This window comes from Cynocephalus volans, chromosome 12, assembly GCF_027409185.1.
Source record: "Cynocephalus volans isolate mCynVol1 chromosome 12, mCynVol1.pri, whole genome shotgun sequence".
Classification (NCBI taxonomy): Eukaryota; Metazoa; Chordata; class Mammalia; order Dermoptera; family Cynocephalidae; genus Cynocephalus; species Cynocephalus volans.
This window is the reverse complement of record NC_084471.1, coordinates 80,990,914-81,115,327: the sequence shown is the minus strand read 5'-3', so window position 1 is coordinate 81,115,327 and position 124,414 is coordinate 80,990,914. Positions and strand designations below refer to the sequence as shown.

Below are 124,414 nucleotides of genomic sequence, written 5' to 3'. Positions count from 1 at the left end.
AACTATATAACATAATCCCGTATGTTGAGGAAAATAATCAAGATGTATTCTCTCATGTTGTTATTCAAAATACCTTAAACTTTGCGATCGTAACCTGTTGATCTGCAGTCTTATGTCCCACCACTTTGATCAGGGACAGATTTCAGTATGCACAGGAGGAAATTCTGAGCACACAGCAGGTGGTGCTTCCTATTTGGTACTTAACACACAGAAAGATTTGAACATTTCTAGAGGAAAATCTTTCTGTATTGCTAGGGCTAGGGTCCACAGACCCTTCAAACCTGTTGTACAGACCGGGTCACAAACCCCTCACCTGCAGGTCTACGAGCTAGGTAATAGGAAAAAGATCCTAGGAGCTGTGAGTGAAGATTAGTAGGCTTTTATTCAGATGCAAGCTCAAGTAGCTAGCAGCAGCTACCCTAGTGGCCTCCTGGGGCATCCTGAGGGCACTGTGTATCAGAGCTGTTCATCCTTTGTCCAATAACCCAGGAACACCTGGGTGCCCACGCACATCCACAAACAATAGCCAAGGAACACCCGGGTGCACATGTAGTTACCATTTACATCAAATGCTTAGCAAGGTTCTGAACACCCCCTCACCCCTGGGATCCTGACCATTTACTTTTCATTTTCCCTACACTTTTCATTCTTGAGGTTTCTGGTTAGTATGACACACAACTATCTGTGGCTTTTAGAGGTGTATTGGTAATTTTATACTAGAAAGTATGACTTCCTATCGTGGCCTAATTACTTATCACTTTATCACTTCAGGAAATTCTACTTCTCCTTGTAAATATATGTACCTGTGTCACCATTACTTGATGGCCTGTGTTTAATGGAGAAGAAATTTTGGGGATGATGAAAAATGGAAAATTTCTACCTGGTATTAAAATTTGTTATAAAGTCTTTTAAAAATAGGTTTAAGTTCTGCTTTGTCTCTTCTTTAGTTGTATTTCATGAACAAGGAGCAAAGTATAGAAAGTAGTATCAGAGCAGGTGTTATGTGAGACTTGACAGTAGCTCAATGACAATGACAATTTTGGAAAATACATTCACATCAGTTATTTTCCTTTCATAATTTGTGTGTAATAGGGAAAATGAGCTTTTATCTAAAAGACAAGAACAATAGAAGAAGGTAGGACTTTCAAACTTTTGGAATCACATCTATGGCTAAAATGTTATGGGACTGCACCCATGACTTGTGCTTGGATTAAGAAAAGGTCACCAAGTTGATTCTTGCTGTTTTTATTGGCTTAAAAAGTTAATGAATGAGTGTTACTTTTTCGAAAATATGGTTTATCTCAACCTTAATAACTAAAGGTTAGCTGACCTTGAATTAGGGGCACATCTATTTTGCAATTGCCCTTTCCTGCACCAAAATGCCAAATAAATACTCTTTGAAAGGCCCCCTGTTTTTTATGGTTTGGTTTTGAAGATGTTAACAATTATAATAACATTCAAAAGGCACAGAGAGAGTAAAGAGTAATAGTGTTTTAACTGGTATCTCACAGGTTGTGCCAACAGTTAAAATTAGGCAGTTTTACTTAATTTTGAAGTGTTTCTCTACCTGTGGCATAGTATGTATTCAGATTACAGCAGAGATCCATCCGGGGCTGAAATATGAGCTGTCCAAAGGTCACAGCAAAATGACAGTGGAAAGGAGCCTGAGTAATTCTGACCATTATAGTCACTATAAAACATCATTCCTATTTCTGTTTTCTTTTTTCTCTTGGAGATGGAGGTGTTGTTTTCTTCAGGAACATAAGTAGTGACATAGGATGCAAAAAAGAATGAATAGGAACAATGAATAGACATTGTTACTTCAGGGATTAAGCTATGGCCTTTTTTCCAGTTGAAGTATTTCCATGACATTTCTCTTTCCTACTACTTAGGAAAAGAAAAAGAATAATTTCTAAAGATTGGTTTCAAGCATTTGTTGTCTTTGTATAATAATTTATTAATCAATCTGCCTCATAATTACATCTTCTCCCTTGGCTTCATTGTTGTCATTATTCTTGAAACCCACACTGGAAGTCCTAAAGAATCCTCCCATCCTGCCCATCCTCACCTGCAAGGCAAGTGCTCCCTTTTCATTCTGAATTGAATTCCTTCCAGGAAGTTCTTTTGCCTTAGGTGGGACGAGGGAAAGATGCTTTTACTATATAGGTTCATCATGCCCCTAAAATGTATTAAAATATGAAATCAATAATGCTCATCCTTCTCACAAAAGAGGAAAGGGCATTAAATCTATTAAAAATATAACTTCATGTGACTCAAGTGCCGTGAAACCTAGTCTGTGTCCTTTGGTTAAAGTGGCTCCAATGCTTTTTGAGCTGTTGGTTGTCTTAATATCCAAACATTTTATAGCAGGGATTAGTTTCTTTTAAGCTGTTGGTTGTAGGAGGATTTTAGACAAAGAAAAAAATGTTACTATATGGGCATTTCCTTCTGTATTAGCGTTTACAGAAGGATACACACCAGCGTTCGTTCTTTTTTTAAAACTGGTTTTGTAGCCAGTGGAATAACCTGGAAGTCTCAGAATTGCCTTAACCATATGCACCAGTTCTGTACCCATATTGCTGGATAATATTTTGAGATGTTTATGGGTTTGTTCTAATCCCTTATTTTTCACTTTCCATCCTATCCATTTAAGTCTGTAGAAAGTTCTGGGAAAGGTACAAGTCTGGGAGGAATGCAGAGTAAACCTGGAACTTTTTGAGGCTTTTGTTTCCAAAAGCCAAAAAGCTAAGACAAGATAAAGTATGAAGAAATAAGCTTAGAGAAGCAGAAGAGAAAGAGATAGGGTTCTCTGTCTTAAAGAGAACCCACTCCTCTCCCCTAACCTGGGCAAGAGAGCCCTGGCTGTTCGCCCCACTTGCTAGAGGAGGTGAGTGTTGTTTCCTGGCGTCAAAGAGATGACCTCCTGACACCCGTCAGGCCTGGGGCTCCTGGCCTCACCCAAGCTTCCCGTGGTCCGTCTGAGGCAGGGGAGCATCTGAGTGCCAGGGGGAGGGCTCAGAGAACCAGTGCAGGTTTGGCCAACCGGGATAGCTAGAATGACCAGAACTGATCGGAAATTAGAGATATTATATCCTGGGGTATGATGATCAAATTTCATTAAAACCCTGGAAAGGGGAGGGAGCCCAGTAATGACGGAGAAGCAATTTTTTCCCATTCTTGTGGGTTAAAGACACAGTAGTTTATTGATTTATTCATTTGACAGCTATTGATTAAAAGTACTCCGTGAGTCAGGCACTGTTCTAATAGCTTTAGGACACATTCACGTACCAAAGAAGGATTTCTGCCCTCATGGAGATGAAATTGTTCTGTGAAGTTATATTCCTCTGAGCAATCCTGTTCTTCATCTACTTCCTCTTTCTGATCAGGGGTCCTTTTCCACACCCAATCCTTAGAGCAGAGAGAGGGAATGACTCCAGGGTAACTGTTGAGAAACATGCAGATCAGGATGGGGTGAGAAACCTTTGTTGAGAATATGACAAGTGTGTCCTTACCCCTTGCAGGAGGGTGATGATGGAGCTGTCAAGTCAAAGGGAGCCTGGCTCACAGAATTCACACAGTTCTTCTCCTTTCAATCTGCAATTGTGTCTCCCTTTGTAGTTGCTGCATTGCATTTGTCTCCTCACATAAGCCTTTCCCCAGCACCCTCCCCTATGCTCTGAGCTTGGTGATTAGCCAGTGTAGACCCCACCAACATTTTTTTTGACAGGCTTTCTTGTCAGGACCATGCTTCAGTGATGATTGATGAGTGATAGAATCCACTATTTGCTAATCAATGAGAAAAGCAGGCTTCCCTCTTAGACACAGGATCTTGGAGACACCAGGTGGGATTGCATTTTGAAAAGCATAGTTCAAAAGGATAATGTCTTCGTTCAAGATAATTTTGGAATTTTCCTGTTTCTCAAGTTAACTTAGTAATTTTCTGGTCTCTCCGACATAGTGTACAAGCAAATCAGTCATCATTGTCCTTCCAACAAGGACAAGCAAATATATATCTCCACTGGAGAAGTAATAAAACAATAAGCAATCAGTCTATATTTTGTAGACCATTTCCTTTTTGATTAAACCTATTTTTGTCTTTTTTTCCCCTCAGTGTCTTAAATATAGGCTCTCTGTGCTTCTGTCATAAAGACTGAATTGACAATTATCTAATTAGAAGCAAATCTGGAAACATCTTTTCTCTAGTGTTTTGTAACATCATAATGGTGTTTATCATAATCAAATACCTTGCATTTACTTATCCTAAACATCACTTCCGTCATCCTCACTACAGCAGCGAAATGTGGTTCTGAGTCGTGTTCAAAGCTGCCCATGGGTGGGAGACCAAACCAGATGGGCCTCACTAACAGAGAGCAAATGAGAATGACTCCTCTATGCTCTTGGCAATTTTTCCTAAGACAAAAAGAAATCTTAGCTCTCTATGCCCCTCTTCCTATTATGTGTCCCATGTAATTCTTCTCCAAGCAGAGTTTCAGGAAGGTTTAGGGGAGTGGAGATCAGGGACCCTTTGGTTAGTGTGGGATTGTGACCAAACACATAGCACATACCACCAATTGAGATACTTCCCCTGTGGAATGCTAATATTATTTCACACTACATATTTTAAAAAGCTTCCTGTAAGTAGGTGACCATAAGCCCTGCTTTATATGCCTCATCTTGGCCTAATTCTTCATATGACCCCATTTGTTATCCTGTTTTGACAATAAATTCTATGGCCTTTATTTAAAGTTTCTACTCTGGAAAACCAGTTAATCAAAAAATTTTTTTGAATGAACGGCTTTTAATATGGTTTTTATGGCATGTTAATAAGGGTTTTGTGGCAGATTCACAGATATAAATTGATTCTCTTTAGGGACATGAGTTTTTAATACTCTAAATGCTAGGGTGAATGGGCATACAGAGCTGAGACACTAAAATTAGTAAGACGATACTAGTATGGCAATATGATAAGATGTTTATTTGAGGCTTGATTATATAAAATATGAGAAAAGACAGAAACAAGGACGCATATCAGATAATTATTTTAAATAGCAAACTGTTAGAAAAAATTAAATATCTAAAGATAGAGGCCTGATTAAATAACTTGTGGTATAACCCCTGCTGGTGTATTTTGCAGCCATTAAAACTGTGGTTATGAAATATTAGTAAAACCAGAAACAAAAGTATACATATTTTAAACTGAGGTGGGAAAGAATTCTCTAAAATGAAAAAAAGAATGAGACAATAAGTGAAGAGATTAAGAACTTCTGCTGTACTAAAAAAATGGAATGATAAAAATAATAATAAAAATATTTGTAATACATATAAAAACTTATTAAGTATATTTCAAATATGTAAAGAGTGCTTAGTAACTAATGAGAATCCTAATACTCCAATAGGCAAATGAATACACAAATCAGAAAATCACACAAATACATAAACACAATGGCCAATAAAATATGGAAAATGCTCAGGCTCCCTAGAAATTAAAGAACTGTAGTTTAAAGCCACATTTTCCTCATATAAAATGTTTTGGTGTTTGAAGTAACTGGCTGGCTTCTAAGGCAGCAGGAATTGACCTTATAAAGCTAAAGATATTAGAAGATCTAAAGCACATCTTTATAAAGGGGTCAGTAATACTAGTCAGATGAGGAATTGAACAGTCTTGGAAGGACAGAATAAAAGATCCATAAAGGAGACCCTTAATGCCCACTCAACCACCATTCGGGGAAGAGAGAGATGTAGGCTTCTGAACTCAGCAAATATGCATGTTGATAACTGGCAAGGTGATCCCTAGTGTAGAGTTAGATTAAAGGGCAGGAGTAATGATAATGATCATGCCAATAATAGCTGCAAATATTAGTGAATGCAACGTGTGCTCGGCATCGTGGTAAGTGCTTTATAGTGTTATTTTATTTAATTCTCACAAAAACTCTTGAGAAAAATTTGATTATTTTTATCTAGTTCACAGATGAAGGGACTTACCAGTACTTGAATCCAGATCTTTCTGAGAGCAAAGGGTATCTTCTTAGCCACTCTGCACAAGATCTTTTAGTTTTTCACTTAAGAGATACTTAGTATGTATCGGTCCTGTAACTGATAAGAAGACAGCTGCTTCTTGTCCTTGCAGAGCTTCTAGTTTAGCAGGAGCTTACAGTCTGATGGTACTGCTACTGCTGCTCAGGCTTGCTGTGAGATGAATACATCAGGATCTCTTAGTGTGATGCCATTTGTGCTAATTATGTTGGATTGGCATTTATTCCTTACTCCTCCTTTGTGACTTTCTGTGTTGCTGGGGCTGGAAAGCTAAGAGCTGTATTTCCCAGATTCCCTTGTAGGTAGAGCTCTAAACGTGAGTTTGGTTCCTCTACTTAGATTTATTCATGAGGAACTTGGAGGTGCATGTGAGGTGGAGGCCGTTTTTCTGACACTTTCTCCTGGCAAGCAAGTCATGGGAGGGCATTAAGACATAAAAGAGGTAACTCAGGGTTCTCGTGCCTTGTGTCCAGCTTCATGAGTGTTGAGAGGCAGATATGGAAGTAGTAGAAGCAGCTATGGCTGCCTGATCCCAGCTTTCTGCCCTGCCCCCCATTACTGGACACAATAGTTCCAGTGGTAGCCGCTTGATTCCTGCTCATTTGTCCCTTCCAACAACCATGATTCCTTATTAAATCCCTTGCTCCTTAAATACCTGGGGCTGTTTCTTTCCAGTGCTGAATCTTGACTGATATCCCTATTCTCATTAGATTCTTGTCTCTCTTCTGGTTCTGATTCCATGCTCCCCGTGCAGCCATCTGGTTGTGATTTGAGGGGCAGTCTTGTGTAATGGCTAAGAATATAGGCTTTGGAATCAGATCTGGGATCAAATCCGCTACATAATCATGACCAAGTTACTTAACCTTGAGGAGCCTCAGTCTTGTCACTGCAAAATATGAATTGTAGTGATTGTAATGCACCTCAAGGGATTGCCATGAAGATTAAGTGCCACCTTTCATAGCAAATGCCTCGTGTAGTACCTGGTATCTAATGAAAGTTGATAAATGTTCTGTTACTCCTAATGTTGTTGTTGCTGTTGTTATTACAACTGTGTGTCCGACTTTCACACACTTTCTTTGGACCCTTAAGGCAGAGGGTAGGTCCTCAAGACCTAATCAGAGGCATCACTGCTACCACATATCTATAAGATGATGTATTTGTAATAATTAAAAATCAGCTAAATTTTAGAATATCTTTTTCACAACACACACAATGAATGACATCTACATATATGATGAACACTTGAACTGAAGGTAAAATCCGTGCTTTTATCTCTCATTCCAGCAAGCAGGGTAGAATTCCCAGGAGTAAGAATGACATTGTTATTGCAGTACATTTATACATGTATGTATGTATGTGTGTGTGTGTGTGTTTGTAGTTTATTCTGTAATTTGTTAAGTAAAAGCAAATGATTGACACACTTTTATACGTTACCATTTTCCAGCTGCCCTGACCGGTGAGAACGTTTCCTCAACCTTCCTGAGTGCTTCCATCTGTCTCTTTATCTCATCACAACTGCTGTTCTCTGGTTGGATCCCCTCTGTGCTGGGGACTGGAAAACTGAGCTACAGTAACGTTAACCTCACTTTATTCTCCTCTTTCAGTGATCAAAGTCCTGAAAAGCCTGTTGTCCAACATCTAAAAACAGTTGTTTCAAAAACTTTTTGTTTACTTTTCCAGTTGTTTACAGTGGAAAGACAAGTCTGGCTCCAGTTAGTCCATCTTGGTAGAAGATGAATGAATATTTTTGATTAAGTGAGTGATAAAATGCCAGGGAACCCTTAGAACTTTACTGCCATTTTTCTGCCACATTTCTTTTGTGGTCTCTCAGGGACTGAAGATAGTTTTCCTTTGGGGCTAAAACTTCAATTATAGCGCCTGTCCCTTTGATTTTTTTTTTTTTTTTTTTTTTTATCTCCTAAAGTCCAAGTCACCACCAGAATGGTATTCAGTTGCTTAAGGTGGGAAAAAACTACTGTATTGTGGGTTTTTAAGGACATAATTATGTGTAGTTTACTAAATTACAATCAAAGCCATAGAATTCTGCTTGGCTTAGAATCTGTTCCTGGCTTCCTAAGAGGCCAAGTGTCTTATTCTAATACAATCCTCCTCCACCTTCCTTCCGGCAAGCCTGCACCAAAGGAGCAAAGTTCATTCCATCTGGTTTCTCTAATTCTTAGCCTGGAACAGGGGTCCAGTGGCCTCCAAACCTTTTCTTTGGTTATGTACCCCTATCAATAAAGAACGTTTAAGTGTCCAATATTCCAATGTGGGTGTGCGTGTGTGTATTAAACATGTACTACTGAAAGAATATGTATTATGTATATAATAAAACATCCACAAATTGAACGAAAATTATAAAAATAGAAATTGTAATTTTTTATCCTGTATCCCAATGGATAAATCTGCACCCTTCGTGGGGTGTACACACCCCATTTTAAGATGAATGCCCTGCAGTTCGAAAAAAATGAAATGAGACAAACCCCTGCAGTGGTAAATCTCCCTTGTCTCCCCTCATGGGAATATTTTAAAACTAGATCTAAATGGTTTTTTCGTTTCTTAATGCCCACACATAATCCTTTTTACTTCAGGTCCCAGCTAACGTAATATTTGATTTTTCTAGTTCTTTTTTGACTTCTGTCATGTTTCTTTCCTTTTGCACACCCTTCTTATTTGCAGCCTTTTCTCTTAGGCAATCTATTTCCCATCCCATTTAACATTTAAGAACATATGCATTTACACTGACTTTACAAAACCTTGTTCTCAGCAACATTGAAAGGAAACACATTCAAACAAGTAGGGAGTTATTTCGTTTATTTTTTTATTTTTTCTTAATTTTATTTTGTCGATATACAATGTGGTTGATTATTGAGGCCCATTACCGAAACCTCCCTCCCGCCTCCCTCTCCCCTCTCCCACCCAACAATGTCCTTTCTGTTTGCTTGTCGTATCAACTTCAAGGAGTTGTAGAGTTGTAGTTGTTATGTCTTCTTCCCCCCCTCCCGGTTTTTTTTGTGTGTGTGTGTGTGAATTTATTTATTTATTTTTAGCTCCCACCAATAAGTGAGAACATGTGGTATTTCTCTTTCTGTCACTGACTTGTTTCACTTAATATAATTCTCTCAAGGTCCATCCATGTTGTTGCAAATGGCAGTATTTCATTCGTTTTTATAGCAGAGTAGTATTCCATTGTGTAGATGTACCACATTTTCCGTATCCACTCATCTGATGATGGACATTTGGGCTGGTTCCAACTCTTGGCTATTGTAAAGACTGCTGCAATGAACATTGGGGAACAGGTATACCTTCGACTTGATGATTTCCATTCCTCTGGGTATGTTCCCAGCAGTGGGATAGCTGGGTCATATGGCAGATCTATCTGTAATTGTTTGAGGAACCTCCATACCATTTTCCATAGAGGCTGCACCATTTTGCAGTACCACCAACAATGTATGAGAGTTCCTTTTTCTCCGCAACCATGCCAGCATTTATCGTTCATAGTCTTTTGGATTTTAGCCATCCTAACTGGGGTTAGATGGTATCTCAGTGTGGCTTTGATTTGCATTTCCCGGATGCTGAGTGATGTTGAGCATTTTTTCATATGTCTGTTGGCCATTTGCATATCTTCCTTAGAGAAATGCCTACTTAGCTCTTTTGCCCATTTTTTAATTGGGTTGCTTGTTTTTTTCTTGTAAAGTTGTTTGAGTTCCTTATATATTCTGGATATTAATCCTTTGTCAGATGTATATTTTGCAATTATTTTCTCCCACTCTGTTGGTTGTCTTTTAACTCTGTTAATTGTTTCTTTTGCTGTGCAGAAGCTCTTTAGTTTGATATAATCCTATTTGTTTATTTTTCCTTTGGTTGCCTGTGCTTTTGGGGTCGTATTCATGAAGTCTGTGTCTAGTCCTATGTCCTGAAGTGTCTCTCCTATGTTTTCTTTAAGAAGTTTTATTATTTCAGGGTGTATATTTAATTCTTTAATCCATTTTGAGTTGACTTTAGTGTATGGTGAAAGGTATGGGTCTAATTTCATTCTCCTGCATGTTGATATCCAGTTCTCCCAGCACCATTTGCTAAAGAGGCAGTCTCTTCCCCAGTGTATAGTCTTGGTGCCTTTGTCAAAGATCAGATGGCTGTAGGTGTGTGGGTTGATTTCTGGATTCTCTATTCTATTGCATTGATCAGTGTGTCTGTTTTTATGCCAGTACCATACTGTTTCAGTTATTACAGCTTTGTAGTATAGTTTAAAGTCCGGTAGTGTTATGGCTCCAGCTTTATTTTTTTAAGCTCAGAATTGCTTTGGCTATGCATGGTCTTTTGTTATTCCATATAAAGGTCTGGATAGTTCTTTCCATTTCTGAGAAAAATGTCTTTGGAATTTTGGTGGGGATTGCATTAAATTTGTATATCACTTTGGGTAGTATGGACATTTTCACTATGCTGATTCTTCCAATCTGAGAGCATGGGATATCTTTCCATCTTCTTGTATCCTCTCTAGTTTTTCTCAGCAGTGGTTTGTAGTTCTCATTATAGAGATTTTTCACATCCTTGGTTAACTCAATTCCTAAGTATTTTATTTTTTTGGTGGCTATTGTAAATGGGCAGGCTTTCTTGATTTCTCTTTCTGCATGTTCACTATTGAAGAAAAGAAATGCTACTGATTTTTGTGTGTTGATTTTGTATCCTGCTACTGTGCTGAAATCATTTATCAATTCCAAGAGTTTTTTTGTAGAGGCTTTAGGCTGTTCGATATATAGGATCATGTCATCTGCAAACAGGGACAGTTTGACTTCATCTTTTCCAATCTGGATGCCCCTTATTTCCTTCTCTTCTCTGATTGCTCTGGCTAGTACTTCCAATACTATGTTGAATAGGAGTGGTGAGAGTGGGCATCCTTGTCTAGTTCCTGTTCTTAAAGGAAAAGCTTTCAGCTTTTCCCCTTTCAGGATGATATTGGCAGTGGGTTTATCATATATGGCTTTAATTATGTTGAGATACTTTCCGTCTATACCTAAGTTATAGAAGGTCTTTGTCATGAATGAATGTTGAATTTTATCAAATGCTTTTTCAGCATCTATAGAGATGATCATATGGTCCTTGTGTTTGATTTTATTAATATGGTGTATCACATTTATTGATTTGCATATGTTGAACCAACCTTGCATCCCTGGGATGAATCCCACTTGATCGTGGTGAATAATTTTATGTATGTGTTGCTGTATTCTGTTTGCTAGTAATTTAGTGAGGATTTTTGCATCTATATTCATCAAGGATATCGGCTTGTAGTTTTCTTTTTTTGGTTATGTCTTTACCTGGTTTTGGTATCAGGATGATGTTTGCTTCATAGAATGAGTTTGGAAGATTTGCGTCTGTTTCAATCTTTTGGAATAGTTTGTAAAGAATCGGTGTCAATTCCTCTTTGAATGTTTGGTAAAATTCTGCTGTGAATCCATCTGGTCCTGGGCTTTTCTTTGTTGGGAGCCTTCTGATAACAGCTTCAATCTCCTTTATTGTTATTGGTCTGTTCACATTTTCTACATCTTCACGGCTCAGTTTTGGGAGCTTGTGTGTGTCCAGAAATTAATCCATTTCCTCCAGATTTTCAAACTTGTTGGCATATAGTTGTTTATAGTAGTCTCGAATGATTCCTTGTATTTCAGATGAATCAGTTGTAATATCCCCTTTTTCATTTCTGATTTTTGTTATTTGAATCTTCTCTCTTCTTTTTTTTTGTTAGCCATGCTAATGGTTTGTCAATTTTATTTATCTTTTCAAAAAACCAACTTTTGGATTCATTGATCTTTTGAATTGTTTTTTGGTTTTCAATTTCATTAAGTTCTGCTCTGATCTTAATGATTTCTTTCTGTCTGCTAACTTTAGGTTTGGATTGTTCTTGTTTTTCTAGTTCTTTAAGGTGAAGTGTTAGGTTGTTCACTTGCCATCTTTCCATTCTTCTGAAGTGAGCGTTTAATGCAATAAACTTCCCCCTCAATACTGCTTTTGCAGTATCCCACAGGTTTTGGTATGATGTATCATTGTTTTTTTTAGTTTCAATAAATTTTTTGATTTCCTGCTTGATTTCTTCTTGGACCCATATGTCATTAAGTAGAATGCTGTTTAATTTCCATGTGTTTGTATAGTTTCCAGAGTTTCGTTTGTTATTAATTTCTAGTTTCAATCCATTGTGGCCTGAGAAGATACATGGGATAATTCCAATTTTTTTGAGTTTATTGAGACTTGATTTGTGACCTTATATGTGATCTATCCTGGAGAATGATCCATGTACTGATGAGAAGAATGAATATTCTGAGGTTGTTGGATGGAGTGTTCTGTAGATATCTGCCAATTCCAATTGGTCTAGAGTCTTGTTTAGATCTTGTGTTTCTCTACTGATTCTTTGCCTAGATGATCTGTCCAATATTGACAGTGGGGTGTTCAGGTCCCCTGCTATTATGGTATTAGTGTCTTTTTCCTTCTTTAGGTCTAATAGAGATTGTTTTATAAATCTGGCTGCTCCAACATTGGGTGTGTACATATTTATGATTGTTATGTCTTCTTGATGGATCAGTCCTTTGATCATTAAGTAGTGTCCCTCATTGTCTCTTTTATGGTTTTTAGTTTAAAGTCTATTTTATCAGATATAAGAATAGCTACTCTAGCTCGTTTTTCTTTTCTGTTTGCATGGTAAATCTTTTTCTATCCTTTCATTCTTAGCCTATGTGAATCTTTATGGGTGAGGTGGGTCTCTTGTAGGCAGCATATAGTTGAGTCCTCCTTTTTAATCCAGTCAGCCAGTCTGTGTCTTTTGATTGGGGAGTTTAAGCCTTTTACATTAAGAGTTGTTATTGAAAGGTGTTGATTTATTCCTAGCATTTTATTGGTTGTTTGGTTGTCTTAGGTGTCTTTTGTTCCTTGCTTTCTGATTTACTGTTTGGTTTCTGTGTTTGTTGGTTCCTTAGGTTGTAGATAGCGTTTTTGTTTGCTTGTTTTCTCTTCATGAATGCCATTTTTATTATACTAGTGGGTTTTGATTTTTCTTGGGTTTTTATGGCAGTGGTAGTTATTTTTCAGGAACCAAATCCAGTACTCCCTTGAGAATTTCTTGTAAGGGTGGTCGTGTGGTGTTGAACTCCTGCAGTTTTTGTTTGTCTGAGAAATATACTATTTGCCCTTCATTTCAGAAGGAAAGCCTTGCAGGGTAGAGTATTCTTGGCTGACAATCTTTGTCTTTTAGTATTTTGAATATATCATCCCATTCCTTTCTGGCTTTTAGGGTTTGTGATGAAAAGTCTGATGTTAGCCTGATTGGGGCTCCCTTATAGGTGATTTGATGCTTCTCTCTTGCAGCTTTTAAGATTCTCTCTTTGTCTTTGAGTTTTGCCAATTTGACTATAACATGTCTTGGAGAAGACCTTTTTGGGTTGAATACATTTGGAGATCGTTGAGTTTCCTGGATCTGAAGATCTGTGATTTTTCCTATACCTGGGAAGTTTTCTGCCACTATTTTGTTGAATATGTTTTCAATGGAATCTCCATTTTCCTCCCCTTCTGGAATACCCATGACTCGGATATTTGAGCGCGTAAGGTTGTCTGATATCTCGCTCAGATTTTCTTCAATGACTTTGATTCTTTTTTCTTTTTTTTGTCTGCTTGTGTTATTTCAAACAGCCCATCTTCAAGTTCAGAGGTTCTCTCTTCAAACTTCGACAAGCCTGCTGGTTCAACTCTCCATTGTGTTTTTCATTTCGCTGAATAACTTCTTCAGTTCGGCAAGTTCTGCTATATTTGTTTTCAGGGCACTGATTTCCTTGTACCTTTCCTCTTTCAGGTCCTGTATACTTTTCCTTGTTTCATCATGATGTCTAGCTGAGTTTTCTTGTATCTCATTCAGTTTCCTTAGAATTATCACTCGAAATTCCTTGTCAGTCATTTGAAGGCCTTCTTGTTCTATAGGATCTAGAGCTTGAGATTTATTATCTTTTGGTGGTGTACCTTCTTGATTTTTCGTATTTCTGGTATCTTTTCTTTGATGTTTGTTTATTGTGGCAGGGGGTTTCACAGTCCACAGGTTTGACACTATTGACTGACTAAGATGTTGCTGTGGTTGCCAATTTGGTATGGCTACCTCAGTGACTACTCAGTTGGCCACTAGTGCCTTGCGTGTGTGGTTGTCTCCGGTCTTGGGCCTCTCCGGGGAGCCACCTCTCTGGTCAGCTTGGACTCTGCCAGGCTGCTGCCTCACGGGGTGGTACCGCAGGGTGTGTGCTGTCTGTTGAGCTTCTACCTCCCATGTTGGACTTCTTCCTGTTCCGTGCACTCTGGCCCGGGCTGCTGGGATGCATGGAGGCACCGCAGAGCGTGTGGTCTCGGCTAGTCGTACAACCACCTCTCTGATGAAAAAGCTGGTCTGAGGTCGGGTCTCAGGGAGTCAGGTCCACGAAGGCTGCTATATTCGATCCCCACCTCTAGGCTGATTCCCAGTCCATCTCAGAAGTTCCTAAGTTTCAGAGGCCGGGAGTCCAAAGTCTGGGGAACACATCAGGTGAAGGCTTTCTTTGTTGGTGACAATAAAGTTTGTTGGGGCGCCTGGGTCTGGAGGCCCCTGATGTTTGGGTGAGGAGGGGCCGCCGCCGCTGCCGCCACGCGCCCCACAAATTTTAAAACCTTTTTCCAGTTTCTAGAAGCCTCCTGCTTCCTTAGCTCATGGCTTCCTTCCAGAATGGCATCACTCTGACCTCTTTTCTCCCTCCTGCCATAATGGGAGTGTTCTGCAGCACAGATAACCGGCAACTCCGAGTTATTTCGTTTAGAGTCCACTTGGATTCTGTCCAAGATGGAAAGGACCTGGATGCTATTCTAAGACTAGATAAGTTGCCAAATGCGTGGAAAATTGGAAAGTAAGTTAGGATTTCCCACATGTAAAAATATATAAAAGAGACATGAATAGAAATAAAACCTTTTTATTTCTACTACTTTTCATTAGGAAAACAACCCTTTATCTGATACATAATAAGAGCTGTGATCTTAGCCATTTGACCATCATAAACTGGGATTAATGTTAAAAGCCTATGGGTCAAATATGAGGCCTTTAAAGATAGGTTCAGTTTTCTTCTAGAAGACAACCATTGTTACCAGTTTCTTTTGCATCTTTTCAAATATATCATATACAAGTATAACAGGAATAATAAGATACCATATAAATTCTTCTTTCATTTTTTTCACTTAACATTGTATCTTGGCAAAGTTTCAGGCTAATATAGGAAGAGCAACTGCACTCTTTCTTATAGTCTCATAAAAATGCTGTAACATTTAACCAGTATTTTTTTTTTTTTTTTTTTTTTTTTTTTGCGGCTGGCCAATACAGGGATCCAAGCTCTTGATCTTGGTGTTTTCAGCACCATGTTCTCCCAAGTAAACTAACTGGCCAGCCCCCAATACTTACTGATGATTGATACTTATTTAAGCAATAACTGTTTATTTTGCCAATACTTATTGATGATGATACTTAGCCCCAGTCTTTAGCTATTACAAATCCTGCTGTATGGATAACTTTGCACATGGCATTTTACATATGTGCTCATGCATCTATAGCGTGAATTCCTACAAACTCACTTGCTGGTCAAAGGGTATGTGATTTTAACTTTTATTATGGAATTAGCAATTATTGCCAGCAATAAGTGAGAGTGAGTAATGTGTCCTTTACAATGCTGTGGATAGTGATTTACAGGGAGTGGGCACTCTCATTCACTTGATCTGATTGATTTTTGTAAATCAAACATAGAAAGGTATGTGAAAGAAATGGTTAGTATATAATTTTAAGACCAAAGCATTATGATTACTCTAAAAAATAAATGCTAAACCAGCTTATGTTAGCCAAATGAGTTTCTGGGTTTACTGCTTCCTTGTCCTAGGCTGGGCACAGAGAGGTAACTCAGAGGTAAGCCTTCCTTCCAAACTCCACTCTAAGCCCATAAACTCTGCATCAAACATTTGCAGTGGGTCTGGCTTCAGAAAACTTCTGCTTTAAGAAAGAAGGGCAATGTTATGGTTTATAAACCAAAAAGCAAGAAGAAATCATTTTCACAGGAGCTGTTCTGGTGAGGAACAAAGCTTGCTTTGTTCTTCCAGGTACACTTCTTTGTATAAAAAGATATTCCTATTAATGCCTCAGTTGAAGTTAACCTACTACGAGCAGAGGATATTTTTCAGCTTATCTCCAGTTGAAAGTATTTAGGATGTAAATAAAATCCTATTGATTGGAAAAGATGGCATCAAGTCGCCAGAGCTCTGAACTGAAAACATAGAAAGGCTAAGGAGCAGACAGACAGTGGATGCAACTGCTGGTCGAGACCATTGGTGCTCTGGCATTTGGATTTGCATGAGTGTGTGTGTGTGTGTACAAATTTATGCAAACCCAAATGCCACAGCACCAATGGGAGAACTACTTGGGGGAAAGGTACAGATCATTCTACAGGTCTTCTCCCTTTATGGCTACATCAGGTCTGTTAGAACTGCGAAGGCTTTGCAGAAGACCAAGCCTTTGCTCTAAGTGCACAGAACTTTGCCTTGCTCTGAGAGTTAAGCACGCTACCCTGAGGGTACTCACCCACATATCAAATGCAACTTAAACTGAGAACAGAGGACAGAGAAGCCCTCTTCTGGAATACTGAGTCAGTTCTGCCCAGTGTTACTGCTAAATTGATATCCTCCTCTACTTTTAAAGATCTGTGGTTCTGATCGCAATCCAAACAGGTTTAAACTCAGTTCTACTCTTTTTTCATGGTTGGCTTATACCTTGAATGCAGCCTGGATATTGCACTGCACAATACTGCCTTTCCTTAGCTGAGGCCATTGCATGCTGACCTTTTACCCATGATCTTAGTCCTGGGGCTTTAATGCCTCACTCTGATGTGCTTATCCAGGGTCTGAATTTTGCACAGGTCCTCAGGTGAGAGTTAGTTCAACACTTGAATTTTAATCTCTGCTTTGCTTTTAGAAGTCACAGTAACCATGTGCCTCTTTTCTATGAAAGCTGATCCATGCTGATCCCTGTAGCCTTTGTCCTGCCCAAGCAGCTTTAGTGGCCTGCTCAGGTCCTGGTTAGAGTCTCTCCAAATCAGGGGAGCTATATGGTGCAATTAAGATACAGGCTTCGGAGCAAGACAAACACGGTCTTGAATCTCAGATTCACTTTTTTCTGGCTGTGACTTTGAATAAGTTACTTAGCCATACTTTAAGGATCAGCTTTCTCATCTAAAATATGGCTGCAGTACCATCTACTTCATGAGGTAGTTGACAGAATTGAAAACAATAACATAGGTAACATTTTTGGTAAAGGCAGACACATTTTATGTACTATGTTATTATAGCTCCCTCCTGCAGCTACCTTTGACCACAGCTGCTTTTTTTCCTCCAACCAGTGAGGACTGTGGTGGTCTTGAGGAAGTGTCTGACCTGGAAGAGACAAAGGGGAAGCATTCCTTTTTCTTCTCTTCCAATATGGGAGGCATGTGGACTCTTCCTTTTCATGATCCTGAGAAGAATGGAATTAGTCTTACGCCTTCAGGTGGGGCATGACCCAACTCCCAAGAGACAAGAGGGAGGGGCTCCTGTGGGAGGTCCCAGCCCCAGCTCTCCTCTTAGCCCTAGAAATGGTCTTTAGCAAGGGCCCTGCTGGCTGTGCAAGAGCAGGCTTCCCACACAGAGCTTAGCATATAGCTCCCACACCCACACCTCTTGTAATTACCTTTGGATTTCACAACAGTGTCAGAGGAAGCAGATTAGAAATTGCTCTTTCATAACAAATATCCTTACATTAAGAAGGCCAATAAACGTTCGTTAATGTATAGACCAAGAAAACCAGACGCAAGGAAGTCAGACTATTTGGTGCAAAAGGCCATAAGGAAAGGCAGCAAGTGCACTTGCTAACACCAAGTACTCAGGAGGGAGGTTTTCTCGTTCTGTGCCCAAGAGAGATCCAAAGTTGTTTGTCACTGTTGTTATGCAAAAAGCCCTTTCAAGTCTGAAGACCATTATTGTCTTCTGTTGCTTCTTGTTAAGCTACATGATTCTAGTTTAAAGATTTTTTTAAATGTTCTTTTTTTTCAACTGTTTGATTTCACTTTGAATTCTCTTCAGAAATCTCCATATTTTTAAGTGGAAAATCTAAATGTGATCATGGTTTTCTTGTGAGATTTAAACTATTGCTGAAAACAGTCCAGTTCTCCTGTCTGATGCCTTATCACCTGGAAGACAAGAAACTGATGTTTTTGATATACTGAAAACAATCTTCAATCTAATGTTTGATCTAGGCATACCCCTAACCAAAAGTTTGCAGTTTAGCTGCTTTAAGAGTTGTCAAAGGGCTATAACTAGTTCTTGCATATATGCCTGTGGGGATTTAGAGTTTAGGGAAAGAAGGAACTGTCAATCAATGGCAAACCTTAAAGGGTTTTCATAAACAATGATAGTTAACTTCCTTTCTTTTAAAAATCTAGGGAAGGAACCAAGAGAAGAAACAGAGGAACATGTGAGGCAATGAAATTACCGGATATTTTAGAGCTGGAAGAATCGTGCTGATCTTCTGGTCCAAATGTTTCCCTCAGTAGGTGATGATCCAAGGCCACGATGCTAGGGATTGGCAGGTATGACCATTCTGTGACATAGATATAATTTTAATACCAGTTTTACAGATGATGGGATTGAGGTAACTCAGACGTTAAGTGATAGAGCTGGGAATTGAACCTACAGTCAGTCAGCTTCACGGCCTAAGTTTTTAACCTCCCTGCTATCTCATGTATGTAGATCTCTAAGGTCTTTCCTGCATGGATTCAGTTGTGTTTGTTCATGATGAGGGACTGCATCTACCCTATTGCTTTGCTCATATTTCCTAAAGGATTTAGGTTGTTTCAGTGTCAGGAGGAGACATTCACTTATGTTTAAGAGACTTGAGTTAACAGTTGTGCTTTTCTCCTATGGAGAATTTTACAATCTTCCATGGCATCCCAGGAGATAGAACTGGCAGTGGAGAAAGGGTCTGGGAGTCAGAGAAGGGCCTAGAAAGGCCAAGCTGAGAGTCCTACCAAAAAATACCAAACCAAACGAAACAGAAAAATGTGGGTAAGATGTGGGGAACAGTGACCAAAGGATACTGCCAGTAAATTAAGATATTGAAAATAATGCCACCCATCATTTAAAACAACCTAAAATACTAGTCACACTTTAAAGTACGGAAAAGATGGAAAATAATGTTGGTTAAGGAGGTGAGTTGAATCTAGGGGCTGAGTCAAAGCTATGCTACTATGAAAGAAAAAAGGACTCTCTGTTTTCCCAAGGCCTGCCTTGGGGTTTTAAACATTTCATGTATCTTTATATGGTAACTAGGCAGGAAGAGAAAGAGGAAAGAAGGAGGTCCCACACAAGACACATTGCAGAGGATGGATTTATTTCAAACTAGAAGTATTGTATCTTCATGACTCACCTATTCTATAATTAAAATTTATGGAGCACCTATTCTGTGTCTAGCCTTGCATGAGAAGCTGAGTATCCATACATGACCAAAAGTCCAATCCTGACCTCAATCAGCTTACCACCTAGCAGGAGAGAGACATTTACAATATAGCAGGTGAGTAGCCGGTAAAGTAATGAGGCCATAGAACCTTAAAACAACAATTTGAACAGTCAACTGTGCTTAGGGCATCTGGGATTTCATTACAAAAAATTGCTTTTGAATTACACCCTGAAGAGTGAAAGAAAGTTTGCCAGGTGGAGAAATGGGGAAAAAGATATGTCAGGTGAATCGTACTGCATAAGCAAAGACAGGATTATGAAAGGACATGGATAAAAGGTATGGAGCACTGTGACAAGTTCATGTGGCTCTAATTAGAAGACTGAAGGTGTATTACATTTGCTAGTTATAATGGAATTTGCATCATTATTATAAAAAGTTAGTTCCATTTATGCTAATGCCAGACTGGAATGTAGGCTGAGAAAGGCTGGCTCTAAGGGTGAGAGAACGTTTCTGTATGTAATAGAGGTTACTAAAGATCATATACAGAGAAGCCTCATTTCAGAGTGATGGACAATATAACCAAGCTTACCAATTCCCAAACTTAAGGGAGCCTCTACCACAAAGAGGTAGCTAAATTGCCACCTGACCCTGAGATAGCATTGATAACTGCTTTCTTAGCCATCCTAACTGGGGTTAGATGGTATCTCAGTGTGGTTTTAATTTGCATTTCCCGGATGCTGAGTGATGTTGAGCATTTTTTCATACGTCTGTTGGCCATTTGTAAATCTTCCTTAGAGAAATGCCTACTTAGCTCTTTTGCCCATTTTTTAATTGGGTTGCTTGTTTTTTTTGTGTAAAGTTGTTTGAGTTCCTTGTATATTGTGGATATTAATCCCTTGTAAGATGTATATTTTGCAATTATTTTCTTCCACTCTGTTGGTTGTCTTTTAACTCTGTTAATTGTTTCTTTTGCTGTGCAGAAGCTCTTTAGTTTGATATAATCCCATTTGTTTATTTTTCCTTTGGTTGCCCGTGCTTTTGGGGTAGTATTCATGAAGTCTGTGTCCAGTCCTATTTCCTGAAGTGTTTCTCCTATGTTTTCTTTAAGAAGTTTTATTGTTTCAGGGTGTATATTTAAATCCCTAATCCATTTTGAGTTGATTTTAGTATATGGTGAGAGGTATGGGTCTAGTTTCATTCTCCTGTATACGGATATCCAGTTATCCCAGCACCATTTGCTGAAGAGGCAGTCCCTTCCCCAGTGAATAGGCTTGGTGCCTTTGTCAAAGATCAGATGGCTGTAGGTATGTGGGTTGATTTCTGGATTCTCTATTCTATTCCATTGATTAGTGTGTCTGTTTTTATGCCAGTACCATACTGTTTTAGTTATTATAGCTTTGAAGTATAGCTTAAAGTCGGGTAGTGTAATGCCTCCAGCTTTATTTTTTTTGCTCAGCATTGCTTTGGCTATGCGTGGTCTTTTATTATTCCATATAAATGTCTGGATAGTTCTTTCCATTTCTGAGAAAAATGTCATTGGAATTTTGATGGGGATTGCATTGAATTTGTATATCACTTTGGGTAGTATGGACATTTTCACTATGTTGATTCTTCCAATCCAAGAGCATGGGATATCTTTGGATCTTCTTGTATCCTCTCTAATTTCTCTCAGCAGTGGTTTGTAGTTCTCATACATAGAGATTTTTCACATCCTTGGTTAACTCAATTCCTAAGTATTTTATTTTTTTGGTGGCTATTGTAAATGGGCAGGCTTTCTTGATTTCTCATTCTGCATGTTCACTATTGGAGAAAAGAAATGCTACTGATTTTTGTGTGTTGATTTTGTATCCTGCTACTGTGCTGAAATCATTTATCATTTCCAAGAGTGTTTTTGTAGAGGTTTTAGGCTGTTCGATATATAGGATCATGTCATCTGCAAACAGGGACAGTTTGACTTCATCTTTTCCAATCTGGATGCCCTTTATTTCCTTCTCTTCTCCGATTGCTCTAGCTAGTACCTCCAACATTATGTTGAATAGGAGTGGTGAGAGTGGGCATCCTTGTCTAGTTTCTGTTCTTAAAGGAAAAGCTTTCAGCTTTTCCCCATTCAGGATGATATTGGCAGTGGGTTTGGCATATATGGCTTTAATTATGTTGAAATACTTTCCCTCTATACCTAACTTATAGAGGGTCTTTGTCATGAATGAGTGCTGAATTTTATCAAATGCTTTTTCAGCATCTATAGAGATGATCATATGGTCCTTGTGTATGACTTTATTAATATGGTGTATCACATTTATTGATTTGCGTATGTTGAACCAACCTTGCATCCCTGGGATGAATCCCACTTGATCGTGGTGAATAATTTTACGTATGTGTTGCTGTATTCTGTTTGCTAGTATTTTAGTGAGGATTTTTGCATCTATATTCATCAAGGATATCGGCCTGTAGTTTTCTTTTTTGGTTATATCTTTACCTGGTTTTGGTGTCAGGATGATGTTTGCTTCATAGAATGAGTTTGGGAGATTTGCGTCTGTTTCAATCTTTTGAAATAGTTTGTAAAGAATCGGTGTCAATTCCTCTTTGAATGTTTGGTAAAATTCTGCTGTGAATCCATCTGGTCCTGGGCTTTTCTTTGTTGGGAGCCTTCTGATAACAGCTTCAATCTCCTTTATTGTTATTGGTCTGTTCAAACTTTCTACATCTTCAGTTTTGGGAGCTTGTGTGTGTCCAGAAATTTATCCATTTCCTCCAGATTTTCAAACTTGTTGGTGTATAGTTGTTTATAGTAGTCTCGAATGATTCCTTGTATTTCAGATGAGTCAGTTGCAATATCCCCTTTTTCATTTCTAATTTTTGTTATTTCAATCTTCTCTCTTCTTTTTTTTGTTAGCCATGCTAATGGTTTGTCAATTTTATTTATCTTTTCAAAAAACCAACTTTTTGATTCATCAATCTTTTGTATTGTTTTTTGGGTTTCAATTTCATTAAGTTCTGCTCTGATCTTAATGATTTCTTTCCGTCTGCTAACTTTAGGTTTGGATTGTTCTTGTTTTTCTAGTTCTTTAAGGTGAAGTGTTAGGTTGTTCACTTGCCATCTTTCCATTCTTCTGAGGTGAGCATTTAATGCAAAAAATTTCCCCCTTAATACTGCTTTTGCAGTATCCCACAGGTTTTGGTATGATGTATCATTATTTTCATTAGTTTCAATAAATTTTTTGATTTCCTGCTTGATTTCTCTTGGACCCATATGTCATTAAGTAGAATGCTGTTTAATTTCCATGTGTTTGTATAGTTTCCAGAGTTTCGTTTGTTATTAATTTCTAGTTTTAATCCATTGTGGTCTGAGAAAATACATGGGATAATTCCAATTTTTTTGAATTTATTGAGACTTGATTTGTGTCCTAATATGTGATCTATCCTGGAGAATGATCCATGTGCTGATGAGAAGAATGAATATTCTGAGGTTGTTGGATGGAATGTTCTGTAGATATCTGCCAATTCCAATTGGTCTAGAGTATTGTTTAGATCTTGTGTTTCTCTACTGATTCTTTGCCTAGATGATCTGTCCAATATTGACAGTGGGGTGTTCAGGTCCCCTGCTATTATGGTATTAGTGTCTATTTCCTTCTTTAGGTCTAATAGAATTTGTTTTATAAATCTGGCTGCTCCAACATTGGGTGCGTACATATTTATGATTGTTATGTCTTCTTGATGGATCAGTCCTTTGATCATTAAGTAGTGTCCCTCATTGTCTCTTTTTATGGTTTTTAGTTTAAAGTCTATTTTGTCAGATATAAGAATAGCTACTCCAGCTCATTTTTCTTTTCTGTTTGCATGGTAAATCTTTTTCCATCCTTTCACTCTTAGTCTATGTGAATCTTTATTGGTGAGGTGGGTCTCTTGTAGGCAGCATATAGTTGGGTCCTCCTTTTTAATCCAGTCAGCCAGTCTGTGTCTTTTGATAGGGGAATTTAAGCCTTTTACATTAAGAGTTGTTATTGAAGGCTAAAATCCAAAAGACTCTGAACGATAAATGCTGGCGAGGTTGCAGAGAAAAAGGAACTCTCATACATTGTTGGTGGGACTGCAAAATGGTGCAGCCTCTATGGAAAATGGTATGGAGGTTCCTCAAACAATTGCAGATAGATCTACCATATGACCCAGCTATCCCACTGCTGGGAACATACCCAGAGGAATGGAAATCATCAAGTCGAAGGTATACCTGTTCCCCAATGTTCATTGCAGCAGTCTTTACAATAGCCAAGAGTTGGAACCAGCCCAAATGTCCATCATCAGATGAGTGGATACGGAAAATGTGGTACATCTCCACAATGGAATACTACTCAGCTATAAAAACGAATGAAATACTGCCATTTGCAACAACATGGATGGACCTTGAGAGAATTATTTTAAGTGAAACGAGTCAGGCACAGAAAGAGAAATACCACATGTTCTCACTTATTGGTGGGTGCTAAAAATAAATATATAAATTCACACACACACACACACACACACACACACACACACACGCACACGCACACACACAAAACCGGGGCGGGGGGGAGAAGATATAACAACCACAATTACTTGAAGTTGATATGACAAGCAAACAGAAAGGACATTGTTGTGGGGGAGGGAGGTGAGGGAGGAGGGAGGGAGGTTTTGGTAATGGGCAACAATAATCAACCACAATGTATATCGATAAAATAAAATTAAAAAAAAAAAAAAGATACTTGCTTTCTTGAACACCAGATGAAACTTGGAGAGACCAGAAGCCAGACATCATAGAATAAACAGAATGAATAAATAGAAAAATTTCTGCAGTCCTCCTCGATTTTGTTTTAAAACACATGTCTAGGGAACAGATCATGGCATTTGTAGTCTGAAAGTCTGGTTTGAATTCTGGCTCTACCATTTACTAGCTATGGGGCCTTGGACAACTTACCGCCAGGAGCCTCAGTCATCTCAGGTGAAAACTGCAGGTGGCAAGAGGTGCTTTGCAGAGATGGTGCAGTGAGAGGCATGCAGAGGACATCTCACAAGTTAGAGTCATCCTTGCAGTGTCTCAGGGGTATTGTCCCAGACATATAACTAAAGTTGCTGCCTTCTTCCAAACAACTCTAGAGTAAGCCCCTTGGAATAAGCTGTGCTCACCATGAACCATCTGAGTGGGAGGGCTGTGTTTGGCAGGTGTCTGTCTGTAGATAGGTGAGCACCTGTGAATGAACTTGAGATGAATACATCTGTTGAAAACCAGGATTCAGTATTGATTAATGTTTTGATCTATATCCTCTACATTATTTGCAGGTGTTGTTCCAGCCACCTGGAACCATCCCTGTCAGTTCAGATCCTTTCAGGGTAAGTTGGGAGTAGGCTAGCCCTGTTTTAATTTTTGTAGTACTCTAGGCCAAATAGCAAATAGACGGCTTAGTAGCTTTCTTGGGCTGGTTCACATGTGTGCATTCTGTCTCTCCAGCTATGGTGCCAGTGTGTTCAGGTAGAAACTAAGAACAGTGCTGGGCCCATTTTAAAGGTTTATTACATGGGCTTCATTGAAATGTGAGTAGTTTTAGAACAAAGAAAAAGAAATTCTACTCTATAACGAGCGAATAATAAATGTACGGGACTTTTTGCCTTTCAATGTTATATACAGACTGCCAATTTTCAGTGAAGCCATAGGCCCTATGAAACATAAGCTCCAGAGGGGCAGGGGTCATGTTTATCTCATTCATTGTATCTTTAGTGCCAAGCACTGTATCTTACACATAGCAAGCACCAAATAAGTACTTATTGAACAAATGAAGGAATGAGTTAGGATCGAAAAGTTCTAGGTATGTTCAAAGATGGCAGAGCCTAAACATAATTTGAGGGAAAGTTGGTAAGTATTTGGGGGTACATTGGCTTCTTAATGTTGACACTGAGGTAACAACTGTCATACTATCCCACCAAATGTTTCTTAGTGCTATTTTCAGCGAAAGATTTCACTAGATGAATGCTTGAGCCAATGCAGTTCCTGGAAATTCTGTGTGGGTAGGTTTCTAGAGATCACATCATAATGGATGTTGTTATTCAGAAAGATTGAACAAAACAATATACTGAGGTTTTCATTAGGATGAAACCCAGGAGCTTGCAGATGATTTTTTGTACTCTTTCCCATTTTCAGCCCAAAATAGATGCTTTTCACCTCTCAAATTTAGCCATTTGTTACATAACGTAGGAATCCCCCTCAGGGCTCACCTTATTGTTAAGTAGAACTGACCAAAGGGTGATATTTTCTATTTAACTCAGAGCTTGAAAGGTACCACTTGATTCTCAAACAAGACTGAAAGACAGATGCCAGTATCATGCTCAAGACGTTTCATCCCTTTGACTTTTTTTTTTTTTTTTTTTTTTTTGTCGTTTTTTCGTGACCGGCACTCAGCCAGTGAGTGCACTGGTCAGTCCTATATAGGATCCGAACCCGCAGCGGGAGTGTCGCCGCGCTCCCAGCGCAGCACTCTACCAAGTGCGCCACGGGCTCGGCCCATCCCTTTGACTTTTAATTCCTTGCCTCTAAATATCACCCTTAAACAGCAGCCTGGTCATCAGTAATTGAGGTTGTGTCATTTGCATTGGTTCCATTTCTTTAAAAGACAAAATGTAGGCTTGTATATTTTGTCTTGTTTTCATTATATTTAAGAAAGAATGCCTCACATCCTTATAAAAAAATAAAACTGGAAATTCCATCTTGGAGTTTTGTATTTTAAATGTTAACATATCTTTGCTATTATAAGAGATAGAAGAACACCTCAGCAAGTTGAAGAGGTTACCTCTTTAGATAGTAACCATTTTACTATCTATGTATCCCATAACACCATGTTTTATACCTTAAATATACACTTAAAAAAACTTACAAAACTTTTGAAAGTTTTATCAAAAAATAAAATTTGTTATAAACTTTTAAATCATGACATACAGGGGTACTTCAAAAGTTCAGGGAAAAATAGAATTAAAAGATAATACGAATCTTTGCATGAACTTTTTAATGTACCCTTGTATATCAAACTAGAGAACTCATACTATATGTATAAGAAATTAACCATTTCCAGTACCTTAGAAGCCCTCCCAAGAATCTCCCCAGTTGTACCTTCCTCCCGAGAGGTAACTGATCACCTAAGTTTGATGCTATTCTTTTACTGGCTGGCTATTCTATAGTTTTTTGAAGGCACATAAGTATCTATTTTAAATTCTCTTTTTAGTTTTGTTTTTGAACTTTATATAAATGGAATCACATCCCAGTTTACATTATCTTTTTTTGCTTAACATAATCTAATTTAGGTTTATTGTCATTGATGCTTATAGCTTCGGCTCATTCTTTTTCATTACTGTATATTATTCTTTTATATGATAATTTATTATGTAATGTCATGGATTTGTTTTATATGGTCTTCTGATGTTGGTCAAACTTTTGGTGTGACTTGTCTAAGAGAGTTTGTATTTTAAAAGAGGTTTCCTATTTAGCCAAAGCCTTAATCTCTCTCTTTATTTAAAATTGAAACATGATTGTATGTATCTGTGGGGTACTGCGTTGAATATCAACACCTCTGTGCAATGTTGAATATCAACACCTCTGTGCAATGTGTGATGCTCAAATCAGGATAATTGGTATAGTCAACATTACACAAGGTAATCATTTTTTGTGGCCCTTTATCAATTTCTTGCTAACCTTCCCTTCCCCTCCCCCTTTCCCACTTCTGGTGACCTTAGTTCTGTTCTCTCCTTTTGAAAATTCAGTGAATTATTGTGATTGTTGTATCATTCTTTCTCTCTTTTTTAATTAATTTATTTTTTAGCTCTCACTTGTGAGTGAGGGTATGTGGTATTTCTCTTTCTGTTCCTGGCTTATTTCATTCAACATAATTTTCTCTGTGTTCATCCATGTTGCTGCAAATGGCAGAATTTCATTCTTTTTAATTGCAAGGTTGTATTCCATTCCACATTTTCCTTATCCAGTCATTCAGTGATGGACATTTAGGTTGGTTCCAACTCTTGGCTGCTGTAAATAGAGCTGTGATAAACCTGCGAGTGCAGGTATCCCTTTGACATGATTATTTCCATTCCTTTGGGTATATAACCAGCAATGAGATTGCTAGATCATTTGGAAATTCTATCTGTAGTTGTTTGAGGAACCCCCATACTGTTTTCCGTAATGGCTGCACTACTTTATAGTCCCATCAACAGTGTTGGAGGATTCTCCTTTCTCTGCATCCTTGCCAGTATTTCTTATTCTCTGTGTTGTTTATAATAGCCAGTCTAACTGGGGTGAGATCATATCTCAGTGTGGTTTTGATTTACATTTCCCTGATGCTTAGTGATGCTGAGCAGTTTTCATGTGTCTGTTGGCTGTTTGTATGTCTACCTTTGAGAAATGCCGATTTAGCTCCTTTGCCCATTTTTTAATCAGGTTCCTTGATTTTTTACTGTTAAGTTGTTTGAGTTCCTTGTATATTCTGGATATTAATCCCTTGTTGGGTGCATAGTTTGCAAACATTTTCTCCCATTCTGTAAGTTGTCTTTTCATTTTGTTAATTGTTTCTTTTGCTGTGCAGAAACTTTTTAGTTTAATAATATCCCATTTATTTTTTCTTTTGCTGCCTGTGCAAAGCCTTAATCTCTAACTGATGAATTTCAGGCATTATGACAAACCAGATGTAAATATCTTATTCAAGTAAGAACTTTTGTGGGGGAAGGTAGACATATCTTCCTTGTACCATGTAGACTCCATTTACTTACAAGAGATAGTTCATTTTTGTCAAAACACAGTAACAGTTAAAAATTCAAATATTTTATAATTGTTTGATAAACTGTGACTCTATACAGTTGAAAGACTATATAAGTGAATGCTCTCTTAAAACAAAACAATGAGGCCAAAAGGATAAGCAAGAATCAATGAATAACTTGTGGAAGTCAGAAACAAATTTTGTGCGTGGCACTGCATGAATAGCTCTGACCATCATTTTTGAGTTTTATTGCTGTGATTATCAAAAGTGGGGTCTGAGCCCAGAACACGCCTTTTCAAAATAATGAATCATGGGCAGTGAGTCAAGAAATGTTGAACTTCAGCCGACAATTATAATAAAGGAGTTTGGCTAATTGCTTGAGTTTTTGTATAGTAATAATGTTGCAAATAGTTTTTTTAAAAAAATTATTTGCCAAGCATAGTATTGTTGAAAATGGCCTTTCTCTAATGGTATTCCTGATGCAGAAGAAATTCCTACAAGAAACCTTAGCTTTCAGTATAGCTTTTAGTAGCAAAAGACAGAACAAATCATAGCTTTAATTATCTGCTTGCTAAAATTTAACTGAAACTCTTAAAAGCAAAAGCCCCAGTAGGGCTTGTTCAAAAATGATTTTAAAACATCTCAAACTTCTAAGTATTCTTGATCCAGGAAAATTTCTTTGAAGTAGGATGTAAATTCCAGGCCTGGAAGTGCCTTTCATTTCCCGTGAGCTCAAATCTATTAAGGTCTCAGGAACAATAATTTTTTCCTAGGAGGGAATTAGAAGTTGTTTTTCTTTTTTCCTTTCTAAAGAAATACTGTTCTCTAGATTTTAATTCTTTTAGACTTTTAAAATCAGGGCCAAAAGTCAGCAATGTTCATATGATTTTTTTTTTTAAAGATGACTGATGAGATACTTTTAGGTAATAAAGTAAAGCTTAAAAAGATTAATTACGGACTTCTGATCAAGATGGTGGAATAGGCAGTACCCAGTGTCAGTCTCTCCCAATATCAACCAATTTACAACTATTAAAAAGCAATGACAGCCAAACTGGGGCTGCTAGAGCTCAGGGGAAGAGGAAGAGAGACCTATGGAGAGCATGAAGGCGGGAGAAGCATTAATGTGAGAAAGAAAGGACTGCTCCTACTGTTTTGAGCTCTGACCACTTCAAGGCTGGCCCTGGTGAGCACATGGAGCAAGAGCTGGCAAAATCCATTGCTGTGCCCTGCCTATGAAGTTGCTTGGAGGCTGCAGGGGAGATGAGGGCCTTGGTGGCCCCCAGGCCAGCAAGACCACTAATAGGATTCCCATGGACCCACATAGGAGTGAGGGGCCACAGACAACTGGAAAAAGGAGCCACCCAGATGCCAGTGAGTCATTGAAAGGGACCGGAGCATGGCCCGTCCCATGGCCCATCCCATGGGAAGTGTTTGGAGTGTGGGTGGTGGAGGAGACAAGTCCACTGGGGGAACACTGGGACACAGCAAGGACAGCTGATCTGCCCTCCAATCAGCACAGGCTTACTCATTGAAGACTAGTCAGGAATATAGAACTATAGAGGGTGCAGTTTGCTGAAAAGACTCAGGGCCAGACCAGAGTTTCCACACAGCCCAGGTATACCTCACAAGACCCAGAAGTACATACAAGGTCAACCATTAAAACCTGAACTGCACAAAAAGCCTTCCCCAGAGAATTAGCAGCAAACAGCAATTTAGCTCAACCACAGGGCTCAAGTGCTGGTCCCCACAGGATGTTCCCCCATTTTAGAAGTAAGCAAAGGACAACAAATTAGTTCTAGTGCAGAATTAAAGTGGTGGGAACAGCGAATAATCCAACACAGAACTGAAAGAAAAAACAAAAAAACCACAGATCAGAAACAGAGTTCTAATATTAACCAGTAAAGATCTCACATCACCAAAAAATACCTATAAAACCTAGAAGGACTGGAAGCCCCCCAGGCTCCCAAGCCATGCCCCTGCTTCAACATCTGCATCTAGCCCAGTGACGACCACCACCACTGGAAGGACCCTGGGCTTCCCTGCTGGAATGAGGGGGTTGTGGGCCTTCACCATGTCCCCTCCTTTCCTCCTCCTCTCACCGTTTGCCCCTCCCCTTTCACCTTTCCCCTTCCCTTCCAACTGCTCCACATCTTAGAATGTAAAATAATAATAATAATAATAATAATAATAATAAATATATTTTTTAAAAAGTAAAAGAGGGTGCTGACCAGTTCGACCACAGTATTTTTCCCTATAAATTATTAAATTATTTAAGTGGAAAAAAAAGATTAATTACAAAATGTGTGTGTGCTTGCAGAATTCAATGAACTCTAATAAGTCAGGAAAGATATTAGTTGCAATCTCAGTTGGCATGTATGAGAGAGTGTGTGTGTGTGCATGTGAGAGTAAGAAATTCACCCTATCTAAGATAATAAAATGTTGTAAAAAGTTGGGTAAAGGGACTCAGTAGCAAGAAAAAGCATGTGCTTCAAATGTCCTATTACTCTGAGAAGGCAAGTCTGTGGGAAAGGACAGAGAGAGGTCATCTGCCGCTTGGATAAAATCAAATGGAATCAGTGCTCAGACCCCTTGTCCAGGTCTGAAATCTCTGATGGTAGCCAGATCTGAGATAACTTTTTGGTCCTTGATTTCATACCAAATGGACTCAGCCACCCTGAGATTATAAATCTCCTTTCCTTAGTTCTAAGTAACTTTGTAATCCCACAAAGACTCAGAAATTATCATAGAAATGATGACAGAAATCAAAATAATTACTTTAATACTTCTATGTACACATAGAGGTAAGTCTTTTTGGTTTGTTTGGTTTTTTTTGGCACTGGCCAGTATGGAGAACCTGTGACCTTGGTGTTATAACACGGTGCTCTAACCAATTGAGCTAATCAGCCAGCCCAGAGATAAATTTTTAAATCGTTATTATAATCTGTCTATATCTGTTAATACATTTAATCCATTTAAGATAACCTGATATTTTGTGCTTGTGATTTTAATTTGAAATGTTTAGTTAATATTAGTCTTGTGAACTTTATGAGAAAAGTATTTCATTTATTTGGTTTATAAGTGGTATTTGAATGTTTAAGAGAATCAGATGTATTAAATCTCTGTGCTCAGGTTTCTCAGGATTTGTAAGCACAATTCAACTGCTTAGGAAAGTTCGGTTTGTTAAATGTCTGGGTTTACCCTGTTAGGTGTATGAAGGCTTTGAGATACACTGAAATTTTATAATTATAGCTTAATATGATTAACTGAATTTAATTAATTAAGGTGTTAATTATTTGGAGTAAATTACTCTGATTAACTTAGTTATTAGAGTATCAAAGATGAAGCAAATGTTTTATAAAAAACTTACTAGATTTATATGTGAAAATGACCAGATATTTAAGTTGAGCTTAATGTTTAAGAACCACAAATCTTTATGATATACCAAAGATCCCTTTTTAACATTAAAAACTCAGTTAATAAACAAAATTAGGCCTTTCTAGGAATGGAATTTTCCCAATTCCTAGAAAATAAAAATGGTTGAAATACTGTTTCAGGGTTTAGTGCAGAAAATGGAATTCACTCTAGATATTTGAGCAGAAAGTATTTAATACAGGAATTTGGGTGCTTATATAACTGTGGAAAGCATTAGAAGAGCAGAAGCCAGGGGACCAGCTGCTGTAATTACACCACATCTGCCACTGTCTCGGCTACCAACACTCACAAAACTGGACTAGATACTTGCTGTGGTTAAATGTGTCCCCCAAATGTTTATGTATTGGAAACAATCTCCATTGTAACAGTGTTAAGAGGGTGGAAAATCCAATTATGGCAATTGAAAGGTGGGGCCTTTAAGAGGTGATTAGATTGTGAGGAATGTATGCTTATGAATGGATTGATCCATTGACGGTTTAATGGTCATGGCATGGTTCTGATGGCTCTATAAGGAGAGTGAGTGAGCAGGTTAGCTTTCTCTTGCTCAGCCCATTCTCACCACGTGTCACTGCAGAGTCACTACCGAGAAAAAACCCTCACCAGATGTGTTCCTGGACTTTGGACTTCCCAGCCTCTGAAACTGCAAGAAATAAATTTTATTTCTTTACAAATTACCTAGTTTCAGAGATTCTGTTATGAGCAATAGAAACTAATACAATACCAGTATACATACACCATAAGACTTACTTACCAATAACAGTTGCTGGAAAATGGCCTCCAACTTCCTACCCAACTGCATCCTCTTGGCAGAACCTAAGCTGTATCCAAAATGCTGCCTGTACGAGTCTGAAAAATGTAGTGTTTTGTCTTCTAGCCCCTATGATACAGTAGGAAATTCAGAAGTCAGACTGGGTGCTGAGTGCCCAAAGATGAGATCCATGAAGCAAAAATTCCACAAATCCATATAGGACTACTTATTATGATTTGGTAATGTTTTCTAAACACCAAAATATGCAGGTTAAAAATTGGACACCTTTTGTCAAACAGAGCCCATGTCAGAAACATTGTATTAAGTAACTGTAGGTGGTTTTCCAGTAGACCTTTTAAAAGTGTTTGTGAACAGACCAATAACAATAAAGGAGATTGAAGCTGTTATCAGAAGGCTCCCAACAAAGAAAAGCCCAGGACCAGATGGATTCACAGCAGAATTTTACCAAACATTCAAAGAGGAATTGACACCGATTCTTTACAAACTATTCCAAAAGATTGAATCAGACGCAAATCTCTCAAACTCATTCTATGAAGCAAACATCATCCTGATACCAAAACCAGGTAAAGACATAACCAAAAAAGAAAACTACAGGCCGATATCCTTGATGAATATAGATGCAAAAATCCTCACTAAAATACTGGCAAACAGAATACAGCAACACATACGTAAAATTATTCGCCACGATCAAGTGGGATTCATCCCAGGGATGCAAGGTTGGTTCAACATACGCAAATCAATAAATGGGATACACCATATTAATAAAATCAAACACAAGGACCATATGATCATCTCTACAGATGCTGAAAAAGCATTTGATAAAATTCAACATTCATTCATGACAAAGGCCCTCTGTAAGTTAGGTATAGATGGAAAGTATCTCAATATAATTAAAGCCATATATGACAAACCCACTGCCAATATCATCCTGAATGGGGAAAAGCTGAAAGCTTTTCCTTTAAAAACAGGAACTAGACAAGGTTGCCCACTCTCACCACTCCTATTCAACATAGTGTTGGAAGTACTAGCCAGAGCAATCAGAGAAGAGAAGGAAATAAAGGGCATCCAGATTGGAAAAGATGAAGTCAAACTGTCCCTGTTTGCAGATGACATGATCCTATATATCAAACAGCCTAAAGCCTCTACAAAAAAACTCTTGGAAATGATAAATGATTTCAGCACAGTAGCAGGATACAAAATCAACACACAAAAATCAGTAGCATTTCTTTTCTCCAACAGTGAACATGCAGAATGAGAAATCAAGAAAGCCGGCCCATTTACAATAGCCACCAAAAAAAATAAAATACTTAGGAATTGAGTTAACCAAGGATGTGAAAAATCTCTATAACGAGAACTACAAACCACTGCTGAGAAAAACTAGAGAGGATACAAGAAGATGGAAAGATATCCCATGCTCTTGGATTGGAAGAATCAACATAGTGAAAATGTCCATACTACCCAAAGTGATATACAAATTCAATGCAATCCCCATCAAAATTCCAATGACATTTTTCTCAGAAATGGAAAGAACTATCCGGACATTTATATGGAATAACAAAAGACCATGCATAGCCAAAGCAATTCTGAGAAAAAAAATTAAAGCTGGAGGCATAACACTACCTGACTTTAAACTATATTATAAAGCTATAATAACCAAAACAGTATGGTACTGGCATAAAAACAGACACACTGATCAATGGAATAGAATAGAGAATCCAGAAATCAACCCACACACCTACAGCCATCTGATCTTTGACAAAGGCACCAAGACTATACACTGGGGAAGAGACTGCCTCTTTAGCAAATGGTGCTGGGAGAACTGGATATCAATATGCAGGAGAATGAAACTAGACCCATACCTTTCACCATACACTAAAGTCAACTCAAAATGGATTAAAGAATTAAATATACACCCTGAAACAATAAAATTTCTTAAAGAAAACATAGGAGAAACACTTCAGAAAGTAGGACTGGACACAGACTTCATGAATACGACCCCAAAAGCACAGGCAACCAAAGGAAAAATAAACAAATGGGATTATATCAAACTAAAGAGCTTCTGCACAGCAAAAGAAACAATTAACGGATTTAAAAGACAACCAACAGAATGGGAGAAAATATTTGCAAAATATTCATCTGACAAAGGATTAATATCCACAATATACAAGCAACTCAAACAACTTTACACGAAAAAAACAAGCAACCCAATTAAAAAATGGGCAAAAGAGCTAAGTAGGCATTTCTCTAAGGAAGATATACAAATGGCCAACAGACATATGAAAAAATGCTCAACATCACTCAGCATCTGGGAAATGCAAATCAAAACTACACTGAGATACCATCTCACCCCAGTGAGGATGGCTAAAATCCAAAAGACTCTGAACGATAAATGCTGGCGAGGTGGCGGAGAAAAAGGAACTCTCATACATTGTTGGTGGGACTGCAAAATGGTGCAGCCTCTATGGAAGATGGTATGGAGGTTCCTCAAACAATTGCAGATAGATCTACCGTATGACCCAGCTATCCCACTGCTGGGAATATACCCAGAGGAATGGAAATCATCAAGTCGAAGGTATACCTGTTCCCCAATGTTCATTGCAGCAGTCTTTACAATAGCCAAGAGTTGGAACCAGCCCAAATGTCCATCATTGGATGAGTGGATATGGAAAATGTGGTACATCTACACAATGGAATACTACTCATCTATAAAAACGAATGAAATACTGCCATTTGCAACAACGTGGATGGACCTTGAGAGAATTATATTAAGTGAAACGAGTCAGGCACAGAAAGAGAAATACCACATGTTCTTACTTATTGGTGGGAGATAAAAATAAATAAATAAATTCACACACACACAGACACACACACACAGACACACACACACACACAAAAAACCCGGGGGGTGAAGACATAACAATTACAATTCCTTGAAGTTGACACAACAAGCTTACAGAAAGGACATTGTTGGGAGGGAGGGGGGAGAAGTAGGAGGGAGGGAGGTTTCGGTAATGGGCCACAATAATCAACCACATTGTATTTTGACAAAATAAAATTTAAAAAAATAAAAAAATAAAAGTGTTTGTGACCTAAGTCACGTGTCCACTTAATGGCTCTTTTCATCATATAGAAACTATTTCCTCTTAACATTTGCCAGCAAATACACTGTAGATTGCTAGTCATGTAGCTTCCCCCCCAGCTTTATTTAGGTGTAATTGACAAATAAAAATTAAATATATACAAGGTATACGACATGATATTTTCATGTATGTGTATTTTGTGAAATGATTACTACATCAAGCTAATTAACATATCCATTACTTCAAATACTTAGCTTTTTTTTTTAATGGTGAGAATATTTATGATCTACTCCCAGCAAATATCAAGTATACAATACAGTATTAACTATTGTCACCATGCTGTTTACATTAGGTCTCTAGAATTTATTCATCGCATAACTGCAAGTTTGTACCCTTTGACCAACACTGCCCCAATTCCCTTACCTCTTAATCCTTTGTAAACCACATTTCTACTTTATGAGTTTGACTTTTTTAGGTTCCACATATAAGGGAGATCATTCAGTATTTGCTTTTTTGTGGTGGTTTATTTCACTTAGCATAATGTCCTCAAGCTTATCAATGTTGTAGCAGGATTTCCTTCTTTGAGGCTGAATAACATTCCCTTACACACACATACATACATGCACACACGCACATGCACACACACACGCACACACGCATGCACCACATTTTCTTTATCCATTCATCCATTGATGGGCATTTAGGTTGTTTCCATATCTTGGCTACTGGCTAGCCACATAGTTTTATAAACTGTTTTAGGTACTATTTTTTTTTTTTTTTTCTCTTCTAGGCATGCTTCCCAAGGGAAATTTGATACCAGTAGGTCAAGTCTTCCAGCTCCCTCTTGGAATTGTTTTTAGTTGTCTATCCAGTAGAATTAATTTCAGAATGTGGCTGAAGACTGTTTTGTGAAGAGCATTATCAACAGGATAAAGGAATCTAAAGTCCAAAATTAACTCACTGAATTCAGTTCTCTTCCTTTGTATTCTTGCCAGCAGTTTAATCTTGTAGTTGGTATTCTGATCTAGGACAGAGGCATTGTATCTTCTGGGTTTGAAAATCCTTTTTTAAAATTTAAATTTGCCCTAGATATCAAGAAGTAATAGTTACAATTAAGTTTGATTGTGAGTTACAAAAAACAAAATAATAACAGGTTAAACCCCCCAAAAGTTTATTTCTCTTGCATGTGTGCAATATCTGAAGGTAAGTGGTCCAAAGCTGGTGTTACCAGGCTACTCTCAGGTCACTGTTCTGCCACACTGGAGCTTGGCCCTCATTCTTGTTGTCAGGAAAGTAGCATCAATAGTCCAGGCAGGATGGATAAAGGGGAAAAAAACAGGGCAAGGGGAAATGCCCACTGTCTCTTAAGGAAATGCCCACTGTCTCTTTTAAGAAGCTGCTGAATTAAATGTCACTTACATCCCACAGGCCAGCACTTAGTCATATATTTTCACTCAATTGCAAGTGAGATGGGGAAATGTAGTCTATGTTCTGTCTTTATTATGGGTACTACATGTCCTGTTAAAATTTCTACAGTGTTGGAAAAAAGAGAGAAAGGATATGGTGGGGGCAGTGAGCAGTCTACGCCACACCTGACTCTTATACAAACATAAAACATTTACTGGTTCTGAATACTTTTCCAAAAAATCATCCTTTTTTAAGAAAAGGAAATTAATCTTTATTGTTGGGCTGGCTTAACCCATCATTTACCCTAGGTAGCATAAGTGATTTTTTTAAAAATAGGAAAACATATTCTTTACTTCCAAACTCTTGATCTTGGTATTACAACACCACACTCTAAACAACTGAGCTATCTGTCAGCCATATTTATTATTTCCACCTGGGTTAGCAGGAACACAGTCTTCTGTGGCAACCCGAGCAGCAAGAGGGGTAATCCTTTCACTTTGTGACCCTGGAAGGTTCCCCTGATTTGAATTCTCCAGGAGGATAGAGTTTGGTATGGGAAATGGGTAGTTCACAAGACTGTGGGGTTTTGGATCAGATCAGAAGAAGAAACCTGGTATGAGGAGGGGCTGGAGAGGATGAGGAGATTGAGCAGGTAAGTATTCCCTCCTCTCTCATCACTGTGGAATTTGCTTTCTACTCTAAGATGATCCCTGGGACACTGAAAAGAAAGGGAATAAAATGGGGTGGAGTCAGAAGCTGAAGCCTGGGGATCCCTGGGCAGCAGCCAGATGTACAAGAGAGAGAAAGTAATCCTACCTCTTATTAAGTGACTAGACATTTTGAAAACATCATCTCATTTTATTCCCTCAACAATTCGACAAAGCAATGAAGTAAAACTGACATCCAGAAAGTTAAAGTAACTCGCTAAAGTCACACAGCCAGTCAAAAGCCTAGTCGGAATTTAAATCCATGTTGTGACTACTCAGCTAAACTGCCTCCACCTGATGTCTCAGTGGAGAAACGAGACTATCCAGCAACATCAGGCAAAGGCCATATTTCTTCCAAAATGATTTTTTCAATGAAGGAACATCTTGGGTTCCATGATTATTACTTAAAGGTGAGGAATGGTAGATGTCAAGAAAAGGAGAGAATGAGACAGAGGCACAGTAGCTCTGAAACTGTTTTATTTCACTCCCTGTTGTTCAACTGAACATCAGTGTTATTGCCCTCTTTTATGATTTTCCTTGAAATCATGATTATTGGGTTAACTGAGGTTCCTAGCTCTCCTGTCATTCTTTATCCACAAATTTTCATGGACTTTGCCCTTTGCAACACAACAGTCATGGTAGAAAAATTTGCAATAGGTCAAGGTTACTTTGTAGGACAAATGAAATCAATTTGCTAAAAAATGTTGAATTTTTCTTCTTTGAGTGTCTCAAAGAAGAACAGTGAATAATGCTGGTTGACTAATCTGCACCCTTTTTTTTCCTTGCTCAATAAAACCCTGACTTTGTTCAAGTGTTCACCATCCATGAGCCTCAGAGGTGGACCCAGCCTTATGTGAAATGTGATTGGCTTAAAAGGATAGTGGTTTTATTTTTCCTACCAGAAACTGGGTTAGGAATTGACGTTTAATGTAATTTTGGGCAATAAAAAAAATGAGAGATGTCTGATAAAGTGTCTAGGAAAATTTTCTTTTATAATAAAAATATGCAAGAAAGGAATGTTTACTTTTCTGAACTTTGGACATGGCTCTGTGAGGATGGGGCGTTTGGAGCTGCTGCAACCCTTTTGTAAACATGAAGAGATCAACCAGAGGGCAAAAGACAACATGTTGAGGACAGCAGAGAAGAAAGATGGAAGGAACCTGGCTTCTTGATGACTTCAATCAGCTGCTGAAATAACCAAGCCTGAGCCTAAACCTAATCTTCCTATTACATGAGATAAAACCATTTATTGCTTAAGCAATTTTGAACATTTTTGTTACTCAAATGCAAACGAAGCATTCTGAGGGATAAACAAAAGGAGAAATAGAACATGAGATAAGGAATTGCATCACTTTAGGTATGTACCACGAAAAGAAATGGGAACGTGTCACTTAATATGCTCACACATATTCTTATATAAACTCTTAAGCAATACCACTAAAATAGATTACTTCTATTTTGAAAATTAAGAACTGCAAAAATATCCAATTAGAGCAAGGGACAAAGGAAACAAAAGTTCCTCAGAAAAAAATTTTGTCGGGCCGGCCCGTGGCTCACTCGGGAGAGTGCGGTGCTGATAACACCAAGGCCCCGGGTTCGGATCCCATACACGGATGGCTGGTTCGCTCACTGGCTGAGCGTGGTGCTGACAACACCAAGTTAAGGGTTAAGATCCCCTTACCGGTCATCTTTAAAAAAAAGAAAAAAATTTTGTCAATTTTCTAAATATTAGAATTTCCCCACTCTTATTATAGGTTGTGTAGGTTGTTTTTCTTGTCATTAATTCTGATTTAATTCCTGGCTAAAAATGAAGGTATCTTCTTAATTCTCTGCTTCTCACTCCAACCATTTCTTGTTTTATGAGAGACCTATTCCAGATGTTCTGTACAGGTCTAGACCTTCTTAACCCTTACCATACAGATGATGATTCTTCATTTCTCAGGAGTAGCAAAGGATAAAGGATACTGTAAACTGTGAGTGTCCATTGTAGTGAAGTAAGTCTCACTAAGATCTGTGAGCACTTCTTCATAAAGTTACATCTCACCAGTCTTCAGCTCCAGGAGTAGATGTTCAATTACATGTGTGTTGAAAGATGTAACTAAAAATGGAAACCCCTAATTTTTTTCTTAAAAAAAAACACCCCCAAACAAAAAACACCTAAAGGATTAGTTATTGGGAAGAACATCCTATTATGGCTGTAGGAAAATGTGCAAGTTTGGACAGTTGTTTTTTATTCCTGTCCAGATGTATTGTGGGTTAGCAGCTTACAGGCAAAATTCAGACTTCTGAAAGATTTAACCACTCCTTGACACGAGATTTATGAGACTTATTTACCTGATCAGCCAGATGTAGAAATGCCTTTCACTGCCTCAACCTGCTTCTCTGGGCTAGTAATTATCTTCCTAGTTATGTCTGTAGATGAGCAGCACTCCAGGTGAGAGTGAAACAAAATCCAATAAATGGTTCTTAATCCATTGAAATCACTGATTTTCAGATTACAAACTCCGGACTAAACCTAGCTTGGTGGTTTATTAGTGGTCAAGGCTTCAGCCTGATGAACTCGACTGTGAACCTTTTGTCCTCTTGCCTATGGCTTAGATCGCTGTTGGTCAACAGAAGAGCCTCAAGAATTACCTGCGAGAAAAAAGACTTGTGGTTCAAAGATAAGGTCTGTGACATGCAGCATATGCTGTCCCTCCTTGGTGATTTCACAACACACACTGGCATGTTAGGGACCCTGAGAAGTGTTGTAGTCAAGAACCTTTGATCTTCGTATAACTCAGATTTTCTCAGACTTATGTAAGTATGAGATATCTCTTTCCACATAACACTCTTGAATACAAAGGACTCATGTTCTAAGGAACAGACATTCAGAATTACTTGCCTGGGATGTATTTGTTTTCCTCATTTCTATGTGGCCTTCTCAGGAATGGGTCAGGCTGGGTATGTGTAAAATAGGTGGATGATGGGAGGAGGCTGGGCCTTTAACTGCAACTAGCCATATCTGCAGAATAATTCAAAAGAGATGAATAAAAAAAGAAAAGCCTTTCAAAACAACCCAATGGGGTAAATACCACTATCCCGCACTGCTGTGGGTTGAATGTGTGCCCTAAAAGTTCATGTATTGGCAAATTAATCTCCATTGGAACAGTGCTAAGAGGGTGGGAATCCTATCATGGTAATTGAAAGGTGGGGCCTTTAAGAGGTGATGAGATTGAGAGGACTGTGTGCTTATGAATGGATTGATCCATTGATGGTTTAATGGGCAGTTATGAGCATGGTTCTGATGGCTTTATAAGGAGAGGAATGAGAAGCTTAGCTCACTCTTACTCAGCTTATTTGCCATGTGACACCCTGTGTTGCTGTAGAGTCACCACGAGGAAAAGGCCCTCACCAGATGTGTTCCCTGGACTTTGTACATCCCAGACTCTGTAACTGTAAGAAATAAATTTTATTTCTTTATAAATTACCTAGTTTCAGGTATTCTGTTATTAGCAACAGAAAACAGACAAATATATGTACTTTATTACAGATATGGAAAGCTGAGACAACAAGAATGAGAAACTTACTGCAGCTAGTTTTAAGCGGAGAAGCCACAATATGAGCTCAGGCTGGCTGGTTCTAGAATCAGTGTTCTTAACCATTTTGTCATATTACACTCTTTACTGTCCCCCCCCCCCAAAAAAAAAAGACACCCCTCCAGTGCACTAGCATGGTTGGTTCCCAGGGGACCTGCAGAGAAGAGCCAGGCCACCTGAATTCATATAGCCTCTCTGCACTTTCTACCTAAGTGACTTTGGGAATGTGACTTAACCTCTCTCTGCTTCAGATTTTTTTCACACATAAAATGTGAAGAAAAAAAAAAAATTAAGAAAAGAAAAAAAAAAGCACATACTTCATGAGGGGGCCGGAAGGAGTTCTCAATACATGTCCACATACTGACACTAGCTCTGTCCTATGTACTATGTCAGAATAAGATTGTCATCTTCCATACAACAGTTTTTCAAATAGTTACACAGTAACACAGCCCTATAGCTGGATTCCTCTCCCAGAATGTGGCTTTCAGATTGCTTTCCCTTCTGCTCATATTTTAAACAGCTCTTATCACACAGAGAGTTTTTCTTACAGTCCTTAAAAGGTTTAAGTTTATTTCATAAATGATGAAACTGTCAGTACCACTAGAAACTAAAGTGTTAAAGCAGAATTTTATTTTGAAAAGTTTGTTTCCTTTTTTTAATCTATTTTTCCTCCCACAACAAATACTTTAGTGCAAGTTACTGAGTCTGAAGATGTGCCAGTTATAGGGTCATGTTGGGCATTAGCTGAATGAATGATTGTATATTTTTCTTCTCTGTTACATAATAAGAACTGAGTCTTTTTTGATGCAAGAAGATACTTTGAGGACTTGACCAGATGCCTTCTAAATTCCTTCTAATCCTGAGATTTTGTGATTTGAGGCTTCTTCTGTAATTTTGTTCAAAGCACACACATACTGAAGTCCTCCTCATTTCAAAGCAGTAAGATTGTTACACATTTTATTTAGGGGAAATCTCATTTATAACTATATTATATATATATATATATATATTTTATATATAAATGTGTGTGTGTATATATACATATATTTCCCCAATTCTGTGTTCTTCTGAGGAATTGCTTCTTCAAAGGCTGATTAAACTGGTTTTAAAGTGGTTTATCTACTCCTGCTGCTTATTCTCCCAGTTGACATACTAATCCCCTCTCTATCTCACCAGATATCCTGTTGGTTATTTCCATCAGAAATAAACAAATGTTTTCAGTGATGGAAATCTAGGACAGTAACCTTCCATATTCTGGAAGACCATTAAGAATTCTTAACATGGGAGCAGCTTTTTGGAACTCTTAGCACAAATAAACAAAAAGGCCCAACCCAGCCATCAGTTCCTGTGATGGTGTGGGCAGAGTCTGGGACACACAGGAAAAAAAAAAAAAGAGCTTTGTGTATAGACTGTGATCAAAATTGATAATCCATCTGCACAAGGACCTCCCCCAATGGGGTTCACAGATAGTAAAGTAGTGAGGTGTTTGCAAACATAGTGGACAAAGCACAACGTGGGGATTAAACACAGTCTGTCTTTTCACGGTCACGGACCCCCTCAATATACTAAAATCTAACAATTGCAAATGCATTTGTATATCTGCCTATTTTTAAATGTTTTGGCCACTACCTAGTTCCATCTTTCTTACAAGAAATGTTTCTTGGTAAAGAATTTAGGATTTTAGTTAGGGAAGAAATATAAGTAATTACAAAGTACGTAACCCTTAGTAATTAAAGTTAATGTTTACAAGGTTAAATCTTCCAATGCCATGTCAATCATACCACATAAACCAAGATATACAAATAAATCAGATATACACAGAGACCAATGCAGGCAATGTTACTTTTGTCCCATTTTGTGTTTAATATTATTGAAGGTTCTATTAATGCCTTAAAAAACACAGAAACTCGGTGAACATACATCAATTTTTTGGAGGAACAGAAATATCCCAAATGCTTATTGTCAGAACTCTGGAAAAAGATATAAATTCTCTGTTCAGTATTTTAAAAATTGGTATCTAAATAATTTCATTTTGACCTAAGTTAGTAACCTAAGTCATCTTCATCAAGTTTTTGAAATTGAAAAAAGTTTTTAAGTTCCAAATATAATAAAGACTTAAGTACACACTCAAATTGGAAATGCAAATTTATTTTCTATTATACTTTCCTGGCGAAAAGGAGCTGAGGGATTTTTCCTTATCTTACTTTCTTATGACAAACATCATCAGGTTTTTTTGTTTGTTTGTTTTGTTTTTTTAAAAAAGCAAAATATAACAGAATTATAGTTGAGAAGACTAATTCCATATGAATGGTTTTAATCACACTCTGGTTGAAATCACTTCACTTGGTAATGAGCTCACCTTTTAAACATCAGCATTTCTCATATCACTTCTGGATGGCCTTGATGCATTCTTATATTTTCCCTCCACATGACCTCTTCTCTTGTTTTCTTGACTTAAAATAATGGCTTGAGGAAGATAACATGAGATTTAGTGACTCTGTTACTTTTTAAATGTTGGGCAAAGTCGGACTGGTTGATTATGTAACTCATCAAAATGGGATGTGTTTTCAATGTTCTGGGCTGGCACAGCAGCCTCAGAGACTGTCTTGGTTCCTCTTGCAGCTAAAGAGTAGAGTCCATTCTCTATCAGTCCAATGCCACGGCTGAAAAATCCAGGAAACAGATTACACTGAATGACACTGTTTAGAAGAGATTTGCATTTCATTGTGTTGTTTAGAAGAGATTTGCATTTCATAGTGCTGTTATAGGTGAAGTATTTCCTTGAGCAAAAATACTATTTACTCAGTGTTTAGGGGGAATCATTATATTTTATAAATGTAGTTGCCTTTCTCTGTGGAAAAGATTTTTTAATTTGCTATGATCATTCCCTCTCAACTTTTTCTTACACTCATGCATGCTCTATAACCTAAATTGCTTAAGTTCATTTAAAATCAGAGAAAAAATAAAAGAAAACCCAAGGGGATTAAAAACAAGCACAAACTAAACAAACAATTTTGTCATTACACTTTCTCCCAGGCAAATATTTCTTGCCATTTCCATTCTGTTTCAACAGAACAAATACGCTCGTGGCTCAATGATGAAGCCGTGTGCATATGAGTGACAAAACATGGAAACCAGAAAAGGAATATAAATGTAAATTAAACTTTTAAAATCCTCATAATGCAATAGGTTCTCTCCTTATTTATACTGTTAATGTGCATTCCACATAAATTCACATTTTGGTTCCAGGAGGCCATGCACCATAAGCCCTGAAAGCACAGACAACTATTTGTAGAGGGTAAACTAGAGCCTGTTGCCAATATCTACTAGTGGCAAACTTGCAAGTGTCTTCTGGAAGATTAATAAAACTATGTTGTGATTATTTGTTTTCTGGATTCTGGGGACCATGGAAATAGAAAAGGATAGAAACAAACAAGGTATGCTTTTTGAGTTTTTTGGGGGACTGGGTAGTAGTAGAAAAATAGGTGTTTTCCTCCGGGGCTTTTATTGTAGCTGAGAATGGTGAGGCTGATATTTCTGAGAGCACTTTGTCATTTTCCTCAGTCTTTAAGGGAGTGGTACGCTTTGGCAGTCCGGCTGTTGACAAAATCCGTCTTCTTAAACTGAGCCTTTGGAACAAGCAAATAGAAAAGTGAAAGGTAACAAAATTCTCACACAAGAAAATGCAGTTTTTTGGTGATTTCTCACCAGGGCCAAGTCAAGTGGGCCATTATTATCTGACTGTTCACTACAATACACTCCCTGTCAGTGTTCTTACCTTCTTGTAGGCATTATGGAGTTCTGTGTGCGCCCACAGAGAATACAGCAGGACAGAGGCAGCCTTACTTGCTTTGTTGGAGGCATAGCTGAAAACAAAAGGACATTGGTGAGAATGCATGAGGTTTCCTGATGCCGTCTTTTGACATTTGTAAATCTTTAACTGCTGTTCCTCAGCAGCCATCCATTACGTCAGGCCATTCACGAGACAAAACAATCAGATGGTGAGGTTTGGAAGGCAGGGACCACATTATTTTCTGTTTTAATCTTTTTAAACCACTAGCACAGTGCTAATAGTTTATAATTAAACTATAATTAAATATAAATATAAATTAAACTATAATTATATAATTAAATCCCTAACATTTTTGAGGAATAGATCCTTAGACATGTTCAAATCCTTGAATTTATTTATAGAACACAATTAAAAAACAATTTTTATTTAACTGAAACGTATTGATTGTACATATTTATGGGGTACAGAGTTATGTTAATACATGTATACAATGTATTAGCATAGTGATCAAATCAGGGTAGTTAGCAAACTCTTCATTGAAAAAATTTATCATTTCTTTAAGATGAGAACATTTTAGCCATTTGACAACATTCAATAAATTATTGTTAATTATAGATACCTAGCACTACTGTACACCAATAGAACTTATTTTTCCCATCTAGGAACACAATTTCTATCTGTATATTTATAGATGACAAATGCAGGAAAGTATGACTGAAAAATATATAGGTCTCTTAGACTTAGTCGTTCTACGAATGTAGTAGTATAGCAATTTTTCATGTTAATGAAAGGAATTCTTGTGGCAGCACTTGTTCAAATACTTTCAAAATCACTATACATTTTAGTATACAGCAAGAGGAAAACTTATTCCTATTATTAATCCAAGCCATCACTGAATTTGACATTGTATTTAGTTTTTGACATTCTGCTTTTAAATTTGTCCCAAGCTTCCCGTTTCTGGCTAAAGATCAGTGCCTTCTTAGATCTCCTTTTGTTGCATCACCTGCCTAGTGCATGGCTGAGGTTTTTTTTTTTTTAAATGAGTTTTATTTTCTCATATCATAGGAACTTGTAAATATGCAACCAAGAATAGAGGATGCAAACCTATATGGAGAGGAGCATGCAGGGTTCATGCATCAGCTAAAAGCCTTCACTTCCATAACAGCCTTGCAGGGAGGGTTAGTCAAATTAGCAGCTCACAGATTGTTTAGTACCTCATGGACTTTTCAGAATCACTTGGTAATAACTGAAGTACAAATAAATCCATGAAAGCTATGGGTCTCTAATATTCAAAATTGGAAAGCATTCTTAAATTACAAGGGTGTTATATTCATACAGTTTGTTTATTAGTTGGTTGTTTGGCACTGGAGATCATTTATTCAAAGATATAATGTTGTAAATGATAATTAGTTCCCAGGCCAGCCCATAAATTATAGGTCAGATATACAGTGTTCTAGTAAAAAGACAGCATTAGGCACAACTGGTAGAAGCTCCTTGTTGACTTTTTTTGTTTGTTTTGAGACAGGGCATGTGAGGACTCACTCACAAATGGATACTTGGGGCAACAGACAAGGAACAGATTAATCTTGCTAAACTACAAGAAGTTTCTAAAAGTGATGGCATGTTCCTATGTGCAACAATTGTTACGTCTGAATACTCAAATAATTAAAATCATACTATCTCCCAGTGATTTGCTTAGATGTTTGGATGGCTACTTGGAAGAGTCTTTTCTGTTTTGCAGCAATAAGTGACTCTTTCCACAAAGACTGAGCAGCTGTGATCTGCCAGTCCCTGGGGACAGGTGAGTGTTCCTTGTTCTTAGGGAACTTACATTCTAGCTAGTGCTCAGGGCTTGTTCTAATCACCTGATTCTAAATGTGGTTTTTCTTCACTGTGTGCTTTGCCAGAGGGGGTGCTGCAGAGCACAAGGGGCCTACACTGGGTGGGCTGTGGTGGAGGTGATATGTGTTCTTCCCAGGATACCACAGTTCCCTATCCTTACTCCTGCGCAGCCAAGCACACATATGTCTACTATAAGTGATGTCTGTTTGCTTTGCAACTCATTAGAACTAGGCTATAATAGCACTTCATTTCTGGTTATTTACAAACATGTATTTGTAACAAGTCAAACAATTCAGAGTTGTATAAAGAGAAAAAGATAATCTTTATGCCCCCTTCCGATCTCATCATTCTAGGTTAACTAACTAAGAATTTGGTTATGCAAAGTTTTTTATTCTCTTCCTCACTTTTTTTTTTTTTTAATGAGGAAAAGTTGAAAACATAGGAATAGAGATGTGGATGACTTATATGCATTAGCTATTCTCAGAAGGGAATAAGAGGTAGAAGAGATATCATCGAGAAACTGAGAAAGCAAAAATTTCTTGTAGGCTCCTTCCCACTGCTGCTCCCGGGCTATCCCCAGGATTCTGAGCTGTCTACTATGGCATCAGCTTCACAGACTTAAGTGAGGAAAAGTCCCTGTCCAGAGGATTCCCACTTTGCCTACATTCTTCTGTTCTTAAATCACAGCTATGGCTCTGGGAAATGAATTCATTAGGCCAATAAAATGCTGGAATGCACTACCAAGAGAAGTATGGAGTTTGACTCTATGTTGATATTTTAGAAGAGAATGGACAGCTGTGAGGCTTGGCTGATTTATGTCTTCACTTGCCCGATCACCTAGGACTGAACCAGATGATCTGGCCCAGCTTTACAATCTAGTCTGTGGCCATGCTGCCCATGGTACTCAAAGACTGGACATTCAGAACTAGATTATTTACTCATAGGCATGGTGGTAGGGAAAGCAGAGACAGCTGATGCACAGATGCTAAAGGACTTACTCCTCGCCTGCACTGATGGTCATAATCTTCTGCAGGCCCCCAGTATTTAGAAGGTCTCGTGCATTCTGGTAACTATTTTGGATGATATTGTTCAACGTGTAACAGGCAGATGCTGTTGTTTCAGTGAGAATATCAGTACTCGGGACTGTGTCAGGAATTATGGAAACCAAATCGGGTAGAGTTTCTTTGGCTACAAAATGAAAGAAAAAGAACGTTTGATTAAAAAGATTGTTTCTTAATCCCAAGATCCCAATACATTTTCGGTAAAGAACATTAAAAAAAATAGTTGGATAACAAACACGAAAAGATGTAACCTCTCTAATAATCAAATTAAAAAAAGATTTTCTTAAAAGAGGATATTCTGTGCTTAGTATATTGAAAACCATTTCAGAAAGCCATTTGACAAATGTCAAGAATTTAAAAATTTTTCGTAATCTTCCATCAGTAATTTCACTTCTGGGAATTCATTTTAAAGATATCACTTTAAAAATGGAGAAAGCATTCTGCAGAGATCTTTAAGTTAGTACTATGTATAAGTAAAAATTTACAAAAAGCCTTAATATCCCAATAATGGGAATATGATTAACTAAAATGCACCATTTTATGATAGGTATTATGTATCCCAAAACATATCTATAAAGCATGTATAACAAGAAATATTTATGTTAATTTTCTGTGTAAAAAATTAGTATACTTATTCACGTAAAGAATACATATGACATTATAATATTATGAAAGAAAATACACCTAAGAAACTCGAGGAGAAACACACTAAAATGTTCATTGGTAGTTGCTTTTCTACAAAAGTATTAATGATAAACTAAAAATATTTTTAAAAAAATTATCTATTTTTCCAAAGTGTTTTCAATAAATAATACCTTTATTTAAAAAAGAGAAATGAACTGTTTTAAATGTACTTTTTCAATACACATGTAACTTCTTGGGTATAGGTTTGAGTTTGGCTTTTTCATAGTAACAAGAGAGGTATTAATGTTTTGTAGTAATAAGAGAGGTATTAATATTTGATGACTTCACTATAATTTGTCCTGTGGTGTGTATTTTGGGGGTATGAATTTGTACTTGATTTTTTGTAATAATTCTTTTCATGTATGTTTTCTTCTTTTTCTCTAAGTACTTTAGATTCTCCTTAAATGACAGTAAGCATGATTCTGCTGCTTTTGTTGCTCCCCACAGTGTGGCATTTATAGTGGATGTATAACAACATTTGTGATAAATTTTATTATTCATCTGTGTTATGTGGCACCTTGAACCACACTGCTCTCTTTATGATACTGAATTGTAATTAGTTAGTGCCTGTCTGTATTTCAAATGGAGCTATGGGTTCCTTGAGGACAATTATTTACTTCTGTGTTTCCAGTATCAATCGTTATACTGAAACAGGGAAGTTCTCAAGAAAAGGCAGTGAATGATAGGCAATCCTTTGATAATACCTGGACCTGACTGACAGGTAAGACATATCTTCTGCTCAAACGCCTGGATGCTTTCTTTTTTTCTGTTATTTTAACCTCACAGCATAGTGTTAAAAGCTCAGAGCTCAGCCTTTGAAGCTGGTCTTTAATTTCAGTCCTGGTTCTGCCACTTAATGGCTCTGTGTTCTGGGCAAGTTACTTGACCTCTCTATGCTTCATTTCCCTAATTCACAAGATGAGGAAATAACAGTATCTACTTCACAGGGTTGTTTTGAGGGAATAAATGGATTAATGCATTCAGATGGTATCACTGTACCCTGCACACAGTTAACTCTCAATAGATGCTGGTTATCATCAGAAAGCTTCCTCCTTTTAAGAAGAGAAACCACAGAATAAAAGGCCTTAAGAACATGAATCTTCCTTTCACTGAATTTTAGGTAGTCAACAAGGAGATAAGAAGTCTGAAACACAGCATAAAACGCTCAATTAATCTGTTTACAGGGTGTGGTAATGGCAGCTGAGACCCAGGCTGCCTACATTGAGAACTGTCCTTGACGAGAGATTTTCTCCTCTCTTCCCTCACCACAACCATGAATGTCCACTTCTGCAGATCAATTCTAAGGTCGAAAGTTACGGTCATGGCTGAGGGGGAGTGAGCTTTATAGTAGATAGAGTCTTTAACATTTTACATTGTGTTTATTTTTCTTAGAAAAATAGCACAACAGTTTATATATGTGTATGCTGACAATGCTAAACACCACAATATAGTAGGGGAGGATATGTATCTCTATCAAGCCCCCTTCCCATGTGTGCATTGTGCGTGTGTGTGTGTGTGTGTATGAGTATGAATGTATATGTATATATAAGTGTGTTTGTGTATATATTTTCAGACTGCATTCTGGGCCTGAAAAAGACATTTAATAGTATAATATAAAATTGAAGGCCCTATCCTGATATTGGAAGGTTATAGCTTAATGTTGTATTGTTGAGGGAGATTTCATTTAATGCTTAATCTCAATGTCTTAAGAAGCTAAGACATTATTTTGATGTCTGAAACATTTGTAATGATAAATAGATGTGAATTGGGATTCTAGAGATGTATTCAATACTTCCTGGTGCTTGCATGTACATTATTTTATCTGATCCTGGAAAAACACTATTAGGTAGTGATTTTTTTTTTTTTTTTTTTTTGTCTTTTTCGTGACCGGCACTCAGCCAGTGAGTGCACCGGCCATTCCTATACAGGATCCGAACCCGCGGAGGGAGCGTCGCCGCGTTCCGAGCACTGCACTCTCCTGAGTGCGCCACGGGCTCGGCCCTTAGGTAGTGATTATTAATCTCACTTGGTTTAGAGCAGTTAAGTGACTAGCGAAGGTGACATGGTTTGGCAGAGTAGCACTGTGGGATGCAGACTCACATCTTCTGGGTGAGATCGGTTATACCGTCACCATTCCACATTGCCTATCTTCAAGTTTTTGAGAAAATATATGTTTCAAGTTTATGTCTGTAAGTGTAAGTAAAATGTGACAACTTCATTCCAGGTCAGCACATGAAAAGTTTTACCTGGCCTACATATCTCTCACGAGAAACACAAAGCATGTATTTCAAATTGATTTGCATTAATCTTGGCTATTAAAAGCCTGAATAAAGATAGGTACTTTTACTTAAATTACATATTTGACATAAAGCCAATTTGGAATTTTAAAATTGCATTTATCTTGCTGAAGTCTCTCTCTCTCTGTTGTCCTTAAAGTGAGGTTCATCAGTGGAATCATCTTATATAAACCATGGGGCTACAGCTCTACTTTCCTAACAGTTAAGTGAATGCAGAACCTGAGGCCGACAGCATTTCTGCCTTGAAGGCACATGCATAATGTGTAAAGTGCAGTTATTTACCTCCGCAGTATTTTAAAGATGGAGTCAATGTTTCATTTAGGAAAAGAAAAAAAATAGTTAAAGGATAATACACTTCCATTGAAGTCCAGCACAAAAGCCTGCAAAAGACAATGGGGAGAACACTTTCATAACTTTGAGAGAGCCTAAGGCAAGGTTTCTTTCAGATTTCACTGAAAAACTTCCAGGCTCTCTCTATACTTATAATGGGCATGAAACCATTGTATGAAACCTCCTGTCAAATGTGCTGCCAGCTGTCTTTGAAAATGACATTACTAAAACATAACCGTAGACTTCAATATCCCTGGTGCTATGTGTGTGTGTGTAGATTCCAAAATACAGCCCATTAAAACAAACAAAAATTTATTTATAATTTTAGTGGCCTTTTGTGAAAAATTGAAAAAAAATTGAAAATTGTTAGAAATGACCAATTTATGGAGCATTAGGAAGCATGCTTAATTTTAGCTTTATCCTTTTATCTCATTTTATAGTTTTTTACTTGGTTCAACAAACATTTATCAGATATTTCTTGGTCTAAGCAAATGAATAAAAAATAAGTTATTTGATAATGTAACATAGTTATCATCTCTGTCAATAATACAGATGCTCCAAAAACAGGGCAAATATGTTTCACTGTATTTATTTGAGAAACTATTCATGCCAAATCTGCTCTATGCAGTCACTTCTTTTTGTTTTTGTTTTTCTTGTGATTATATGTCTATCCTCTTTTTTTCCCTCTTTTTTCTTTATTCTAGTCCAACACACTAGAAGCCAAGCTTCTAAAGTAAACAATGGCTACACATGTGTTTTTTTAATATTCTATAGGAGTGATCTTAAACAGCCACATGGAGAACTTTACGAAGGACAGCTACATTGATTAAAAAGACTTCACTGGACAGGATGGCTGAAGGACAAAAAATATGAAACATATTACTTATCTTGTTAATTACTAGTATGGTCTAAAACTTCTCTACTGTAGTAATTAAAACAAAACAGTGCTGGATAAGAAACATCCTATTTGAGATCCAGTGAGATGCCTGGCGGCACCAAAGTCAGGCCTATTTAATATCTCCTGCTCTTTGTTCTCATTTCTAGTTCTTCATTGTGAAAAGGATGTGATATGGACAATGCTTTATTGCATTTGCATTTTCAATATATACATATTACATGTAGATGCTTTCATTAACTCACCAATTTCATTCTTCAGAGAATGATTCCGAGACAAGTTCCTCAGCAGGGAGACTGCGGTCTTTCTCACATTTAGATCACCAATGTGCAGCATCTTTCGGGCGTGCTGAAGACCGTTTTCCTTCTGGACAACTGTCTGAGCTACTGATGTTGGCATCTGTTTTGTGAGACACATCCTGTAAGTGCTATTGCGTTTGATATCACAGAAATGTTAAGCTTTCTATAGATTGCTAGAGGTTGAGGAAGATGTTTTAAATGATTAGAAATGTGATAAAACCAGTCTAAGGATATTTTCTTCAAATTCTTATTAGGTTTTCAATTTAATTAATAGACAAAAGTTTATTCAATACTTTTAAATGCAGTGTTGGATTTGATTAGCTATTATATTGTTTGTGCTTATGAATAAAATGGGTCTGTCTTCTCCTTTTCTTATACTATACTTATCAGTGTTAGAATCAAGGTTACATCAGTATAAAATTAGGTAGTGTTTTCTCTTTTTCAATCTTTTTTCTATCTTCTTTTTCTATCTTCTTGTATTCAGGTGTAATACAAGAATAATTTCATCTTTGTGGGTTTGGTAGAATTTAGCCATATAGCTATACGGATTCTGCATTCACCCAGAAAGTCAACTGAGTTGAGAAAAAATTTAAAGGGCGATATCTTTGATTATCGTTTCAATTTTTTTACTGGTGGTTGGCTTAGTCATCTTTTCTGTTTCTTCTTGTTCAAGTTTTGGCATTTTATGTATTTCAATAAACTTATCATTTCTGAACAAAATATAGTTTATTCTGAAAGAGATACTAGTCTTTTTAAGAAAGGAATTATTCCTAGTTAGATTATCTGTAATTCTCTGCTCTGTATCAGAGGCTACATGTGCAAGTTGCTGGTCCAGGTCAAGGTCCACCAGAAGCAAGTCTTGTATGGAGTTAGGCTGACCACTTACTTTCAGGGTGTCTGAGTACTGACCAGGCCCTTTCTTGCATCAATGAATCTCCAATACTGGGGCTTTAGCTTGTGTCAGTGACTTTATATTAGATTTCTATATGAAGCTAATTCAAGGCCATCATGTCCAAAATTCCTGTAATTCTTGACCATTCTTCAAAGTGTTTATCTTCTCTGTTTATCTCATCTAAACACTGCTTATCCATACTGCTGTAAGACCCTCCTCTTACACTTTTCTACTCTATCTTCTAGAATGGGGATTCTTACTCTAAGGTCAAGGAGAGGCTGGGAGGTTCCTAAAACCATTTTTGTGTTTGTAATCAACATTCCCAGGGAAATGGTCCCTAACTTTTATTAGACTCTCAAAGTGTCCATGACTCAAAGAAGTTTAATTACCACTATTGAAAAGATTGTTCTATAATAAATAAATTACAATTTGTCTTTCCCTAATTTGCAGAACGTTCTGTTAGACTATTTGCTCTCCTCTGAGGAGAATCCTTTGCCTGTAGCCATCCAGAGAGGAGGCTATTTATTTTGTCAACTCCTGTATCTTGGGCCAGAAGGTAGGTTTGGCATTCCTTTCTTTTCCCAATGGCCCTTCTACACAATTATGTCTTCCCTCATATGCAAAAGCCATGCTCTTCTCAGTCATCTGACCAGCTCAATCACCCCTGTGACATTTTCTTTGTCATCCCAAGACCTATTGGTCCTTCTTCAACATTTACCAGGCTTTGGAACCTGGTTCATAGCCTTCTCCACCTCTTTTCCATGTAGATGACCAAACTGATTACCTCACAGTTCTTAAGACTTCCCCAAAGTCATTGAATTTCATCTCCTCTATACATCAGACACTCACTTCCATGGTCACACGGAACCTGTGTTCACCCAGAGATAGCTTGCTTCTGAAACATACACTCAGCAATGTCAGGCTCTGAACACTCTTCTTGTTCTCTTTGATCTCCTACCTCACTCCTACCACACTTCTCTTCAGCCTTATCTAGAACTCCAGTCCCTTTATCCCAATCTTCATTCCCCACACCTCAAGATATCAATTCTCTCCTGTCCTTTCTTATTTAGACTAGGGCACATGAACCATCAGATCAAATACTGTCTTTCCAATACTCTCAACAATTCTGTCATTCTAGCTTATTTTCACCCACCCATCAAAACTGTAATATTGGGTTCATTTAGTTTTTTTGTCTATTCTGATTTTATACTTGGTTACCAAATATTGCTAGAGCAAATAGTGCCTTTGCAGATTAGTACTTCTGCAAATTTATGGTCTCCAATCTCCACTAGGAACTCAAAAGTTGCTAGTTAACTTGCTGCTTCTTAAACACCAGTGGGGATTTCAAAGCCTTACACTAGAATGATCCTTCTAAAATTTAATCTGATTATGTTTCTCCTCAGGGTTAAGCCTTTTAATGACTCCCCACTGCCTTCAGAATGATGTTCAAACATCTTAGTATATTCAGTCCTTCATAATCTGGCATCTTCTTTTCTCTCCTTCCTTACCACTACTCCCTCATCCTCTGGATTACACCTATCCTAAACTGCATCTATCTCCTATTAGACATAAGCTCCTTGAAAAAAGGAAATGTATCTTATCCATCTTTTTTCTCCCTTAGTGCTTTGTATGGCACCTAGTACAAGATATATAAATGCTTATTGAACTGAACTATAAGAATGATATGCTGTTAGGTTTCCCTGAAGATTTATCATCTCAGAGGGTGCTTAAAAACAAGATGAGGTATTAAGATGGATTAAAAAGTCACAAGGTATTTCTTAAAATTTTTTTTTCTTTTAAAACATGAGATGCTTTTAAGATTAAAATCTTGCTTTACATGTTTATCATACTATACCATTTAATGATATATGCTTAAATACAAAAAAAGCTTTAATGTTAATTTATAAAAATGATCACGAAAACATGTGACTCTAAATGAAGTCTGGCCTCTCAAATGATGTTTGCTCATCTCAGGGAAAGCATAGCAAAGTCTTATTAATTCTGATTCACTGAGGGAAATGGAAAAGTCTGAAGTGGGATGGCTTTAGAATTTGCTTAATAAGGAAAATAAACAATCAGCTTTATCAAATAGAGATTCTGTATTCCAGCTTTTAGGAGTCTGTGAGAATGACTCCTAGTTAGTTGGTCAACTGTTTGCAAATAGCACTTCTAATCCACATCATCCTGATTACTAATGAGGGTGAGCAAATGTTTTTAACTGCTTATTGGCTGTTTCAATAACATCTTTTGTGAATGGTCTGTTTAAGTCCCTTGCCGATTTTTCTACTGGGTTGTCTAATTTTTATTGTTAACTTGACGACTCTTACACAATTTCTGGATACCAAACTTTGTTACTTATATATGTTGCAAATATCTTTTCCCACTCTGTGATTTACCTTTTTTACTGTCTTAACAATGTCTTTTGATACCATAAATTGTTAATTTTATACAGTCAATATATCAAGTACTTACTTTATGGCCAGTACTTTTTGTGTCCACTTTTAAGAAATCTTCCCTATTCCAGGTCATAAAAATATTCTTCCATCTTATTGTTTAGAAACTTTATTGTTTTACCTTTCATATTTAGGTCTCATTACTGTTGGAACTGATTTTTAGGTAAGATGTGAGGAAGGGAGTATGTTTCACTTTTTAATAATGGATATCAAATTAAGTGCTTGTAAAGTGTTTTAGAAACATGAAAAATAAAAACTGTTTATTTCAATGACTTTTAACATTTACTATGCAACATTTAATCTTTTAATTTATACTGTACCTAAAGAGTTTGCTAAACAGGTAGATTTTATCAAACCATCCTTTTTCCTTGTTATTAGAATGACCATTATATCTGAACTAATAAAGTTTAAATTAATGTAGTTTTACTAACTAGAAATTGCTGTCATCATTTTATACTTAAGTTATATAATCTGTCTTTTAGGAAGCTATTTATTTCGGCGTAGGTTCCTTACCATTTAAGGCACATGGCCATCAATTGCTTAGAACTATCTCAGTTACGATCCCATGGTCAATGGACTGGACATTTTCTGGATCTATATTTAATGGCCTACTTTTCATGTTTTTTTATTTGATCATTCTGTTTAGAAATTACAAAAACAAGGATCTTTATCACACCATCTAAACAATAAAAAATTAGAAAAAGTTATGATCAGAAAGCATATACAAGAGTACTTTGAAAAGTTTGTGAAAAACAGAATTAAAAGATATGAATTTATCCATGAACTTTGTAAAGACTCCTCATATATATAAATCAAAATTTTAATAAAAAGCTCTCACAACTTAAAAGAACAATGGCCTTCATATCATTTTCCCATGCTGCTAATGATTTTCGCCTATAAATCTATAGTCAAATTCAACTCTAACAATTATGAGTATGGATTAATCCAGTTTAGTAGTAGGCCTCTCTTTAGGAGACAAACTAGATGATTCAGTCTTATTCACCACTATCACTTAGCACTAGGCTAGTGCCTATTATGCAGTAGTTACTCAAAAAAATGTTTGTTCAGTGAATGTAGGAACTTAGGATCTATGTAACTACGTATTCAGAGCTTAAGTTGCACAAATATTCCTGTATCCTCAGGAACATGGAAGCACTCTCTGAATTCCATGGGAGGTTCTACAAACGTCTGTCTGTACATCAGCAAAGTAAAAGAAATGGTTTTCGGAAACTAGCATGGGAAAATAAGAAATAAAATGATAAATTAATGTCCTTGTGTCCTTAAGGATCCCTGGTAGTTCCCTGTTTCTTTCTCTTTGTACACAAGTACTTTTTGCAGAAAATCAAAGAGATGAAAGTTTGGTTGTATTCTTAACCGCAATGGTAAGATAAGAGAAATATTGGTTTTAGCATTTCAAATTTTATTCAAAACAGAGAGCAAGCTTCAGTGTAAACACACATATTAATGAATAAATATGGTTTCTTAAGTGAAGAATAAATAATGTTTTCGTTATCTACAGAGTGCTTTTCTCTGAGAAAAATTGGAGATTGGCCATACAATGAACTATTTTCGGGGAGTTTATTCTAATAATTTAATGATCAAGGCAAAAAATATAAGCTTAGTTCAAATAACTATGTATTTATAGAATCCCTAAATATGTAGAATGGTACAAAATACATGGGGAAGGGAATAAGCTTTGACTGTTTTATATATTTTGACTTTCCCTGGTATAAAGTAAGTGCATCTGGAAAGAAAATTGGCTCTTTCTTTTGTAGTTGAATTTCCAGTACACAAAAGCACAGATGTCCTTTCCAAGTCCACACTGCAGTAGACATCTGTTGTTTTTGCCTGTCCAGCATTTATTCCTCCTTCTTTTGGTAATAACACTCTGATTTTCCATTAGGGAGCCATTTCTATACCATTTCAGTCCATGCAGTACAAGTGTCAGTGACCATCACCTGCTCAACTCATGTCCCTGAAATTCACATGTGGGCAGATCACCCAGACCTGGCCTGGCCAATTAGAACATCCAGCGTATTGGTTCAGAAATGAGCATGAGACCCAAACCAGGCCAGTGAGACTCATTCTCTGAGTTCTTAACAGCACTATTGGAAAAATAGCAACATTTTTTCTTATGGGGACATTGGGCTGGTAAAATGTAAGCCTGAAATAATTCATGGCTATCTTTGTTACCATATGGGCAGAGCATTTGAGAACAAAACCAGTAGAGGAAAACAGTGCAGAAATGGAGAAAGTCATAATTATAATCATTGGAGCACCTAAGTCCAGTCATGACAGAAAGAAGATCCACCCTGGACTTTTCAGTTCCATAAGCCAAGAAATTCCTCTTTTTTGCTTAAACCACTTTGAGGTAGGATTTTGAGACTTGTAACTGCAAGAACATTGACCAAAACAAATATCTACAAGTCTTTCACTTGCAGGCTGACCCGGCTTTGCAGAAGCTGAGGCTGAAAGTCTGGGAAAGCTGTAATACTCTCTAGTAATTTATCAGAATTGTCTGGACTGAAATGAGGAAACTTTTGCTCTTACCTCATCACTTTACCTCTGGACCCAATGTAGCTATGCCTACATTGTCATTATTTTAAAATAGTAAATAAACAGGCATGATACTTACTGGTCCACTTCCAGCTGTGAGATTCTGGAGAGCTCCTAAAGATGCTTCCTGTGTGTAGTTTCGGACACTCTTGGCAATCAAGGACAAATACATCCTTATCACAATGGAGTGCCACAGCCACTCCACACCCTTGGGGTTGCTCTTTTCCTCTGGCAGTGGCATGTCCTGGTATTGCTAACAGCACACACAGTGGAATCCAGAATTAATGCACTTCAAGTGATGTGTCCAATCCACACCCAAACCAAGAGACCAGACATACTGTCTAGAAAGACTAATAATTTTCAAAATAAGAAGCCCTTGAAACATAAATTTAAAAAGTAAATATGTATGATTTCCGATTACAGTCATGCATTGCTTAACGACATGGATATGTTCTGAGAAATATGTTTTTAGGTGATTTCATCATAGTGTGAACATCATAGAGCGATATACCTAGGTGGTATAGCCTACAACACACCTAGGCTATATGGTATAGCAATTATAATCTTATGGAACCACTGCTGTATATGTGGTCTGTGGTTGACCAAAACGTTGTTATGTGGTTCATGACTATACTTAACTTTTAGCCCATGACAATTATTTCTTCCTAACAACACCCCACAACCCTTAACCTTACATTTCACAGTGAGAGAGAATTCAGAGAATTAAGCATAGTCTGTTCTAGAATGGTTTTCTGGCTGCTTTTAAGCTAAAAGCTAAATTAGTTACAATCACCCTGAAGATAAGAAAAACAGGCCTGTTCCCTCAGAGTCTTGTGAAGTTATCCAAGATAGTATCAGGGTTCTACATTTACCAGGTGTTCTCCAAGTTCACAAATACTATGACACTCAGAGGAGTACGGGAGGTCACATTCTTTCAGTTTTTATGTCAGTACGGAAATAGATATTTTTTCCTATGGGATTTGACTTTAGTATGTACAAAGTTTATTTTTAGACTGCTCAAAGCCAAATATCAGGGCTGCCTTTAATGTTAAAACAACTTATATACTATTGGCCATGTTGCTTTAAGCCTATTTCCTAATCTATAGGGCACACAGCAATATGGTTTAATGGCTAACAATGCAAATCTGGAGCCAGATTGCCTGGGATTGAATTCCATTCCCTCCACTTATTTGCTGAATTATTCCAGGAAAATTAATTAACCTTTCTGTACCTCTGTTTCCTCATAGGAAAATGAGGCTATTACTAATACATGTCACATAGGTTTCATGTAAGGATTAAAATAACTAAAAATAGTATCTGACATATACTAAGTATTCAGAAACACATAAACACACACACACTTTCTTTGTCTCTGTCTCTGTCTCTTTCAAAGCCGTTCCAATATACCTCTTTTACTTTTCTGCTTCGACTGCCAAAACACCCAATACTTTTGTCATTGTCAGTCTGGACGTTCCGGTTTTGAATATAGAAGTTCTGGGAATATCTCTCTGGGAGCTCTGCCTCCAGCTGGTAGGAGAGGTTATGAAGAATGCAAACACAGTTCTCTGTGGCCTGAGAAAACAGGACATGAATATTGATCATGTACCTATAGGTATCCTTTTGCAAGTATAATATCACAGGACTCATTAGGCTTTAGCTCTTCCAGGGTTTACTGGATTCAGCTGGGTATGCTTGGACTGTGGGGTAGCTGGGGGAAGTGAAATGAATATAGCTAGAAAGACTAAGGCTAGATCATGAATGGTCATGAGGATAATGCTAAGAAGTAGAGGCTGAATTTCTTAAAACAATGGAGAACCTTTCTAGTTTTTTAAAGACTATGCCCAGAATGACTCTGCATTTTAGATACATATCTTAGTAGCCATATCGAGTTTGAGAATAGGAGGAGATATTTTTCCAGGGACCTATTAGGAGGCTATTGAAATGATCAGTGTGAAAGATGCACAAACTAGGACAGTAGTAGTAGCCTTAGGAGGGGATAAAGTAAAAGTCTTTTCAGAAGGAGAATGTATATGTCTTGCCCAGTGGATATGGAATGTGAGGGGAGGGAGGCAGTCCAATCTGATTCAGATTTCTGTCTCTTTTGGTGGATGGTAATAATTATTAAGCAGGATTATACAGAAGAAGAGCAAGTTTGGAGATGAGGGAAGAGGTAAATGTAAGTTCATTGCTGAACACGTCGCATTTGGGCTCCTTTCAAATATCCACATAGAGTTGTTAAACAGGTAGTTGGAAATTTGGGTCTGGAAAACAGAAAGGAAAATGAGGCTAGACCGATTTTAATATTTCTAAGTATGTACAGGGTAAGGGAAATCTTAAGCTCAGCAAATGAGTCAGTGAGTAGATTTGAACCCAAGCAGCTACTCTAAGAACACTGGGAAACATCTTAGTAAGACAAAATAGATAATTTAATATGTGAGATGTTTAACTCATGAATTACCTTGTCATCTGGCTGATAATCTGCAATGGTTCCTCTGACATAATGCACCAGCGAGTCAATGAGCCCGTCACACCTTCTCATCACTTTCCTCCCATCATGGCCAGCTGAACTCATGTTTCTATCAGGAAAAACAAACAAAAAACTATAAGTCTTAGGACAGGTATCCAATGTGCCTTTGTGTCAAAGCTTTACTCGATGCTTCTCTCAGGTGTTTACGAACTGGCAAATCTGTAAAAATGTGACAGACTTGTCTTCAGGTCAATAATTCACCAACTGCTTAATGGTCATTGAATCTGTACATAACTTCTAAATATATCCATACAACACGTAATTGTGTTAATAAATGTCTTCTGTCTACTTCACTCCAAATATTGAGGTTCATGTCTATAGGCTGAACTCTCGTTATTTACTTAATCTTTTTTTAAAAGTGTAGATATAAGGGAAATGTTTTGCAACTAAAAGAACAAATGGCACATTAGACATAGCAATAAACTGGATGTCCAAGTCTCATTCTGCTCCATGTCTTAACTCTAAGTAATACAAAGTTGCTCTGAGCCTCAGTTTCTTCATTTGTAAAGACAGTGTGTTGGACTTTTATTTTGAAGTCTTATAGATATCAATATAAACTGTTATTGACAAATATTAAACCAGATGCTCTAAAATGTGATGATTCTATAATTAAAATGGCAGAGATGTCAGAGAAAACACAGTTTGCAGTGTGTAAGACCAAAGTCAAACACATGACCTATAAATATCTTTGCACTTAGTCTATTTCTAATTTTGCTAAGCCATGACACCTTTCTATAAACAGTAACTAAACCTACAAGTGTAAGTTGCTTCCTTATAGAGAAATGAAGCTTTTCAAATACAGCAAAGTAATGCATTTGGGGATTACACTGCAGATTCAGATCATGTTTATATTCTGGTATTGTGACTATCTTCCTTTGGATTTAAGTTTTTCTTGTTAGCATTAACCATTTAAAAAAAACCTTTTACAAAAATGTTAACACCTCAACCAACAAGAATGGCAAAAGAATAGTGTCTTTAGGTTTTTAGAACTTGAGAACCACCCCATTCCCTTTTGCTAACATTAATTGCTAAGAACTATTTATATAAACTATATCAGACCTGTTTCTTTTACTAGTGGGTAGAATATCCAAAATATATTCAAGACCTTTTGTTTATTATGTTTCAGTGTCATTCTGAACATCAAAAAGAACTAACTTTGAGACCTTTCATTGCCTTATTTTCATAATCTTTAAAATAATGTAATTATACTGAGTGATTTCAAAAAGGGTTTCTGTCCAAAAATACTGCTTTCAATGCATATTTGTCAAAGAAGCAAATGTGCCTAGCATTATATCAAGAACTAAAAGAAACACAGGGGAGTACACAATACTGTATCTCTCCCATGGAGATCATGTCTATAGGTTGAACTCTGTGAAACTGACAATACTTGACTGTTTTTAACCCACAAAAATGGCAATTTCATGACAACCCAATAGTTGAGGAGATAAGACTAACACACTTAAAACTAAGAATATACTAACAATTTAGTGGCTACTGAATTGATACAGTGAAATTTTTGATTTTAACAAAATCCCTTTTGTGACTCTCATCCTCACTTGACTCTTCCAACTAAAGATTTGCTTCCTTATTTTATTATTACTGTACCTGAAAAACTTTGACATATTGTCCATTAACAAAGATAATGAATGGGCTCATAAACTGGAAATAAAGGCATTTTACTATACTTTTTTCTCAAGAAATGATAATTTAAACCAAGATCCTTTCTTTCTTTCTTTTTTTTTGTTGTTGTTGTCTTTTTCGTGACCGGTACTCAGCCAGTGAGTGCACCAGCCAGTCCTATACAGGATCCGAACCCGCGGCTGGAGCGTCGCACTCTCCTGAGTGCGCCACGGGCTCGGCCCCCAAGATCCTTTCTGAGTCCCTTAAGAATCACAGGATTTAGGAGCTTGACAGAAACTGAAAAAGCATCTTTTCTAGTCTCCTTATTTTACACATGAAGAAACCGATACCCAAAGAGTTTAAGTTACTTTTCCTGGTGACAGTAAATTAGCAGTAAAGTCAGGATGACAGAACTGTGAGTTATTCTGTGCCCAAGGTGGCTTCAGAATGGAGCAATCTTCATCTAACATTCCTTCAGTCTGCCATTTGTTTAGCAAATACCTTGTGTTCTCAACTACAAGATAATGTTATCATGTTTTAAAGCTTCCCTTTGACCTTTTCAACCTCTGGCTTGGATAAATGGCCGGAGTTTAAAATTGCTTTGACAAATCAAAAGGTCTGTCTTTCTCACTAGCTAAGCCTATTATATACTTTACAGATGGATGACTTGGCTTTGTTTAATTTCAGGGTGTTTATTTTGGGTCAGAATGGTAATTTAATTTGGCAGTACTGCCAGTTCACATGTACTAACTGTTGCCTTGTAGTTTGGTATTATCCAGACTCTACTTGCTTGAAATGAAACTTATCAGGGGTTTCTGGCAGTTGATACCTTTGTTGACAGAATGTGATGGAACCCCATGGCTTTAGTACTTGTTCCTGCGTATCAAAAATAGTTCCCACCTTACTCAGCAACCCAGAAATATGAATGATAAGGGTAGAGTATTTTATACCACTACACCCATGTAAGAAGTCATTTGACAGAAAGTAATTTGTTATTGTACCACTCTGAAAATAACTAATAATTGTAGGAATTGATAACCATCTTAAAGTATTTTTTCAACAGCTAATAATTAAATTTATGGGAGTGAGAAAATCAACATGGCCACACTTGAGCAGAATTGACCTTTTTACAAAGTATCTTCTGAATCCTGAGAAATATTTATTACTGTTTCTTATATGTAACCCAATGGAGGTTTAATGTGGAAAATATCTCAAAACTGTACTCATAAATAAAATATACCAAAACAATTATCTTATTGAAAAGTAAAAGAGAATGAGCATACAAACATAGTAGTTACTCAAGAAAAACTGATTATCAGAGGTATCAATAGAATATATTGAAAATGTTTAATTTACTGCCCATGGTTTGAATCTGATTAAATGATGGGTTTATTTCCCCTGGTATAATCTAGCCCAAGTCTGAATAAATACTAGGTAACTTTAAGGAAATTAAAACTGTATACTGTTGTATACTGACATTTGAAAAGCAAGTCCTTGGATTGGGGGTTGAAGGCTAGTGTCCAGGGCCTCACGAGAGGGGACAAGTGAAGCAGAGCTGAACTGCTCCTCACATCCAGGCAGGACTGTTTGGAGTCTTCACCTCCACTGGGACCAAATGGGAGAACACCAGTTGGACCTATAGCCAGTGTCTGATATGAAGAAGAATTTTTCTAGCAATATGACCTGTAATGGAGGGGAAGAAATAGAATCTGAACCTCTGCATGTCTCTGAAATGGCCACAGAGCTTCACATATTTCGGATGATTCAGGTGTTTTATCTGAAAGCAAATCTGTGACTTGCCTCCAGGACTGCTTATGTCCGACATTCCTAAGTGTCACAAGGAAAAAGAAAAAAAGAAAACAAACACCCTGGCCCTTGCTAGAATTAAAAGGAAGAATGGTATGTCTCTGTTAAGATTAATAACAGTGTGACTAAATCTTAAACTCATATGGTAACCCCCAAAATGAGCAATGTCAAATGATAAAAATAGCTGTAAATTTAGTGTTTGTACTAGACATTATGGTAGGCAATTTACAAATATCATGATCTGTAATTTTCACAAAATTCCTGAAATTAGGTACCTTAGAATTCATTCTGGGAAATTCTGACCTGTGACTCTCATTAAAAATCATAATTAACTGCTTTTAACGGGATTTTTACTGGCCCTTCCACGTAAGGTTGTCTGTGTGTGGCTATGTGCAGGCATGCTGTCAAATATACCCAGTTGACCAGCACTGAAAGGAGTTTGTTACAACACAGAACGTCCAAGCTCAGTGTACGTTGTATGGTCAACTGGCCTGGGGAAACAATGAGCTGATAGGAAATGTTTAAAGTAAAAGGCTACCAGGACATGAGAATGGCAGACAACAATAGGGTTGGAGTGCATCTTTTTGGGATGCTTCATCAACAAAATAAGTAATTCTAAGAGGCAGAATATTTTCTTTTTCTTTCTTTCTTTTTTTTTTTAAATGGGGCTATTTCTCCTTGATAACAGGTGTAGTTTCCTACTAACACGCAGTTTATGTGTGCTTGGTATACAAGACCTGGTGGCTATGGGACCAGTCTTAAAGTTCTAATCATCATACTGTGATAGAAATCAACTCAATATTTTATTATTATTATTATTATTATTATTTATTTTTATTGATTATATATATTTGTGGAGTACAAAATATCAGTACATGTGTACAATATATGGTGATCAAATCAGGCTAATTAGTATACTCACATTTACAAGACATAGTCAGTCTTTATGACCCTTAAACTAGTTTCTCACCAACCCCAACTCCCTCCCCCTTTCCCAACTCTAATAACCACAGTTCTGTTCGCTTTCTCTCTCTTTTTTTTGGAAGATTAATGTATTATTGTGATTCTTTCTTTCTTTCCATTCTTTCTTTATTTTAGCTCCCACTATGCGTGAGGACATATGGTATTTTTCTTTCTGTGCCTGGCTTATTTCACTTATAATTCACCTCATGGTTTTTAAAAATCGTAGATGAATCTTTGTGTTCACCAACAATTACGATCCTCCCTAATGCTGTGTATTGTAATTTGTGCAGTAGGGCCCCAAATGGTACCAGTCAGACTAGACAGAGTCAGAGTCCATTCCAAGACTGAGTAGGTACTTGATAAGACATTGGTTGATAAGGAAGCATCCTTCTTCCTCTTGTTATTTGAGATTTACGTCTGGGCTTTTCTTTAACTCTCAACTGATACATATCAAACAGTCGGACCTTGTTTGTGATTAACCAAGAGAAGCAGCAGAGGCAGCTTGTGGTTGCTCACAACAAAAGGGAAGCCTCATTTGAACTGGCAGAGGAACAAAAACTCTATGCCAGAAGAAGGGCTTGTCTGTTACTCTGAAGTCAGTATCAGTTCCTGAAGGTATCAGCAAATATCGGACAAATTCAACCATCCAGTCTGCAAACAGAAGCAACATTGGGAGGTAGAACAAGGTTCTACAATCTACACATCTTGTTCCTTTAGGACAAGCAAAATTAACTGAACAAAGATATATCAAGAAACTAGAAAGTGGTAGAGGAGAAAAATCTACCCTTAAAAATCCTTTAGCTCTGCTTTCCTGCTTTTCAGGGCCTTGCAAAAGAATTCTGAATAGTCAGTTCAGCCAGTAATCATCTGGCTGGTAGGCAACATTCACTTCCTCTTGATTTAGCTGGAATAGGTTGTTTAGGGTAGAGTGCCAAATCCTATTTAAAATCAATTAGAAACAGCAAACTGTAACTTAAAAAATACACTTAAGAGCCACTGCAACTTGAATAAGCATTCTTGACACCTAAAGGAGATGTCTGGAATTCCAGAGTAGGATTAATAAAGATGCTCAAGACCTAGAGTAGAATAATATGATGCTCAAACAGTTCGTACCTCCAAGACAGACAGATTTTTAACCACAGGATATGACAAAGTCATCAATTGCTTTATCCAAATATATCATCCCACTCATTTTTATAATGATGAACTAATACATTTTTAGTAGTAGTTCTAACTATGATGATAGCCCTAACTTTTTGGAAAGAGATTTTCAGTGTCATAAGATACAGTTCATAAAACACCACCTCCAATTTAAGCTACACAGATATTTTTCTGTAAACATGAAGATGCTTTTAAAAATCTTTGACACAGACATTCTTGGGAACTTCTTTTTCTGTCCGAGACTTAATTCAGAAATTGAGGCGGAAAGACCAGTAAAAACAGTCCTCTTGCAATAAGTAAAAATGATCCTTTTGTTTTCTTTGCTGATTCTTCTTCCTCCATATTATACCTATGCATGTCTTGTCAGGAAGTCAATATTTATGAACTGATTGATAAGAATAAAGAATTTATTTAGCAAAGAGGAATGTTATGTAATTTCTGTGAAGTACAACTTTTAACACGGGCCAATCTGGTAAGGACATGAACAGGAAAGTGGTAAATTTGCAAGGGGGTTGGTTGCTTGTAGATGTGCTGCTTGACATTTCCAATGACACACATACTCTTACAAACACTGGGTTCAGGAAGACTAAAGAGGGGTGACCAGGTAAGCATGGACACATTTGTTCTGATTGTTTGATTTCTTTGCTTTAACAACTTAAGAATTGTTGAGAGATTTCAAAATAATGACCTAAAATCCCACAATCATTTTTAAAAATCAAATCTTATTTACCCATATAAATACCACTTATTCCTTTTAAACTTAATTATAGAGAAATTTACAAAGTAATTCAATTTATTAAGGCACACATTTGTTTGTATGTCTAAAATAACCAACATAAAATGTGGTTACAACTGATAGTGTAACATTATTAAAACACTGCTAACTCCATTATTTATGGACTTCACATTGCTTATGTCTACACATCAAATGTGAAGAGTTTAAATAATTAGACAAAGAACAGGTTGAAGTTGATGATTCAATTGTCTATTTCTGGAAAAGTCACTCACTGAGTTAACTATCTGGATATTTCTATGAAGTTTCCATTTTGTTTACACTGTCTCATCTAACATTACTCTTCTAGTTTTACGGTAAATTATTTTCCAGAAGTAACTGTATTTAAATTATGGTCTTAAAAAGTAAGTTCTGGCCTGTTTTGGGGTCTAAATTCTTATAGAACAAAATATGTGATAATCAAGGAAATTAGATCCTCATTTAATTATCTTCTTAATTTTCTGGGATTATGCACAGGGCTAGACCAAATAAGGACCAACTACGTCTTTTTCTGTCATAAGTATTCAGAATAAGAGATGGAGGAGCAAAGGTAACTAGAATAAAACTGCAAAATTAAGGAAATGTAGACGTAGTAAATTTTTAAAGTTTGCTATCCAATTAAATTCAGTATATGTTTGTACATTGTGGGTGCGCGTGCATGCACGCATGGGTGCTAGAAAAGATAGATGTAACTGAATATACTGAAAATTTACATGGAGAGGTTCTTTTTCCAGAGAGTGGCTGGTATTGATATTCCATGAAACCTTGCCTTTAACCTTGTGGCTAATTAGGAACAAGACTGATGGTTATAACCTTTCTTTCTAAAGTACAGTTTTCTTCCTCTGATCATTCCCCTCCCCAGCTAGATTTACAGTTGTAAGTGACAATAAAAGTTTCTTTTAAGATGGCTATAAATTTTAGTACATAAAAAGATATTACACATTCATCAAACCACATTTACTATCCCATGACATGCGGGAAAAAGTGAAGTAACTGGTAGGAGAAATGTATTACCAATTGCTTTTCCACTTTAACCAGCATATGTAGACATAAAATATAATTAAGAAAATGGAATATGTTTTATAATGTGCTATAGTAATGTGCTGTCATTTTATCCTATCATCCTAAACAAAATGACAAATTTTGGAGTGATCTTCACAATGCAAAACAATTAGATTGTGTCAATAAGACTAAAGTGACAAGTTTTATAAGCCTTTCTCATAAGTAAATGGTTAACAAACTATATTAACTCAGGAAAATGACTTTTCAGGGCTTTATGAATTCATGCTCTTAATATGACTATATTTTTAAACGATGGAGACGAACTAGTGATAGAATGATGAGCTACAGACTGGGGGAGACATTCAAACACCTACTCATCTCTAAACAGCTCCTTAAGTGTGACTTTCTGCAGAAAATTTTCTCAACCTGCCAAGGCAAAGTAGTTGAGCAACTCAGTGCCTCCGTAACAGTCTGTTCATACCTCTTTTACACTTCTCATTAAAGGTATCGTCATTATCTCTTCAGGTGCCTATCTCTACTAAACCCAGAGCTCCTCCAGGACAAAGACAGGTCCCATGCCCCTTTGAAATTTCAGAGATGTAAACAGTGCTTTGGATATAGCAGGCAATCAACAAGTACTCAAGGAATAATGATAGGGTTGGATAAAAGCAAGAATTAAAGGCAGACTAGTGGTAAAAGTCCAAGAAGCCTGGACTAGTTGCCATTCTCAAGTTTCTGATAACTAGTTCTATAATTGTGGAAGAGTCTCTGGCACTTATTTTTTTCACCTGAAGAATGAGACTGCAGACAGGCTGCCTAGATGTGTTTGTGTTTGGCCCAAAGTGTTTTCCAAAACTTTGAATCTCACTGCTCATGGGGAAAACATTTTTGCCATTCCCTAGTCTGACAGAGCCCTGACATTCTCCATGGTCTTACATCTGCGCACTTAAGTGCCTGCCTGACCCCTGAAGGAATTTTAATTTATCACCTCTAAATTGCTTCCATCTCTTGTCCTTTAAGAGAAGAAAGAAGGATGGGGGAGGAGGAGGGAAGAAAGAAAAGAAAGAAGGAAAGAAAGACAGAGGAGGAAAGAAGCTATAAGAATGATACTGAAGAATGAATAAGTAGTGATAAATCACTGGCAGAAACTTCAAACTTACCCATAGTAATAACCATTGGTCTTATTTATGCTATATCCAAAGGTCTTCCAATCAATGATGTGGAACATACAGATTAAAGAGCCAAGTCACACCAATTTCCAAGGAAATGATACTATGAACCATAGTATGAATTCATACCAAATCAAAAAGACGTTTACAATGGGTGTGTGGGTGTGTGTAGGGGTAGGTATTGCTTTTTTGGTAAATTATAATTTTATGGCTATCAAATAAATCTTTTGGATTTTGAGATATTTGGAAGTGTATCCTACTAACTGCAATAAAGTATCAAATATTTTAAGTAAGTTACACTTCTTACTCGAAGTAAATAAAGACAATTTTGAAAAAAAGAATAGGATATTTTATTCTCCACTCAAAAAACAAAATAAAAACCAAAAGACAAAAACAAAATGCCAAAGTTTTGTAACACCTTCCAAGAAAACAAACAAATTGTTTCTCCTTTGAAAAGGGATGTTTGTGGGGAAATATGCCTCTACCCCTGTTAACCATGTTTTGATGTTAAAGTAATAAACTAATGGAAATCTAGTGGTAGGGGTGTACTGGTAAGTATTTAATTATTAGCTTTCAGAGGGTGGGGGTGCAGGAAGATCTATGATTTGCAGCATTTGCTAATTTTTTAGTGAAAATACTCCCATCATGGGTGGTTTAAAGCTACCAACATGATGTCACTGAATAGGGAGTTATTAAGAGATATCACTAATCATTCTCATGTGCTCACTATAGCACACATTGAAGTGTACTTATTTTTCTCTCCCAACTTAGATTTTACTACTCATCCTGCACGTGTGATATTTAAGAAAAAAATTGAAATTTGCACGAGCCCATTGTTACTCTTATTGCAAAATTTGAATTACCTTTTAGTGAGTGACTTTAATCATGAAAAGTATGTAATTACAAAAGAACCTAAAGAAAGCATCAAAGCCCATGGTAAATGCTGCTGCAGGCAGATGCTAATCCTGTAGACAAATGATCTGATACTTGACAAATATGGTCTATACCTGACAGTATTAGTCTTTTTGAAGGATAAACTGTGCATGCTCTCCTACATGAATGTGATCTCACAGAACTGGAGCCACTGCCACAAGTTCATTAACAAAACAAACATTTTACCTGCAGTGTAGATTCACTCAGTACCATTGCTATATGCAGACTAGAGATGATCTCAATGCCAAGTCTAATAAAGAGAGAAAGTCACTGGAGTATGCAGAAGATTTTCTCCAAAGTAGATTAAAGGAATTTACTACAGTAATCTAAGTCAAAAACAACGCCAAAAATACTACTAATGTTGCCAATTCAGTTTATTGTTGGCTCTGAACCCACTGAAGGAGAGAATACTTCAAATGGATTTGTAGCAATTAAGATATTTGCTAACATTTATGATCTTTTTATGCAACTAGGATTGGCTTTTACTAGTACCGTCAATACCTGTTTTAAAATCTTTCTAGAGTAAGGTGGGGACGTAAATAAGCAGACATCTCTATTGTCATGGAAATTGACACTATTTGATTGCAGGTTCCTTGGAGGTCTTTTCTTACATTCTCACTGACATCCTGAATATTCTCCTAGTGGCCTTTATACTGGTTGTGACAACATCTACCCTGAAGTAGTCTACACATCGCCATCTCCTCTCTTGGAAAGATGTACTTTATACACTTCATCTTCTGTATCTCCTCTGATTATATGAAACCTGGTGCAGAGTTTCACTTGCTCAGAACTTCAGAAACAAAAACCTTGAAATGCAGATACAGTGCCCAAACTGAGAACTGAATCTGACTGTAATTTGGTCTGACCCTGTGATGTTGTGAGACTGTGGAGGGCAGAGGTTTTATCCACGTCAGCACAGTCTGTGGACAAGTGATACATTAATGTATTTAGCATACTGATGAAGAGCTTTGGCTTTGAAGAAATACTTCCCGGATTTGAATTCCACTTTTATTACCACCTGTATGACTTTGGGAAAATCACCTAATCTCTCTGAGCCTCAGTTTCCTCATCTATAAAATGGGGAAAACTACTTTATAAGGGCTGCTGCTGAGAATAAACTGAGAAAATCCTCATAAAGTGTTTCAAACAGTTTCTAGAACATAATACACAATAAATGTTAGCTATTATTGTTATAAATTAGATATACAGATGAAATAACTGACATTTTAGTAAATATATATATACCATGGCACCCGATTTTCCACATTTTTGCCATATTCTGCTTTTGGAAGCAGTTCAAATCAGTGGCTTGGACTGTTTTGCAAACACTGTTTAAAATGGTGTCATTCTGACCGTAGTGTATTCAGCTATTACATGGTCTGGAAAACGTGTGCCAACTAGGACACTGCTTCACCCAAACCACGGGTGCATTTCCACTCCTTGTCCATAAGGAGAAACTACAGGAAGAGATTTATAACTGACATCCACACCTTTAGATTTTCACCTTCTCAGTACACCTTTCCTGTTGATACTATAACTATTTTTCTTCATACAAACCTTACCATATCTCTGTCCTCCACACTAGCTAATTTTGCTTATACAAGATAAAAACTAACTCCTTAACATGACCCTCAAGGGCCCCACAATCTGGCTGTTGCCCGTTTCTAACTTCGGTTTGATTACTTTTTACCACAAACTCCATAACTCATGCCAGACTTCATTATTCACCTAATTCACCAGTACTTTCATTTGCTCAGTCATTTATTCATTTATTCATTCACTTAAATACTTTACGGTTACTTTCTATCAGGCAGAAACTTTGCCAGGTGTTAAAGATTAAAGATTAAAAAAAACAAAAACAAAACAAAAAAACCCCCACAGGCTTAGCTTTCAAGGAGTTCACAGTCTAGTAGAAAAGGTATATAAATAACTCATCATGAAACAGTAACGCGATAAAATCTACAACACTGATGACATGCTTATAAATTCCTGTTTGAACTCTTACGAACAAGCAATGGCTTTTGCTGGGAAACTGGAAAATGTTTTACAGAAAAGGTGAACTTTATCTTTGATGTTAAATGATTAAGAGATTGAGTACTCAGTAGGCAGGTAATAGGAGCAAACGAAATTAAATAAAGCCTTGACTCTACAAAAGTACCCATGACATCTAGGGAAAAGCAAGCCCTTTGGTGGGTATAAAGTATTTTCCTGGGAGAAAAAGGTGGTAAAGTAGGTTATGGATAGACTGAAAAAGGTTGTATATGCTGTAATGGACCAAGGTGTCTTCCATTTTTGTCTTGTTTGCCAAGTAAGCATTTCCATTCCTCTTGTAATAGTAACACACCTTGCCATCCTTGCTATAATGCAGTTATCTGATCCAGGCTTGGCCAATCTGGGCAACATTGGCTCAAATGATGAGCACATTTCCAAAGCAGGGCCAGGAATAAACCTTCCCTATGATTGGCACAGTCATTTAAAGAAAGAAGTGCATTTTTTTCTGCTGTGTGGGTAGCAAGGGCCACCTGTGATCAAGTTATCTGATCAATAGGGAAGACTTGTTTGCATTTGCAGAGAATGAGCCCATGATGCAAAAAGAAGAGCAAACGGAGATGAGATACAGATAGAAAACGACTGAGCTCCAGGGATGCTGAATTTCTGTCCCAGTCTTCGAGGCCTAAGTTCCTGGTAAACTTCCTTCACTTCCATAAGGGACCATCGACATCTCAGCCACATAAGCCAATGAATTACTACGTGGTGTCAGTGAGCTTGAGTTTGGTTTCTGCTATTTTTGATGGAAAAAGCCCTGACGGAAACATCTGCCATATTAAGAACTCTGTTTTACATGGTAAAAGCAGTTCCAGATGGATTCGAGGGAAACCATTTAGGAAGTTTTTATGCCTTTCAAGAATGTGGTCCTGTATCTTTAGAGAATTTCTGACTACTGAAATAGTCCAGTAAGGCCCAGCTCATTGGGTATCTCTTCTCTAGTTAGTGCCTTTCTGGTCTCACCTGGCATGAATGATCCTTTGTTCTGCATTCCTGTTGTGCTTCACTGGTAACTCTGACATCATGGTTCTCAAAGTTCAACATCCATCAGAATCACTTGGACGGCTTCTTAAAATTAGATTGCTGGGCCCTACCCTGAGAGTTTCTGATTAATAGAAACTCCAGGAATTCTAGCAAGTTCCAGGTACTGCTGGTGCTGCTGGTCCAGTGCCATGCTTTGAGACCTGCTGCTCTGACACATTTCATTGTAGCTGTATTCTAGTTCATTTGCTCATTGTATCCCCTGCTAGATTAAAAGTTACTTAAGGATTTTCTTACCCATCTTTGGACAACTCCCACTAGTAACACAACGCTTTGCACAAAATTGGTATTTAATATGTATTAACTATGGAGATAGAATAAACATCTCATAATAAATTCCCTCAGTTACCATCCAAACAGTCTCTCGAAAAGTGAACTGTGTAACTAGAGAAAGGATTGAAAGGCAGAAAATATACTGACTTCTTTTGGGCTGCCCAATCTTGATTATATCTTCTATCTGGGGGGTGGGGTGGGGGTGTAGAGAATGGCATTACCTTAGGCATCCGGTGACATTGTAGAATATATCAAAATCGAGCAAACCATTTGCTTTGGGGTAGTCTCCTTCAGGCCACCCCGAAAAGGGGATGATGATATTATCAGTCAGGGTAAGCAAGGCTTCTGTTATCATGAGATTCTTGAGTTTGTCGTTAGAGGACAAATTCCACAGCAAACCTAGAAAAAGCACAGTGTTACCATGGAAACAGTGCAGGGTGGGGTCAAAATGACTACTAAAAAGTTCAGTTAAGGCCATCACCTACAGGGCTGTGACTAGTTATAAAGAAAGGGGGAGGGGAGACAGCCCCTTTCTCAACTGAATCTGTTCAGAGCTCATTGGATGGCAATGGAAGCCTATCCATGAGAATAATTTTGTATATATATGTACGTATGTGTGTGTATATATATATATATTTAGAGAGAGAGAGAGAGAGAGAGAGAGAGCACGCTTATGATGTAAAACTATGCAGGTTTAAATTAACCAGGGATGTGAATGAAAGCCAGAAATACTTAAACATTTATTGTGGTTTATCTTAAAAGACCCTACCACAAAGTTGACCTCAATGGGATAATAAACTCTGGACTCATCAACAGGGAGGCTTGAAATGGTCCAATTGTAACCAAGACTTCAACATTTTGAAAGCATTACATTTTTCCCCCATACATGGGAAGAATATCTCCCTGCTTCCTGTTGCGCACTACCTATAACTTTCACCTGACATTTTGCCTCCCAATAATAGCTAGAAGGTCCTGCAGAAGGCCTTTCGCTATGCCTGTCAACAGGAGGCTGATCAATATCACCAATTAATGTTTATTGACTCCTACCCAATGATAGAGTTATGTCCTCCAGGAATTTATGCTGGGTACCTCATGTCTTTCTTATTTTAGAGTTTGGCAGTGAAGGAGAGAGAAGATATCTATCTGCCAACCTGTATGATCTAACTATTGGTATAAGACTAGAATCACATTTACTCATTTAATTGTCCTTGTCTCTTAAATCACCCACATTAAAGGAAAAGACCATATAAGCCAATCAGGAAGAAATTAAGATATACTGTACTTTCCAGGGTATTTGTAGGATAGAGATTGAAGCTTGGTACTGAGAGAGAATAGAAAGTGGCATATATTTTTAGGATTTTTCTTATAAACTTGGTGCTGAAATACTTCCCATTGAGTGAAAGAACTATATTGCTTGCTCATCCAGTGACTCCCAGCAGGTGTAAAGTGCCTTGCCATCTTTCATACCTCAACAGGTTACCCTAATTTACTATGAGGAAAGGGGAAAGAGAGAGGGAACAGAAAGAGAAGGAATGACTCTTCCCTTTCTATGCTATCCCCCTTACTGCCCAGGCAATAATTCCCAATTGTTAAATTTACTGCGTTGTCTGCAACGAAGGAAAGAGGAAGCATAGGTCTACAGGGCAATCTACTTTATGAAAAAGCAAACATGGCAGTCTTGGCTGAATTATGTGGTGATATCATCTCCCCTGATTTTAATGGCTGAAATAATAGTCTGTATGGCTAAAGCTTGGTAATTATTTGACTGTACTTGTATTTGGCCCAATCAATTAGAACACTTTAAGCCTAATGCAGTCGTTTGGGCTTAAATAGTTTGTGTTGGCTTTGTACAAGTAACTAATTTTTGAAAGAGTAACCAAATTTCCACTGTAGCCTACACTAGCTTCCTTTAGATACAGTGACACTGGGTGCAGTGTCTCATGAGGACTAGATTTCTGGCTTATGGGAGGTCTTTTCCTGATCAAACTAGCATTTAGGGTTAGCCATGAGCAGTGTCCCTCAGCCACAGGTTTTGCAACACAATGACTTCATTCCTCCCACTTCATCTTAAGAGGCCCTGGAAAGGGGACAGATAGAATAAAACTCAGAAGGTGGTTGAAAACCATGTAAAGGCAGGTCTGAGGTTGAGTTCTGGTTACTAAGCTACAAAAGAAAGTTAGAAAGAAAAGAGAAAAGAAAAAAACGCTTCCTGAATTCTAAATAACAAATTAACAGTCTATGCCTGCCAGAGGCTTAAAAATGTGAAGCATATGACATTTCCTCTTTTTAAAAAGGACCACACAGAGCCTCAAAGGAAAAGTATACCTTAAAATAAAACCCAGAGAGGATTGATTTGAACAAAGGGAGTGGAATTTTCCTTCAATAGTCAATTTCCTTTATAGCTTGCATGCCATATTAGTTTTACAGAAGTATATTGGTTGGGAAGTTTTAGTATAATTTTCAAGTTTTTAATGTAAGATATTGTACAGAATGTCATGCCTGTCAAATTTCTGGATGACATGAAGCTGGGAAAGAGCTGAAATGTTCAACAGAGATTCAGGATTATATGTACTTACACACACACCCTCTCATACGTACTCATACAAAATCAGTAAATAACCAATGGCATATTGGGAAAATATGTACAACAACATGAGAAATAGGGTTAATACTTTAAGATACAGAGTTCTTCTAAATCATTAAAAAATAAAACACCAGCAGAAAAATTGGGAAAGTACTTATTACAAAACCAAAATCTATTAGGGGCTAATATACATAGAAATGCATATTCTTTAGTAAGTAAAATAATGTAAATTTAAACAGCTAGATATCATTTTCTGTGACTACAGAAGGCAAAACCAGAATCAATGAATGGAAATTCTAGGAAAGGAGATTCTGGCTCACTGAGAGACTAAACTTCTAAGAAAGCTTTGAAGAAAACAGAAAGACCTATTTGTAAGATCCAGCTCTATTACCAGAGCAGATATAAATTAGCTCATCTTTTGTCAAAATGTTGGCAAGGGGTTTTATCCTGAAATTAGAATGTTAGACTAGATGAGCAGTTTCCAAATGAATCCAGCGACAAATCAGAATCACATAGTCTTGGGCCACAGCCCAAATTTACTGAGCCAGAGTCTCAGGATGGATTCCAGGAATTTATATTTTAAAAAATGATTCCAATTTCTGGCATTAGGAAACCAAGGGATGAGAAGATTCTGAATTGATGTCCCTTTTAATGATGAGATTTGATTCCCTAATATAATGTATAGGGTTCATGTTTTTATTTGTCTCACCTTTAACACCTAGTTAATTTATTCATAGTGCCTAAATTTCCATTATTATAGTTCTTTGTTGCAGTTAGTCTGCCTGTAGTTTTCTACCACAAACCTCTGCTTCTAGCCAAAAAGAAAGGGAAGTGGATTCCATTAAGGAATACAATTTGAATAATTAGCAATTATAAAACAGATTATGGTAACTCTATTATTCAGAAATTTATTGCCAACTGTGATGTTTGCAAAAAACAGCTAACTAGTAAAGAGATCTTACAGATATTAAAACCCACGTAGAACAATTCTGCCCTCTAGTACAGGACATATAGTTATTTACTTAAATTGACATTAACACTTAGGTAGCAAAACTTGCAAATTTTATGCTGAAATGAATCCCTATCTTCAGTGAAAAGGCGGGAGGAGAAGGAGGAGATTACAAGAACAACAAGAGAGAGAATTGCTTCTATTCAACCTTGTTTTTCAAAGTGGTCACAAAGCAAGAGGAATTTTTTTTCTTTCTTATAATTCCCCTTGCATGGATCTCCTTTCACCTAAATTTTATAAATCTTATCTGGAATATCAGATTATTGCAAAGGCCATTTATTCCAAGTAATATATATAAACCCAGGGCATGTTGTTGTACATTATGAATGCAGAATAAAATAATGTACAATTACTTAAAGAAGGTGCATAGAGTATTTTATAGTAAAACATTTTAAATGCTTTATTAAAATACAGCAATCCAATGAAATATTTCCATAAAATATGCAGAGATCAATATGCACTTTCAACAAATTTCACTGACAATCATCCCGACTCTTCCTTAAGCAATATGCATAAGAGAGACAAAAACCCCTGCTTCATTCTTATCATGACCTGTTTTAATCCAAGGCATATCCCCACTCACTCCAGCTCACTACTCAGTGACCTTGAAGATGAACTTCTGAGACTGGGATGTGCTGTTCTCATTTCAATTACAGTAACATTACCACACTCACTTGGTCAGGGAGAGAGGGAACAGTCTCATAGGGGAAAGTCTTTGATCCTCAAGTCCTTCATTGGAAGAGGGAAGAGTTTCCCTCCTAGATCGATACTGAAAATGCCAGAAAGGTCAGTGAGTTTACATTCTTCCCCAGTGAACAAAATTCTCATGCTGGACTTCTTATTCATACAGATGGTTCATTTTTATAATTTGGCCAGAAAAATAAGGGTATTATCTTAAAAAACACCTGATTGTTTTATTTTATTTATTTATTTATTTCTATTTTAACTCCTCAATATACATTGTAGCTGATTTTAGTGACCCTTTAACCGTTCCTCTTTTCCCCTTTTTAAAATTATGTTAATATAGATATTTCCAGGCCACAAGGCTCTTTTTAACATTTGGTCAGACATCCACAGCTTACACGAGCACTGCAGTTGGTACAACAATTAAATATACAGGCGTGACATATGTGACAGCCTAATATTAAAAGATGCAAAGGTAGTTCAGAGAAGCCCCTTCTTCAAAACTCTGCTGAAGGGGGAGGGACGACTGAGGGTCAAGTATGGAAGGATGGCATTGAAATGCTTCAGAGAGCTAGCCAGTTAGCTCTGTTGTTAGCTCAGTTTGGTAACAGCCTCGTGTTATAACACCAAAGTCAAGGGTTTGGATCCCCCATACTGGTCAGGTGCCGGAAAAAAAAAAAAAAAAAAAAAAAAATCCAAGACAAAAGCAGAGACAAAGATATCCAGAAAATAGACATGGAACAGTATTTTCTTTTTAGAAAGAAATCACTAGAAGCAGAGTGGAAAATAGACCGGCAATGTGCAAGAGCAGAACAGAGAGACGAAGACGGCTGCGCCAAGACAGAGGCAAGAGGAGAGACAGGAAGGGTCAAAGAGGAGCAAGGCAGAGCACTCTGATCCAAGTCTCAAAGACAAGCCCCTTCCCAAGGAAGTATAAAAATGACTTGTCATGTGCCCCAAAAGGAGTAGGTAGGATAATATAGCAAAACACTCAGATAAAACTGAGTTCAAACTTGGGCTTTGTTCTTTACTAGTTGTGTAGCCTTGGGCAATTTGCTTAACCCTTCAAGCCTCATCTTGATCATATGTAAATCATCAGTTATGCTCCCACCCCTTATGGAGCTGTCAGGAGGAACAAAGATGAAAAATAGAAAGCCCCAGCTTTGACTAACACATAACAGTGGCTCAATAAAAAGTCTAAGACACAGACCAATAAGAAAAGATTCCCATATAGGGTTACTTGCTTTGTGTTTCTAAACAAAGATATAAACTGGTCTATGTTAGATCAGCAATTTATTTCTGAGTCCCAAAAGGACTAATTTAGCTCTTCTATTAGTACAGCTAAAGGGAATAATTTAGAAGGATTTGTAGTAAATGTTCAAATATCAGTTCAGTTCAATTAACATCCAGTAGGGATGTTTGGCTGGCACTGGAAATCCTGGGTAATGCACAATCAACTTCATTTATCAGCTCTATGGATTACCTAATGATGCCTGGATGGTTTCTACGGCACCGATATCACAGAATGTTCTCTGACTTTAGTTTCCTTTTGCCTGGGCAAGAGAAGAGGATGTATGGTTCAATGGATTTCTTTCACACACACACACACCCCCACACACACCCTCCCGATGTTGCTAACTACCATGAACCCTAACTCCAGGCTCTTTTCCAAGTTTCCTCTAAATCACCAGCAGCTTCTTTCTGCCTCTTTGCTTTGCTAGTGATGTTCACTTTGTCAGGAATTACTTTCATTCTCCTTCAGAACACCAATTCAAAGCCCATCCCTCTTTTAAGATCCACAGTGAAACACACCTCCTTCATGAAATCTTTTCTGACTAAAACGGGAGAATGTTTGATTCTCTCCTGTGGTTCATTACTACATTTTCATGAAGAAAATGTTAGTTTCCAAATGTGAGGTTTGTTCTTTTATTTTTAGGCCAACCATCACATAATCTTTCATGGTTTAGTGGTTGGAAAAATAAAATCCATAACCTCCCTAGGCTGTGATTCTTAGTACTTGACACCTGAAAGCTGTTCTGTAAATGTTGGCTGAATGGATGAGATCGCTCTTAATTTCTGCAGGTATTTTAATGTAAGTTTTGGATATGAAAGGAAATCTCTCAAGGGACATGACAACATTCCAGTAGAAGGATAGCATGGTACAACTGTTCATACAGTTTTAGAAAATTAAAATGTATCAAAAATAGAAAAAAATGTGATATTTTAAGACATAAATAAAAGTGATATAATGACTTTTTTTTATAGAAAAAAATAAAAACTTGTATAACAAAGTGAGGAAGGCAGAAGTGCAAAATATACTCAGTTCAATTTAAAACAATATTTATGGAGTACCTCCTTTTAAAGTAAGTATTTAGCAGAACACTGAAAGCTATTATCACTATTTTTAAAAAACTTTTATATATGTTGAAAAGTGTTATCTTCTTTGAGCCTTGGCTTCCTCATCTGTAAAATTGAAATTCAAAATCCAATAGTACCTAGAAACCGAAGGTTTTTCTGATAATTAAATTAAAAAATATATGTATATCACTTGAGACATTGAAGATACTTAATAAAAAGCTTCCCCAAGGTAATACTACTGATGACTGTACTCAGTAATGCTTCCTGCTCTCTTTGTAGTGTGCAGGGAGCCTGAGCAGAGAGCTAATGGTGATGGCAGGGTGGGTGGTTTCTGCTGGAACATTAGCAGACCATTTCTCGTCTACCATAGGCACGAATCATTTAAATGAAACTAACCCCTTTCTTCATGCTTCAAGGACATACTCCCAAAATCGTTGCTTTAATTCTCTCTGACAATTTCATCTTTCCGATTCACTGGGCAGAAGAAGATATGTATTTGTTCAAATCAAGTATTTAAACGGAAATATGAAGTAGAGAACTAAAATACATATCCAGCCCAGCCTCTCTTTTCTTTTTCTTTTTGGGATTGAGGGGCAGGTGAGCTAGGGAGGTGGTATTGACAGGAGTCCATGTGATGGAAAGATTCGGAAAAATAGTTTCTGATATTTTGACTAATTTGATTAAATAGATCCTCCACATTAGGAAACTATTTGTCCATTTTACTTTCTTTGTATAGATCCAGCAAGCTGATCGCTGAGTAAATAGTAGAAATAATTGGGTGTGGTGCTTGCCGGGTTTGCTCAGAATATTTTGGACACCTGAAATAACATTGAAACCCCACACATTCTCAAACTACAAAGTGGGCTATTAGTGAATTTATGCAGAATTTTTTCATGCAGTGAGTCTTGTCAAGAAGTTGTTTTAAAGACATTTAATCAAAGGTGCATAGTTTCTAATAAAAAAATATTAAGTAAAAGCCTCAGAATATTTTCTCCTTCAGAAACAAGGAATTCAAACATGGCTCAAATCTGGGGCCTCAGCCAGGAGGTAACAATGTTCCTTTAAAGCCATCTCATGGCTAACAATGAGCCCATCAATCATTTGTTCCAGGAAACATAAGAGAAACAGATGACATAACACATCTGGCTAGGGTGCACTGTGTCATGCTCTTTAATGTTCTGTAGGCACTACCTGTTATTTGCTTTTTAGTCTCCAAGTCTCTGGTTTGCTTCAGCACCTGGAGCAACCGAGGTACTCCATTTAGTTCTGCTACCTCCAACTTGTTGTCATTGTCTTCAAATACCAAATTTCTCAAGGCCCCACACACGGCTCGCTGAACATCTTCATTCTGAACTTTGAGGAGCTGCAGAAGCTTGGGGATGCCACGAAGCTGATTAACCTGGGGAAGAAGTAGATGCATATTTCCAGTACTTATAAATTTTGATGTGACATTAAGATATTCAATGTAATAGGAACAGATGAAGTTCACTGATGTTGATTATAACCCTTCTCAGTCAAGAATTATCTGTGGCACAACTTAAGACTCACGCTGCACGATATAGCCCTGCTATAAGGCAGTATCTGTTATCAAGGAGCTTAGAATAAATTTGTGAAGTTAAGACAAAAACCCATGAAAGAACTGAAGGGGAAAGTTAAGTGATGATGGGTATATAAGTGCTGGTAAGGTAGATAAAATGAGTTAAGTGATAAAAACCTTGAGCATAATAAAAATAAGGAGACTTGGGAATCTGGGGAGTAAGAAAAATTTTATGGAAGAACCCCAAATTACTTGTTTTTCCTATGATAAAACTTTACAGTCCATATAAAATAAATAGAAATGAATTTTTATCACAGCAACCTTAGTAGTAATGCAAACTAATCCTAAATGCATGCTATTTTTATAATCAATTGTTTTGAATATTTAAAAAGATTTATATAAATTATGTAAGCATTTTAACTTAAGTAAACAACATAACTTTACACTTTTTAATGTGCTATTTTAAAAAATATTTCTTCTATCCAAATATGCAAGAAAGAGCATGCTGTCTAATACAGAAGGGAAACTAGGAATGGAAAATAGATATACATGGTTTAGATTCTGAAATCTATGGCTGTTTAAGAAGAGGCCAAATAGTGCCAGTCTGAGCAAGGAGATTTTGTTTTAGGTGGCAAATAAACATCTAAAGAAATTAAGAGATATACACAGGAGTTGGTGAAATGAAATGTTAAGTTGTAGACTGAGGGCCTCCCTTCTCACAGACTTCCATTCATTATCTGACTTTGATATTTTTAAGTTGGCAAAAACTTCTGGTAAAGATCTCAGTCATGTTCACCATCTTAATGCAGAAATTTTGAGGAAATAAATTCTCATGAATGGGCATGAGCTTTCCCTTTCGGATGAAGTTTGTCACTTATAAAGGATGCCCTAACTGCCAGCAGTTTATGCTCAGGGGAGAGTTGCACACCTGGCCCAGGGGCATATTTGTATATTTCGTATGTATCAAGCTCCAGCCTCCCTTTCATAGATAGATAAATGGTATTTAGGTCACTGCCTTGCAATCTTACTTCTTTTGTTAGGACTGGGGAGAAGCTAGCAAGATAGGAATTAAAGTCAGGATTGTAAAATATTCAAATAATAAAAATAACCGTAATAATAATAACAAAGCAAAAATAACAGTTGCTCTTCCTCCTAGTTCTATCATTAAGAGGTATCAGCATCATGTTAATGGTTTAATATACATTATCTAATTATAGCTTGCAAGAACCTTAAGAAAAATTACCTTAAGAAATGCTTCACTGGTAGTAATGAGGAGTAATAAGTAATACTTCCACTTATTGGCTCCCTTCTGTTTGTAGAACAGGAGAGAGATGGGAGACTGGCCACAGCACTTTTGTTGGGCTATATCTAAAGCCATTTGAAATATATTTGCACGACAATGCTAATAATAAAGATTTTTTAGCTATCAATTAAATCTGGCCCAACAGATCATCTAATTGATCATTTCATCTATTCCCAATATTACACTTCCTTAAAAGCAAAAAAGCACAATTTATTTTATAAAACAACCTGTAATCCACGTTTTGTTTTGTAGTTAGGTGTTAAGGTGGCTAAACTCATATTTTATATACTTCATGAATACCAGTGAGACCAAATCTTCACAGTAGCAGCATACACATCAGATGCAAAAAGAAAATCCTGTTTGTCTTGAGGTACTTGACAGCTTGAGAAATATTTTATTAATTTATAATTTAGAAATTGCCTTCTTGAAAATATGATGTGAAACAGCTTACTGGTCATATTGCATTTCAAGCTGTGATGATAGGATTAGTGAGAAGTGGCAATTGGAAGCCTCCTTGGCTCTGATGGTTCCCTTACCCTGTCACCTTTATCCTCTTGGTTTTCAGCACTTGCTGAAGCCCAGGAAGAGGGAACTACAGATACACCAATGCTCAGATAAACACTGAAATACAGCTACAGCTCTACTTACTGTATAATTTGACTCCCTAGTGTCTGGCACTTATCCCAAGTTTAAAAATAGACTTTAGTTACTTTTATTCATTTCATTAAGCAAACGGATATAAATCATATTAAATGCAAAAAGCTGATGACATTCTCCTCCTTGCATTTAACTAGAAGATGGTAGATGATGAATCCTGTGCACATCGGGACCAATGTCAAATGTGCTGCTCTTATCCTTTAAAATTCAGGAAAGCGGTTGGGACCAGAGAGGTTTGATGAGTTTCCCAGTTATACCAAATCTCAGGGAATTTTTTTCCTCCCTTTGGCAAGAGGAAAAAGAAACAGACTAACACGCATGTCTCAGAACTTCAAAAAAGCTTTCATTTGAGACAGTTTCTAAATATACAAAAGGGCAGAATCACATATTAGAATTTTAACTTCCTCTCTGGCTTCATTCTGATTTTCTTCCCTGCCAACTATAAAGTAAGTAATGATGAGGATTTCTGTTTGCAAATAAGCAGAGAGAACAAATTGACTCTATTGAGGCAAAGGCTCTCTCACACGGTAGTGCCTTTGCTTCCTTCCCCTGTCTGGAATGTTCTGCCTGCTCTGCCTCTCTTCTGGCAAAGCTCTAATCATCCTACATGATCCAGCTCAAATGTCACTTCCTCTGTGAAATGTCACTCCTGTTCTCTCCTTTCCCTCTCATTAGAATTAATCACTCCCTGTAAATTGGCATAACCTCTCGGGAAAGCAATTGGCAATAAGTGTCAAAACTTTTAAAATATTCACTTCTAGTAACCTGCATTAGGAAACCATTTGAAATGCAGACACAGACTAACATATGAAAACAGTAACTACATTATTTATAACAGTGAAAAATAAGAAATGATAAATCCAACAATGGGGAAAGACTTGTTGATGATTAATGGTCACATATCCATATGTTGAAGTATCCCTGGGAGAGGAAGAGCAGTGTTTGAACTGATAGACATTTTGTTAGTTATACAGTTCCCTCGTTAGTCAAATGGGGACTGTTGTATAAGATTAGCAATCACATGCAATGCACACAGTAGGTACTCAACACATGGAAGATTCTACTATCGACATTAACATGCCACCTTTAAACTGAAGTTTACAAAATACTGTCAATGTTATGAGAAAATGTTTATGATGTGTCATTGAAAAATAATGGAATAAAGTATACATTTCCATTCATAAACACAAGCATAAAAGGAATGAGATTAGGGGATTTGGGAGAAGTGGTGAAGGTATGAGTCATAAATGCTATCTAGAATTTTCTATGTTTACAAATAACAACATATATTTATGCATGCTTTTTAAAATTAAAACAAAAAAATCCCCACAAACAAAGCTGCATGTTCAATTTGATTGCAGATATGTAAATATATGCATTGCAAAAATTAGAGAACAAAACCAAAATGGTAACAATGGTGGGATTATGAGTACATTTTTTTCTTCTCTGTTTATTAATTTCTCAAATTTTTTATAATGAACTTGAATTAGTTTATAATAAGATTTGCAAAATATTTATGGTAGTTATTACTTTGGTGATGAGATTTGAAACAGGCACAGAAATAAGACCATTTTAAGAAGGCTCTTGCAGATTCAATTAAGGGGTTTCTCTTTTATCCTGCAAGCAAGAGAGGCAGTTTTTAGAAAGGTCTTTCTGGGTGCTATGAAGAGACTGGAGTAGGAGTATATAAGAATGGAAACAGGGAGATTAATTAGGAGGAGCTGGATTAATAGATGATGATGACTGGGACCAGGATAGCAGCATTCAGCAGGGAGGAAAAGATGTGGGTAGATTCAAGACACTTTTAGGAGTAGCATTAATAAGACTTGAAGACTATGTGAATATGAGAAGTAAGAAAAAAGAAGGTTCAAAGACTCTGTTCATGTTTTGGTGTCAAACTATCTAGGTGAACTACCATTCGCTGACAAGGAAAATAATATGCTCAGTTATTATCTTTGCAGAAGGTGTTGTGCCACTATCTGATTGCATTTTCACAACAACTCTTTGTAGTGGAACTATTGTTTCCACTTTATAGGTAAGAAAGCTAAGGCTTAGAGAGGCAAAATAATGTGCCCAAGGGCACCCATGTAATTAGGGTGCTGGGATTCAAACCCAGCTTGAGTGGCTCTAGAGAGTCCATGCTCAAACCACCAGTGCCCTACTTTTCAACCCAGCATAAGGAACAAGTTCAGAAGGACAGTTAGAGAGTACAGAAGAAAAATAAAAGATAATGTGTTCATTTTTGGATAAGTAGATGTTGAGTTCAGTGGAAACATCCAAGAAATTGATGGGCAGGTGATTTGGAACCCTGGGGAGAGATAAGGGCTGGAGATGGTGAGTCATCATTATTTAGATCACAAATAGAGCCAGAGGAGTGGATGAGGCAGGTCAGGAGATGGTGTCAAATAAGAAAAGTCCCAGGAGAGCATCTAAGAAACATGGACATTTAAGGGACAGGTAGAGGATAGATTGTTCACAATGGACTTGGAGGAGCCAGAGAGATGGAAAAAGAACCAGGAAACTGTGGGCCAAAAGAAGAAAGCATTTTAAAAAGAAAGAAAGGATCGACAGTGTCAAGTGCTAAAAGTCTTAATCAAAGTAAGGACTGAAAATTTGCCACTGGCTTTAAAAATTGTCATTTAAAATTTCAGTCTTTATGTCTAAATTGTAATTGTCTTTTATATATAAATTTAAAACCTATTGCACCATATTTCATATGAGCAGAATCTTGTTAATGCTCTTGGGTTATAACATTACAATTCTTAGATTTTCCAGGAAGCATATACATTTTTAGCTCTGGATATAATTCTCATGTTTCATTATTCTCAAAACTAGTCTTTGTTCTAGCTTTATCTCTGAATAAGAGATAAGAAGGCAATCACAGCTTCAATCCTATGTGTAACTAGAATAATATTTGTAATCACATTAGTAATTTAAAAGATAGTGAAAATCTAGCTCAACTTGGGTAACAAAAGAAAAATTCAAGTAATTCCATATAATAAAAGAAAAGTACACATACTAATGCCCAGTTTTTAAAAACTGTAAATAAAAAAAGATTTAAACATTTATCTGACTAAGCATAAAAGCATCAATTTTTAGCCCAACTCTCTTCACCTGTATGTATAAAGGATGCTCATTACTAGCTAAATAGGTTTAAAAATCCCTACTCATTCTTCCCATGGAACAAATATATAGGCAAAAGGTCAGTGAGAAATACTCAATAATTATATAACCTTTGAAACTAAAAATCTAGATGTGGGGATAGGTCTTTTAAAGCAATACCTAAGGGCTGAGCCCGTGGCGACGCTCCTGCCACACGTTCGGATCCTATATGGGAATGGCCGGTGCACTCACTGGCTGAGTGCCGGTCATGAAAAAGACAAAAAAAAAAAAAGCAATACCTAAAATACAGATGCCACAAAGAAAAATATTGACAGATTTGACTTCATAAGAATTTTTAAATCCTGCACGATGAAAGACATGGCAAAAGAAGAGTTAAAACACCACCGCCAACAACAAGAAAGCAGGAGAAAATATTTGCCACATATGTAACAATGAATTAATATGCATAACAGGTAAAAAACAAACAAACAAAGCCTCCTACAGATCATTAAGAGAGACACATCTTAGTAGAAAAAATACACAATGAATAAAAAATGACAGTTGACTGAAGAAATGCAAGGTCAAAAAAATATACCAAATGGTACTTAACTTCATAATTAATTAAAGAAATGGAAGTGAAAAAAATCAGTAGAAACTCTTTTGTCTGACCTCTACTTAATTGATCTGCAAGATTAACTAACTACATTCTCTTTCCCCTCTGTGAAACCTATTTGATTCCCATAGTACTATCAAAGCTGGTAGGTTACTACTGTCTGGGGGCCTCTGCACTCCTATTTCTACTTTGAGCTTCATGTTTACCAATAGTAACTTACATTTGTTTCCCAATGTATTTATGTCAGGTGCACTTGTTATTGTAACTATGTAATTTACTTACCTATTCTGTAAATGAATAAAATATGAATATGGAGAGAGTTCTTGTCTCCATGAAAATTAATTTGAATGCTTTGGAAAGACTAGGTAAAGGTGAAGAGCTTTAAAAAGCTCTACAAATTAGTTGTGGGTGAAATTAATGTTAAAGACTAGGAAAATTGTAAAATCTAGAATGATTTTAACTTGGATAATTAGTGCCATTAAGTTCTCATTCTACCTTAATGAAACTTAAACTAAAAAAGGCAGATGATACATAATAGCTATGGTTTATGGATGAAAGATGATGACAAACTCTATGGAAGTGTATGTGTATAATTTTTTAAAAAGATATGCTCTTTGTTTAAACTGAACAACTATTAGTTTTGACTTCAAAATACAAGAAAATTTCTACTATAATGAGATGCCTTTTTTTGCTTAACAGATTAACGAAAACAAACCAAAAAGAATAATGTTTTGTGGTAGTAAATGGTATATAGAAATGGGCACTTTGATACAGTGTTGGTGGGAGTATTAATTTGTACAATTTTGGTAAAACTTATCAGGGAGTTATTTATCAAAATTAAAAATCACTCAATAGTAATAAGGACTCAATTTTCCTTTTGACTGAAACAATTAAAAAACCAGAAAAAACACATGATGGTTTCAATAACTGGACATGAATAAATGATGAATAATGATCCCTTAGAGATAAAAAACAAGCAAGGTGAGCCCTACTATTGCCTTGAGAGAGTTCCCAGGCTATGGGGTGGTAAAGGAAAACCTAAGTGGAATTCAGCAAGTAGAACTGAAGACAGGCTTAGAGTCTGAGAAGATCAAAGAGGTTAGTGTCAGCAGAACAGAGTACCACAGAGAAAAGAGCTGCACAGAAAGAGAACTCCTGATATCTACAAGAGTCCCCCTCTAGTATTTAGTAGAGTATTAATTAGTGCCTGTTTGTGAGGAAACTGTCTGAGACCAGGAAGATGACCACCCAAAAGGATTTAAAAAACAGTTCCTTGTGTTCACACAGGCCTAGGAACAGTGACTATTCTCACCAGCCAGCCAGAAAAACCTCACAATTCAGGATACATCAAGTAGAGTTCTCAGAAGTGTCTTGCCTTAAGAGTAGGGACTAATTAGCTCTAGAATAAATACTGCTCTGGTTCCACCTAACAAATATTAAAAGCAGGATTTGGAAGGAACAAACTGCTTTTAAGTAACTTAACTGCATCCCAGAACAAAGCTCAAGAATATTTACAGAAACATAAAATATCAAGCATCCAACAAGATAAAATTCACAGTGCCTAGTTTCAAACAAGAATTGCCAGGCACACAAAGAAGAAAAATATGACCCATAAATGGAGAAAAAACCAATCAATCAAAATCCATCCAGAATTAAAACAGATGTTAGAATTAGCAGACAAGGATATTAAAGCAGCAATTTTAACCATCTTCCACATGTTCAAAAATCTTGAGCAACAATGGAACACGTTAAGTAGGGACATAGGAGATTTACAAAATGCTCTAACTTTTAGAGATGAATTGCAATGTATGAAATAAACAAATACACTGAATGAGATTAATGGCATATTAAATTGCAGAAGAAAAGATTAGCAAATTTAAAACAGCACTTTAACCTATCCAAAAGGAAACAGAGAAAAGAGACTAAAAAAGAAAAAGAACTCAAGCAGCCTAATATATATGTAATTATAGTTCCCAAAAGAAGAACAGAAAAAATATGTGAAGAATTAATGGTTGAAAAAATTTGTAAATCTGATGAAAAGTAGAAATCTACAAATCGAAGAAGCTCAAAGAACTCCCAAGCACAAGAAACATAAGGAAAACTACACTGAGGCATATTGTTACCAAATTGCTCAACACCAGTGATAAAGAGAAAAATCTTAAAAGCAGCCAGAGGTAGGGGGGGAAAGGCACATTATGTACATAGGAACAAAGATAAGGATGACAAGAGATTTCTTGTCTGAAACAATGCAAGTGAGAAGACAGTAGAGCAACAACTTTCAAGTACTAATATTTTTAAATTGTCAACCTGAGATTCTATGGCCAGTGAAAATATCTTTCAAGAGCAAAGATGAAATTATTTTTCAGACATAAAAAAGCTAAAAATGTTCATTGCCAGCAGACCTGCACTAAAATAAATGTTAAAGAAAATTCTTTAGCTAAAGGGAAATGATAACAGACAGCATCTACACAAAGAAATGAAGAGCACTGGAACAACTTAGAAAAAATGGGCAAATTCCTTGAAAGACACAAATTACCAAGCTCGCTAAATAAGAAATAACTCAAATAGCCCCATATCAATTTGTATTAAGAACCTTTTCACAAAGAAAACTTCAGGTCCAGACGGCTTCACTGGTGAATTTTACCAAACATTTAAGGAAGAAATAAAACCAGTTCCAACCAAACTCTTTAAGAAAATTGAAGAGGAGGGAATACTCAATTCATTTTATGAGACTAATATTACCCTCAATCCAAAATCAGACAAAGACATTAAAACAAAAGAACATTACAGATCATATCTTTTATAAATATAGATGCAAAATCTCTTAAAATTTTAGCAAATCTAATTCAAAAACATAAAAAGTGACAGTACATCATAGCCAAGTGGTGTTTATCCCAGGAACAGAATAACATTTTAAAATCAATCAAGGTAATTTACATAATATAAAAATTAAAATAAAAAACATAAAAATATTTCAATAGATTGATAAAAAACATTTGGCAAAATCCAACATCCATTCCTGATTTTTTAAAAAAGCTTCACTAAAGTAGGAGTGGAAGGGAAATTCTTCAACTTAATATGGTCAGTTATGAAAAACTTACAGGTAGCATTATACTTAATGGTGAAAGAAAGACTTAATACTTTCCACCTAAGATCAGAAACAGAATACCACGTCCACTTTCACCACCTCATTTCAAGATTGTAGGGGAGGTTCCAGCCACTAGAAAAAGAAAAAGAAAGAGAAGGCATCCAGATTGGAAAGGATGAAACAAAACCATCTTTGTCGATGGCGTGATGTTCAATGATGAAAATTTGATGGAATATTCAAAAATGCTACTAGAGCTAATAAGTGAATTTAGTAATATCTTAGGATGCAAGATCAACACATAAAAATCAAATGTATTTCTATATACTAGCAATGAACAAAGATTGAAATAAAAAAAGTACCATTTGTAAAAACATCTAGAAATATGATAAACTTAGGGAAAAATCTGACAAGATATATGAACGACCTCTAGAGTAAAAACTACAAAACACTGCTGAGAGAAATTAAAGACCTAAATAAATGGTAAGATATACCATGTTCATGGCTCAGAAGACTCTCTTTATATATATTTTTAGTTTTTAAGCTCTTTTTAAAAAAAATTTTATTTATTTTTATTGAAACAGTTGATTGTACATATCCCTGGGGTAGAGTTGAATATCAATACCTGTGTACAATATGGGATGCTCAAATCAGGATAATTAGTATATTCAACATTATACTGTGTACTCATTTTTTCATGGCCCTTTAACAATTCCTTGGTTATCCCCCCTTCTCCTCCTCCTTTCCCACCTCTGGTAACTTCAGTTCTGTTCTCTCCTTTTGAAAGTTGAATGTATTATTGTGATTACTGTCTGTCTTTATATATGTATATGTCTCTCTTTTCATTTCTAATGTTTGTTATTTGGGTCTTCTCTCTTCTCTTTTTAGTTAGCCTAGCTAATGGTTTGTCTATGTTGTTTATCTTTGCAACTTTTTGTTTCATTAATTTTTTGTATTGTTTTTATGGGTTTTTATTTCAACTAGTTCTGCTCTGACATTAATTAATTCTTTCCATCTACTAATATTTTGGGATTGGGTTGTTCTTATTTTTCTAGTTCTTTGAGGTGTAGTGTTAGGTTGTTTATTTGAAATCTTTCTGTTCTTTTGATGTAAGTGTTTACTGCAATAAACTTCCCTCTTAGTACTGCATTTGCAGTATCTCACAGGTTTTGGTATGATGTGTCTTTATTTTCATTAGTTTCAAGAAATTTTTTGATTTCCTTTAAAATTCTTCTTGGACTATGTGTCATTCAGGAGCATGTTGTTCAATTTTCATGTGTTTGTATAGTTTCCAGAGTTTTGCTTGTTATTGATTTCTAGTTTTAATCTCTTGTGGTCTGAAAAGGTACTTGAGATTTCAATTTTTAAAAACTTGTTGGTCCTTGATTTGTGACTTAACATGTGCTCTATCCTGGAGAAATGTTCTATGTGCTGATGAGAAGAATGTATGTTCTGTGGTTGTTGGATGAAATGTTTTGTAGATATTTGCCAAATCTAATTGACCAAAATGTAGTTTAAATCCCTGTTGTTTTTTGCCTAGATGATTTATCTGATGTTGAGAGAGAGTTGTTCAGGTCCCCAACTATTATCATATTTGGGTCTATCTCTTTCCTTAGGTCTAATAGTGTTTGCTTTATATATCTGGGTGCTCTGATATTGGACACATATATGTTTATGACTGTTATGTCTTCTTACTGAAGAGATACCTTTAACATTATATAGCAGCCTTCTCTCTTTTTATAGTTTTTGGCTTAACATCTATTTCATCTAATATAAGAATAGCTCTTCTGCTCGTTTTTTATTTCCATTTGTGTGGCATGTCTGTTTCCATCCCCTTCACTTGTAGTCTGTGTCTGTCTTAACAGGTGAGGTGAGTCTCTTGTAAGCAGCATTTCATTGTGTCTAGCTTTTTAATCCAATCAGTCAGTTTTTATCTTTTGAGTGGTGAATTTAATCCATTTTCCTTTATTGAAAGGTATTCTCTTACTCCTAGCATTTTACTGATTTTCATTTGGATGTTTTAAATATTTTTTTGTTTCTTTCTTTCCCTTTTGTTGTTTGTTTTTGGTGTTTGTTGGTTTTTGGAGGTGGTAAAATATAATTTCTTTCTCTTTCTTGGTTGCATTTTTGTTCTAGCAGTGGATTTTGCTCTTTCTCATGTATTCATGGTAGTGATTAGCATTTTTTGGATTCCTGATGTAGGACTCTTTTGAGGATTGCTTGTAGGGCTGATTGTAAGGTGGTGATCTCCTGCAGTTGTTATTGCTCTGGGAAATATACTATTTCTCTTTCATTTCTGAAGGATAGCCTTGCTGGGTATTGTATTCTGGGCTGGAAGGTGTTTTTCTTTTAGTAATTTGAATATATCATCCCATTTTCTTCTAGCCTATTGGGTTTCTGTTGAAAAGTTTGCTATTAGTCTGATGGGGACTCTCTTATAGGTGACTTGACACTTTTCTCTTACTGTGTTTAGGATTCTCTCTCTGTTTTTCAGTTTTGCCAGATCAACTATAATGTATCTTGGAGAGGACCTTTTCAGATTTAATCCATTTTGGGATCTTTGAGCCTCCTGAATCTGAAGGTCTATGGCTCTCCCTATACCTGGGAAGGTTTCTGCTATTATTTCATTTAATATGTTCTCAATGCCTTTCCCTTTCTCCTTCCCTTCAGGAATACCCATATTCAGATGTTTGTGCACTTAAGGTTGTCTGATAACTCTCTTAGATTTTCTTCAGTTTTTAAAATTCTTTTTTTTTTTTAATCTGCCTGCATTATTTCAAAGAGACTGTCTTCAAGATCAGAAATCGTTTTGCTTGCTTTAGGCTGCTGCTTAAGCTCTCTGTTGTGTTTTTTATTTCGTTGAATGACTCCTTCAATTCCATGAGTTCTGCTATGTTATTTTTTAAAGTATTAATCTCTTTATAAATTTCTTCCTTATATCCTGGATAGTTTTGCTCAGTTCATTGTGTTACCTAACTGCATCTTCTTGTATCTCACTAAGTTTCCTTCAGATTTTTACTTGGAATTCCTCTTCAGTCATTTCAGCGGTTTCCTGCTCTAGGGGGTCTAGTATTTGAGAGTTATTGTATTCCTTGGGTGGGCTCATGTTTTTTTGTTTTTCATATTTCCAGTATATCTATGTTGATATCTGGTCTTCAGGTAGAGCAGCTGCATCTTCTATTACTCTCCTTCCCTGGACTCTGCTGGTGACCCTCCTTGTACAATGCAGTCAAGTCGTCATTGGTCCACCTGCACAGGGGCAGTGGCTGCTGCTGTGGAAGCAGGCCGCCCTTGTGGCAGCAGCAGCTGTGGCAGTGGTGGCTTTGGTGAGCTGCCTGCATGGCAGCGGTGGCTCCAGAGGTGTTGGGCTGCTGGCATGATGACGAAGGCTGCCTGGTGGTGCTGGTGGCAACTACAACAATGGCGACTGAAGCAATTGTGCTTGCAGTAATGGCCTGCTTAGTTGTGGTGTCTGCAGCGGCAGTGGAGTTACCTCATGGCAGCGTCAGTGGCTGAAACTGCCTCCCTGGTATCTGCAGTGTCCTTGGTGGCAGCAGGGTTACTTAGTGGCAGTGGCAGCAGCACCAGTGGCTACAACTTCCTCCCCTGCACCTGCAGTGTCCATGCTGGCAATGGGGTTACCTTGTGGGGGCAGCAGGGGAACCAGCATTGCAAGTGCCTCCCTCATGTCTGCCATGTCCCTGGCACCAGTGGGGTTAACTTGCAGCAATGGCAGTGGTGGCAGTGGTTGTTGCCTTCTCCCTTGCATCTGTGAGTCCATGGCTGCAGTGACAGACCACTCACAGGACTGCTGCTCTGTGGGGAGCTGCTCTGCGATGAGTGACTGTTCTGGGACTGGACAATGGCTCCAGAAACTGCTGCGGCAGTGGCAGTAGTCCTATTTCGATCTTCTGCTGAAGGAATGTGCCCTGGGCACCTCTAGTCTGTCATCTTCCCAGAAGTCAGAAGACTCAATATTGTTAAGATGTCAACTCTCCCTGTATAGATCTATAGATTCAATTCAAATTCAAACAAAATCCCAGCAGGTTTTGTTTTATTCTGTTGGGTTGTTTTTCTTTTTAGAAATTGAAAGCTAATTCTAAAATTGAAAAGGCACTGCAAAAGACTTAGTGCTAGGGTTTGAATGTCTCCTCCAAAACTCATGTTGAAATTCAATTGCTATTGTAACAGTATTAATAGGTAGGGCTTTTAAGAGGTGATTAGGCCATGAATGCTCTGCCCTCATGAATTAATTAATGCCATTTTTGCAGGAGTGGGTTAGGGATAAGTTTGGCCCAGTTTCCTCTGTCTCATATGACCTTCTTCCTTCCACTATGGAATGATGTAGCACAAAGCCTCTCACCAGATATGGAGACTTGATCTTAGACTTTCCAGCCAAAACTTTTAATGTACACAACATGGATGAACCTCAAAAGATTTAAGCTGAGTAAAAGAATCCAGACCAGGCTGGCTGCTGAGCTCAAATGGTTAAAGTGCAGTATTATAATACCAAGGTCAAGGATTTAGATCCCTGTACCTGGCAGTGGCCAAAAAAAAAAAAAAAATCCAGACAGAAAAAGCATATATACTATATGACTACATTCATATAAAATTCTAAAAAATTCAGTCTGATTTATAGTGACAAAAGCAGGTCATTAGTTATCTTGAGGGGATGGAAGGAGATTGGGGAGGGGTGGGATATGTAAATTACAAAGAGACACAAGAAAACTCTGGAAGTAATAGGTGATATACTCATTATCTTGATTGTGATGATGGTTTCATAGTGTCAGAATATATGTTGAAACATTGTCAAATTGTACCTCAATAAAGCTGTTTAAAAAATGAACCAACAGAAGTGGTACATTTAGACTATCGAAATATATGCAGCAATTTTAAAGAATGAGATAGGACTAATACATATTGAAGATTTCCAAGATACAGTGTTAAATGAAAAAATAAGGTACCATAAGTAATATGTCACCCTTTGTGATTTTGCTTTAAACAAAAAAGGATACTCAACTAACTCTTTCAGTAACGGTTTCGATGTGCATAAAATATCTATGAAAAGATACCCAAAACTGATGAGAAGGAGAGAAGGCACAGGCTAGAGTGTGAAGTGGGACAGACTTACTTTTCACTGAATACCTTTTTGAACTTTGATCCCCTCTCCCACAAATGTATCATTTTTAAAAACAATATAAAATGACCTATTAATTCCATCTCTGGGGGTCTGTCCTGTAGGAATACTTGTGGAAGTGTTAAAAGTTATATGCATAAAGCTAGTCATCAAACATTGTTAGAATATGTTAGTGAAATAGTTCAACAAGAAAAGTTGCACAACATTGCTTATATTGAATGTATTTTTTAAATATAGAAAACAATAGCCTAAAACTAATTCAGCACTCTCACTTGTGCTCTCTCTCTCTCTCTCAGACAAATCTGAAAATACACAGACTGTTAATAACAATTGCCTCTGAGGATGGTTCTAAATGCGGAGTTCGGGGACATAGGCAAAGAAGCAGGTTTGTGTAGTGACTTAGTTTCTAAGTTTCTGAATTGCAGAAAATATTTTTTTCTAATGAGTGTATATTTCCTTTTAAATTAAAACAATCTCAATGAATATTTTAAAAAATTTAATGATTGTTTTTGGTGTGTAGGGTCATCAAACAGATGTGAAAGTATGCTGGGTTTTGCACTGGACTTAAGCTGATACTCACCCTTTTGCGCGCTTCAGATTTCTGGAAGCATTCATGCTGTATGAAAGTAGCTGCAGCAGAAATCCTGGATGGCGGCGTGTGGTCTGCATCGAGCATACTCACTGCTCGCTCCAGGGTCATCTCCAGGTCTGCATTCCTAGACAAACAGTCACAGATTCAGCAAGATTCCAAACCTGCTCTCTCCTGCCTACCAACCTGATCCTCCAAACATGACTTGGCTAATAATTGGGAAGCACATAGAACACCTGGGCCTTGGCTTTTCTTCTGCCAAAAGAAAAATAAGCACCCAAGTCAGAAAGCATAGAGAGCTAGTGGCAGAAATATTCCAGCTCTGATCAGACTAGCTTCTGAGGATGTCATTGAATTGAATAGAATCATAACATATATGAAAGAAAGAAACTGATCTCTTTTTAAGATAAATATGTATAGTATGATAATTACATCTTAAAAGTGACTTTAAAGGCGCAATAAGACTTTTTACATGAAATTTAAAAGACGTTTGCTTACAGAAATTAGAAATTATTCCTACCCTGGTTATGTTATACCTATACAGAAAACACCCAAAGTTGCTCAAAATCTGTTATTTCACCTGAAAATGAATTAACAATATAAGCTTTCTGAAATGTTCTTATTTAATGCATGTAATAGTATGTAAACAGTAAAAGCCAGGAAAGTTGAGTTTTGTTTTGTTAAAATAAGTCATGCTGTTGTGACAAAATACATCAGGGAAAGGTACTAATTAAATGCAATTATAAATATGCTTTTTCTTAAAGAAAACTATTTTATACACATTGTTACCATTTGCTTTGCTATTATAATGACATTCAGTTTTTGTCTATCCTAGTAGCATACTTTTATCCTTTACTAACTGCAGATGATGATAAAGTCTGATGTAGTTTCACACAGAGAAGATAACTTATGGAGGACAAATAAGTGTTACTTGTAAACCCATAACTCCCAAATGCCTCATAGGACTATGTTTTTTCCCCCTTTTATTTCTGCCTGGAGGGTGATGAGGTTAGGCAGTCTTTTGTCAGCTTGGACGTCCAAGCTGACAAAAGATTATAAGCAGATTAGCCTCAGAGAAGCCTAATTCGGATGGCAACATCTTAGAATTATGGCTAAACACATGCCTTAAAGGTAATCCAGGACTCTTCTTTGGCTTCAAAGAGGGTTACACCTGATTCACTCTTGGTAATGGGGAAACCGAAGACATTCTGGGAGGTGTTTTCTAATATCTGCCAGCAAGCAAAGTGGGTAAATTCTTTTTTTTTAACAGTTTAATCCACTAATATATGCATAATATGTGCTAATATATGCATAATATGTACACAGATGTGTGTGTAGTGTTCTGAACGGTGTGTTGGTGTGTGGGTAGGTGTGTCACAGGTGAGGGGATAAGTAGTAATGGGTCTCATGACTAAAAACTAATACCCACTGCCTGTAAAACACATGTTCAAACATAGAAGTGTTACCTCATCAATATAAAGGTATTAAAAGTAAAGCAGAACATTCCTGGCATCTATATTGAGAATTATATAATGATCTTGTATTTTAAAATGTTGTGCCTCAGGGGCCAATTCAGCCATTAATCTATCTTGTAAGCCATAAATGACATAGGAAAGTTTGAATTTCCCATCTCTAACACCCATAAATAATTCCATTACTCTAATCTTTTATTTTCCAGAACATGATTCATGAAGAAGCTCTTGCATTCATCCCCAGTCGACCCAATGCTACTTCGACTTATCACTAAAAATAATTCCTAAACTAAATGAAGACTTCCTCAACAAGGTTTTCTACAGCTATCACAGTGTCATTTTCTGTCTTGATATTGTCTACAAAGTCCAGCCCCAAAATATGGCACACATTCTGACCCCAGCCTGGCTCCACATCCTGCCATCCTCAGCCCTGTTGTCCCCCTCCTCTGATCTACGTCCCCATCCTCCAATCACACCTGACTTTTAGTCCTTCTCTAAACATGGCCACTGTCTTCACAAGCCACCTTCTTTGATTTTTCTAGGAAGCTTGTCCTTCTACCTAATTCTCCATTCTTCAAGACTCAATTCAAACATCACCTCTTCTGTAAAATCTTTTCTGTGCTCCAACCCTAGCTAGGCCAATTCCTTTTCTCCTCCATTCTCCTACAGCATTCCTTTTTTTCTTTCTCTCTTCCTCCCTCCTTCTTTCCTTCCTCCTCTCCCTTCCTTCCTCCCTTCCCATTCTCTTACAAAACATTTCTTGAAGCCTGCAGAAATGTGGCTTGGGAGCTGGGGTTTAGGCTGTGACTGGGGGATCAGGAAGAACAGTTGTTCCCTACCTCCATGGTCCACTGAACATTTTCTCCAGAAGTCTCTTCAACAGCTTTAGTTGACATGTTAAAATGTCAGTGTAAATGAAAGAATGTAAGAGGAAGCCGATGCAAACTCTCATTTGTCAGAATATGAGACATGACAGGCAAAAACAAAAAACAGCAACTTTTTATGTGTGTGCATTTCCCCAGTAACCAGCATTCTTGACCTGACAACACAGCCCTGCCCCAGGCTCGTTCCCCTCATATTAGAAAAGGGCGGCACCTCTGAAGGCCCAGCAAACATAAGATAACGATGAATGAATAGTTCCTGCAAGTGTTGTCAGATGTTCGGTAAATGCAAAGTCCCCCATCTCACAAAGATTTTAAAGTGTGATGAAAGTGCTCCTTTGGAAAGATGACTCTGGAGTGGATGTGTGCTTCTAGAAACAGAGACAGTTTTGAGGGAACGGCAAGAGTCTTAGCTATGGTGATAAGGCCTTGAACTGGGCTGTTAAAAATGGAAATGGAAAGTAAGACACAGTTGAAAGACACTTGAAAAATCAAAGAACTAAGGTAGTTGATGAAGAGTATGTGGAGGGACGTCAGTGTGGCCTGTTTTCTGCTCTGTACTGCTCTAGGTCACACACCTGCCTGGTAATCCTACTGAAGCTGCACTCTCCCCCCTTCATCTTCCTCAGCTAACTCCACAGCACACTGCTTTGTGTTCTCTGGATTCCTACCACACAACCTAGCACTTGATGCCATGTCCTATTTTCTTTTTCACTGATTCTCTCCTAGACTTTCATATATCCACTCAATTTTTATCTCTATTGTGCTTACTGCAGTGCTGGGCACACTGGAATAATCTGATATTCTATTGCTGACTCACTGATCCCTAACAGGTACAGAAATCATATTTTTAGAAAAATTCGCCTAGAATTTTTCCTTGGTAATTTTTTAAACCTTTTCATCCATCTGTTTTAGAACAGGTGATGGCTGTCTCTTTTACTCCAATGTCAGCTGCATTAATAACTTTCCAACCAGCCATTCTCCTTTTGGAAAGACAGATTCATTGTTTAATACCTTATGTCCTTATGTAGGTTTATAGATTTATCTAGCTACTGTATAGGGCTGTCCCATATATGAAAGAATACTCCTTTACAAGTGGTAATTTTATGAGGCATAACAAAGTAGATTCCAAAAACAGGAGCTGGACAGAATTTGAAATGTGAGACAATGTGGGACAAAGCAGAGCAGAGAGTGTGGTCTCAGGGGGCAGGTGTCTCAAGGAGCAGCCTGGGAAACTGAAATGAGTGTGAGGCTCACCACGAGAAAGAGGAGGTCAGGCAGGCATAAGCACTACCTTGATCGCTAATTTTCCTCATTATAGGAAACACTTCTGGCTCCCTTTCCTTTCTATAGAGAGCAAAATTTTCCTTCCAAATATCAGAGAAAAGAGCCCATATAGTGAAAGCAATCTTGAACATGAAGAAAAAGTTGTAGGCATCATATTTCCTGACTTCAAGATATGCTATCAAGCTATAGTAACCCAAACAGCACGATACTGGCTTAAAAACAGACAAATTTACCAATATAATAGACAGCCCTGAAATAAACACACACCAACCGATTTTTAACAAAGGTGCTGAAAACGTACAGTGGGAAAATCGCAGCCTCTTCAATAAATAGTGCCAGGAAAACTGAATATCCACATGTAGAAGACTGAACAGACCCCTTTTCCTCATCATACACAAAAATCAACTCAAAATGGATCAAAGACCTAAACTGAAGAACCAAAACTATGAAACTACTAGAAGAAAACTTAGGGGAAATGCTACACGAAATGGGAGTGGGCAGTGCTTTTTTGAGCAAGACTACAAAGGCACAGGCAACTAAAGCAAAAATACACAAATGGGACCTCATGAAAATGAAAAGCTTCTGCAAGGGACACTATCAACAAGAAAATATATGGAACTCAAACAACTCAACAGTAAAAAAACAGTCCAATTTAAAAATGGACAAAGGAAATGAACAGACATATCTCAAAGAGGACATACAAACGCCCACCAGGCATGTGAAAAAATGCTCAACATCACTAATCATCATTCAAATGCAAATTAAAACCACAATGAGATATAATCTCACCCCAATTAGAATAGGTATTATCAACAAGACAAAAAGTAACAAAAGCTGGTGAGGATGTGGTGAAAAAGGAACTCTCCCACATTGCTGGTGGGAATGTAAACTGGTACAGCCGTTGTGGAAAACAGTTTGCAGGTTCCTCAGAGAACTAAAAATAGATCTATCTAACATGCTGTACCCCACAAATATGTACAAGTAAATGTTAAAATATTTGAATAAAAAAATACTACGGTTAATACTTCTCTCAGAATTTGAACAATGAAAGAACCTAAATGGCAAAAAGAGTTTGCATTTCATTTTTCCCTTCTTTAATTCCTTCATTCTTTCACTGTACTTTTCCACAGTGTCCATCAGGGAGCTGTCTCCATTTTAGGGTGCTGTGGATATAAACATGAGAAAGACTGGCAAGAAGCTCAAGGTCTAGAGGGAGAACAGATAAGTAAGTGAATAACCACAATATATTACTCTAATATGGACACCCCCACAATGCTGCTATCTGGGGCACCTACTAATCTAGTTGGGAAGGGAGTTGTCAGGAAAAAGGTGATATGTGGGTTAAATTCAGAATTATGAGTAGCCATACAAAAACAGAGCTGCATATGTAAATGGCTAAAGTGGGGGAAAAGGGGAAGAGAAAGAACGGGAGAGAGAGACAGAGACAGAGACAGAGAAAGAAAATGGATGAATATCTTGCATTAAGGAAAGTGCAAGAGGTCTCAAGTGGTTTGAGCACTGGTGTGTGGGTGTGTTCAGGGATGGTGATGATGAAGTATGGAGGAGAGTAGAAAGAGGAGAGATTGGAGTGGCAAGCAGAGGAGAAAACACAATGGGCAGACGTTAGAAAGCATGAACATTTAGCAAAATTATGGAAAGGTTATAAACTGGGGACAGAAACAATTAGACTTGGGAAGATTACTCTGACCATCCTAGAGAACAGTTCTGAACAAGCAAGACCAGAGGCAGAGAGACCTCTGAAATGGAGATGGAAAGAAGGTAAAATTTAAGTCCCATTAAAAAGGTAAAACTCAGTGACAGTGTGGGGAGAAGATAAGAATGACTTCCAGGTTTGTAAATGGTAGGACTATTGTAGGAGGAGAGGGGTAGGAGTAGACGGCAGGGAGGAGCTGATGAATTTAGTTTAGGATATGTTGAGTTTGGGATGCCCAGAAGTTGTTAGATATACATGTAGGTCCAGAGGTCAGGGTAGAGGACAGCAATGAAGATAAAACTTTGGGAATCATGAGGGTTACAAGTGAGGTACATAGGTCCTCTCTAGAAGAGCACCAAGGCTTGGAAGAGAAGGGTTACTGAAGATGGCTTTCTTGGCCATGCAGAAAAGGAGCACTCAGAGAAGACTAAGAAGAAATGGCTAGAGAGACCGGTCCCCTGAAAACCAAAGGAAGACAGGATTTCACAGTGGTGTCAAATGCACAGGTTGGGTACCATAAAGACTGATTATGTGTCTCCTTAGAATGCAGCAATAAGGCAGTCACTGCTACGTTCGTTGGGAGAATGTTTTGTGAAATGGTGGAGACTGAAGCCATATCACCAGGATTGACAAGAGACTAGGAAGTGACGGGTGGTTTAAGAAGCATGGGGGTACAGAGATGGGAAGAGAAGAATGCCAGGTGTTGGAAGATGTGTGGTAGATTGTTTTGTTATTGTTAAAATCATTTTGCTAAAACTGAACCTATCACAGATTCTAGACTATAGCAGGCATTCAATAAATACTGAATTATCCTTTTTTTTTTTTTTTTTTGGCAGCTGGCTGTGATGGGGACCTGAACCCGTGCTGTGACCTTGCTGTTACAAGACTGTGCTCTAACTAAGTAAACTAACCGGCTGGCCCCGAATTATCCATTTAAAAGTCTTTATAAGTTTTTTTCTCCATAAATAATTCCTCCATAAATTACCTGATGCATTTTTCCTCTTTGTGTGTTCATATTGCCAAAGATCTACTCTCTACAAGAAATGTTAGAAGTCTCATGCTGAATTTTGCTTTATAAAAATATTTTCTGCTTCAAGAGTAGATAAGCCCTAGCATTTTTTGAAAAATAGTTTATCACCAGTCCCTGCCTAGTTAATGGGTATACCACACAATTTCATTTAAAAGGATGACGAAAAGTAATAACTACCATTAAGCAACTTTAGCAATCAAACAACAACATATTTAATATTTTACCCTAATGATACTAGATCATTATTTCAGTAGTAACTGATATAATCATCCATCTATTTCTCAAACTTTCTCTTGGTAACTTCCTCAGTTTACAAAATTTGTTCTCCAGCATTAAACTTGAATGAGGTTAAGTTCCAAAAACTTAAATTAGTCAACCCATAAAGTAACTAGGAAAAGCAAAGGAATCACTTTGAAAATTAAATTATTTTTATTATCCAAAATTGCTGAAAAATGCTCTCCAAATCTGATACTGGAATCAAAAAATAAAGGTATCAAGTTTCAAAGGAAAGAAAGAAACATCTGGAAATCAGCTGCCTTTCCTTAGCTCTCATAATCTTTTTACTGTAGTAGTTATCAAAACAGCATTTGAGGCTGGCACTTAGCACCAGGAATGAGAGCATTTTGCCTTTTCCTTCTTCTGTTTCAAGAAATGGTTAAGAAAGGCACATGCAATGATCCATTTCTTGGTCTACTTTGCAGCTTGGTCTCATTCAGAACAGATTTTCATAGAGCCGAGGGGTAAGGACCCCTTCAACCAGCATCTAATCTGGGACAGATGGACTAAACGTCACATTTCCCCACAAAGCTGCCATGTGACCAGGTAGCTTGGCCCCAGTCCCTGAGGTAAACAGGCTGATCTGTCAATTAGGCAGCTGCCTGAAAAGTCATTACTTTAATCGCTTATCTCGGGAAGCCTTTCCCTCCAGCCCCAGAAGTGCCAGCTCCCGCTGTCAGGGCTGTGGGAACAGAATGTGCTGGCACCAGCCAACCACGGGCAGATTCAGCAGGGGACTCACCCAAGCTGGGAGTCGGTGAAAGTGCTCCTCTCCGTGAGCACATTGCCACTCCCCGCCGCTGCCACTTGGCCCACGGTCAGGAGCGCTCTCCTCCCGCTGGCCTCGTTGGTGGCGCTGGGCCCGGCGTCCCTCAGCGTGCGGGTGCTGTGGAAGGAGCTCTGCTGCCACGAGCTCCGAGCGGCCCTGTTCTGAGGGACGGCCTGCAGGGGCCCCAGGGGCCTGCCCTGCCCGAAGGTCAAGTAGTTCTCCTTCTCCAACAGGTTGCCCAAGCTGTGACTGGTCCCCGGCCTGGGGTACGTGCGCACGGCCGGGCTGACAGGGACACTGTCAAACATGGTGTCGTTCCCAGCGCCGTGCTGGTACTGTCTGTGGTAGGTGTCGTAGCGGCGCTGTCTGCTCACGGCGGTGGCGTGGTTGAAGCCCACGATTTCCGAGCGCGCGTATCTGGGCGGCACGAGCAGGGCCGAGCGCCTGCTCTCCTGGTGGCGCAGGGCGGAGCCCGCCTGGCTCCTCTGGCTGTGGTGGTCGCCCTGTGCGTGCGCGTGCGCGTGCGCGAACTGCGCCCTCTCGGGGCTGCTGTCCGGGGAAATCTCCAGTCTCATCAGCGGCTGCCGCCAGGCCCTTTCTTCCACAGACTTCTGCGAACTGTACTGGGCTGTCCCCCTCCCCCAGCGACTTTCATAAGTGGCAGTTGTGCCAGGCTGCAGGAGAGAGAAATACAGTTTAAACGAGTCATAACTCAGTTTTCCTCTTTGCTGAAGACTAACTGCTCAAGATGGGACTACTACACAAGATGACCATTTCTCTGAATCACATGGAGAAGTTGGCCCCCTCCTAGATAAAGTCTCTCTCTCTCTCTTTTTTTTTTTTTTTTTTTTGACTGGTAAGGGGATCGCAACCCTCGGCATGGTGTCATCCGCACCATCCGCGCCATGCTCAGCCAGTGAGCGCACCGGCCTTCCCTATATAGGATCGAACCTGTGGCTTCCGCGCTACCAGCGCCGCACTCTGCCGAGTGAGCCACGGGGTCGGCCCTGAATAAAGTCTCTTTTTGAAGGAGACTTGGCTGACTTGAATCATGTTTATTTGCACTATGATTTAATACTGCTTTAAAGGTCTCAGTTTTCCATGGCTTCCACACAAAATAAATTTTCTTAAAATTCATTTAGGAAATGAGAATATTTGGGAAAGGCCAACATGAGAAAATAATCTAAGAAAGTTTGAAACTGTTTTCACGGTAATGTGACACTTAGGATTACATTCTTTGATATCCTACCTTTATCATGTCATAGGTTTTAGTAACAGGGGAACGTCCGCCAACAAAATCATTTTCAACCAAGTGTAGGTTGTAGACATACTCAGGAACACTGCTGGTTCGGTGAAGATTTCCTGCAATCAAGCAATTATTAAAGTAATTCAGAATATAGATGGGCTAATCAACACTTAAAGATTGTATAACAACTATATACTAAACTTTTCAATTTAAGAAATTAAGGACAGTAATGAGTATTCAATTTATATTAGCATTTTTATTTATTTATTTATTTTGTCTTTTTGTGACCGGTAAGGGGATCGCAACCCTCGGTGTGCTGTTGCCCGCACCGCGCTCAGCCAGTGAGCGCACGGGCCATTCCTATATTAGCATTTTTAAATGCTGTTTTAACACCACTCTTGGATGTGGCAAATGATCAAAGGTTATCAAAACATTCTCTACAAGCTTTTCAAAACGAAAGTCAAATTGAAAAAAAAGAAAGAAAAGACGGAAGAGGGATACACAAAAATCCAAAAATGTTTAGTTGTTATAATGCTGAAGAATTTGGGAATCCCTCATTGGTTTTGGTGGTCTGTACTATAAAGTCTAGTTTCTCAAGACAGAGGAGAACTCTGTTCCCAGGACAGGAACTCAGATGCTTTGTGTAACAAGTAGGTGTAGGCAATAAATATAAGGGTGACTCAACATTACTAGATAATACAGCTTGTATAAACAAGGTGGTCCAAGAAAACATGGATCAACTTAAGGCCAAGGCCGAGGTTGAGGTATTTGGCAATGTGAGAGCTAGGCAGCACAGGTAATCAACCTCTATGCTAAAATGATTGCTTTTGTGGAATCACCTGGTTCTCTTGTTTGGTGCTCATGCAAACACTGAGAAGAGGTAACCCTTTGTGCTCAGCTCTGTTGGAGCCACAGGGATTCTCAGCTGATGCGAGTCTCATACCTCGTAAATAAATACTCTTCTTTGGGGCCTCCTTTTATCCTTCTCTCAGCTTTTTTACCTCCTCCTTTTCCAATCTCTTATTGCCTTAATGCCCCCGCCCAAAAATAAATAAAATAAAAAGTGCTAGCCAAAATATTCAAAGATCTACAAAACCTAGGTTATTTCTAGTTCTCTAATTTTAACCCAAATTTCTTTTTCTGTCATGTAGCATTCTTTCAGAAATCTGAGATGGAAAAAATATGCAATTAACTCTTCTAGGCTTCTGAGTCTCATGAAAGATTTTGAGAATAAAACCACACAGGCAGTCCCTTTTCAATACAATTGGAACATACCAACATACTTAACATACTTTTCCAATAAATTGTCATAAAGTCAAAATTTCAAAAGACTAACAATACATTCACAAGTTATTCTGGGAAGGAAGGGGAATGGAGGTTGTTGTTGCCAGAGAGCTAAAAAGTCTGAATCTATCCCAAATTATGTTTGTACATGTGTCCTTATTTCCTGGAGCCAAACAATCTGGCTGGGAAGCAATTTTTAGACCACACAGGGCCCTGGGGGGTAGGCAGCTGCAGGCTTGTAACTGTTACCCTGAAGACCTAAAGACAATGGCCGTTGAGATAAGCCAGGAAGCCAGGCATCTCCTGTTTCTGGCCTGAGTTCTCCACAAGGGCTAGTAAAAGGTCAGGCAGCCCCTTAACTTTTAACCTCTATGACAGAATGCCTGGATCTTGAGTGAGGGAAAGGAATCTCTGCCACAAGCCCACAGCAAACATTATGAGGGGCCTTAAGGGCTAAACTCTCAATGCCTGGCTGAGGCTCCTGCCTGGGCTTACCCTCAGTCCTCAACTCTGCATCCACTGTTCCTTCTTCCCCAGTCCACACCCCTGTGACTACCAGGCAGGCAGGGATGCAAGGGCCATGCTGGTGTGGGAAAGGACAGGTGCAGGGAACAGAAAGCTCTAATCCTGAAGGGTCTGGGAACCAGGGTGTTCTCAGAACTGAGGAGATGTAGAGAGGGGTTGGGAAAGGTGAAGAGGTGGGGGAAAGAGTGCTTAAACTACCCATCCCAGTAATACAGAAGCCTTTTCTACAGAGGCTTTGGCAAGGCAGAAGATTATTAATCAGCTGATATGCAAGAAACCAAATTTACTGTCTTAAAACAAATAGTTTAGGGGTATTCATTTTCAAAATTTTAGACCATACGAGAATTGAATATACGAAAGTCAGAGACAATCTAAATGGGAAAATATTAATGGTCATATATGGATGGTAGCTGGAATCTTAATGGTTCCTGTTGCTCTACAATAAAATGGCAGATGATGAAAGCATGCAGTTTTAGGAATCCAAGAAAAATTTCTCCAAATAGGGCCCCTCTAGCTCATAATCACTTTCACTATTACCTTTGCCTTACTTCTAGGAGTAGGTACATATTCAAGAATATTAATAGGGGCCTACGTTCATTTTTAAGCTGACATCTAGTGAAACAGTATTGTATACCTATCAAATAGCTAATTAATCAGCAAGTTTTATAATCAGGCTGTTGAAATAAAATGTTTAACTGATGTTAAACATTCACTTTGTTGCTGTGGGTTTTAAGCCTTTTCACAACAACTTACATGAACTCCTTACGCTTTGATATCACCTTTAAGGGGCTCAAGTCATTTTATGTTTCTTTACAGTATTGATATTCTGTGGTGCAGAGCCAACTACTGTCATCTCCACTTATAAGTAGGGGAACTTAAATAACTTGTTTTCAATTGCAAAGAGATTTAATAGTCAGGTTTGAACTCTGGATTCCTCCTTTCCGCTGGTCTCTGCTGTTTGCAAAGTGGCTATTCTGAAATCAAAACCCTGGATGTTTCTGGTAGCTGCACATCACTGGAAACACCTCATAGAGTAACTCTGTGGTTTTGCTTTACTCACAGGACTATTTGTTAGATCTGTGGGAAGGAACCACAAGACAGATGGTAAAAGTATGAAAGATGTAACAATTTTTTTTTTTTTAACCTTAGGTGTTGGCACAGATCTTACTGTTCTTGAGAGTGATAGCTTAGGATGAACATGGTTTGAACACTCCATAATAGAGAGGGTGTCAGAAATTGGGAAAGAGGCAGATCCACCTACTCTAAAAATGGCCCTAAAGTAAATTGCTCAAAGAAATAAAATCACCAGAGATTGTTGGTGGGGACTTGTTGAGGTTGCTATCAGTATGTCCATATTCAAGTGGAGATAAAAGCCTGAATAAAAGAATCATGGGTTGAAAGAACAACTGTGGATTAAGCATCAGTTCTTTTCAAAAGAGGATCTTTAAGATAAATATTGACTGAAGCTTTAGAGATGACCCTGATGGGCAGTGGAAGAAATTACAACATAGGATATTCCTTAAATTAAAATTTATTGACTTTAAATAATTTTGCCTAATGTTATAGTAATAAAAAACCCCAACCCTTTACAATGTTATTTTTAAAAAAACTGAAAAAACCAAAAACCAACCAAACTCTGGAGGGATTATCATCATAGTTTTTAATGAGGACCAAAAACAATCATTCTCTCTTTCCTCTAGAAACTTCACCTGGACATCTAAATTTAGTTCTTTGTTTGCTGATATAAGTTCTTATAAGGAAGCTTCTTCTTCAGTTTTCAGATGAATGAACTGAGACTGGTTTAATGGTTCCTAAAAAAACTACAAGGTAGTTGGTAACAGGGGGTAAAAATAAGATTGGATTTTTAAACCATGGGCTCTCTTCCTGTGGAATATACATACAAGAAAAGATGTAATTCCTGATATTCAACCTGCAGGCTGGCACAATCAGTGGTTTCTTTGGTTAAAAGGCCAATCTCAAACAACAAATAATGGAGATTAATTTGCCTAGGCAGTCATGAGTCTGAGATCATTATTATGGATTAAAGTTGAATTAGCATCTGTGTTCAAAGATTTTAAAGAAATTTTAGACTGGGTAGAATTTTTTAAAAAGGTAAATACTATTCAGGATGGAAACTAATCTGTTTAAGGCAAGTCATTATTTTCTGTTCAACCACAGAATAAAACATATGATTGTTGAACATATAAAATAACCCAGCCATATCCTTCTCTGAAAATAGGAACAAGAAAGCAAACAAAAACATTATACATACAGGTGCATCCTCCTTTAAATAAGTCCAACTTGAAAATTTCCCAGAAAATTTCCAGATTTTCTTACACTGAAAATTAAGGTGTGACTCTATTTCAAAAAATTTGTTTACTTCAAAAAAGGAGGTAGGTCTCTTCCCTAAGTCGAAGAAATCTGTTGACTTGGTCTAGAGACTCCACTCTACTATTTTCTGTATCTCTGGACAAATAAATCACTTAGATGCCTCAGTTTCCCATAATTCCAGCTACTAACAGGATTGCTGAGAGAGAGGTTTACCTGAGAAGGCATACATTCATATGTTTTCAAAATTGTAAAGTGACAGTGTTCAGGACATGCTACCCCAAGATATGGCACCTTGGCATTTGAGGCAACAGCAGAAGCAGGAAGGTCACTCTCACCTTCCCCTAATCCCTTCTCCCCCGGAACAGGCCATATAAAATCAAGCTGACCTTCCCCTGAAAGAGTTTATGAAATTCATTCCAGAAGGGTTCTCCCTATACCAGGAGGAAAGGCGTGTCACACAGGAAGAATCTGAACAAGCAGGCCTTGCTAAGTTCCCCCCAATTTATTACCATTAGATCATGCCCCCCTTTGTCTAGTCGTATTTCTGCATGACTGTCCATAAAAATACAAGTTTTCCCTGTTTCTTTGGGTCTTCATTTCTGAGGGTTCCCATGTCACACAAAACTTAAATAAATTTGTATGCTTTTCTCCTGCTAAGCTGTCTTTTGTGATAGGGGTCTCAGCCATAAACCTAGCAATGGATGAGGGTAGAAATCTTTTCTCCCCTACAAAAGCAATATGTAAAAATGAGATATGGTTTTAAAACAGAATTTAGGTCACAAAAATTTTTCACACTTTTTCATGAACTAATCTGTTCTAGAAGGGGGATAAACTAGAGTGCATGCTTTAATTTCTACTGTGTCGTAGCTCAGAGCTTTATTCTGCTAAGATTATCAGTGATGCTGAATTTCACTTTTTCTGGTTGTTTTTGATTGACCCAGCCACCGAGGATCATGATGACATTATTGTGAGTTTTCCAGCCATTCATCTCACCTGCACAGTGCATAATGTGCTTTGATGTTTCCTAAAGGTGATGGTTTACTAGACAGAGAATGCTTAAAATTAGTATTGACTCAGGCAACACTAGCTAAATCTTTTCTTCTAAGAGCACCATGGAAATGAAATACATAGCTGCAGAGCAACTTTAAACTCTACCCTCTTCAAATAACAAGCAATTTAGATCAAAGCAACTGTGGGGTTGGGGGTAATGGTGGAGGGGTCTGTTTTGATGGTGGAAAGAATCCGAATTGCTCAGAAGATTGCAGAAGTGTAGACCTCACAGGATAATGTAATTTTCTCTCTTTCTTGTTCTGAACATTCACCTGAATATGATCCCTAAGAAGCTGTTAGGGGGAAAATATCTTTGTCTCTGGTCATCTATGCAAGGTTAAAAACACTAAAGTGATTTCCATAATCACAGTTTTGTGAACAGCTTTACTACCTAGTTGGTTAAATTTAATAGGTTTATGAAATTAAATTGACAAGCCTCTATTGCAACTCCATTACCTAGGCATATTTTTAAAAAATCAACTATAGCTTCCCATATGGTAAGTAGGTGATAGACAATTACTAATGAAACAAACAAAACATTTATATAACCTGCTTCTATTGGAGAGGAAAGGGGATCACTTACATTCACAAAAGTATCTTTTTTTGAACCTTCTAGCACTCCCTGACCATGGTTAAAAGAGTCATTTGACTTACACTGAGCTGTAAAAGGAGGATTTCTGTAGAGGTATAGGAAGAAGTTACTATGAAAATAGGTCGGATTAAATGTATGCATAGAAATCAGCATGTGTTCACTACTGGTATTGATTTAAAGGCCACATGTAATTGTGCTAACAACCACAAGCAGTTGTCATCACAGTGTGGTCTTTTCGGTGGAAAGAGAGCCTGAAAGTCTAAAATCTGTCATCTTCCAACATTTGGTCTTTCTACAGCAACCTCTGGATAGCAACAGCTCTCATTTTCTGCAAATCTTAAAAAGATTTAAATTCTATCATTAGAGTAAAGTGGCGGGCATGCTTTCACAGGTGAGATATGGCATCTTGAAACCTATTAGGAGGACTTTGTATAGGAATTCAGATTTAAATGGCTTCTTAAAGTCATTTACTAACAAAAGTAGGAGCTTAAAAGAAAACAGGAAATATGTTAGGACTCATCAAAGATCATATGTCAGTACGCCTGAGCTGGAAAGGATTTTTTGTTTGCATATGTTGACATATGACATAGGATTCATTTCTCTGGACTTATATTTTTTAAAAAGTACTTCTTTTATCCTCTTTTATTCTTACTTTCAAGAAAAACGACCAGATATTTATGGAAATTACAATTGTACATCTTGCATACAGCCCAGGTAAGCATTTACTCAGGCTGGAAAGTGAATGAAATTTGATGGTTTAAAAAACAATAGTGAAGAATTGTTTTAAAGCAGATCAAAGTCTAATAAAGTTGTGTATTATTGAAAATTTAACAAAAAGCTGTGCGGTGCTGTTCTTTGTGACCAGTTAACATAGCTCACACTTACAAAGTTGAACATGCCAAGGAAAGGCCAGCTCTTCTAGGAAAATGGGCCCCACGCTCCATGTGCCAGTGTGTGACTAGCCAGTGGCTGTTATCACTCACAAAATATACCAGGCACCAGAAGTCAGGAGCCTCTAAGTGGTTTGAGGACCATTCTTTGATATGTTAGTTTATGGCATTTTGTGGGGCAATCCTCAAGTTATTGCTCAAGATAACCACAAAAATACATATAAAAAGGGCTTTTTATATTGCAGCTGTCTATGTAATACTCTGTTTTAGGTATCACAATATGTGATTATAGAATTTGTGATTATAAACTGGTAACTTAGCATACTGGTGAAGTAGTAAATAGACTACTTCACCATAAGAAGTGTCTACATCTTTGGCAGGAATGCCAAAGATATCTCATTTGCTGAGATATCTCACAATGACTACTTGTTAAGACTTTAGAACTGCAATGACAAATATGTTATACTCCCAATGACATTAACTAATGGTCAAAAAGGCGAATTTATAGAATTCACAAATAAATTACTTTTTTGCTTTAAAAAACACAGTACAGATTTTCTTTGTAATGACTTTCTTGTCATTATATTCCCCTGCCTCTCACTTGCTTAGGCCTAACCCCTCCCAACTGATTCATCACTGCTATCCCTTCTCTAAATCCACCAAATCTGCCAAATGTATTTTCACAAAACCCCTGCACTTTTCATATTTCTTTCCTGCTGAAACATCTTCTGTGACTCACAATTCTCAATTCTTTAACTTGCATTCAAGATCCCCCTCTACAATATGAGGTGGAGGAGAAGCATGAGGGAAGGCTTCCCATAAGGGAGCATAACTGAACTGAGTTTTCAGGGGCATGTAAGAGTTAATCCGGTGAAGAGAAAGGAGGCGGTTAGGGGAGGGGTAGGAATACCAAGCAAGATAAATTGCAAGTGTGTGTTTGGTGGGGAGTTGGGGGAGTGGTGATAAGGGATGAGATTTGAGAAGTTGCAGGCATCACAAGAAGAACTTGGAATGCTATGTTGAATAAGGATTTAACTCATGCAGGTAATAGCAAGAAACTGAAAAAATTTAAATATGGAAACGATATGATGAGATTTTAGAAAGTTCACTCTAGTAGCTATGTGGAGAATGGATGGAAGTGGGGTTAGATTAAAGCAGGAAGAGGGTTATTTGTCCTTCAATGAAAAAAGGTACAGTAATCAAGATCCCACCCCATGGATGTGTTAGTTTGAGATTTAGGATTCAGGGGAAATAATCTATTAAGCTTCTAATTTCTTCTGGAAATTCTGAAAATCAAGAAATTTCAGAACTTTGATCACTATTGCTTTGGCCAATTAATGCTGTTAAGCCTAAAGTGGATTATCCCAAGAACAGAAATATGTGGATTCTTTTCATGGTAATGATGGGTTGTGTTTTCAAATGCTCAAGGTTCTTTCTTCCAAATATGCATTTGGATCTACGCCTATGTATTGAGTTCATGAGCTTGTCTCTAGCACTTTAAGAACATTATAATTGCTTTTTATGTCCAATATCCAATCACCATTAATGACATTACATTTAAAAAATAGATTTTTAATATTTCTATTATAAGAGGACTTGAGAGTCTGTTTATTAGTCTTACTGTAATAAGCCAGGGGAGTGAGGTAGCTCACTCTCACAGAAAAACTAGGTTTTCTCCTAACTTATTGTCTATTCCCACCTGCATTCCTGCCTTTCACTGTTTGTTTACTTCCCCAGGAGGAATATGTCATTTTTGTCTTCAAACATTTATATTCATGCACAAAATAGCTAGAGTCCAACATTTATCTCAGAATTGTATAATTTAAAATTCTTGACTGTCATCTGTCATGGAATCAAATGATCTTATTATAGGCCATATTAATCAAGTCTGATTTATAAATTCCAGAGGTTTTAGTAACATATTTATTATATTTAATTACTATCATAAATAGGTTGCCAATAATATGCTTGTCCTTGCAGAGAAAATAAATCAAAACTTTAAATAATTTTTATTGATTAGACTAGATATTCAATTTTAGTGTAAAATCTATGTTATACTATCTGAAGATAAAATAATGTATGTATAGTCTTATTTTGCTACACAAGAAAAAATTGTTAAGCTGATATCCAAAATGATATTTTAGGAAAATGAGCCAAAGTGAACAACAAACACTTAGAATCTCTAATTCAAGCGAACTATCATCTGTTCCCACGACTGCAGAACCACTAAATAACATGAATGGAGTCTTCTAAAAGACTGAACAGTCTTCTCTTGAAGGTAATTTCCTGCATCTTCCCTGTGACACATAGAACAATGTACTTCTATAACCAAATTCTGTTATTCTGGGTCTTTGTGGTTTCTTACAGTTCCATTGATTCTGAAGCATCCTTATCACACCTTCATTCAAAACCTCACCCATAAAAGATGTGTTCTCATCATTTCTTGGGGTGTGAAGTTTATTTTTTGTTAACCATTTTGTTATTTTTTGATCACCATTTTGTTAACATTCTATTTCATTTGACTAATTATAATCAGAATTATTTCTCAAATAAACCCACACACTTTTTTTTGTACTTACTGCACTGAATCTGCTAGACACTGAACAAAAAGTAGCCCATGGGCTATATCAGGTAGACATGGAAGTACATTAAATGCAGTGGTGCTACTGACACTTTACCTCAGAGTGGGATGGACACGTCCCTGTCACCCCACCATTTAACCCATGTTCCCTTTCCTAATCCCTCCTACTTTCGGAATGACTAGTCAACTCATTCCCAGAACTGCTTCATTACTGGAATTCCTTTTTTGGCAAACAAAGAATTCATACAGAATTTGAATATGTCTAACTTTATTTTTCCAATAGCACCTATTAACTGCCTTTTTTGCTACGCTGGGTCAATATCAGAATTCATGCTGATCTCAGATATTCAAAGCGGCTTCAGCAGGGAATCCATCTAAGTAAATAGTATGCCTCAAGTTTTTATGGTGGATTTCCAAAAAACTTGTAAATTGCATTAGGATGTTGTTCATTGCATTTTATATGCATTACATATGATAATTTCAAACATAACTTTCTTTCTATTTAGGAACACAGGGGGAACTGTGTAATAAATACAGCAGTACTTTTAAGGCAAGTGTAATAAATAGGATATGAACACTTTGAGTTTTTCCTTCAGCTAATACCTGCAGTTCTTTTTTTTTTCTTTGGTGGCTGTCAGGTACTGGGATCCGAACCCCTGACCTCAGTGTTATAACACCACACTCTAACCAACTGAGCTAATCAGCCAGCTCATACTTGCAATTCTTAAATGTATTCTCTGTAACTTTTATAAAAGGATTTTAAAAATTTGCTTCAATACAGACTCATTTCACAATGTTGCCAGGCTCTTCTCACCACCCTCCACTCCCAAAGAGTTACGGCCTACTTTCAAATGTTCAGCCCAGTTTAAAATAACACCGAAAGTTATTGAATGATTTACAATGAAAACCATCCACGCATACTAAGGCATTAGAAAGAAGTCAAAGAGTTAAAGACCCTTGCAAGGCGTTTATCAACAAATCAGCCACATTTATCTCTTCTCTGTTTTCAGCAGATTATCTGCTGCCTCAAACTTACAGGTATGTCAACAATTCAGAATTCTCCAGGGCCCTGGAGCTAAGGGCAGTTAACACCAGGGTCATTTCTTCCCAGAATTTCTTGTGTTGATACAGGATTCTTTCCAGACCAGCACTGTTTCAACAATTGCTTGTCTGTTTCAACTTCAGAAACAGGATAGTAATACGGAAATAATACAAACAATACTCACAGCCATCATGAGCCCTCAGACCTTTTCAAAGAACTTTAATTAAACATCATATACAAACTACCCCTGGTAATTGTTTCACGGCATGTTAATGTTAAATTTCTTTGAAGCTGATTTCCTTTTTGAGCTTCAGAAAGCTGAAGCTTCAATGTAGGCATTGTTTGCTGCCTTATCTCTCTGCCTGATTTGTACTTCTATGTAGGCTGCAGAGCATATTTCGGCTTGCTGGGAAGCTGCTGTTGTAATCAAAATATTTCAAACACTTCCTTAGTTAGAAGAGCCACTGTAGTTTCCCTAAGCTTTACAGCAGAAAGACCAAGACAGAGACCTTTGTTCTACCATGTCAATTCTGCAAACTATGAAATTTTCATGCTCTTCCCTCCTAGGATGCTCTTTCCCAACCACCTCCCTATATCCAATTCTACTGAATTTTTGAGATCAAAAATCTCAATTCTTCAGTGAAGCTTTCCAAAATTCCCTTCAGCTTAGGAGTAACTTACACTTCTAAACTTTGTAATGTGTTAGTTGTTCTTATTTTGGATCACTTACTACTTAGTACTTTTATTTGGTACTGCATTTTTCTACAGGGAGTCTTCCTTCTTCAGATTTTAAACTTCTTGCTTTAAAGCAAGCAGAGTCTGTGTGTTCAATTTAGCACTTGCCCTGTGCCTTGCATGAAGAACATACTCATTTGATGGTTGTTGAATTCACCAAGTAGCTGATGCACTATGTTGCAGAGGAGCACAGATCATGTGTGGGGTTGGGACTAAACTTCCAACCAATATTGACAGACACATACTTCAAATGTGAAATGGATCTTCATATCTATCTCATATAATTGTTTTAAGGATATAATAAAATGCAAACACACGAAGATTCTAGAGCAGAGTCAAGCACACATAGATGCTCCCTTTTCTTCTGTTCATGACTCCATTCTCCACACTTACTGAATAGTTGATGTGTGGTTGTTCTTCCTCAATGGCCATTCTCATAGGACAGGAAAAAACATCTAAGATGCATCCTGTATGTCCCCAAAGCAGAGAAAGCTAGTTTGTTTCCAGTTTAGCACTGGACCTGTGGGTGCACAGACTAAATGAGTGCAACTGCTGGTCAAAGACTGACCTCAGACATCCTGGAGTCTTTAACCAGATTCCTAAATCTAAATTCAGGGTCTTTCCCCCACATACTATTGCCGTTCTGTGTTGTCTAGATTTCCCCACCCTCTCAGAACTTCCTCAATTTTATTTAGAGGAAAATGGGAGGCGGGCCATGGAGGCTTAGGGTCTAATAAATTCCACTTTGTATTAATAATTTAAAAATTTAATGATATAACTGACAAGTGGCTTAAAAACTCATGTTTGGGAGTTTAAATACCAGCTTTGCCACTTACTATCTGTGGGAACTTGAATGTTACTTAACTGCTTAGTTTCTTCGTAAAGTGGGGATTAAAATACTTAGTTTACAAGTTTTTAAAAAACATATAAATTAATATGATGAATGCAAATCACATAACCCAGTGCACATTAGTTACAATCATTAAACATTATTTTTACCTTTCACATATGTAAATATTGACGGCTTGATCCTTTAGAATGAAAACAGTACAGACTCCCAGACTCTGCCGTTTTAAATCTGCAGTCTGGCCTATTAGCATTTTTCCTTTTTCCTAATGGGTCGTACATTCACCATTGCCCAGGTTTCTTCCTACAGAAACAGTTCAACATGGCCCAAAAGAAACTGATATCTCAACTTAATCGTTCAATTTCTTTCCTCTTTTCCCTATCTTATGCCTATGGTACTTTTATAAGAATAATAAAAAAACACTACACAACTGAAACAAGATTTAACTGTGTGGCTCTGATCAGGGGAGAAAAGGATACATCGTGTTCCCTAATTTTCACAACTGGTTTGCTATCTTCTTCCCTTTCCATCTCCCTTCATTGATCATTAATACTGTGCGTGTGTGTTTAAACTCCTTTCACCTTGGGGTTTAATTTTTTGGAGAGACCAGCCTTGCACTCCCGCGTGTACGGGGGTGGGGAGGGGAAGCGCCGCTAGCCCTCAGGAGCCAGGCGGGCGGGCGCAGGTAGGTAGGTGGGACTGTTGCCAGCCAGGCCAAAGTCCCCTAACTCCTCCTCCTCCCTGGCGGGGTAGTGTGGTTGTTCCCTGGCCCAAAGCCGCCTACCCAATTTGTTCACTTCCTAGATCAACCACTCGCCACATACACTGGGTGGAGCTCCCCTAAATACCTGGGCGAGGCAGCACAATTCCAATTTATAGGTTGGAGGAGCGCCGGTGCTTTCAGGTTTCCCCCCCCCTAAATATTTATGGTGGTCATGCACTACTTTAAATATCTAATAGAGGCTAAAGGCGCTTTCTCCCAGAAAAATGATCATGCACAGCAAAATTCTGCATAGAATATCAAAGTGCTTATAGACTCCCTAAGGCTCCAGATTAAGTCTCTCGTACAGGGGGAGTTGGGTACAAGGGGAGTAAGGAAAGGACGTGGTGAAATCTTGGGCTGAATTCTTCAACATAGATATGTATATTTAATACACATAGATACCTACATGGAAAAGATCTGCAAGAAGATGGTAAAGAAGAGTGCTTTTTCTAAGTAAGCTGGTCTGAGTCTAGAGGCGCGACGGGTCATACAAAGGTACGGCGAGCAACAGGTGGGCAGAATACCGGGTTCCCGAACCTCCCGAAAGCAGCGAGTCGGGCGACGAGCTGAGGGAGGGGCTAGGGGAGGGGGGAGGGGCACGGTGGCGGCGCACGGCGCGGCGGGGGCTTCACTCACCGTTGCCCACGAAGCTCCGGCCCTTCCGGGCCAGGGTCTGCTGCACCTGCTCCTGGATCCGCAGGTTCTTGGCCGCCTGGCTGCTGCGGCCGCTGCTCCCCGCTAGCTTCAGCTTGGCCTCGGTGGGCAGGGCCAAGCTGGAGCTGTCCAGTTGTCCCAGGATCTGCTGGCCCAGGACGGTCCGGATGTAGCCACATTCAGCCGGGGTGCCGGGGGCTGCCATGGGGCCAACAGGACAACCGAGCCGCTCGCCTGCCGCGGGACCAGCGGGCGAAGCCGCGGTGGAGCTGGAGGGCGCCGGAGCCAGCCCCGCCCCGCCCGGCCCCGCCCACGGCCCCGCCCCCGGGGCCGGGAGGAGCGTGGCCCCGGGAGCCGGGCGCCGGCCTTCCCCGGTGAAGGGGGCGCGGCTCCGGCCGGGCACGCGCGCTCGGCCCGGGAGCGGGGGCGGGGCCGGGGCCGGGGTCGGGGCCGGCAGTGCGCACAGACAGACACCTGGGGAGTTGGACCCGCCCGCGGGGAGGCAGAGAGCCAGGCGCGGTCCGCCCCGGGTCGTCTGCTCCGATAGCCCTGCCAGGGCTGCGCCCGGCCCTCGGAAAGGATATGATTTCCGTTTGATTGCGGGAGGGGCCGTCCTCCAGACAGGTGCGCCCTGAAGAGTCACTTCTGCTCTCGGGCTGAGATTTGCCTCTGGGATCCCCGAGTGAGTAGTATGTCTGGTTAGTCAGGCACTGTCGGCCTGTTCGAAACGTTTCGTGGTTTTCCTGGACCTGAGGGTGACAAAGAGCTATTTGGTGAGGACGATAGGGCAATTTGACGAAAATAATGCCGAGAAGATGACATGTGTGAAATAAAAGACTTTTTTAAAAGAGAATTTTTATTTCTCTTAGTACAACTACAGGACTATGTACTTTTTTTGCACAGATGCAGCCCCAGAAACATATGCTCTTCCTCATTGAGAGCTTCTGTTTTCTCTTGCAGATACACAAATTGTACCCAGTACACTGTTGCTCACCCACTCCTATCTTACGAACACACCCACACAGAGAAACTCCAATAAGAGGCTCTAGGGAAGAGCCCACTTTTAATAGGTAATACTTTTTAAAAGCCCTGCTCATGTTGAGTAAGTTCTCTTTATGACAGGCTCTTTGTAGGGGGACCCAGGGAAGGGGCCTCCGACTTTCAATCACATCTTCCACCGCTTGTATTTATGATGCTATTAATTATATTTCACACGCAGTTGACTACTGAGAACTTGAGAGCAAAGCTCAACAGAAAGGATCCTTGACCTTAAAGTTTACAACCTAAGCCACTCATCCTGATTTTCCTCTTTGGACTTGAGAGGCAGAAAGAAAAACATCTTTCCCTGTTATAACGTAAGATAATCTTCCCCTTGATTACTTGGGTTTGTATGTTCACTTTTTCTCAGATCACTCAATTGCTGCAAAACCCCACTTATTCAGGACAGGAGTGGCTGGAGAACACAGCTTCCCTCTTCCGCATTTTCGTACTCATACTCTTCTACCCTTACACAAACACTTAATGCACAGGTATATATGGCCTTTTCTTTTTAGATGAGTATCCAGGGAGAGAAAAGGAAATCAAAGGCCTAAAAGCCTGGACAACTGAGCGGTGATAGTCCTAACACCCTTTCTCTGTCTCTCTCTCTCTCTTTTTTTTTTTTTTTCCTTCTTTTTCCTTTTTTAATGGAAGCAAAACTTTATTCCTCTTGGCTGGGGACAAAAAGAACTAGCAGATGGTTGTGCACAGGAACCCCAACCCCTCACCTTTCCAGGAACCAAAGAAGGCAGGCAGCACCACCAAATGGCTTCTTCTGCCCAAGTGAAAGCCAAGAAGCCAGAGGCTGGCCAGAGAAGGCAGGTGATGCCGCCCTTGATCAGCAGGCCACATGGTGAAGGCCATGTGGAATGTAGTGCTTAAGTGGGAGCCATAGATCGTGGGTCTTGGAAGAATTCCTCCCACCCCAGCAGAACCAGTCTTTAGGTAAATTACACCCTGTGTAAAGCTCTAGTATGTAGCCAGATGTAAACATCCAACCCTAATGCTGAGATTTAATTGAAAAGAGAGGGGCGAACCGAAGGTGAAGTTATGATAGAAACAACAAACTCTATTTCTGGTCCCTCCTTCTTCCTCTTCCTCTCTGCCTTCTCATGCCTCTTCTGGCAGACCAGAGACTGCTGCCTTGAAAGACGATTTCAGTACCTGTCCCTACAGAGTCAGCTGGCACATCCCTTTGTTTTTGCACGTGGAGAACCATGACTTACAAAATCAGCTCTGCCTCTACATAGAACCCTCACCCAGAAAATGGAGAGGAATTTTTTCTCGTTTATTTATTTTAATGAGCCACACTTCACTTACTTTTTCCTTTCAAATTAATTTTTTCTTTTAAAGCGTGATGTTGTAATTGATTATCCTGTTAGGTAAGTACCAAAAACTGAAATCTAGTGATTGGATAGTTGGGTGATTTGATAAGAGGAAGGTGATTAATAGCACAGCTTGTCAGTGAGGAAGATGTGGGTTCAAACCTTGGCATAATCTTTGTAAGTAGTGTGGTCTTTAAGTTTCTCTATATGTTTACACCTCAAATCTCTTATTCATAAAATGTGAGCAATAAAAATATCTACTACATAATGCTGTTGTGAGGATTAAACAATGAATAGTATATGAGAGATCCACTTTTGGACTCCTTCACTTCCTTTAAGTCTATCTCATATGTCAATTTATTTAAATGAGCCCCTTTCTCTCTCACACACACACCCACAGACACACACAAATGAAGTCACTCATTATCTCCCTTCTCTGCTTAATTTTTTTCCATAGCACTTATCTTTGTCATACATGCTTTATGGTTTACTTATTTAATTGCTGATTGTTTCCCTACTGGAATATAAGACCCCTAGAATAGGTAGACAATAGGTATATATTGAATGAATGTATCAAGAACAAAAACACTTAGTGCATTACATGGCATGTATTAAGTACTCAACAATTGTTAGTCAATAATAATTATTTAGGCTTTCAAACTCTTTTGGTAACTTGTTATCTTTTAAAAATCAAGACATAGAACACCAAGGTCAGGGGTTCGCATCCCCATACTGGCCAGCCACACACACACAAAACAGTCATGTAGATATTATTGTGTATTCTAGGTAGTCTGTTAATGAGCTGTGTAATATTCTTTATAAATGGAAAACAAACTAAACCAAGGTAAAGTTTTTAATTTTTGAATACTCACAGAATTCAACGATTCAGGAGAACAATCCCTTTGAATAAGATAAACATACACACTTCTTAAAAGGATCCTTTTAGAGGTGAGCATCCTCTTGTAATAGGAAGTTAATTACAGAGTGAGTGAACATATGGACTCTGGGGTTGTGCCCCAAAATGTAGTCTAGATATGCTTTTTTTTTTTTTTTTTTTTTTTTGTCGTTTTCGTGACCGGCACTCAGCCAGTGAGTGCACCAGCCATTCCTATATGGGATCCGAACCCGCGGCGGGAGTGTCGCCGCGCTCCCAGCGCCGCACTCTCCCGAGTGTGACACGGGCTCGGCCCTAGATATGCTTATATTCCAGCAGAGTGCATGCCCTGCCATGTTCCTCTCATTTCTTGGAAAAGCTGCCTACCCAACTTCCTAAACTGTGACCGAGCCTTGATATAACTGTTAAAGGTAGCATCTAGCCAACACATTGAAGCATGGAAAACTAACATAAATCCTTTTGTGGTGTTTGGCCGTTGTACAATCTGCTACCTTTTAGTATTTAGGTTCGCTTTTGAAAACTTGTCCATTTCTTTTGTTTTCTGTTTACCAACATAATCTGATAAAAGAAAAAAAAAAGCAAAAATCACAGAAATGTTGAAGTGAAAGTGAATAACAGAATTATGAGGGTGTAGCTCCTTTGCAGTGAACCTGAAATAGGGGTTCAGAATGCTTCAGTTTTAAACTTTCATTTTTATCTGATTTACACAGTATAGCCTTGAAGCACTAATCTTTCATTGTTTTCAAACCTACATTTAGGGCTTCCCCAGAGTAATCTTTATTTTCTTTAACTGCATATAAATTCCTATATGGGAAATCCCAATATGCAAAAAATTTAGGAATTTACTAGAAGGCTAAATATGGTATAAGTATTAGAGCAGAAATAATATTTTAATGGAGAATATTAAAGAACATTAATGGCATCAAAACTCTTTGATTTATATTTTAAAAACCTCTAACATATTTTTATGAATGTCAACTTGCATGAAATATTTCCTGCTACTATTTCTAGGCTATTAATATCTATTGTTTTTTGAAAGTATTTTCTAAATTGGTGTAAGGGAACTGGGTGCCTAGAAAATAAATTTAATGATGGGGGAGAGGAGGGAAAAGAAGGAATTGGTAAAGGGACACGAAAATCAACTACATTTTATATTGATAAACTAAAAGATAATAATAATAAATAATAAAAAGAAAATAAATTTAAAATAAACCTCAGAATTTATTTCTTCTTTTAGCAGATGGATATGTTGCCAAGGCAATCGTAGCAGTTTTATCACTAGCCACATATAATGAAACTGAATCAGGGCTACAAAAGGAAACCATGGACATGGATATGGAGGTGCTGAAAACCATGCTTGGATGGAGACCTTCTTTTCTTTTTTTTACAGCTGGCCAGTACCTGGATCCGAACCCTTGAACTTGGTGTTATAACACTGCGCTCTAACCAACTGAGGTAATTGGCCAGCCCTGTTTTTTTCATTGTACGTGTTTGTAAGGTACATTTTGTCATTTCAACATATGCATATATTGTATAACATTTGAGTCGGATGGGGCCTTTCAACAGCAGTGAGAGTTAAGGTGTTTATCTCTAATTCAGATTACACTTTGTCTGCGATTTTGGATATATTGTGAATGTGTAGGTCTGAAGCCTATTCTTTTTAAAAGACCCCAAATGTGGTGTAAGAAGTAGAAACCAGGTGGGCAACCCTGATGGCTGGCAATGAGCAATTTGTTCGTAGTCAGGGAGGTTCCAAAACAATACCTGTAATCCTGACTCATGGGCATGTATGAGCACGGTACATCAGTTAAAATGATTACCTTCTGGATGGATGACCACAGAGCCTATGTTAGTGGCTGTCAGATCTTTCACCTGATGTCCAAAGAAGCTGAAGGCAGGGAACAATGTGTTCGAGTCATCCCGTACATTCTTGGCTTTACTAGAGACTGTGGTTCGTACCTCCTTGTCTGGCCGTAGAACCTAGCACTGAGATAACTAGCAACTGCTCAGTAAATAGTGACTTGAGTGCAACCTCTCACTTATAGGTATTTTGATTAATTAGCTTGCCTGAAGGGGCCCAGGTGTAGCTGAGCAATAGGAATGATCCTGAAGGAGGTGGCCTGGCCCGACAAAAAAACGCCAAAGTGACTTGAGTATCTAGGGGAGCATGATGTCTAGTGATTTCTAAGCTTATGAAGGTATCAGAGAAACTTAGTAGGATTGATTTTTGTAACTTGATAGAGAATCATGCAGCTCAGTGTCATGCATTGTTTAAAAATTTTGCACTATATATATATTTTCTGAATTGTTTGGAAATTCTTTTGCAAATTTAAAACATCATCATAGGATGGTAAAGCAATATAAATATATCCTTGATGCCAGACAGAACTGGGCTCAATTTGTTGTTTCGCTGTGTGACCTTGGGCAAGTGACTTAAATTTACTGAGCTTCAAGTTCCTTATTTGTAATATGGTGTCATTAATAGTATTGTCCTCATAAGGTTGGTAAAAGATTCAGTTAGATACCAAATATAAAAGCACTTAGATCTAGTTCACATTTAGTGTATCAGTTATTTATAGTTGCAAAAAAAAAAAAAAATCCCAACATTTAAGAGCTTAGAACAAAAATGATTTCTTTTATATGATTTTGTGGTTGACCAGTTCTTCTGTGCTTTGGCCTCATTTTACTCATGTGGCTGATGTCAGCTGGTGGCTTGTCTGGGGCTGGACAGTCTAAGACAGACATACCCAGATGTCTGGGACCTTAACTGGTATGGCTGGAACAGCCAGAATGACAGAGTCTTTCATATGTGTCTCCTACTAAAATTTAAGAT

The 124,414-nt window shown here is 37.7% G+C and overlaps 1 protein-coding gene and 1 non-coding gene across 2 annotated transcripts; one reads left to right on the top strand and one right to left on the bottom strand.

Moving 5' to 3' along the window:
• Positions 1 to 44,486: 44,486 nt before the first annotated feature.
• PKP2 (plakophilin 2) lies at positions 44,487 to 118,528 on the bottom strand. The gene is made up of 13 exons (XM_063075587.1): positions 118,306 to 118,528; positions 105,033 to 105,145; positions 103,757 to 104,457; positions 96,346 to 96,481; positions 81,523 to 81,730; positions 73,918 to 74,095; positions 60,842 to 60,959; positions 59,791 to 59,955; positions 58,463 to 58,636; positions 52,429 to 52,582; positions 47,915 to 48,104; positions 45,060 to 45,147; positions 44,487 to 44,910 (listed from the first exon to the last, which is right to left on the bottom strand). The coding sequence occupies exons 1-13, from the start codon at positions 118,526 to 118,528 to the stop codon at positions 44,842 to 44,844; spliced, it is 2,517 nt and encodes an 838-aa protein (XP_062931657.1). The 3' UTR covers positions 44,487 to 44,841.
• Positions 107,827 to 107,941, top strand: LOC134361406 (small nucleolar RNA SNORA18). The gene has a single exon (XR_010021431.1). It is a non-coding gene; the product is annotated as a small nucleolar RNA SNORA18 (small nucleolar RNA).
• Positions 118,529 to 124,414: the final 5,886 nt, after the last annotated feature.

Bases quoted from the DNA above. Each gene is read 5' to 3' on its own strand.
- PKP2 (XM_063075587.1), bottom strand. From the start codon at position 118,528: ATGGCAGCCCCCGGCACCCCGGCTGAATGTGGCTACATCCGGACCGTC. The intron at 60,960-73,917 runs GTAATGCCATTC...TTTTCCTGATAG, and splicing joins AATGTCACCGGATGCCTAAG to AAACATGAGTTCAGCTGGCC. The intron at 52,583-58,462 runs GTAAGTATCATG...CTCACAAAACAG, and splicing joins TCACAGCTGGAAGTGGACCA to ATGCCAACATCAGTAGCTCA.